General features: G+C 37.8%; 6 protein-coding genes across 6 annotated transcripts in view; 2 read left to right on the plus strand and 4 right to left on the minus strand.

The window, feature by feature from the left end:
• Positions 1–18,824: 18,824 nt before the first annotated feature.
• On the minus strand, positions 18,825–23,609 carry LOC141331825 (beta-1,3-galactosyltransferase 2). Its single transcript, XM_073836858.1, has 2 exons — positions 23,508–23,609; positions 18,825–23,208 (listed from the first exon to the last, which is right to left on the minus strand). The coding sequence occupies exons 1-2, from the start codon at positions 23,531–23,533 to the stop codon at positions 22,152–22,154; spliced, it is 1,083 nt and encodes a 360-aa protein (XP_073692959.1). The 5' UTR covers positions 23,534–23,609; the 3' UTR covers positions 18,825–22,151.
• A 1,432-nt stretch (positions 23,610–25,041) lies between these two features.
• Positions 25,042–47,834, minus strand: kcng4b (potassium voltage-gated channel, subfamily G, member 4b). Its single transcript, XM_073837392.1, has 3 exons — positions 47,592–47,834; positions 45,184–46,007; positions 25,042–26,293 (listed from the first exon to the last, which is right to left on the minus strand). The coding sequence occupies exons 2-3, from the start codon at positions 45,928–45,930 to the stop codon at positions 25,457–25,459; spliced, it is 1,584 nt and encodes a 527-aa protein (XP_073693493.1). The 5' UTR covers positions 45,931–46,007; positions 47,592–47,834; the 3' UTR covers positions 25,042–25,456.
• A 3,924-nt stretch (positions 47,835–51,758) lies between these two features.
• dpep1 (dipeptidase 1) lies at positions 51,759–71,554 on the minus strand. The gene is made up of 10 exons (XM_073835714.1): positions 71,301–71,554; positions 68,932–69,058; positions 68,623–68,755; positions 66,971–67,121; positions 66,418–66,487; positions 64,871–65,047; positions 52,999–53,083; positions 52,803–52,878; positions 52,536–52,671; positions 51,759–52,414 (listed from the first exon to the last, which is right to left on the minus strand). Exons 1-10 carry the CDS (start codon positions 71,414–71,416, stop codon positions 52,238–52,240), a joined length of 1,248 nt encoding a protein of 415 aa, XP_073691815.1. The 5' UTR covers positions 71,417–71,554; the 3' UTR covers positions 51,759–52,237.
• Positions 71,555–74,581: 3,027 nt separating this feature from the next.
• Positions 74,582–77,496, plus strand: sult5a1 (sulfotransferase family 5A, member 1). Its single transcript, XM_073837538.1, has 6 exons — positions 74,582–74,720; positions 74,875–75,083; positions 75,177–75,303; positions 75,428–75,525; positions 75,610–75,790; positions 76,907–77,496. Exons 1-6 carry the CDS (start codon positions 74,582–74,584, stop codon positions 77,071–77,073), a joined length of 921 nt encoding a protein of 306 aa, XP_073693639.1. The 3' UTR covers positions 77,074–77,496.
• Positions 77,497–95,528: 18,032 nt separating this feature from the next.
• hp (haptoglobin) lies at positions 95,529–102,586 on the minus strand. Its single transcript, XM_073837247.1, has 4 exons — positions 102,458–102,586; positions 102,186–102,268; positions 100,754–101,037; positions 95,529–96,255 (listed from the first exon to the last, which is right to left on the minus strand). Exons 1-4 carry the CDS (start codon positions 102,463–102,465, stop codon positions 95,707–95,709), a joined length of 924 nt encoding a protein of 307 aa, XP_073693348.1. The 5' UTR covers positions 102,466–102,586; the 3' UTR covers positions 95,529–95,706.
• Positions 102,587–117,883: 15,297 nt separating this feature from the next.
• Positions 117,884–144,179, plus strand: part of LOC141331976 (trace amine-associated receptor 13c) — a 75,652-nt gene continuing 49,356 nt past the window's right edge. The window contains exon 1 of the mRNA XM_073837031.1: positions 117,884–118,016. The gene's annotated coding sequence lies outside the window, so the exon portion shown is untranslated. The remainder of the gene's footprint in view (positions 118,017–144,179) is intronic.

Consider the following 144,179-nt stretch of genomic DNA (forward strand, 5'->3'; position numbering starts at 1 on the left):
TTATAAACAATATATATTGCAATTATAAACAGATGTGTCCTTGTTTTACACAAGAAAACACTGTGTAATGCTACGTGTTGTTAGTGTTTTTTAGCTCAGTGTTTTGTGGGTGACAAAGTGTGTTTGTTGGCTGTCAACCTTTTCTAGTGTTCTGGAAGAATGAGTTTATTTGAGACCTGAATAAAGTATTTTGGTAGATGTAGTGCATTTTGAATGTGAAATGAACTGCTTTGCCAAACTGAAAGTCGGTTTGGAGAATTGTGTGAAGAGTTTTGAAAAAGTGACCTAAGTATTGAGAAATGTGTCCTAGCGTCTGTAAAAAAACTGTAAGTGTTCAGTGTTAATGGAGTCCAGTATTTGTGCTGCTACTGAAGGACTGGAAACGGACCATTTCCAAATCCTTTGTCTTTAAAAAATGTTTGTTTTTCTTTTAATTTCAGGTGACTCCTGAGATGGACCAATTTTAATTAGAGAATAAAGACCGTGTTGAGAAGGATATGGTGAAGGTAATAAAGAGCATTGCATAATTTTAGGAAATGTTAGTTTGGTATAGTAAGAAACATCTCCATATGACCCTTGCTTCTTTAATTATGTTTTCAGATCTCACCTGCCAAAGAACATGTTTTAAGTGAGGAGCAGAGCTTTTGTGCCCCCACTGAAGCAGTCGAGGAGGTATTCACATATTTTGGTTGAATTATTTACACTGTTTCCTATTATTTACCTATATTCTGGTAACCTGCCACAGTCTAATTCATCTGCCATAGTTTTATAATGAACCAAAAATATTTTACATTTTTGCAAAAAAAATTGTAATGTCTTTGATATTGTCTTATAGTGTCTTTGCCCATTGTTTTGGAAAAAAGAATGCAGTTCAATTAAATACATAGGTTGCATGTTTCAAAGGAATAAAAATAGCAAGCATTTACGCAAGCACATGGCTACTCTCTCACAAATCCTAAACTTGAAGAATAATGAACTAGATCAGGTTGCCGATTTCTTAGGGCATAACATCCGCGTCCACCGTGACTTTACAGGCTGCCAGAAGTCACTACTCAGCTTGCTAGAATATCTAAGTTACTCCTAGCCATGGAAAAGGGATGTCTGCCTGGGCCCGTATGTATAAAGCTTCTCAGAGTCAAATTTTAGTCTTAAGTGTTTCAAAATTCTAAGAGTGACGTAATTTTATTCTTATTTCTGGACTTAAGATAAAGAGTCATTCATAAAAGTTCTTAAGTGTTAAGACTAGGTCTCAGCTCCTAAATTATTTAAGAGAGTTGGAGAGGTCTCCTAACCTAGTTAGGAGTAACACAATGGCAGCAAAAAGGAGGAAACACACACTTTACAATACACATATGACATATTGGAGTTATATGATGATATGGAGTTGATAAAATGATACAGTCGTGACCATCAGGCATTCTTTAATGTATTTATTTTTGTAATTGACCAAGTAATAAGCATAATAACTTAATCCACTCTACAAATCAATGCTCTAGCTGCAATAATATGTTTATTTATTTATTTTCACTGGAAAATTTGAAAGATTGTAAAAATGCAGCAAAGCACTGGTGATGACACAGTAAGCAGGGTCTTAAATATTGTGACACTAACCTCACCAAACACATCAGTGGCCAAAAGTGATGTGTGGAGGGTTTTAATGACCTCACATTTCACTTAAACCATCAAAATATGAAAAAACACTGATCAATGTTGCTAACTGCTTTCAATTGAAAGTAGTTAAAACAGTCACACAATGTAGCCGATGAGGACATAATGGTGAGTTCACTGATCTATATAATATAAATATATCAGTGGGAGAGTGTTGTAATCTAGATAAGGTTTAGTCTCAAAGTCTCAAAAGGGGGAAGGACGTCAACAAATCTAGTGACAAAATCACTAAACGGTCACCATTGACATTGAATACAACATAATCAGTTATTAATTTTGTGTTGGTCCTCTCTTGTTTTTGCATGTTCATAATTTCTTTGTAGGACAGCAATGCCAAAAAAATATGACACATTTTACTGCATTATTATCAAAAAAATAAAAGTAAAACAATTGACTCCAAGCAAATATGCAATATGCTTACAAAATCAGTAAGACTTTTTTCTCTCTCTTGGCCACAACTTAACGGCAGTTTATTGACTTTCCAACTGACCGTCAAACCATGCTGCAAAACAAGAAACTTTTAAGTTTGTGGGCTTTCTTTGAGTTCTTAGAGCTGTTCACATCATTGCTCCAACTGTAAATGAGGAGACATGGATTTCAAAGCATTAATAATAATTTGTGATAATTTTCTACAATGCAAAGCATTTGTTTAAATACACTGAAAGAGATTTAGATTCTTTATAAAAGTCTCCTACTCTTAAAAAAGTCCTACTTCTTACTAAGAATTTTTTGACACTTAAGTCAAAGTTTAAGACTACTCTTAAGAGCATTTCTTAGAAGTTTTATACATACGGCCCCTGATCTTCAGGGCAAATCACTTGATGATATTGAAGTTGAAGGTATGTCCATCCTAGAGTAGGCAGTACAGTGTAGATCTTTTAACACTCATAGGGACATTTAAAGAAACTCTATGTTCACTGTAGGACGTAGTGTAATTTGTCAGGTTTCATAAATGGTGTGGTTATGTTGTTTGATTTCTCAGTACAGGTGTACATGTTTCTCATGTTCTAAAAATTCATTTTTACTTCAAGATGAGATCAATATGACTGATTCCGGTGACAATGATCATGATGAAAGTGATTCCGATGATTCTGTGGCTGGAGCGGCAGGTGCTTCTAGTAGTGCTGGTATGTCACCAACAATATATGTTATATATCAATATATACATATTTATAAACATTTTATATATTTATAAAATACAGTTGTGGCCATAATTATTGGAACACTTGTATTTTCACCAGCTAAAAAAATGTTTTTAAGTTAGTTATTTCTGTCTTTTGCTGTAGTGTGTCAGTAGGAAATATCAATTTGCTTTTCCAGACATTCATTTTACCATTAATTGAAATAATCCATTGAGATTTTTGTTAGCACAAGCATTTGGACAACAACCATTGCACCACACAGATCTCATCAAATCATCATCATCATCATCCAGTCTGTCTGGAATGACATGAAGAAACAGAACAAACTGAGATGGGCTAAATCCAGAAGGTTTTAAGAAACTTACCTGCAAAACTAGGCACAAGCTGCTTTAAATGCAAAGAATGGTCATCATGGATGATTTAATTTAGTTAATAGAAGTTAATTGATAAAGAAAATCTATTCATGACATCGTTTTTGACAAGCGTCCTCATTTTAGAGCATTTTTGCACAATTTTAAACACCTAAAACGTTTAACAGTACTGTGGTTTTGCAGGTAGGTTTCTTGAAGACTTCTGGATTTAGCCTATCTCAGTTTGTTCCATTTCTTCATGTCATTGCAGACAGACTGGATCTCTGTGTGGAGCACTGGCTGTTGTCAGACTCCTTGTTAAAACAAAAATCTCACTGGATTATTACAGTTAATGGCAAATTGAATGTTTGGAAATGTAAACTGATATTTCCAACTGACACACTACAGCAAAATATAGAAATAACTGACTTAAAAGCATTTTTAGCTGGTGAAATTATGGCAACCACTGTCTATTTTAGTGCAACGTTTTAATCAGAATATAACTGAAATTAAGGATGTGTCAGTATTTTCTTTCTAGTCTGTATCAATAAGTTGATATTCATTTTCATGTTAAAGAGATATTTCATCTTTTATTGTGATAACGTGTCCTCTCGTGTCAACACAGCACTCATGTGTCGTGGTGCTCTCGTGAACTAGCTCTCTGGGCCTTGAACATGGTAGTTGTGTTGGCTGTCAATGGAGGGACATGAACCCTTCAGCTTTTATTATAAATATCTTCAGTTGTGTTCTGAAGTTGAGCAAATGTCTTACAGGTTTGAAACAACCTAAGTACAAATACTTAATGACTTGAATTGAAAATGAATTTTCATTTTTGGGTGAACTCTCTTTAAAGCCAAAAACTGATAAATGATTGTTTGAATTTAAGTTAAAAAAAATAATGTTTAGCAGGCAATATCCTTTTGAATGTGTTATTTGTAATGTTTTTTCTGTTTGACTTCTGAGTTTCCTGATCATTATTTAACTGATTTCTTGCAGCTGTTCAGGAGATGCCCATTGAGAGAACTTCTGTTACTCAAGGTACCAGGGTTAAAATTACAATACTACTATCAATGTACAGTGGAATCAAAATTGGAGACCATCTATAAATACTTGATTTTTTTTGTTCTAAGATATATTGTTAATCTTTATTGCTTACAATTTGAAGGAACATTAGCTGTAGCTATATAAAAAAATATATATAGAAAAAATATTTTGTGGAAAACACTGATCAAAATTAGGGAACAGTAACCACTGTAGCAGGAAATATTACAGCTAAAATTAGAGTTTTGAGTGACTTGAGCACATCTGCATAGCAGGACATCACTGGTTTCTCAGATTGGACTGGTGTGATCTTGGTTCACTTCTTTTAACTGTAGGGGGTTTCTCAGCCATATTTTATTTGCTAAGGGTTTTCTAGAGATTTTGAGTTGGGTTTAGACCAGGACTCCGCTCTGGCCATTTCACTGAACATGACATAATATTTCCCATCTAAACTTACTCATCACTATGTGAAGTTTAGACCAGTTCTCCTCTATCCTCCCAACATGCTCATGAAGGTGAGAGGAGAGGTTTTGGGGGGACTTGAATGAATTACTGTCATTGTAAAGATGCAGTATTCAAGAAATCACAGATTTGGAATGAATAATTTCTCTTGCAGTAAAAATTAGAGTAATGCTGCCAGTTAAATAGGGTTTGTCATTTTATATATATATATATATATATATGTATGTGTGTATGTATGTATGTATGTATGTACTTTATGTATGTTATACTAATATTATTATATTATATAATGCAGTTAATAAAATAAACTTAAACACTGCCCTTCTACTCCTGTTAGGATAACTTCAAATAGGACTAAGCGATGACCTTGACATTTAGGAAACTATAGCTCATTCTCTAATTTTGATCTCCACTGTAAGTACAAGCTAGTTACAATTTACTAAAGTTTTTTTATTATTATTATTATACAGACAATGACAGCGAAGATGAAGTGGAAAACCCACGGAGAGGACGAAGAGTGTGCTGGTCAAATGCTGAAATTACGGCTGTAATGAAGCAATGAATTGGCCACAATGACTAAGTGCCAGCAAGTGCGCATGTTTTGAAATTTGTCAATGCCACTTTTCTCCCTAAAATGGCATGCCATGCTTATAAAACATGCTAAAGACTGAAAGGGGAAAAAAAAAAAAAAAACATTTTTGTTATTTAAAGGTGCAATTAAATTGCTTCTAAAACACATTGACACTGGTCTTTTTTGTCGTCTTAGTTCTGTTATGTATTAAGATCAGGCACTCTTTATTCACCATGGTCTTGGTAATGCAGCAGAGGGTCATGTTAGTGTGCTGTGTATTGGCCTGTGCCAGTAAATCACATCTGTCCCTATAATGTTGGAAGATGTGCAGTTGTGTATTGTGTTTATGATCCGGCACTCTTTATTCACCTTGGTCTTGGTAATGCAGCATAGCGTCATGTCTGTGTGTTGTGTATGTACAAGTCCCTGTAAAACACATTGGTCTCTGTAATGCAGGGAATTGACATGATTTGTGTGTTGTAAAATGAGTGTCCTTATAAACCGGTAGGACCCTACAAATCCCAATTATGTAATGGGCGGGAACATTTCAGGAGGGGTGTGGCTGTCCCCAAGTACCACCAAAATATCAGGTTGTCATATTATCTGTTTAATTATGTGTAGAGGGAAGTCTAAGCCAGATTCTTCATCTGCAGACTAAAACAAAATTTTTGATAGTTTTATCATCTCTGTAGGGCATTGGGAAAGGTGTGTCCCCTTAAACCACCATACAACTGGTTTGGCACTCAAAGTCCTGCTAAACCACAAAAACCAGTATGTGTGTGTGTGTGTGTGTGTTTTACATTGTACCAAATGTCCCCACAATTAAAGTGAACCATTGTACCAAATGTCCCCACAATTATGTGAACCACCTACATGTGCATTGTGGATAAAACGATCAGGGAAAAAAATGGTTTAATTGATGTAGAAAAATAAATTATACAAACAATATCACTGATTTAGATAAATGCAATTTCACTGACCTTATGTATGTAATTTTGATAACAGGGAAGGAACCAAAGGAAACAAAATGCAAAGTGACCATGGAGAAATTGTTTGGTATGTGATATATCAATTAGACATTATTTATTTATACAAATAAGAAATAAAACATCCTTTGCTATATAACAATCTAACTTTACAATTTTTCAGATCTGAATACTAAGATACTCCAACAAATTCAAATGCTGGAACAGAGACAAGCTGTCATCATGAATGACTTGGCAAAAGTTAAGTCTGTTCTCATGAAGCGGACAGAAGAAGATGTCCATGAGGAACTTTTAAAACAACAACAGTGCTCCAGCTTTGAAACGTTTGAAGCCTTCTGTCAGAGGCTTGAAGAAGACAAAAGTTATCGAGAGCTTTATGTTAGTACTACTATATAAATTTAGCGATTATTTTTACAACAAAGCCACATTTTAATTTTTTTTTGTTTTTTTTTTTGCAGCAGATACCATGTAAAAGAAATGTTGAAGCCTGGTATATTTTAATCATGACAATATTATGTATGTATTTGTCAGGTACACTATCTCATCCAAACTCACGGCAGCTCCAATATAGGTGAGATGGTGAGACAGGCTTTAAAAAGCATAGCATCAGACAATGTTCTCTGTCTGTATAACAGAACGGGGAAAGATGGGAAGAAGGTGTTGCCACCTGTGCTCCTGACATGTTTGAAAAGTAAGTGTTTAAGTTTTGGTTTGTGCATCTGGATGCTGCTATAGAAATTGTAATGTTAACACCTTGTGTTAAAATGTGAAAATTTTCAAAAACATTTCTGTGACAAGATCAAAGCTATTAGGTCTGATACTGCTAAGTACAACCAAGATTCGCTGGTCGTCCCGCTGTGCTCTGACTACCTCACATACTTTAAACCATTATCTCTTGCCACATTGACAGATATTGTGGGTCAGATGAAACCCTCAAACTGTCCTGGTGATAGGATTCCTTCTTGGCTTTTAAAAAAAACATTTGATATTATTGGGCCTAGTATTCTTTCTGTTATAAACACAAGTTTGTCTACCGGCACGGTGCCCCTTTCACTGAAACATGCTGTTGTCCAGCCTCTTCTCAAAAAGCCACATTTAGACCAAGAAGTTTTGTCTAATTTTCGTCCAATTTCTAAATTGCCATTTTTAGCAAAAGTTCTGGAAAAATCTGTTTTTAATCAAATGCAGAGTTTTTTGGACCAAAATGTGGCACTTGAATTGTTCCAATCAGGCTTTAAAACCAAGCATAACACAGAATCTGCCCTCCTAAGAGTCTTAAACGATATATTTTTATTTAGGGATTCTGGCCATTCTGTTGTTTTGTTGCTATTAGATCTTACCTCAGCCTTTGATACTATAGACCATGGGGTCTTAATCTCGCGCCTCGAGAATGTGGTAGGCATCCATGGTATTGCGTTAAAATGGTTTAGATCATTTCTGACAAACAGAAGGTTTTCAGTTAATCTAGGACAGACCTTTTCATCATCTACTTCATTGGACTGTGGTGTTCCGCAGGGATCCATTCTTGCGCCTATGTTATTTTCCCTATACATGCTACCACTAGGGTCTATTTTTCGCAAGTATGGTATTTCCTTTCACTTCTTTGCAGATGATATGCAAATTTATATGCCTATGAGTAAAAATCTTAAATCATCATTGGATTCCCTTAAAGTCTGCTTACAGGAGGTAAAAACTTGGTTGTCAAATAATTTTTTACACTTAAACGAAAGCAAAACTGAGCTTGTCTGGTTTGGAGGTCCTGCCTTGAGTGATCTTCCTATTTTAGGAGAACTGCACCCCTATTGTACACCAGTGGTAAAAGATCTTGGGGTAATGTTGGATTCCTCCTTAAAGTTTGAAAAACAGATAAACTCAGTGGTGAAATCTGCTTTCTTTCATTTAAGACTCGTGGCAAAGGTGAAGCCTTTTTTAACTAAAAAAGATATTGATCCATGCTTTTGTGTTTTCAAGACTTGATTATTGTAATTCATTATACATTGGTGTCTCCCAAGCATCTTTACGTCGGCTGCAAGCAGTACAAAATGCTGCAGCCAGACTTTTGACAGGCACCCGTAAGTATGATCATATCTCTCCTGTTTTGGCCTCCCTGGGCTGGTTGACCATTCGAGATAGAGTTGATTTTAAAATGCTAGTCTATACCTATAAGAGCTTAAATGGACTAGCTCCATCATATCTTTCAGAACTTCTTGAGGTCCATAAGCCCTCTAGATCATTAAGATCTGCAGAGAAAGGGATCCTGCTGTCTGTACCGCGCACAAAATTCAAGCAACGGGGTGATAGGGCCTTTGCTGTAGTTGCCCCTAAGCTATGGAATATGCTACCACTTTATATTAGGTCTGCCCCAACTGTAGGCTCTTTTAAAAGCCTTTTGAAAATTCACTTACTGCATATGTCTTCTTTAGGTGAAGAGGGATGAGCTCTTGTGCATCTGTTTTATTATGTGGATTTTATTGTGGTGTTGTTTTATTGTTTTATTTTAATTTTAGAATTGCTTGTACAGCACTTTGGTACAACTTCCTGTTCTAGGAATAGTGCTTTATAAATAAACTGAAACTGAAACTTGCTCTTTGTGTTTTCAGAATGTGTCAGGTCTTTTCACAAACAAAATGAAATAGAGGTGAAGAAGCTAAAAGTAATCACCAGAACAACACCAGACGCGGAATGTATTCGCCAAGTAGAATTTTTTTTGTCCAACGCCAACACCAGGCTGAAAAGGAAACCAAATAAAGGAAAAACCTGACTTTTTGTTTGATTTTTTTTAAATGATGGAAATAAAGAATGTGGTGGTAAAAGTTTGAGTTAACTGAATCATTTTAGATAACAGTGAACTAACACAATTATTGCATAGTGGTGTTATACACAGTATGAGCACACAGTGACCACAGTATGAGCACACAGTGACCACAGTATGAGCACACAGTGACCACAGTATGAGCACACAGTGAGTGCGCAGTGACCTCACAGTGATCACAGTATGAGCACACAGTGAGTGTGCAGTGACCTCACAGTGATCACAGTATGAGCACACAGTGAGTGCGCAGTGACCTCACAGTGATCACAGTATGAGCACACAGTGAGTGCGCAGTGACCTCACAGTGATCACAGTATGAGCACACAGTGACCACAGTATGAGCACACAGTGAGTGCGCAGTGACCTCACAGTGATCACAGTATGAGCACACAGTGATCACAGTATGAGCACACAGTGAGTGTGCAGTGACCTCACAGTGATCACAGTATGAGCACACAGTGAGTGCGCAGTGACCTCACAGTGATCACAGTATGAGCACACAGTGAGTGCGCAGTGACCTCACAGTGATCACAGTATGAGCACACAGTGAGTGCGCAGTGACCTCACAGTGATCACAGTATGAGCACACAGTGAGTGCGCAGTGACCTCACAGTGACCACATTATGAGCAAACAGTGACCACATTATGAGCACACAGTAGGTGTGCAGTGACCTCACAGTGACCACATTATGAGCACACAGTGAGTGTGCAGTGACCTCACAGTGACCACAGTATGAGCGCACAGTGATCACAGTATGAGCACACAGTGATCACAGTATGAGCACACAGTGATCACAGTATGAGCACACAGTGAGTGTGCAGTGACCTCACAGTGACCACAGTATGAGCGCACAGTGATCACAGTATGAGCACACAGTGATCACATTATGAGCACACAGTGATCACAGTATGAGCACACAGTGAGTGTGCAGTGACCTCACAGTGACCACAGTATGAGCGCACAGTGATCACAGTATGAGCACACAGTGAGTGTGATGTGACCTCATATTTTGACCACAGTATGAGTGCACTGTGATTGTGCAGTGACCTCATGTTGTGAACAAAATATGAGCACACAGTGAGAACTCTGTGTGGTTACACTTTTAGTTCACTGTGACACACACATTGTGACCGCACCATGAGAATATTGTGAGCTCATAGTGACATCATTGTGAGATCAAATTGTTGACTGGGTATACATCCATGTTCACAGTACAGTTAGTGAACATACTGTGTTGCTCAGTGGCCTAAATTACTTCTGGACAATACTGTGCTACCTGATTGACTGTTGTTCTGAACACCGGTGCACTTTCACATTTTCACAGATTATATTACAGTTGGACGCAATGGCCAGACCTCATGAGTACCTCTTCCTGGATGAGGCTGGCTTCAACCTGCAGAAACGAAGGCAAAGAGGCCGAAACATCATTGGCCAAAGAGCCATCACTGAGGTTCCTGGTCAACGGGGCAGGTAATATTACTCTTTGTGCGGCCATGGGTTCGGAAGGGCTTGTCCACCGGCATGCTGTCCTTGGGTCTTACAACACCCAACATCTCCTCACCTTCCTAGAGGAGCTAAGAGACATCCTCCTGGACCGCCAAAAACACCATCCTGGGCCCGCACATCACATTTATGTGATAATTTGGGACAAAGTCCGCTTCCACAGAACAAACCAAATCAGAGAGTGGTTCACCACCACAAGTAACCACTTTTTAAACGTCTGCCTGCCACCCTACTCCCCTTTCCTGAACCCTATAGAGGAGTTCTTCTCATCGTGGAGGTGGAAGGTTTATGACAGACAACCATACACTAGAGAGAACCTCCTAAGGGCAATGGAGCTGGCCTGTGTTGACATCCCAATGGAGTCCTTCCAAGGATGGATTCGCCATTCCAGGACGTTTTTCCCGCGGTGCCTGGCAAGAGACAATATAGCCTGCGATGTGGATGAGGTGATGTGGCCCGATGCAGCTCAGCGACATGATGCCGCAGGTGATTGTGGTGTGAATAAAGTAAATAAAAAAAATTCACACCCTGATCATGTTTTCATGAGTATCGTTGTGTGCAATAGATTCTGTTTTTGCATTGAGTTGTGTTACAGTAGTGTACATGCAGTATTTTCTATAGATTTATACTCTTCATATGAAACTCACAAATCTAAATGCCTAATCCTCTGCAGAGATCCGTTACTGTAAAGTTTCTAAAAATATGCATTGGCAGTTATGAAACAAAGAACCTTCTCACAAATTGAGCATTGTGTTTTCAATTGTTTTGCTGTAGTGTGTAATGATGTGTAAAGTGTTTACATTTTTGAAAGCTTCGAGCTGCTCTTTCGGTGTGAAAGTTTGAGTTTTGAAGTGAGAAGGTGTGGTTGTGTTAATGTGGCTTTAGAAAAGGGTGTTGTGTTTAGACATTGGGGAACATGGAGGAAACATTTGTGAAATGTGTTTTAGCATTTGAGAAAAACTGTATTACAGGAGGTACAGTAGAAACACGGTATGATAGAACAGAAAAAGTTTTACTGTATACAGTGAACCAAATATCCATGAAACACACAAGAGCATTCTGAACAAAAAAAAAAAACAACAGCAAAAAGCCCAGATAAAAAAAAAGGGGGGGGGGGGTCTAAAAGAAGAACAAAATTACTGTATCTAATCTCTGCGATCTTGAAATGAATTGAATTGAGAATTAATGGTAAATTCCAATTCACTTCCTGGAATGGAATTGGATTTGGAATTGGAATGTCAGGAAACAGAATTGAAATAAAATAAATTCAAAAAAATTCCACTTGAGTTGCTAGTTTATAGTACATTAAATATTGTAAATCACATAAACAACAAACATATAAAAGAAATGCAAAGTACTGTATGTTTAGTATGTTAAGCATGGTCATTTCACATGCCAAATTTCAGGAAATGATGATAATTCGATACAATAAAAAGCGAATGAAATACATGAATGAACATGACTAATCTTTTTGTGAGTTGAGACATATATTATGTGGTAATCATATATTGAATGTATAGTACATCCAGAAACTTATCACCATTGTCATTCAATTATTAATTCATAATGTACAGTTCTCATTTTTATTTACTTGCATTTGATCAACTCTATTTCATACATTACTTGGTATTTGTAAAGCATCATAAATAAAGTTAAAATGTATCTCTACATGCAATCACACATATATGCTCAGAAACAGCAGTAAATGGAATTCAGTGGAATTTCCCTGAATTGAATTCCACTTCCTGTAATTCCAATTCAATTCCAACTCTGTTTCCTGTAATTGTTGTTGAATTCTAATTCCAATTCCAAGTCCTTCTTTGAATTGGAATTGTTGAGTTCATTCCTGAATTGACCCCAACCCCGTTTCCAAAACATCACTCCTCAAAGTCCTCATTTTACTGTATAAGTGTAAATGTAATAGAAAAAAATTACTGCCTCTGAGTCTAAGCCAGACTGGAATCTGCTGTGGTTGGCCCAATTTACCCAACATAAATCAGCTGTGTGTCAATTATTCAATTGTTTGTTTATTATCAGCTGAGATATATTTTTGATATTGATATTGTTTTTGAACTGATATCATTGCAGAAGCAGAGGTGTTTGTACTGTATCTAAGGTTTGGAATATTGTTTTTGCTATTGTGGGATGTTGTGTGTTAACATTCGTAAATACTACAAAAACAATCCATAATTTTGTTGGGAGGTATAGCTTGTCTGTTAAGAAAATGTAAGCATTGTGGAAATGTGTTCACTGACTGCATATTGGGTGAAAACGACATGAAATGTGTGAATGGTATGGCCACAAAGACCGATGCTGTGCTAATTGTGTTTAGAGTTTTAAAAATGTGACAACTGTGTAGCGTCTGGACCAATCAGACATAGTTATTTGTTACATTTAACAAATTATCCTTAAAACCAAGAAGCCAACTTTAGGTTGGCATTCTAGAAACAACCCCCAGCTCTACCAACATTAAAGCAACTGGGCCTTAAGGGCTCAGTTGCCAGGGCAACTATCTGATAACACCAGTTTTACGATCCAAAGGAATGCAGCAACTTTAAGAAAGACATTTGGCCTACTGAAATGGACTCTTCCCTAATTTATAGGAAAACCTTCCTATGAATGAACACACAAATGGTCCATTCATTGTGTATATCATTGTGGTTTATGTACCTTGTCTTTTTCCTTTTTTTTTATTTGTGTAATGTTTTATGCATGTGTTAAGATAGATATAGATAGATATCTCATGTAGATATATTATGTACGTGTCATGTTTAGTATCTCTGAATTCGTATTGTGATGATCTAAAAGATGATGCATATTATATGTTGATACACAGGTAACATATTAGAGTTTCATGAATCCCTAGTAGATTTACATGAATTTACCCACATGCAAAATACCTTGCTCTCAAACAAAGGGTCGTAAAAGCCCACATCATTTCGAAACCCCCCGCTCGGAATTTCAGCCTCTCTCATTGGTCAAGTCCACTTTGAGAGGTGTTATCTTCCTAGATGTTAAAAGGGCTCACACCTAGTTCCGACCAGTTCCTTCTGAAAACTTGATTGCTGCCTGTGGGGAGTGCCTCCACAGGCCCAGGCCCAGAGGGGGGCCTCAACACATGGAGCTGTGGGACTCTCCTCAGCCTGAAAAGAGTCAGACTAACACCACTGGAGTTCATTTTCACCCAACCATGGAACTTATCATCATGAGAATGACCACGATCAGACATCTCTCTATCTTCACTCCTGGCCGTTTCTGGATCCCCAGCTCTGAAGTGCGGCCTGCGGTTCCTCAGAACTGCTCACTTGGGAGAGAAGACTCTCTTAACCTCAACAGAGTCAAGGACAACCTCGGAGTTTCAAGAAATTGCAACTCCGGCCATCAAATGGAACCATCCAGGACTTCTTCAGAGACTCCACGAGACCCTCGGTCGAATGCAAGTATCGTTTCTTCCACTAAACAGAGGTTTGGTGTAAAGCTATCGTATGCTATGTTTTCGATTAGAAACTGATGGTTCTCTTTGATGGTCAACTCAGCCTCACGCCCTTTTTCCTGTACTGTTCTAACCATCCTCCTACCCTACCCTGTATGAGTGAGTATATGTTTGTTTGTTTAGATTAGTTATATGTTAGTCGTTAGTTAATAAAACTCTTGTGCACAAATTACATGAGTCTCTGATTCTGCCTTGCAAATTAATGTCCCTTTACGATTTCCGATCAAGCTACATGCTCTAAAGCATTATTAGTGTAATAATGTTATTTTTCTGTGGCCAAGAAAATATCATTGCTTAGGGTTGATCCAAAATTACCCTGTATGTTCGCTAGATGAACAGATTAATTGATGGCGATTCGATTCCGCTACAGTTACTACTGGCGGCTGATATAAATAATGGTAATTAATCAAAATTAATTGTCATTATTTATATACATTTCCCTTTTGAGCTAAATTCGCAACAACTGTTTGGACAAACGCTTGTTAGCGACTGAAAAAAAATGTAAGTCAGAATTTGCTAGGGGTATGAATAATTTCTGGCTTGACTGTATATAGATGGATTATAAATTTTAGAATTAAAGCTTACATGTGTTTAAAAGGCTTTCCATACCTTAAGTCTGATCAGTTGAAAAGATATAGCATGCTAAGTCAAGAATCAAGAACAAGTCTGAATCAAGGAACAGTATGTTGTCATGAAAATAATGTCATAGTATAATATCAAAATCTTTATGGTTCTAAAAAATAGGCTTCATTTTCTTAACTTGTCACAAAATTAAATTTCACCCTATTTTCTAAAGGCAGGTTGTTGATCTTATTGTGACTGATTCGATTGACTGATTATTTCTTTTCTTATTATAGTAAGAAAAGTGTAGTATACATGCACATATCTTATTTGTCTGGAATTATTCCTATGTTTCTAGGGTCCTGTGTTGACCAGATTCATATAACAAATAATTAGCACATGGCAAAAGATCCTTTGTTCATAGGGATAGGGTTAAGATTAGGCTAACATAGATAACAATGAATGTGGAGCAGATGGCAAAAACAACATGAGGAGGAATAGGTATAAATAGTGTCATGACATTTCAACCCAAACTCATAAGAAAACTAGGTGACGATTATGTTTCGTTTCCTGTGATTCATACAGAAATGTGTGTTTAAAAAAAATCTCAAATATTCATAATGAAAGGAATTGATTTCTAAACTTCTTGAAAAGAAATTTAGAAGATAAATGTTTTTTTGTTTTGTTTTGTTTTGTTTTAAATAAAATTTATTTGTTATATTAGAGAATATAGTATAGCTCACAATTCAACAGAGAAATAAATTCCACCTTACATTGTATGGCAACTTCCACAAAAAATGTGAAGACAAACAACTAATCTCTGTCTCTTGTGAACATTCACATGCAACATCTGATCCAAATTAGGAAATCATTATAATGCATTGTAATGCATTTGCCACATGACAGATGCATTGAACAAATCTTTCATAAATGTCACTGGGCCAGTACCGTACTACGGTGATATACGCTGATATAATAAATAAATAAAAAAAACCTGCAAATTTAAGAAAACATCTTCATCTGTTTGACATCACATGTTCTGCAGATACTCAAAACACAACCAAATACAGAAACGTGCTGCAAAAACAGAACCTGGATGCAAATAGTCACAACACAACCAAACACGCACAGACCAGATCGGAAATGTTTAAGGGAACTGCAACAACGAACCTGGCTGGGACTTTCTGTTTATAACATCCTGATCATATGATTCCTTTTTTGTTGTTGTTATTGTATTAGCCTAAATAAGCTGACAAAATACACAATTACTGTGACTGTGAAACATTATGTAAGCTGGCTACTTTTACAACTTCCTATACAAAAAATTAACAGGGCTGCCTACTTTTGAGTTCAGCTTGCAGTGAGAATTCCCACATCAGTCCCTGCAGGGGGGTCCTGGGGCATGCTCCCCCGTAAGAAAATTTTGTACATTTTACAGGTCTGGTGCACTTTCAGATTCACATAATTTATCTCATAACGTTGTACTTCAGTTACATCTGATCAAATGCACATCAACATTCTTCAGCTTGGGCAAAACACATAATTTTTGCTTGGTTGGAACAGCAGCTACGCTAATTATTTCTCTATTTGTTTTCCTGTTTCTGCCATGGGATTTCCATCCCGTGGTAACTAGGAATTACACAAGATTCAGCCTGGATTCAGAAGAAGAGATGATGCCAACCCCCCAGAGGATCGCCGATGATGCCAGCCTTGAAACAACATACAGCACTACACCATTTTTCTACAAGTTTGATTGCAACACATAATCATTACTATTAGTGTTCATCATCTGTTTTTGATTACACCATTACTGTTTTTAATATTTATACCATATGTACATCAACTTAACATACAGTAGTCACCACTAATAAGCTACTAAATATATTGTAGTAGCCTACATTTTTTTTGTACAACTGCTTTGAAACGATTTGTATTGTGAAAAGCGCTATACAAATAAACTTGAATTGAATTGAATTGAACAATTAAGAGCTCCAATACAGTTTCAGTGTGCAAACAAACAAAGAAAAAAGCTAGTACATTGACTTGATCTTGAGGTTAAAAATTGACTTAATCCTCTTTTTAGTTGTTTTATTGGCTCAGTCTAAATTACTCTCACACTGGTATATTTAGAAACCAAACAAATTAGAATATAATGATAATAATATAATATTATTATTATTCTTATGACATTAATATTGTAAAACAATTCTGTAAAATAAATGAAAATGAGTATTTCACAGGTATGTTATTTTACCTTATTCTACAGTAGGGAAATTACAATACTTTTGTTATAATTTCTACACTTGCAAGCAGGGCCTAAAACTTTTTGCCATATCTGCCATATTAATCATGATACAAACTAAATTTGTTGGTGATTTGAGAAAATGTACCAGCCATAAATATTTTTTCCTGGCCATAAAATAACTGTTGCAGTGCTGCAAAACTATTAACTTTTTACCACAACAAGAATAGCAATGTACAGTCAAAGAATCGCAAGATTTAGTCATTATACTTTTATAAATAATTGCAATCGCATTTTAAAAATATTTTGACACGACATTTCAAATATAGTCTGCATGTCTAAAAAAAATTATATGTTTCTCCCATTCAAAAATGAATCCTTCATTCATGAGGGATTTATCACTCCCGAAACTTTGCTTCTTGTACAGGGTATGACCGTTAGCAGGACGAAAAACAAAACTTTTATTCAAATTCTGAATGGATTATATGTAGCCTAGGAGTGCGTAATAGCCCTTCCTTGATAATCGCTAAAAACGTGTCATTTCAGTTAATCGCAAAAGTGTCTTTATAATCAATGAACCACTTGTTTACAGTGAGATGACTGGCAAGTGTATAGGGAAAATCTGGCATTTAGAGGTGAGTGAATTCAGAACGCAATGGCCAATCACAGGTGTTCAAGATCAACAGATACAGTACATTGCTCAGCGATACGAAAACACGTTGTCTTTTGGCGATTTCCAGAGCACATCCACAAATAGGCCCCGGAGCCTTTACCCAATCTGTTTAGTCAATATCTTATTATTACATTTACATTTATTATTTAACTGAGGGTGCTTTTGACTGCGTGAGAAAATGAATGTGTGGCGTGAGAGCGTCTGAAAGTGTCAACTGAGCTGAATGTGTGAGAGTTGGCAGCCATTAACCACTATCAACATACTATTATAATAAACAAATAGCCCACATATATGTATAGGCCATATATATAGGCTATTCAATACCTTAAAATTACAAGAAGCAGTTTTTTTACAATCAGAAATTTCTTAAATCGGTAAACCTCTGTAAACTTTTCATTCCAAGGATCCAAAAAAATGTGTTCAAACAGAGAAAACCCAACCAATTTAATCAGAGATTGTGGAGAGTCACATCCAGATGTCAGTAAGGTATTCTTTTCAGCATGTATTTGGGGTGTAAAAATGAAAAATGATTACTATAAACCATGGTAAATTAAAAACACTAAACATACTTTAACCATGGTATGAACACAAATGGTAATCAATGGGAAAAAACAACAACATGGTTACTACACTTTTACTATAATAAAACCATGGTTAATTTTGGTAAGCATTGTTGGGTTTCCCACCGTTGTGGTCTATGCTTGCAGCACCTTTCTGTGTTTGGTTGTGTTGTGACTATTTGCAGCTTGTTTCTGTATTTGCTTGTGTTGTGACTATTTGCAGCATATTTTTGTGTTTGGTTGTTCACAAGCTGCGAATATGTAGCATTTAGATACTAAAATCTACACTGTAGATATTAATAATTACCATTTAGGAGTAAATAAGGTACAAAAGTGTACCTTTTGAAAGGATATGACCCCAGTGACAGCTTTTGTACCTTTTTGTCTGCAAGTGTATACTCTAAGAACATATAGGCACTGGTAATAAGACCCTGAGAGTGTACAACCCTGGGAACCTAGAACCATTATAGACAGCATGCACCACGCAAACCAAGCAATCCCCCACCCATGCATTTATGTGCATCTTTGAAGTTTAACAGCAATCTTGCTTACCGTTTCTCAAACCCTGGTTTAACAGCATAAACACCTGTCTCACTGATGGTGCTCCTAGATATCCCCTTTTAGCTCTACAAACAGCCCTGTAGTGGTGGTTGCAAAAAGTGACAAATATAGCATAAGCTGTGTAGCAGCTGCTTCCGGATGTACTACCTCAAGTCTTGTCATTATAAAAAAAAAGATCTGCTGCAAACACTCCATGTCTTCAGCGTAGACAACAAATATTTTTATTTTTTCTTGTAAATAAAAAACATGAATTAAGTGACATACAGTGAAATAAAATAATGAATTCAATTTGAATTCAACAAAGGTTAGAAAAGCATAGCCAAAAGGGCAAAACACTTTTGGTGGTTTTACCTCACAATTCTTAACACTGACATTTTCTTATCTGACACATCAGCCCTGGGTTAATCAACCAAGAGTTCAGGGTATACATGACTGGAAGTTGCAACCATCAGTAAATTCAGTTGTGCTACAAAAGTTTGAATGGGGTCAGATGTTACTGTGTGAGAAGTTAGCTACCAAAAGAATGAGACATAAAAAAGAAGTTAGATGGTTCAAAACTGTGTATTCACATGAAACTTTAAAACAACACAATAAAATCCTAAAACAGTCCATAAGTATCTTAGTGTGGGTTGATGCATTCCAATGTGAGTGTTCACCAGTGTATACAGTCCAATAAAGTCATAATCAAAATCCAAAGGTTGTGTCTGGAAAGGCAAGTCCACAAAATGACAGCTTCTCAAACTTCTCTTATTGGTTGTTGTATTCAATGTCCACTTGTTTGCCATGCTCCTCTTTATGCAGGTGTATTTCCTGCTTCCTGTTTTGTGTGCGATCACATGCCAACCATAACATTTCTTATGACAATGAAAGGGACTAAGAAAACATGTATACCGATTAAAATTCTGTTATACATGAAATCACTGTAATAAATAGAACAATAAAACGTGTATTTTATGTGACAGTGGTAACTGTTAACTTGAATAATTATATATTTAATTTTAAGCTCATCCTGACAGTAGACCACAAATTTCTCCAATCACAGGCCATTTAAACTAACGGTAATCATATCATTTTACTGACTTGATTAAAAATGTTATATTTTCAATAGTCAGATTCCTCAAATGCATCCAAATATGATTATACTCTCAAATAGAAAATCAATGTAATGCAGCCAATGATTGCGTATTAGAAACTTAAATTACTAGTTCACCATCCCAAATCTGTTGTTTGTCATATGAAAGACAAAATCCATGAATGACCTGTCAATGTATTTACTTTATTATTATTATTATTATTATTAAACAGTCAGACTTCATAGTTTTTCCTGTAAGGACTTGCTCCTGAGTCAACAGTTACTTTCTAGGAAATGGTGTGAGAAAGCAACGCCTTCCTGACAACACATCAACACATTTCACATCAAGAAGTTTGCCATTTTGAGTCCTTTCTGTGTTTGCATGTTCTCACTGTTTAGATGTGGGTTTCCCCCAAAGTCCAAAGACATGCATCATAGGTAAAGACTGTAAAGTTTCTGTACACTGACAGAAAAAAAAGCAAAAGTTGCACCTATAGGGGTACAACAGCTTGCACTGGAGCAGTTCCCTCAATGGGACACCTTTGTACCTTCTTTAACCTCAAGGGTGCCTATTAGTAACTTAGACTAATGTCTACCCTTAAAGGAACACTCCACTTTTTTTGGAAATAGGCTCATTCCCCCCGAGTTAATAAGTTGAGTTTTACCAATATCACTTTTAGCATAGCTTAGCATAGATCATTGAATCCTATTAGACCAATAGCATCGCATTCAAAAATAACCAATGAGTTTCGGTATTTGTCCTATTTAAAACTTGACTCTTCTGTAGTTATATCGTATTCCAACGAGGAACACTCCCTGTGCATGCAGTTGGTAACGTTGTGCTGTTGTGTTACGGAAGCAAACTTCCTTGACTATTACGCCGGAATGGAAGTGTAGTTCCTAATCTTATCAGCCTAGAAAATCGCATCTTTACATTTTCTGCCGGTCTTAGTACACAATATAACTGCAGAAGAGTTTTAAATAGGACAAATACCGAAACTCGTTGGTCATTTTTGAACGCGATGCTATTGGTCTAATAGGATTCAATTATCTATGCTAAGCTATGCTAAAAGTGATATCGCCAGAACAGGAGAATGGCTGAATGGATTTCAAAACGGTAAAAATCTACTTATTAACTCAGGGGGAGTTGGAGAATGAGCCTATTTCCAAAAAAAAAAAGTGGAGTGTTCCTTTAAGTCATGTACTGTCCTGTTCTGAACGCTTTAAAGGGATAGATCATGCAAAAATAAAAATTATGTCATTAATTACCCTTATGTTGTTCCAAACCCGTAAGGCCTTCGTTTAACAATTCTTCTCCTAGAGTTCAAGAATTGTTGAATAAAGTTGTTATTTGAGTTTTTTTGGCGCAGCAAAAAGTATTTCATAAAGTTTCATAAAATTATGTTCAACCATATGGTATCTGGACCTTGAACGTGGTAGGAGAGCTCTCAGATTTAATCAGAAATGAATCAGAAATCTTAATTTGTTTTCCAAAAACAACCAAAAGTCTTATAGGTTTGAAACGACATGTGGGTGAGTAATTAATGACAATTTTCATTTTACGTGAAACTATCCTTTTAAGGTTAAAGAAGGTACAAAAGTGTCCTCACAAGCAGTGTACATGTGAAAACGTTGGTCTACAGTTAGCATTACATGGGGATTTAACACTCTTGAATGAAAAGTTACCTTAAAATATTTTAGTGTACACTGCATTTATCTGTTTATGTACATTTTCTGCAAATATAAACAAATGCAGATACTCTAGCCATCGAAAGCATTATAAATGCCATCATTTTTTTTCTTTTTTTTTTCTCAAGATCACAGCAATACAATTTGCTTACCAAATGTCTTTGGCCTCTTCTTTGCATACAGTATATAGCTTTTAGAGCTGAGCAGCTGACCTGGCCCCTCATTCGGAAATATGTTTCCAGAAATTATGAGCCATTAGAAAGTTTCCTTGTTACGGTTAAAGATGGTACACTTAAGTATTGATTAATTACTTTATTTACTAAATGGTTAGTGTTAGAATGAGGGTTTGGTTTGATTTAGGGCTAGATTCATGTAATTATGCATATTTATTGTTATTACTATGGCAACTATATGTAACATTTGTAACCAGGAAACCATAAAATGAAATGTTACCAATGAAATATTGAATTTTTTTTTACTAATACTGACATTTTTTCTAATAATAACATCTGCTGTTATAAACAAACATACATAACAGCGCAAAAAAAAAAAAAAAACAGAGAAAAATAAATACTGAAACATACCATAACCAACAGTTGCTAGTCCAGTTCAAGTAATTTATTTATGTTTTAAAACCATAGGTTTTCAAACATTTATATGTTTTTTTTGCATCCTAGAAGACATAATTAACCCAGGTTTTGTTATAGTCTGCTTGTATGAAGCTTTGATACATGTAAGTCATGAGACGATTACACAGTTTGTTGTTAGCAATATGGACCAGGTCTTTGTAAATCCTTCCAAAACTCCACTTGGTCATTCATGCTATGTGTCGTCGTGGCTATGAGTTTTGAATAGCGGCAACGGTTGTATGTCACAGGGAAGACGTTAAATAGGCTCCCATCTGGTGGATCCGTTACACCAATTCCTAAATGTGTCATACACATCCCCAAGAACACATCCTCTATGTAAACTGGTTTGACACGTTGGGCTGCTTTAATAAGCTTCTCTGGCAAGTCTAGAGAGAAAACGTATCCCAAGCCTAGAGCGTACGGTGGATATAACGGTGGTTTGTAAACCGTTTTTGGAAGATACCATTTAGAACTGGGGTCTCTCAGTACCATTGCATGTCTAGCCACAAGTCCAGTCATATAGTTCTGCTTTGGTGCAGACTGAAGCATTTCCACTAATTTTTTCACATTGAGAAACATATCAGAGTCAATTTTCATTGCGTATGAGGCATTCTGACAGTAAACAGACAGCCATTCTAGCATTACCATTGTCTTAATGGTAAGATTGTAGTAACTGTCCCAGAAATCATTTTGTATAAGGTCATGATTCTTCTCACTTTCCTGCAGCAAATTTTGCTGAAGCGTATCTCTATTTTCTGAAGTGGGTAGACCCAGCAGAAATAATACGCTCACAGTCTTGTCCCCAACTAACCTCTCCGATCCCCAAGTTGAACGAATGGCATCCCGAGCAGCTGTATTGCTTGGAGATACTGGTACCATTAATATCAAAAAAGGCTTTTCCCTCTGGCACTTCTCTGGCTCGTTCAAAAGTAAATTATACTTGTATGGGTAAGCCACATAATATGGTTCCGGGGGTTTCCACCGTTCTGCAGAAGTCACTACTGACACTGTATTCAGCGAAGCGTTGATTGTTTGAGTGGCAAATTTCTCTGGAAGAAGTAATCCAACTGCTATAGCCCAGGATGCTGACATTTCGTTGGGGATGATGTAGTAGCACAGGACCAGGACCAGGAAAACCGTGAATATGACATATAAACGAAGAGATCTGCATCGACTATTTGATTGGCCTTTACTAAAAAGAGAAAAATGTGTCTTTTGGAATGTCATATCTTGATGCATTCGTCTAAATAAACTTTTGTTAGCATTAACACACACAGTGATGCTGTACAGGTACAACAGTTCTAATAAAAAATCTTTAGTTATATTTAATGCTTTGTAGCTTATGCCCAAAGCGGATAGAAAGTATGCCACTTCTGAAAAGATTTTACAAATTAAATCATTGTTAACCATATTATTAACTTCCTGCAATGTGGGAAGTACACAACTGAGCCTTTACAGTTTTGATATACAGATTAATACAAAATACTCTACCTTTGTTTTTCACAGTCTTCCACCATATTTCCACTGTTAGCAAAATTTCATACGCATTATCAAGCGCTCTCGTCTACCCTCACATTTCAAACTCGCACGGTGTGTGAGAAGTACAAAGTGAGCCAAACCTCCTTTTTTTTTTTTTTTTTTTTTTTTGCATAGCCAGTTCCACCCCTCTACTGCATCAGAGAGAACAAGGAAACAGCGTTGTCTGTTACGTTATATGCCTCAAACATTAGATCATTTGAATTAAACAAAGCTATCATATGATTTTCCAATAAGTTAGTATAGTTAATAAAGATAATGAGGTCATGCTAAAAGTTTTTGAAAGCAGAATGTGTATGTGTATGAACATGTTAAAGCGCACAATGGCACTCTCCAGGGGTTGGTTATTTTTGTCATTTGTGACTCTGAGGACAACTCCTTGGTTACACTCAAAGCATTATCATCTCAGGGTATTATACTATGGTTATGAAAGGTAAAACACAAATCTGCTGATCCGCTATTGGTCTTTCAAAAGACACACCTTTTGTGTGTTTACATGTATATTTAATCATAGATCATATTACTGTAGCTTATCATGCAGGTCATTGAGAGTGGAATGCTGCATGGGTGACTCACAAATCTTTTTAGCACAGAATCTTTGAAAAAAACATAAACGACCTATTGTAGTTGAAAAAGGAAATGAAAAAAGTGTTTAACAAACAGGTTTAGGTTTGGATTTGTATGCTTTGTGCCAGTCAGCTTCTTTATACTCTGTATCAACCAGTTTTGATGTGATATTAAATAAAATGTCTAACTTGTATGAAATGGTTTTATTTATATTGTTTTGAATATATGAATGTAAATTGTCTTAACCTTAGGTACAGAGTGTGCTGCTTATGTCATTTTCATTCACTTCATTACTGGCACATGAACAAAAAAAGACATTTCCGAGTTTTGTGTCACACAATAGACCATAAATACCATGTCAACAGTAAGGAAACCAAAAATAATTAGCAGCCAGTTTCGAGCTAAAGTAGCTAGCCTAACTACTAAAAAAGTATTTTAGGGCCAGACAGAGTTCAGCCTAATACTGATATGCCACTGAATTGCTAATGTTACACATATTCTGTGTATTTTCACGATACAAAATAGTGTGTTTTGATACACTATTTTTTCCACACATTATTTTGATGTATTTACACTGAGGTAAATGTGTGTTATCCAGGGCCTACAGCCTGAGACGCTGGGATAGACTCCAACATCCCTGTGACCCATAGGACAAGTACTTTGTAAAATGTATGAATGGAGGTATTTTGTACTTTTACTTTAAATGCTTAAAATGCCAAAAATAAATCTTAAAAACAAAAAGAAAGAGTAATAAAAATCGTTTTACCAAGATAAAGTTTATATATGAAGTTTTTTTTTTCAAGGTAAATTAAAAAAATAATATTTTTCATAAGTCACAATTTCTGTATACAGTGCAACAACAAAAATATATAGTTTATATATTTACTATATAAAAACGATATAGTTTTGTGTGTGTGGCTCAGCGAGGGTGGCTCCCTATCGCCCTCTTTTGGCCAGCAGCCACTGGTGATAAACATATTAGACTAATGTGTATGTACAGTGTTCCACTCAGAGATCTGATCTCATCATCATCCAATCTGAATACCCATAAAATTGATAAATTCTCCCTTTCTTACGGGAAGAAAAATGTGGATAAAAAAGAACAATAATCACAAATACAGACACATTTCTATGTTTAAGGGTAAAAGAACACAATATGCAAAACCTAAATATAAAAAAAAAACACATACATTATAACCAATTTCATTTTAATTGTAGAGAATATTATTTTATGGATCTATCACAGAAATCTCATTCCAACAGATTCAAAATTGCATGTAGAAAATTTGAAAACCAACAAAGTTTGAAAAGATATGCAAAGATCAGAGGTCATTGCGTCATGCAGTTGGCTGATTGGCAGTTGCTCCATTGCCATTGACCTTGTGTAGACTATTGCTATTAGTACAGGCCCAAGAAAAAGACTCTCTCTCCAGCAACCTCTGGGCGTCCTCTTTAGCATTGGCATCCAAGATGGCCACTCGCTCTTCTTTAGAAATCATTTCTTGTTCACGCTTCAGCTCGTGATATGAACGAGAAAACACATGGAAGATAGATGTAGCTGGAAAAGCCATGATAAGAATACCACTCAGTATGCTGCTAAAGGCAACAACCTGGCCAGGTATACTGTGTGGTACCATGTCACCGTAGCCAACTGTCGTCATAGATATGATAGCCCACCAATAGGAAGCAGGAATGCTGCTAAAGCTATGGGGGCCAGTGGGCTTGTCCTTTGTGAATTCTTTCTCTGCCAAATGTACGAGAGGTGAGAATAAAGCTACAGCCACGCAGAGGAAGAGAAGCAGGAGTCCAAATTCTCGCATACTCCGTTGCATCGTAAGTCCAAGCGTCTGGAGGCCCAGCGAGTGTCGTGCCAGTCGCATCACATACAGGATTCGCAGAGCACGCATGACTCGCAGAATTAAACCCAGTTTATCTAAATATCCACGACCAGTGCTACCGTTAAGCTCGGCATCTTCAGATTCATCTTTGCTATCAACAACCAAAGAAATGTAATATGGTAGAATGGCAATGATATCTATGATATTAAGTGGATTTCGAAGAAACTGTAGTTTGCTTTCAGCCTGCAGGAAGCGCAACAAAAACTCCATGGAGAACCAGGCCACGCACACCGTCTCCACTATGAATATGTTGTGACATTTTTCTGAGCATTCACCCTGTAAAACAACAATAAGCAGAAATCAGGTGAATGTTTATATTTAACACAGTTTAGTACAGCATGGTTACAAAATCTGTTAAAGTAGACATTGACATTTTTGCTTTATTAAAGGAGTCCTATTATGCTTTTTCACTTTTTGAATTTTAGTCAGTGTGTGTTGTGTATGTTCGGACATAAAAAAGATCTAAAAGTTACAAATCTCAAAGTTCACTCCAAAGAGAGATATTTTGTTTTTTAAAAATCCCTTTTTTAAGAACTACAATGAATGGCTCGTTTGGACTACAGCATTGTTTTCCGGGTATAGTAACATCACAAAGCTCATTAGAATATTATTTAAAGGGGTCATCGGATGCAAAACTAACTTTTACATGTTGTTTGAACATTAATGTGTGTTGGCAGTTTGTGTACACAACCACTCTACAATGATGAAAATCCACCCAGTGGTATTTTTTAATCTTTAGAAGTAATATTCCCTTTTTAAAATCAGGTCATTCTCAGTTTCTTGTCGTTGCGACAGAGGCCGCTCCCACGATAGTTGATTGACATGAGCGCCTTACCGAGCTGGAACAGTCCGACTCTGATCGCCATTGTGTCGACTCAGGTGCAGAGGAAGACAAGAATGTCTCCGATTACGCGTTTGAGGTGTTCTGTTGTTGGATGTAATAATGAACATAGCAGTAGTCATTTACTCCCGACATCTGAGCTGCTAAAGACACAAAGGTTAACGTTACTTTAGTTTTTAAAAAGGAAAGCGCCGATCCCGATCTACATATACGTCTATGTTCGTGCAAATCGCTCCTGATGCAGCTTCACCCACAGCAGAAGTGAGTATAACACAGTGTCTACACTGCATGCGGCACAGCGCGACACGGCAAATCCCCGACGGTAATCAGCTGCCGCACTCTATTTATGACGTGCTCACACAAAGTTTAAATGATTTGCAACGGTCGCTTTGTTGCGTCCAGTGTAGACTTTAGTTGTTGCGGTGTGTCCGGTGTAGACAGTGTAAGGGTTTTTTATGCATCTTTACAAACGGCCTTTCTTAATAATGTGCTTGTTGGCAAGTTTCACAGCTAAATGCGGCTAAATGGGGCTAAAGTGAACATTACGGCACATTACGGGGCGAGCAGAGCTCATTTGCATTTAAAGGGACCATGCAATAAAATTAGTTGATTTTTTGCTGATTTTGACAAGGTAAAAGGGTGTTTTTTTTACACGACTATTGATAATTTTTAACCAAAGTATATTATAGACTTTTCAGTAAGACCCTAAAGAATCATATGAACATATGAAAAAATAAAAATCCTGATTACGGAAATTCAAATGGTTGGGGGGGTGGGTAGGGACGAGGTGGGGGATTAGCCTAACTCTAGTGATGCAGCGTGGAGAGCCACTTCTGGGATGCTTCAACGAGCCGCGACATGGCTGGTAAAAACACAAGCATTGACTAGAGTGGCTGCGATCTGCTCCGGTGGCTGTGTCGGAGTGTAACGTGCCGCAGACATGTGCAGTGTGTGGTAAGAGAATTATTCATCATACAGTGTAGATAGCTTCACTTATAACGTAAGTGTTTTTAAAATGCATAAACTTGCACTAGATTAGGCTAGGCTAATCAGTGATGATGTTTTTTGATAATGTTAATGTTCTTTGCTTGTTTTCTATAGCTGCTTTTTGAATAAATAAGGAAATGTAAGCATTAAAATTAGTAACTTACAATGTTTTTATTTAATTGTTGTCATGTTAAATACAAATTAAGTCACATTAAAAACATTAGGTTGCTTTTAGCCTTATTCTGGAGCTGGTTAACATCAAATATTCAAAGCACAGTAATATCATGTATCGGCGATCTTACAGGCTGATGATAGGACCGAACCCTACTGTAGCGTCAACTATACCTTAATTTATCCTTAACTATAATGGAGCAGACGGAACTTGCTGCTTTGACAAGACTTTGTAAAAGAGCATAATAGGACCCCTTTAATTGAAATATGTTATGAAAGACTAAGGGCCCTATTTTAACAATCTAAGAACATGGTCTGAAGTGCATGGTGCAGGTGCACTTAGGGCGTGTCTGAATCCACTTTTGCTAGTTTATCAAAAGAAAAAAACAGCCAGCGTTCTAGGTATATTGTCCAGAAGAGTTGTACCTATTCTCCTAAAGTTGTTGTTTGAACATAAATGTGTGCTGGCAGTGTGTTTATAGATCCACCCAATAATGATGAAAATCCAACCAGTGTTTTTTTTTTTTTAAATCCCTATAAATCATTACCCCTTTCTCAAATCAAGCCATTCTCAGATTCTTTGCTGTGTGATGTCACACAGACCAAGGCCGCTCCCACGATTGTTGATTGACAGAGTTGCCTAACCTGAGACCCGCCCTGAGTGAGCTTTAAACTGTTCGCCATAGAGACAGAGCACATTTAGGCCACGCCCACACCAGGCTCTCCATTGACTTTGCATTGTGGAAAGCTGCCTTCTTGTCTAAACGCTGATTTGTGACAAGGTGTACAATAAACAAGCTAAAAAAAACATAACTACATTTGTATACTGTCAACCCCAAAAACGAGCGTTTAAGGACATAAATAGTTGTAGATGTCAGGGTATTTTCACTCTGAACACTTCTCCAGGGAGGAAGCGGATCTGCTCATGCCTGTAGTCATTTTTATCTTTATGTACACAATAATAATCTTTTATATTGTAATACTTTCATTTTTTAAATTTGGCACGTCCCTGTGTGTGTAATAAGCAGAGTGTGTATGCGTTGTGCACCCTTCTATAGGCTCATATTACTAACGCGCCCTTTAAATAATAAAAATACTGTGCCATTGACTTTAGAACAGGTTTTAGTTGGTCAATGGTGCGATCATTTTCAGTTGCCTCAAAATAGCTCACTGGTGAACAGATGGGCGCAGTGCATTTCCTATTTTAACAATGTGGCACTAGATGTGAAAATGATAACTTCAATAGGCTGAAACTAGAAAAAAAAACACTTGCGTCACACCTGGCGTCTCATTGCACTGGGTGTATGATAGGGCCCTATATGTTTTCAGATACAGATTCAAAAGTGTTTGAAAGCGAGAAGGGGTTACTGAGATAGTGTGCAGTATTTGATTGACATCTTCATGACAACATTATTTCATTTAACATATTTTTCACTGTAAATTTAACTTAAACTGTAAAACGTGTTGCTACCATACTTTTTTTTTTTAATAACAATACAGCTTTTATAAGTAAGTAATAATCATTTTGTACCTTTCTAGTTATTTGAATTAAATATTATTAAGAGAAAATGATTGCACCTTTCACTCTTTGAATCCTGTTTCTGTGAATCCACTGCTCTGCTCTTTTGTATGCCATTTTTAGAACTCAAAAGCCCTTCCAACAGTTCAATAAAACTTTGGTTATGAACCTTTAACACAGCGAATGGCCTCCAATTATCATCTTGTTAATATAAAGTATTATTTTGCACCTTTATTCCAATTTTGTTTAAAAATGACTTTTGGTGGCCACTGATTTAGGAGAGGTTAACGATGATGGATTCCTCCACATTTTTAATCCTTTGTCCTGAGGATCCATCATGTGTAGGGACACATATTTTATGTCTCTCTTCTCTGCCGCACTCAGTGCAGAGCTCCCACATGATAAGCTGATGATCTGAATCACGTGTGTTAAATAAGAGAGGCGCCCAAAATTGAAGAATTGTGGGTCCCCAAGACCAGGATTGAAAACCACTGTAGCAGGGCTGCCAACTTTTGAGTTCAGTTTGGAGGGAGAATTCCCACAGCAGTCCCTGTAGGGGGGTCCTGGGGGGCATGCTTCCCCGTAAGAATTTTAACTGTACATTTTACAGTTAAATTCATCAATCTTGAGAGTTCAAAATTAGGAGCTCCAATACAGGTTCAGTGTGCAAACTAGAAGAAAATATCTAGTACATTGACTTGATCTTGAGGTTTAAAGGGGACTCAGTCCTCTTTTTAGTTGTGATATGGTGTCTCAGTCTAAATTACTCTCACACTGGTATATTTAGAAACCAAACAAATTAGAATATAATGATTATAATTTAATATTATTATTCTTACGAGAGTAATATTGGAAAACAATTCTGTCAAATAAATGAAAATGAGTATTTCAGCATTTATTTGAGAAAATTTACCAGCCATAATTTACCTGGCCATGAAACTGTTTTTGCAGTTGCTGCTACTACAACAACTAAACATTAAAACGTAAAAGGTATAATAATAAACTGAAAATTAGAACTAAACACTGCATTTTAATCACAATACCAACAAAGATGCTACACACATGTAGCGCGAGCAGGGTTTTTATTTAAAATTGATTTTATCATTTAAAAACATTTGAAGCAAAAACAGAATGGTCTGACTTCAACATTGTGAAATTATTAGGTTTTTTTTTATATCTATATATAAAAAAGTGATACTGTGTTTCTGTCATAAAATTATGTAAAATAACTGTTGCAGTGTTGCAAAACCATTAACTTTTTACCACAAGTATAGCAATGTAGTGAAAGAATTGCAAGATTCAGTTATTATACTTTTATAAATAATTGCAACCACCTTTAAAAAATATTTTCACATTTTTCTGGTAATATAGTAGTCTGCTGTTCTGAGAAATTATATTCTCCCATTCGAAAATGAATATTTCATTCATGAGGGATTTATCACCGATCACACGAAACTTTGCTTCTTGTACAGAGTTATGGCTGTTTTCAAAAGTTTTGGCTTATATGTAGCCAAGGAGTGCACAATAGCCCTTCCTTGATAATCACTAAAAACGTGTCACTTCAGTTAATCACAAAAGTCCCATTATAATCAATGAACTGCTTATTTACAGTGAGATATCTGGCAAGTGTATAGGGAAAAAAATCTGCCATTTAGAGTGAACTCAGAATGCAATGGCCAATCACAGGTATTCAAGATCAACAGATATGTCTGTGATTGGCTACATTGCTCAGCGCTACGAAAACACATTGTCTTTTGGCGATTTCCAGAGCACGAACACGAATACGCCTTGGAGCCTTTACCAAATCAGTTAAGCTAATATCTTATTACAGTTTTTCTCAATTGCTAAAACACTATAACCAGTCTTTTGAACTAAAATTTCAAAACTATAACGCCATTTTTGAAAAAGCACACCCATTTCCCTAAACTATAAACACTATTCCCTGCTTTGACACATGAGTTATATTTGGTGAACTGTTACTTCAAAACTCTACACACAAATCCCTACATTTCTCAGTGCTTACACCATGAGGTCATTTAGAAAGCACAAGCATTCAATATTGTTCACTCAAGTCTGCGAAGTTTGAGCTCAATTAGCACACAATTACCCAACTGGAAACACTAGGAGTCAAAATTTAGCACACACCAATCAGAACCTTCGATGGAGATAAAAGGATAAAAGTTTTTCTCAGTCACTTTGGTGCATTTCTCAGATCAGAAATTAAATATACATTTGTCTGCAGTTTCCTACATTATCAGTTGCTATTGTCATGTTGCTCAAAATGTATTATATACTGTAGTTCTCTGTGCAATAGTCTTACCCCTCAAAACATCAAGTCATTAGCTCATCGTATAAATCATTACCTAAATGCAAAATTTTTGATCTAGTTGTCCTAAACTGTCAATCATATATTCTACACATTTCTATTAGACTTTTTGTAAATTTGCCATGAATTATTCAAGTGAATCTTGACTTTCACTAATGAAGATACAGTTTTTCTCAATTGCTAAAACACTATAACCAGTCTTTTGAACTAAAATTTCAAAACTATAACGCCATTTTTGAAAAAGCACACCCATTTCCCTAAACAATAAACACTATTCCCTGCTTTGACACATGAGTTATATTTGGTGAACTGTTACTGCAAAACTCTACACACAAACCCCTACATTTCTCAGTGCTTACACCATGTGGTCATTTAGAAAGCACAAGCATTCAACATTGTTCACTCAATCTGTGAAGTTTGAGCTCAATTAGCACACAATTATCCAAGTGGAAACACTAGGAGTCAAAATTTAGCACACACAAATCAGAACCTAAAAGAAGCCAAAGTCAGCTTACAGTTTTTCTCAGTCACTTTGGTGCATTTCTCAGATCAGAAATGAAATTGTCAAAACTACTTGTTCAACATCCACATCATCTAGTCTCTTGTGCACATCATAAAAAGCTTCTCATTCTTCTGATCAAGTTGTGATTGCTTTGGTACATTCATACAACTGATTAGATACATTTGTCTGCGGTTTCCCACATTATCAGTTGCTATTGTCATGTTGCTCAAAATGTATGATATAGTTCTCTGTGCAATAGTTTGACCCCTCAAAACATCAAGTCATTAGCTCATCGTATAAGTCATTACCTAAATGCAAAATTTTTGATCTAGTTGTTATAAACTGTCAATCATATATTCTACACATTTCTATTAGACTTTTTGTAAATTTGCCATGAATTATTCAAGTGAATCTTGACTTTCACTAATGAAGATAATGTATATCAACCAATGATAAAGCAGTTCTCTGAAATAGATCAAAGGTACATCTCATGAACCTTCCATTGGAAAGCATATAGACAGAGGACAACACAGGAGTTAAAAATTCTGACAGTGGACTTTCTTATTTTTATTTTCACCTTTGTGCCCATATTTCTTTTTTTTTTCCTGTTTCACAATGACGCTGTGTGCTTTTATTTTATTTTTTTATTTTTTGTCAGACCACTAGTACAAGTGTAACTGTGAATCCTATCCAGTCTTTTTCAATCAATATCCCACATACAGTAATGTGTAATTTTGAAGAGGAAGAGTAGGAGGTGAAAGAGGAAGAGGAGGAGGAGAAGGAGGACGATGACGACAACAACATGGAAGAGACAGAGGAAGAGCAAGGGCAAGAAGACAAGCAGTCTCATATATTTTAGTTGATGAGTGCCAGGGTTGGATCAGGCATGCAAGAGGATTTTACTCCTGCTGCCTGGCCAGGGCTAATTTAGCCTGTGATGCTGAAGAGGTTCTTTGGCCTGTCCCAGACCAAAGACAGGATGCTGGGCAGAATAATTATTTTGTTGTTTTTTGCTGTTTTGTACTGTACTCTACAGTACATTAAATTAAGGAATAAAACACTTGCAAAGGAATAGATTTGTTGTGTTCATCATGTGAAAAGTTTTTTATTTGTATTGTTTTTGTAGTATTGTTTTGAATTTATCTCATCAGTGTGTAAAACTGTGTTGTAGTGTGTTTGTTTTTAAGGATTTGTGTGTCATGTCTGAAAGCAAAGTTTGGTTTTTCAGCAAGATTGAATTGTTTTGAGTGGAGAGCTTCATTTTGACCTCAATATAGGAAGTTTGGGGAAATGAGTTAGGAGTTGTGGATTTGTGTTTAGAGTTTCGCAAATAAGAGGCATAATTTCAAGAAATATGTTTAAGCAATTGAGAAAAACTGTATTACAGTTTTAACTGAGGGTGCTTTTGACTGCGTGAGAAAATGAATGTGTGGCGTGTGAGCGTCTGAAAAGTCTCTGAGTGAGAGTTGGCAGCCTTGCTGTAGTAAAGCACACTGAATTGTAGTATTATACACAGCAAGCTGTGTTTAGGCACTTTCGCACCGCATAGTTCTAAGTTCTAGGAACTAGCCAGCATGGTGGTTCTGATGATCTGAATCACATTTGTTAAATAAGGGAGACACCCAAAATTGAAGAGTTGTGGGTCCCCAAGACCAGGATTGAAAAACACTGTAGTAAAGCACAATGAATTGTAGTATTATACAAAGTAAGCTGTTTAACCACTGTTGCACCGCGTAGTTCTAAGAACTCAATTCTAGGAACTAGCCAGCATGGTGGTTCCTAAAGAACCAATTTGTTCCACAGGCTCCACTGGTTGCATTTGCACTGGCAGCAGTGTACTATTACATCACTGGACACTTCTTTGAAGTTGAAGCTAATTTAGTTCCCCCATATGAATTTCTTAGAACTAAATGCGTTCCTAGTTCCTGCAAACATGCCAAAAGGCGTGAACTTCCACCAGTTGTTATAAAAACTGACATTTTTCTTTGGTGCGAAAGCCCCTTTTGTATAATGCACATTTTGGCAATCGTAGGCCGTTCTATCAGATTGCTGGTCTGATTGGCTCAGGGTTTGTTTGTGTTGCATCCTTTGTCTGTATCATACGGCTGACACATGGTGTTTGTAACACATCACACGTCTCACACCTGTTTTAATTCATTAGTCAGCCTTTATATTTCTCTCTTGTTTTCTGTCTTGTGCCAGATCGAAACTCTTAGACCTGGCTCTGTGTTGATCGTTAACTTGTCTTGTTGTAACAGTCCTAATCTTGTTTAGTTTTTATGCCTATTCTCTAGTTTAGAGATTAGGTTTATTTTTATTCCCTTATTTTTTCCCCTATTTTACTAGCCTATTTTTGAGCTTGTTTGTTTTTTGTTTGTTTGTTTTTAGCTCCCCTGTCTGTTCTGGCTGCTGGATTCCTTCTGTACTGGCACCACTCTCTAGACCAGCGGTTCCCAACTGGGGGGGGGGGGGGGGTCGCGGCCCACTAGGGGGCCTTAGTGATCCTCCAGGGGAGCCGCAATATATCTTAAAATTAATTTAAATATTATCATATAATGTTTAATTTCATTATTAATGTGCTAAATGAAAATAATAAAAGCCCAGCCTCTCTCGTGTTCTGTGATTGAGTGCTTCAGACTCGGCGCAGCAAGCCTAATCGCACTGTTAAATACAGACTGAATTGCGGCTCAAAACTTCCAAGCGCTGCACGCAAACTAATGTTACATCTCTCGGCTGCATGCATGAAGCAAACTGTCACGCTAATGTAAAGGTAAATACGATTAGTGTAATAATAACGAACTTGTGCATGCCTAATGTATAACACGTGTGTATATCAGAGTCGTACATTAGGCACGCATAAGTCCGCTATTGATTCACAAACTATGCGCGCTCTCAGGGCTCTGATCCCTATCGTATTTTTGCATGAAATTTCAAAACATTTGCCTTGTTGTCCAAATTACTGTCCTGTGAGTGTTTTATAATGGATGCTCACCGATAGGAGTGAGGCTCGGTACGTGTTTATGAGCATCAGGCGCGCACTGACAGTTCACTGATCCTGTCTTTGTCGAACCTTCACATCGATGTGTTTCAACAGATTCAGAATGTATTTGCTGTAGTTTGAATACGTATGTTAATTTTTTAAAGGATACAAACAGTAGATATTCAGTCTGTCAAGTTCAAAGGGATAAGTTTAGTGGTCTTTTGGCATCTCCCCGTTGTCCTGTTAGGTAAGGCAGGTACTTATTTAAGAAAAAATACTCTGAAGTTGTAAAGAATGTCTGAAGTAAGGAATTCAGGAGCTTTAAATCTGTATATATAATTTTAAAAAGTTAGAATTGAGCAGATGTTTTCTATAATTATAATTTCTATAACTATAATTTTCTATATATTTTCTAAGGTTATAAGGTATATTTAAAGTTTTAATTTAAAGTTGGTTTGAATTTTGAGGTTTTTTTTATAACATTCAGTAGAAGAATAATAAGGCAAAACATATGTTTTGGTTAATAAAAAATGTTTAAAAATAAATACTTATAAGTATAAGTATAAGTATAAGAGGACATGTCAGGCATAGGGGGGCCTTGCAAAATTGACCGGAGAAGGAGGGGGGCCCCGGAGTAAAAAAGGTTGGGAACCCCTGCTCTAGACTCTTGCCATCCTTCCCTCCTGGCTCCCCTCCCCCTCTCCCCCTGTTTTCATTCATCCAGCTTTTTGGAACTCTCTGCCCACCAGTTCCAGAGGATTCCTGCCTCCACGCTCCAGGTTTCAGTCACACTGTCCCCTTGCTTTGCCATTCTATGTTTCCTGGTCTCATCTCATAGCTCCAGCGCCCCCCATTGGTCTAAAATAAAACAATTACGTGCTTGGCTGGAATCTCTCCCGACTCCCCTCCTGACCGTGGCCTACCTATTTCTCCTTGCAATCCTGTTTTTGTGTGCTTTCAGTATATCACTATTATCCCTGCAACTGATTCCTCCTGTTTTACCATCCTGACAGTTCAATCCATCCGGTATGGAATTACCCAGGTCTGACCAAATACAGGCTACAGTCATCCAGTAGGGGTGCTGCTGCGTCAAAATGCCACATGGTTCACAGATACTTCCAGAGAGGAATAGGACATGTCCTCTAAAGTTGCTAAAATTTACCATCCAAGTCAGGGAGTTGATGCATGACCAAGACTGTATTGGCTACGTGGTAGCTGCCTGCACTTCTCCTCCTGTTATTTCCCAGGTTGCTCCAGAGTCACAACACTGCCTTCTTATGATGAGGTTCCTAAGTCATGTAGACCATTCTTCTTCCAGTGTGCCATCACATTTGCCTTGCAACCCACAACCTTTGCTACCGAAGCAGTGAAGTTGGAATTCATCTTTACCCTGCTCACTGGTAAAGCCCTGTGCAGCCCTAGCCCAGCCCTTGTCCAATGTCTTATCAGAATTCAAATACAAGACTGCAGCCCATTCTTTCTGTCCTCCACATTACATAGCCTATACTATTGTTGCAGCCATTAAAATAGTTCAGTTTTGTTTATCAATAAAAAACTAGTTTATCAATAATTACTAATAATGTAATCCAAAATATATCAATATTATAATCAGTAATATATCTCCTTATTGTTTTTTCCCCTTAAAAAAAATCATAGTCATGACTTTTGTTGGTGCTAATTTAATTAATATAAACGCGTGACTGGTCTGTTTAAATTAATAACTACTAGTCGACTAGAAAAATATTTAGGACCAGATTTATTAACAGCTTGCACCAGCCAAACCGTCTTTAGGCATTAAAACAGTACTGTCAGGATTTACTAAAGTTGTGCAGTGAAGAATTAGTGTTAAAAAGTCACGGACACAGTTATTTTTGCGTCTTTACAGATGCAAAATTTATGGGAGAAGAGTATTAAAATAAACCACGTAGTTTGATTTACTAACACTTGTGCTCGATAGAATTACTGGTATGTGTGCCATTATTTAACAGCCAAAAAAAGCATGTCTTAAAGCAGGCTGTAATTTTCACTCCAGAACAAAAAGTTGAATGACAAGATGAATTTGATGATTGTTCATGTTTGTTTGCGGAGGTGATGTCCACGCATCTCACATGGATGTTTAAAATATTTGAAAAGCTGAGCCACTCTATACACAAATGAAAGTAGACCCTTTGCACTTTCAAACGATACCTTATTCTTATCTGCACAATAAAAATTGAGTAGTATTTTTGTTTCTTTTTGCGGTCATCAAGAAAAAAAGAGACAGACCGCACCGGTTGCATGTTTTTTATGTCTGCAGGTTGAACCGACCCCAATAACGTGATATTTAGCCCCTGAAAGATGTCTCGCACATTGTCCTTCAGCAACATTAAAATAGTGTAGATTAGTGTAAAATGTTTTATTAATTTAACATATTTAATATTGGGGCATTCAAGTTATTTGACATATTTGAACATTTCTTTAAAAAAGTTACACAATAGTTACTTTCCCAGGTAAAAAGGACAGTAACTTTTATAATGATGTAATTCAGTTACTAACTCAGTTACTATTTGTGATAAGTAACTAGTAACTATAATTACTTTTTTAAAAGTAACAAACCAAAACTGGCAACAACCATCTGGGAGAAGCATGCATCTTACTATGCCATGTTCAAGCTGTTCCATCAGGAGCTCATTAACCCTTTCAGTGGTGAGTTTAAAATATTCTAGCGGACCCCGGAGAGTGAGTTTTTTTTAAGCGACCGTTATTTTAGAACGTTCGTCCTTATTGTTTCCATGGCGACGCGTCATGCTTGTCACGTGACACAACACAGCCACAATAACACTGTATGACAGATAGATCGCTTTAATTTCGTTTTTCCTTTTTTATCCAGAATACTCACACACTTGCTTACCATGCCATGAACTATCTAATATTCCGATTCACAAATATGTGTGAATTAGTATGATTCGTCGTTTAAAACCCTATGTAAATGATCTGGATCGTGATTTGAAACGTGAGATGGGCGCGGCCATGTTTGTTCGCGCTGCAGTTCAGAGAGTCCTGTCAGCCGCATTTACATCACATACATTCATCCGTTTCTCCCGAAATACATGCAAGTAAGTGGCTGGTGAACTAGAAGAGGAATAGAGTGAACCTTTTAGTTACTTTGCCTATGTGTATGTGATAGAAATAAAACACATCGGCAAATTATATTTGAATAGATGGTTATTTGCTGCTTCCATAGACCTATGTTTGTATTTTACAAACTCTTAATGTCTCGTTTTACTAGTACTTATGTGTATTTAAATGTCTGAAACCTAAAATAAGCGTTATGTGGTTAAAAACACTGCATAGTTGTGATTGTATGACAAGTGCAGAGCTCCGCCGTCTCTGGCTCAGCGCCAGCCATCGCGCCAAAGCGCAGTTTGAATTTGTCAGCTGCGTGACGTCACCGAACGTTCTAAATCCCATATGTGGGACCGTACTCCCAGGGGCACAGAAATTAGAATCCCATATGTGGGACCGTACCGCTCAAAGGGTTAAGGTGTTTTAACCACCTCGTTGTCAGCATGGAGGCAGCCAGCCAGTTTATGAGATTGAGGAATGGGTAAGTAAGGTCATCATTCACTGACTTTTCCATTTAATGAAGCGGCCTTCTGGGATGTTTTCAGGGAGGAGCAAAATCCTGTGATTCAGAATGAGATTGCCAGCATCATTTGATGACCTGGTGAAGCTGACAGGCAGCAAAATACACCATCAACACATCATGGCACACCTTTCTTGACAAAATCTACCCGTCCTGTTTCTGATGCAGCAGCTGTTCATCCAGACCCCCTCCCTGAGGTGGAACTCATGCAGGTGGGACAGACTTAACTGGCGGCAAAGGAGAAGTAGCGACACCTTAATCAGCGACTTTGCTGCAGCTTGCTAGTCTTTTATTTGACATTTTGCTGCAGCTTGCTAGTAGACAGGGGAGTACTGGTGAGAATCACCCCTTTGTCTGATGCCCCTGTGTTTCGCACCACCACAGTTCTCAAGAAAATCTCATTGCCATGGATTTTAATGACACATCCTCAACCATGTTACCATGTTAATCATCTGAAGCAACCACATTGAGGAGATTGCATTTTATGTCTATGGAGCTCTTATTGTTGCAAGGTTTGTCTTGGTGTTGCTTCATCTGCTGGCTCTTTTTGTTCTGTCTCAGAGGGAGGAGACAACAGATCTCACTGGTGTCCTTGGCAGATACCTTGATCTTCAGGGGTCTTCAGCAAGTCCTGAGTGTCATCTCTCCTTCCCCGTAGACCCTATGACGTGTCATTGAGCTCCTCCTAGGCACTTTTCCACCTCGTGGTTGTCTTTACCCTCTCTCAGTGCTGAAGATTCTGTGGATAAGTACATCTGGTGGCTGGCCTCATCTGTTCTTCACTTCTCCTGCAGTTGCGGGATTCTTTTTTGTAGAGAAGACAGATGGTTTCTGCACCCCAGCATCAATATTTATGGGCATACTGACATCACGATAAAGAATCTGTACCCCCTGCCATTAATGTCCCTGGCCCCCAAACTGCTCCAGGGAGTGTGAATCTTCACAAAGCTTTGTCCAACAAAGCAGCCACCACACGCTCCATATTTAGTTTTAATGTTGTGTGCACAAATTAAAGCCTAACAGTGTAATTTCTCTCTAGTAAATTTATTTATCCATTAAGCTGTGGCATTAAATGCCAGTATGAATATCAATATGATGCAATCGAAGAATAATGTACACAAATATGAATTGCATAAATTATTTTCTTTTTCTGAAATAATTATTATTTTTTAGATTACTTGTATGACTTGGTATTTAAAAATGTAATCGAATAAGTCTGAATGAAAATTTGCTTGTAAAGTAAGATCTGAGAGTTTGAACATTCCGATCCACAAAGCAAATCGGCATGTGACTGGACAGAAAGTGAGGCTTTGTTTGTTATAGACAACGTGACTCTGTTAAACCAATATAAGCCCTTTGGGCTTACAAATACCCTGGGTGTCTTCCAGGTCCTGATAAACGATGTGCTCAGAGACATGATCAATTGATTTGTTATTGTGTACATTAATTCTCCATCTTTGGAGGTGCAAGCTTAGCATGTCTGACAGGTGCTGCAGAGGTTATATAAAAAATCAGAAGTGCATATTCCAAGCTGAATCAGTTCCATTCCTGGCACAGATTATCTCAGCAGAGTGGGTTAAGGTAGATCCTGCTAAAATGAGGGCCATCTCAGAGTGGCTAGTCCCTGACTCTCATAGAGAATTGCAGTGGTTCCTAGGGTTTGCCTATTAGCTCTAACCTCCAACCATGTGCACCCATGTGCATACTTCTCTCACCACCTGATCTTGGCAAAACTGAATTATGATGTCAGTAACCAGGAGCTGCTTGTGGGTCGGTTGGTTTTGGGTGAGTTTCCTATTTTTGGATGTAGATTTGTCATTAGATCTGTGCTTCTGCGAGACATTGGGACTCCATCCACAGACCAACAGGCAGTCCGAGCAAGCTAACCAAGATTTGGAGCAGATGCTTTGCTGTCTGGCATCCCACAATCTCACTTCCTGAGCCACCATCTCCCTGTGGCAGCCACTGGTATGCCCCCTTCCAAATTCTGTTGGTTATCAGCAGTATCTTTTTGTTTCACAGGAACCTGAGGCACTTGTCCCCTTCATCCAGGCCTTTGTCCAGTGGTGCAGACTTAAATGATAAAAAGCCAGGATGGTGGCCAATCAAGTGGTGAAAAATACCAATGTGGCAGCAGATCATCGTCTGACTCCTTACCCCAAGTATGTGGGTAAGAGGGTATGGTTTTCCACTATGGACTTGGGCCTGTATTCACAAAACATTTTATCTTACCACTAAGAGTTTTCCTAAATAGCAGTAAAAGTTTTTAGCTAAGAGTTTTCTCTTAAAACCTATTAACAAAGCTGCTGAGACAAACTTTTACTAAGGAATAGAGAGAAGTCTTAAGCTAAGAGTAAGGGTGGGGTTGACCTCATTGCTATGGAAGATGTCAGCCTGCCTACTAACTATGCAAACAGTGATTGGCTGATAGGGGAGGAGTCTCTGTCAGAGATTTGTTTATAGAAATATTGTAGAGGGTGATATAATGTTGCCATATTCAAATAAAGTAAAAAAATTTGTCTTATTAAATTAAAGATTTTAAAATGCAGGCTAAGTGTCACTAATTAAACAAGTATATGTTCAGCTGATTGTCAACCTTTTACATGTGTGCTTCTCATAAACAATTATACATAAACAGCCTTTTTATTAACAGAATAGAAAAAATTTTTGGCTGATAGTAATATATGCAAACTTAAAAGAAAACCAAACTGGACACAAGAACAGCTGTTACTTCTTGCCCAACTTGTTAATGGAAACAAGGATATAATGAAAGGAAAATTTGGAGTTGGGAAAACCTCCAAAACCAAAAAAGTTTATGTGTGCAAATAAATGAGTGTTTCTAAAAAGTTTAAGTTCCGAGGCAGATTGCCAGCAAAAGCCATTTTAGGTTGGGATTTGGTCTTAGTGATTTAGGAGTCCTCCTCATACTCATAATGTTTCACAGATTTAGGAGCTAGTTTTAGCGTTAAAATGCTTTGTGAAATACTCTTAGAGCAAAAATTTAGAAGTCCTAAATTTAGGACTGACACGCCCATTATTTTTACGTTTTTCTCCTAAATCGGGAAGTTATGAGCTACTTTTAGCCTTAAGATGTTTTGTGGATACGGGCCCGGACTCTTAAGGTGGTGACATGCAAGCTGGAACCCAGGTTCTTAGGGATATACCACATTACCAAAGTATTAGGTCTAGTGTTCAGTTTTTATATTCCCCTCTTGTTTTCTGGCCTATGCCAGATCAAATATCTGTTTTGCTGTTAACCTGGCTCTTGTCGAGTTAATTGTGATCTGGTCTTGCTGTAGCATAGCCCTCGTCTTGTCTTATTTTCATGCCTATTATCTAGTTTGGAAATGTATTTCTTCATTTGTATTTTCCCCTGTTCTACTAGTTTTTGTGTTCCTGTCTGGCTAGGTTTGTTTGTTTTCCAGTCAGGACCGTCATGTTCCTGCCTCCACACTCCAGGATTCACTTTCTCTCTGTTCCCTGCCATCACCATTCTGTGTTCCCTGGTGTTCATTGCTGGCCTTGCCTATTTTGTTGTCCTTGGACTGTAACAACCACATGCTTGGCTGGACTCTCTCCTGACTCCCCTCCTGACTGTGGCCTTGCAATTTCTCCCTGCAATCCTGTCTTTGTGTGCTTTTAAAATGTAAGAAAACACTGTTATTTCTGCAAATGACACCTCTTTTACCATCTTCTACCACTTATGCTTCAAAAGTTTATCATATATTTTCATATACTCGTATATGTTTCAACAACTGGTAAAAAAATGGTACAAAAGTATTCTATTGCCAAAAATGCTGTTGTTTCTAACTCTCTGTTTAGCAAAGAACCCTGAAAAAAAAAAAAAAATAGTATGATACCATGTTATTTTGGAATATAGCCCTTTTGTTGAAACTACCGCAAAATGGTTCCATTTTTAAATCATCAGCTTTGTAGTGTCACAAGAATGAATAAATTGAACACATACCACATACAGTGCCCTCCACTAATATTGGCACCCTTGGTAAATATGAGCAAAGGTGGATGTGAAAATAAATTTGCATAATTTATCCTTTTGATCTTTCATTCAAAAAATTTACAAAATTCGAACCTGTCATTTAAGTAAATTAATAGAACCTAGGGGTGAAATCTCATTATGAAATAAATGTTTTTCTCTAGTTCACATTGGACACTATTATTGGCACCCAATTATTGCAGCATCCTTTTCCCAAGATAACAGTTCTGAGTTTTCTCCAACACTGGAGGTCAGGGAACTGGGACGGCCATGGTAGAAGCTTCATTCTGTGCTCAGTGGCACAAATTTTGTGTTGATTTTAATGTTTGTTTTGGATCATCGTCCTGCTGGAAGATGCAACCATGGCCCATTTTAAGATTTCTAACAGAGGCAGTCAGGTTTTGATTTTTTATCTGCTGGTATTTGATATAATCCATGAAGCCATATATCTAAACAAGATGTACAGGACCTCCGGCAGAAAAATAGGTCCACAACATTAAAGACCCAGCAGTATTTTTAACCGTGGGCATGGGGTACTTTTTTATCCCTTTCTGCACCAAAACCATCTGGAGGGTTAGCTGCCAAAAAGCTAATTTATAGTTTCATCTGACCGTAGAAGCCAGTCCTGTTTGAAGTTCCAATCATGTCTGACAAGTGAATATGCTGAAGTTTGTTTTTGGGAAAGCCAGGAGAATTTTTTCTTGAAACCCTCTGGAACAACATGTGGTGATGTAGGGGCTGTTTTAGGCTTTCTGACCCCAAGACTCAACAATTCTCTGCAATTCTCCAACTTTGATCCTTGGAGAGTCTTTGGCCACTCAAACTCTCCTCCTTATTGTGCATTAGGATGATATAGACACACGTCCTCTTCTAGGCAGATTTGTAACATCTTTAGTTGATTGGAACTTCTTAATTATTGCCCTGATGGTGGGAATGGGGATTTTCAATGCTTTCTATTTTGTGAAGCTCAACAAACTTGTTCTGCATATCAGAACTACATTCTTTTGTTTTACTTCTTGTGACGGATGATTAAGGGAATTTGGCTTTTGTGTTCCTCATATTTATAATCCTGTGGAACAGAAAGTCATGACTGGACAATATTATACTCCTAGCCACCCTGGTGTGCTAAAAAAAATTGTAATTGGAATATACTTTAGAGATATTTTACTTAGACAAATTTTTAGGGGTGCCAATAATTGTGGCCAACGTGAACTAGAGAAAAACATTTATTTCATAATAAGATACCCCCCCCCCATTTTCCATCGTTTTACTTCAATGAAAGGTTACAGTTTAGTGAATTTTTCGAATGAAAGATCTAAAGGATAAAAGATGTAGATTTATTTTCACAGTCACCTTTGCTCATATTTACTAAGGGTGCCAATATTAGTGGAGGGCACTGTATACCACACACAAATAACAATTGTGACCCTGTACCACAAATCCAGTCTTAAGTAGCACAGGTATGTTTGTAGCAATAGCTAAAAAATTTATTGTATGGGTTCAAATTATGGATTTTTTTTTAATGCCAAAAATCGTTAGGATATTGAGTAAAGATCGTGTTCCATGAAGATATTTTGTAAATTTACTGTAAATTTTTGAAAACCTAATTTTTGATTAGTAATACGCATAGCTAAGAACTTCATTTTGACAACTTTAGAGGCGATTTTTTAAAATATTTACCTTTTTTTTGTTGTTGTTGCAACCTCAGATTCCTGATTTTCAAATAGTTCAAATTAAAAATTTACCGGTATGACTGGTTTTGTGGTCCAGGGTCACAATTACATAAAAGTATTAAATGTAATGGCCACGTAAAACTGGATTATGATGGAAAGAAATAATAAAAAGTGATTGTGACCCCATTAATTCTTTATATTTTTGTGTTCTGTCAGACATTTGGTGTACACACTTAAAAATTAAGGATTTTGATGGTATGTGTGTTTCCAATGAAGAACCTTTAACATCCATGGAACCATTCCACTGCACTAAAGGTTCTTTATAGTGGAAAAAGGTTCTTTAGGTTATGTTCTTTACACTAGGAAGAAACTTTTTAGAACTGTTTACTGAAAGGTTCTTTTGAGAACCCAAAATAGTTCTTCTATGGTATAGCTCCAAAAACACCCTTTTGAAACCTTGATTTTTATAGAGTGTAGACTAGGTATCATGGAATACTATAGAGTGCTCTCAGAATATACGTATTAAAATAGTGATTTTGTGCACTTACCCTGTTATCGAGATCAGGCATGGTGCTGATACACAAGCTGATAACTGTCACAGCAATCATGACCACTGAGAAACATGCAAAGATTTTCCCAAGCCAGCCAGAATGAGGGTTTTCCACTATTTCTTGCAGACGACTCATCAGCCAGATGTAGCCCTTCTCTTGTACTAGAGGCTTCTGTAGGGCTAGCCTCTTCTGCCTCCTCTCTTCCTCCTTCCTTTTCTTCTCTCCCACTTCCTCCACACAGGACAACATCCTGCGCCGACAGCAGCGTTCCATGTGAACAGGGTCGATGCCCCAGTAGTTGAGTTCGTCAGACAGTGACACAGCACACACCTGTCGCAGCAGCCTCAGTTTCCCTGCAGCCAGGAAGTTTAAGATGACTCGAAAGGCCACCGAGCTCCGGTCAAAAAAGTACTCTCGCCGGGCCTCATCATAATCATCACAAAGCTGAGCAATATCGTCCAGGCTGCTGCAGTTACACAGCTGTCCCAAACGCGTGAGTGGGAATTGCTCCAGGGTGCTCCAGGGAAATGTGTAGCGATCTCCTCCAACGTTGATGAGGGCTAGTTTACTGTGGTCAACATCTCTGAAGGCCGAGATGTTGTGTAGTCGCTGGGCTCGTTTAAAGTACACACCTTTGATGGTTTCGGTCTCTGGAATGTCCGAGAAAAACAGGTCAAGGCTGCTGTCGTCTGTGCTGACTGAGAGATCACTAAAGTCATGGTTGGCATTGCTGATGATGGGCATGGCGGCATTTGGAGATGTAAATGATTTGAATTAAGTGTAACTTAAGCAGGCAGCAAAGCACTGGAGCTGGCAGATAACTGTAAAGAAAAGAGTATTATCTAGCATCATCAATATCTTTAATGCACATTTTATTTCAAGACTACTGTATTTCTTTTATGTAGTTTGAGACCAGCCAATGTTGTTCCTGTGAAACTGTACAAATACATGCATGCACATTTACAAGAGTAACTAAAGAAAATTACATTTATTATTTATAAACCTACAAAAAAATTACAAGAAAAAAATGTTTAATTTAATGTTACTTTCCATTACTTTGTAATTGTTTGTGAAATTTACTAGCAATGTCTGACTGAAAATTGTTTTAAAGTAAATCCTACAAGTTTTAAAAAATATTTTGTAGATCACATAAAAAACGTGTTTGTAGAAAATATCAGTTTACGTTTCCAAACATTCATTTTGCCATTAATTATAATAATCCAGTGTGGTTCATGTTTGCACAAGGAGTCTGACAACAGCCAGTGCTCCATAAAAAGATCTGATTAACTGATCTCATCATCATCAGTCTGTCTGGAACAACATGGTGAAACAGAACAAGACTAAATCCAGAAGAACTGTGGCAATGTCTCCAAGATGCTTCAAGAAACTTACCTTCACAGTACTACAGTACTGTTAAAGGTTTTAGACACTTGTGTAAATGCTGTAAAATGAGGATGCTGTCCTAAATAGACTGTCATAAATAGGTTTTCTTTATCAATTAACTTCTATTAACTAAACTAAATAAATTTGGTGTAACCATCCTTTGCATTTAAAGCAGCTTTTGCCCTAGGTGCACTTGCGCATAAGTGTTCAGGCAAAATGAATATTTGCAAATGTAAACTGATATTTCCTACTGATACAGCAAAAGATTGAATAACTGACTTCAAATAATGTTTTAGCTGGTGTTCTAATCATTGGCCACCACTGTATATAAAAAGATTTCTTCAAGCAGTAACTAAATATTGTTACACACTTACACACGAACAAATAAAAACAGTAAATACTATAAAAAAGTGAAAACAGACAGTTGAGCTACAGTATTTCTGCCCTTGTTTTCAAATAGTGAGGGATGTGATCTGACCCACAGCTGTTCCCTGTTATGTAAGTACACCTATGTATGTAATAATGTTAAGATTAAAAAACGTTTTTAAATCAGGGTAAAATCTGCCACCATGACATTTGCTCACTCGCTGGTATTTTTCCATTTCACAAAAGTAAACAGGCAATGCGTCTATTAAAAAGGTGTTTGGCATACTGTAGTTAACTGTAAATTGGGACTTCCCCTAACAAAACAATGTGACTAGCTCATAAACGTTAAGTGGGACTATTGTCACACATTCATATGAATGGGTGGCCCACCTCTTCATCTGAAATGTTTCAGTTTGTGCAACCTTTAAAATAAAATCTTTTAATTTAGATGTCACCAAATGAAGCCCATTTAGCATATTTTTAGTGTTCCATGATACAGTACGTTTTTGTTGTTGTTAGCCTATGTAACTTAATAAGACACATACTTCAACAGCACATTCACTACAACATTAACATTAGCCATATTATTCTCTGTCAATATCCCTGTCTGTCATTACAAAGCCTTTCATACAATAAAATCAGGTTTCACCACTTACCTGCTTAAAAAGTTATGTCTTCTGTCATCCTAATGGAACGTTTTAAATCTTTTTACTGCCATACGATTATTAAAGTATGTTTTCATTTACGAAGGTCTACGACCCAAGTTGAAATAGTTGATAGTTGATAGGAAGTTCCTCGACCCATCTTGAAAATAGGTTTAATGCAGTTAAATGTTGCCATGAGCTCCTCATGTTTGTCTCTAACTGGGCACTCTAGTCAGATGGACAGGAATAATCTGCCTGTCTCATAAAAATCACTCTGAATCCCTACTATAAGCGCCTGGGAAAAAAGGTTGGGTGAAAAAATGCCCTCGGGAATAAAACCGATTATCTAACACTGGCGTCCTCCGAAATCCCGCCGTTCTTTATCTCTCTGCTTTTCTGATATTAAACACCAGTACATGTGCGCGCGTGCGCGCCCACCTACAACTGTGCGTTCTCGCTTTTAATTCACAACAAATAATTGTGAGTTTGCTCACTTCTGTAGCTAACAAAGAGAGCACAAATGTGATTATATTGTCAATTAATTTACTATATTTATGGAGATTTCAAAAAACGTCACGTAAGTAATATAGCCTATCTCAAAGTCTCGATTTAATTTGTATAAAACTAATTATGGCATCTTCCCCTCATTAAAGTCAACTGTGAGTGGATTGTTGTGAATTATTAAGAACATAGGCAGATCCAACGTGAAATGCTGTGAAATGCACACCGGTAAATACTAGGCTATTAACTGAGTTATGTATTGATAAACCATATAATATTAAGTCTTTTTACTTTCTGCTTGCTAGCTAATACACCCTGAAGTTAGATGAATGAGCTATATTACTTTGCAGAATACAATCATTATGATTATTAATAATGAATTACATTTAACAAGTTATTTAACATTGTATTTTATCATTTTGAATTTGATACAGTTTTATAAAAGTGATAAGAGACAACATGACTTTTTTTAAAGGGGTACTCTTAGGCACAACATGATGCAGAATACTTAAAACATACTTAACTATGGTAAAATCACTGTAATGCAAGACCTCACATAACTTATTGTTTTAGTGAAATATGTAGATTTGGAGTCTGTATAGTCCTTGATCCACAGACTAATGAATATCAGGGCTTAGCTGTAATCTCCTGTAGACAGATGATAGCGAGCATGCTGGGACAGTTGAACCAGTGATGACCCTTATTTACCACCTAGGATAAACAATAACTTGCTATATAGAGAGTTTTGGAACAGTTTTCAGGTTTTTAAAGGATGTCTTTACTCTTCTGTAATCAACTTTGTTTGCCATGTTCAACCTGTCCCTAAACTAGCTCTCAAGTTACTTCTAATTGGATGAACTGGGCCTGCAGAAAGAAACTGGAGAACCTTATTAAGTGCTTTGACATCGGGGTCTCCTTACATTCAGCATCTAGGTTGTCTTGTTTCCCCTGTCCTTTCTGGATAAATAAATAAATGAATAAATAATAACAAGATTTTGACACTGTGAGGAAAATATATGCCTTTGTAAAACCTGCCAATGCTAAGTGTCTGCTAGTGGTTGCAAAGATGTTTTGAGGGTTTTAGTGTGTTCCGGTTTAGTTGATTGGATGTTCTGGGTGATTGATATGTAGGGCGTTGTTAGGCTATATTGGGTGGTTGATTACTCAGTCCCTTAGATGCTGGGTTCCCTTGTAAACAGTAAAGTCTTAAAGGAACACTCCACTTTTTTTGGAAATAGGCTCATTCTCCAACTCCCCCTGAGTAAATAAGTTGATTTTTACCGTTTTGAAATCCATTCAGCCGTTCTCCTGTTCTGGCGATATAACATAGCTTAGCATAGATCATTGAATCCTATTAGATCAGTAGCATCGCGTTCAAAAATTCGGTATTTGTCCTATTTAAAACTTGACTCTTCTGTAGTTATATCGTGTACTAAGACCGGCGGAAAATGTAAAGATGCAATTTTCAAGGCCGATAAGATTAGGAACTACACTCCCATTCCGGCGTAATACTCAAGGAAGTTTGCTGCCGTAACATGGCCGAAGCAGGCGCAGTAATATCACGCAGCACATCGCAGCACAACGTGACCAACTGCATGCACAGGGAGCGTGCCTCGTTGGAAGTTAGCTGGGAACTAATTTCAGGTGCTGCGTGATATTACTCCGCCTGCTTCGGCCATGTTACGGTAGCAAACTTCCTTGACTATTACGCCGGAATGGGAGTGTAGTTCCTAATCTTATCGCCCTAGAAAATCAAATCTTTACATTTTCCGCCGGTCTTAGGACACAATATAATTACAGAAGAGTCAAGTTTTAAATAAGACAAATACCGAAACTTGTTGGTTATTTTTGAACGCGATGCTATTGGTCTAATAGGATTCAGTGATCTATGCTAAGCTATGCTAAAAGTGATATCGCCAGAACAGGAGAACTAAATGGATTTCAAAACGGTAAAACTCAACTTATTTACTCGGGGGGGCGTTGGAGAATGAGCCTATTTCCAAAAAAAGGGGAGTGTTCCTTTAAGTCTTAGATTATATTATGTGTAAAAAGTACAGATAGTATAATATTAATAAAAATAGGCCACTTAAGTGTAAAGAAAAGAAACTTTCATGACTATTAAGTAGCTTTAAGCTTCAGTTTTAAGTTTGTCTGAAACATTTTGTGGACGTATGCAGATCTTGTTATAACCACAAGCACCATACTGGTATAAACAGGCACTTACAGTATGTTTACTCTATAAACAAGGTAAAAGATGCAACTTCAGATAAGTATGGAAAGTTTTATCAATGTTGTCAAAAAATTAATTTGGTGAATTGCAGAATGCATTGTGATTTCCGAGAATGGTTGCTAAAACATATCGAAACTCATGACTTGCACCTTTAAAAATGCAGTTGTTCCCCTAATGTCCTATCGCTACCTGATCTGAGACTTTTGTTTGTGTAACCTAATGAAGTCAGGTGTATTCCGTCATATAACATAATGTCTTTACTTAAACAAAACCATCTATTTAAATAGATATATCATGAAGTAATTTTTTAGGTTATATGATAAAGATTTTATAGTATGCCAGTTTTCCTGTTGTTTTGATTTCTTTTTTTATCTGTAAAAAAGATATTTATGTATGTATTACATTACACATTTTAGGTAATATAATATACTACTTTCTGATTACTTTTAGGTTAATTTTTCACACATTGATTTAAATAGGATAATCTTGTACAATATTGATATAAATATTGTATAAAAAATTCAAGTATACTGTAAAAAAAAGTGTTGCATCTCAATCCAATTATTGTCCTATCCTAACAAACCATACATAAATGGAAAGCTTATTAATTCAGGTTTCAGATGATGTATAAATCTCAGTTTCAAAAAACTGACCCTTATGTCTGGTTTTGTGGTCCAGGGTCACATAATACATTAAGGTTTCCCAAACTGGTGTTTGTAAAGGAACTGCAAGGGGGTTATGAGTTTAATAATAAAATAAAAATGTTAAATTAAAATAAATCATTTTAAAATCAATCAAAATAAAAAACTATTTTATTTGTTTACCTGCATGTCATGTGTCTATAACCAATGTCAGAGAACCAATGGACTTGCAAATGAGATACTTACTACATAAAATATTTATTTTTAAAAATCTCAATGGTACTTCAAGTAAATATATTAGGAGAAAGAGGATCAGATGTAAAATGCAGATTTGTGCATTTTAATGTTTTTGAAAGACAAAAGCCTTCCAAAGACATAAATACAAGGTTAAAAACCTACAGAGTGATACTTCAAATGCAATGTTGAAAAACTTCTTAAGATAAAATTATTTTTGCAAATCAGTGGTCAAATGCTATGTAACCACCTGAATAATTACTAGTCTATGTGTGAATGTCCACATAACTTAAAGACTTTCTGAAGCATTTTATATTAGAATATCCATCTAATAATGTAAAATATTTAGTACATACAGTTATAAGGCAGACATATTGTAAATACTGTTGTTACAATTCAAGAGTGATTAAAATGACTCATTATACTCACCTTAAATGCGAAACAGTTTTAATTTAAATGAGTGCCAGAGAATGTTAAGATAAGTATAGAGGTTAGAATTAGATAACAGAAACAACAGGCAATACAAAATAATAATCAGCTTGGCCGTTGTTATCAGGAAGACCATATAGAGAGTTATGTTGTTATGCAAGTAGTCTTTAATATATAAAATATTCAACGGTGTGTCCACTAGGTGGAGCTATAAGATTGAAATTTTTTACAGTCTGCACAAGACTGACACACTCTGGATGTTGTCAACACACAACAATACTGTGATCATATACATCAGCGTGTGCTACAGTCTTTTGAAAACAATCAGCAAATCTAGGAGAGAAACAGACTGAAATTTCATTCAAATAAAGCTTCCTATAATTCGCTGGTTTCTGAATCAACAGAAAATGATCAAATCTAACAGGGCACATATATTACCAGGGCACAAATGCTGATGGTTTCAGGGTTGTTGTTGTTGTTGTTGATGTTTTTACAGTCATTGCATAATGCTGATACTTCCCTTTGTGATATTTGGTAGTTTTGTTCATTTTATCACTTCATCAAAGATCCTTTGCATACCACAAAACAGTACTACAGAACTAGACAGTCCACTGAAGGCTTGATTAAAACAACTTGTTTAGTAGTGTAAGAACCAAGAGTAGTGGATAGAAAGCCTTTATGGATACTGAACTGGATTTATCTTGATCTGGATAACCATAGTCTGTCCTGCAGGGATTTTGAACTTCTTTAAGAGGGATGGGTATATCATCTGGCTGGGTTGTATTCAGGCGATCTCTTACCTATTGAAACATAAAAGTTACTTTTAGAATTTTTAGAAAAAAGGTTCAGAGAGCACCCAGGGTAGTACATTTGATATGAGTGTGGAACTGGTGTATGTGTGACTGTGTGCCTTGCACTTACCGCTTCCACCTCTCTAAATACTCTCAGCAGGTTCCGTCCCAGAGCGTCTTTGATCTCATCCTCTGTCCATTTACGCCTAAGGAGTTCAGCCACCAGGTCTGGGTACTTTGATACATCCTCTAGACCATCTGGCACCCTGTTCAAAACCATGGCATTATGTCTTACTACTTGTCTTAAACAAAATGTAAAAATGCACCACAACGCTATCGTGCTGCATGATCTTTAGATTAGAATGCAGGCGGTCTGTTCACAAATCAGAATGCTTACCTTGGCACACCATCATAATCTCCTCCAAATCCAATGATACTTGCGTCTGCCACTTTCTTGATATAGTCAAAGTGATCTGAATTTCATATAGAGAAGTGGAGTCACATATTTAGGGTTTGGCTTATATCATAAAGTGCTCAATAAAGGAGTACTATGGAGGGTAGCAGACTCTCAGGTTGCTTTTAAAATGACTCACCAGCCACATCTGAGATGTTAGCAGCGTTTTGGCAGGTTACATAGTTGTTATAAAAATTAATCATGACAATCCCTTGCTTTGCTTTCTGAAATAGAAACATTTTGGAAAATTTGCATTTTAATTTTACAATTTTTCCTTTATATACACTACCAGTCAAAAGGATTTGACAGTGACATTTTTTATTTTTATTTGCTGCGGAAAAATACATTTATTATTATTATGTAAAAAAAAAAAAAAAAAAAAAAAAAAGCTGAGTATTATTTTTTTAGGTTTCTTTGATGAATAGGTACATTCAGAAGAAATCTTTTGTAACATTATAAATTACTTTATCATCACTTTTAAGTTTTTTAAGCAAATTCAATTTCATGAACTGAATCAAAAGGGGCATGATTTGGAAAGGCACACACTTTAAATTGTATTTATTCACAGATGCATTTATGTCACACTTCACAACTAAGTTTCGTCTGCGTGTGAAGACGCTGCATGTGGGGGCATAGCGCAGATATGTGAATGAATAATCCGAAGTGTAGTAAAGTTCAACGGTTAACTAATGCTGCCTTCATGTGATATGGGAAAGATGATGCTTTCCACTTGTGAAGTGGAAATTACCAGTGTGTCGTGTTCAGGTGCTTTTGTTGTCGTAGTGAAGAGAAACATGGTGGACTCGGAATTTGTCCTCACATGCTACTTTGGTAAAACAGACCTGACAGAACTGACCAAATAAAATAACATGAGAAAATTGCCTCCTTCAGAACACTGTACCGCACAGCACCCTACTGGAGGCGAGCCACTATAGCGTAATATGTGTGCCTCAATCCTGAGCGAGTAATTGTAAGTTTTGAGCACAGAGAACTATATTTTGCAAGCACATTACATTATACTTTGAACAGAAATTAACAATCGCAAAAAAAAAAAAAAAATCGTTTAACCAAAGAAAAAACGATTCCGTGCTCAATAAATGTATTTGCTATTATCCATATTAACGTGCAATAATAACCCCTCTCACGCAGTTTACTCAGGTGCTCTCTCACAAACGTATTCTCTGCGCTCCTGTCAAGTCCCCCTCTCTCTCAACCTCTTAATTCTATGCGCGCTCAACTCTTGACACACACACTTGCTCAACTTGCAACAGCGTTACAAGTGTGCCACAAAATCAACCAATCGGAAAATTAAAGGTCAATTGTGATTGGCTGTTGGTCTCCAATCAAATCGCTAGTAGAACCAAAGCCCGTCTTGTAGAACTATCCATAGATATCCATATCTATATATCCATATATAATCCTTTATTATGATATCTATGGAACTATTTACAGCATCCCGGAAGCTTACTTAAAAAAAGAAAAAATAACTAACTACTAATGGATTAAAACACATTTTGGTAAGTGTTTTTTATTATTATTATTAACTTAAGTTAATAATAATAATAAAAAACACTTACCAAAATGTGTTTTAATCCATTAGTCTCACTGTAGTCAGTTATTTTTTCTTAAACACATTTTGGTAAGTGTTTTTTTAATTATTATTAACTTTTAAGTTAATAATAATAATAAAAAAAAACACTTATCAAAATGTGTTTTAATCCATTAGTCTCACTGTAGTCAGTTATTTTTTCTTTTTTTCAGTAAGCTTCCGGGATGCTGTAGATAGTTCCATAGATATCATATAATAAAGGATTATATATGGATATATGGATATCAGTGATGCATGGGTCAATGTATAAACAACCCGAACACGACCAACGTTTTCAACTAACCCGCCCACAACTCCGACCGCAAAAAAGAGAAAAAGTAAATATTGTACCCGACCCGCTTCCTGACCCGCATGATTAATATTTGCGACTGACAGCAGCGATTATATGCGGCTCTGCGGTGGAGATGCGTTCACTGTCAAACATCATTCGGTATTAATCAGGTTATTTTGTCAAAAGAAATGTTCTTGATTACAAGAAAAATACAGATTGTTCTTGTGATTTAGTTTGTCTTTCCTTTCTACAGATTTAAATAGTTTCGTTTTCGAAGTACTCAAATGATGTCAGTGATTCTCCGATGTTAAATATGATCAAGAATTGTTTTATTTCGATCTACAGTGTAATAAAAGTTAAGAAAAAGATTAGCATATAGCCCTAAATATTAGAGACTACAAGCTCATTCCTTTTTTCTTAACTTTTAACTTCTAAAAATTATCAAGAATATAGGCTAGGTTAACGACTTTTCTTATACAAATATAACGAATGCACTTCAAAACGAAGTTTTCATATATAAATTCAGGAATCACGAATATGACAAAATAATATTATATATTCGCTCTCTGGAAATGTAAAGTAAAAATACAGTTTTTACTTAGAATTCGTTTTTAATCGTTTTAAACAAGCATATACATGAGATAATTTATATATTATTGCTTGAATAAACGTTTAAAAATAGTGCTAGAAATGTTATAATTGAGAAAATTAAACAGACCTAGGCATTTGAAAAGACATAGTGAAATGTGTCTAATAATTCCAAAAAGAAAGAGAAGCATTTGACATAATCAAAATAGTCGAGACATTTATTAGGAATACCATTTTCTTAACAATTAAGATGCTGCTTGTGTTTATCCAGTCTAATCGAAGTGTGCATCTCTTCGCCGACTTTCCCAACAAAAATTGGATTGGAATTGAGAACCGCTGGTTTAATGTCACACCCCCGTTGGACTGTTTGTTGGTTTCTTCCTTATTTGCCCATATTATTTTCTGTTCCTACCCTCCTTATGTCATTATTAGTTAATCACCTACTACCTGTCAGTCTGTCATTAACATCCCTTCATTAGTTGGTTCAGTTCTGTGTTTGATTGTCCGGTCTTGTTGATGTATACGTGTGTTTGCTACCCTCTGATTGTGGATTTACCTGTGTGGACTTTGACTTTGAGGTTCATCTTCGTGTCGTGCTCTTTTTAACACGTCTTGTGACAGAAGACCGGACCTAACAAAACAGTTTAGCGGCATGTTACCCCGTGATTTATTTTTCCCGTTTACATTTAGTGTTTTATTTTCAGTTTTTTTTCCCGTTATGAATGACCCGGCTGTCCTCGTCCTCCTGCTGTACGAGTGCAGCTGTCCAGGGAGGGTCCTTGAGAGAGCCTCGCCGCCTTCATTGAGTGGATGCTGGTGTCGTGCCTATGTTTGCTGACCATGAACGTCACTCTAGACCCAGTGCCCAGCCTAACATCACCCCATGGCTTGAAGTGTCAGCCCGAGTCCACCGCGGATGGAGAGCCTAAGCCCAGCGTGTCCGACGAGCCATTGTCAAGTGGAGCGACAGAGCTGAGGATCGCCCCAGAGCCTGCGAGAGCCGGCTACAACGCACATGAGGGAGGAAGTTACAGTGGAGCGTAAGGATGCCGAGGAAGGCTCCACCCACTGTACTTCCGCTGAGGGTGAGCGAAATTTGGAACTGGGACACTGTAATCCTGAACTGGACTTGATGAACTCTGCCAGCTCTGCCTCAGTCCTCTGTCACGCCGGCTCCGTCGCGGACCTCCGGATCTCTGCCTCGGTTGCCTAAGCCTTGGGCTCCACCTTGGCCCCCCGGATCCTCAGTGTCGCCTGGGATCATTGGCTCTCTGTCTCTATCTTGGGCTCCACCTGCTCTGCCTCCATCGGTTGACCCCCTGGAGTCATCAGCCCTTCCTCCACCATGGCTCCTCCTTCCGTCGGCTCTGCCGTGGGCTTCCATCATGGCTGCAGCCTGGGTCTCGCCTGGCTCCTCCTGCTGGACTCTGTTTGTCACTGTCCTCCTCCCGGATGTCCATCCTCCACCAGAAACTCCACCCACATTGATTTCCGGTTGCCATCTCACGTCCACTCCTTCGTCCACCTCCTTAGTTCCCTCCGTCGATCTCTTCTCTTGCGGTGCAAGGTCGCGCCTTCCAGGAGGGGACGAAATTGTAACACCCCTGTTGGACTGTGTTTTTTGGTTTCTTCCTTATGTGCCCATATTTGGTTATTTCCTGTTCCTACCCTTGTTATGTCATTATTAGTTAATCACCTACGTCAGTCTGTCATTAGCCTCTCTTTATTAATTACTTCTGTGTTTGATTGTTCGGTCTTGTCAATGTATACGTGTGTTTGCTACCCTCCAATTGTGGATTTGCCTGTGTGGATTATATTAAAGACTTTGACTTTGATGTTCATCTTCGTGTTGTGCTCCTTTTAACGCTTATTGTGTGATTTGTGGTTTCACACATTTTGAAGATATTGTAAGATTTGAAAAATCGTTTAGTGTGTACTCAGCATAAGTCTGTTATGTTATTTCACCCCTTACACTGTATAATCAACCAGGTGAGAATTGGGCATAAATCTGATTCTGATTGCTGATTTCACACAATTTGAAAGCTATGAACCATAGTTTAATAACTGGGGTTTAGTGTGGTTTTTTTTTTTGTGTGTGTGTGTGTGTGTGTGTGTGTGTGTGTGTGTGTGTGTTATTTAGTGTACACAAAACCACATAAATCTCACTTCTCTTTAAAAAATACAATTCTGTTTCTAGAGCATTGTGAAGAGGCATTATTGGTTAACCTCTTCATTCTGACTAGTTGATGACTATTAGTTACAAAAATTACAGTGTATTCTAGGGAGTTGTGTAATCATGATCAAGGCCTATAAGCCAAGATGTGTATGCTAATTGTCACTGCTAACTGGTCAGGGAAGGGATTAGAGAAATTTCTTTTCTCTCTGGTGCTCCTCTTTTTTTTTCCTTGTTCTTGAGGCTGTGCTTTTCCTTTCTACCTTAGCTAGACCAAACTCAAGTCCTCAGTGGTGAGTCCTCTTCTTCTCTCATTATTCATAAAGCTACTTTCCCTCTACTGTCTCTTTTTCTCTTCATAGTGGACAAGGGAGGTCAATGGATTGAACCTTGACCCCTTGATTTTGATTCTACATCAGACGCGAGCAGTGCAACACGACAAATTACAGTAGAACTACACAATACGACAAATCCCAGACAGTAAACTGATGCCTTGTTCTATTAATGATGTACTGACACAAAGTACAAATTATTTGCAACGGTCACTTTGTTGTGTCCAGTGTAAACACCTTCAAGCTGCTGCAGTGCGGCACTGATCATGTCTGGTGTAGACACAATGTTATTCATATACATAGAGGAGAGCGGGGAACAACTGAATACTTTTTGACTTTGACATGGGGTTCAGAATATAATTTTGTATCCACATATTTGTACAAATATATCGTTCCCTTCCGAGGGAACTCTCACCGCGTCCCCTAGGGGTCGCTATTGGGGAACGCTGCAGCGTGACTCGTGTCTGAAGAATGCATATAGAAAAACTACATGAAATGGCCGGCGACAGCGTATGACATCACCGCGGCGCGCTCGTCGCTGCTGGTGCGTCACTACCGGGCGACACAGTATAAAGAGCCACCGGTGTAAACACATATCCTCTTCGCTGTCTTCAGCTTCTCTTTGTCTAGGAGTGCATATTCTCTCACCGGAGGCCTGCTTGTGACGTGTGTGGTAATCTGATACCCGCACTTTCACACTGCCCGAGCTGTGAGGGGATAACGCAAGCAAGATTAGCTCTTGAGAGAGTAGAATGCAATCGGTGCATTCATTGCTTGTTTGTAACGAGAGGCATGCTCTCATACCCACTTGCAACGACTCTCTGCTGCGTGGGTGTGGTAAATTACAGCTCGTCCAGCTCCCGAGGGACTAATGGGCTTATCGCGAAAACGCAGTCGCAAAGGGGGGAGGTGAGTTTCTCTGTTCCTCATTTTGCATTTTGAGTGTGTTTGCCTCTCGCAGCATTAACAGACGCATTCGCGGCGTCGCCAGCGGCTCCTTGCTTGTTTATTCCCGAGGGAATTTTGGCGCCTGGGCGGAGTTTGTTTAGCTCCCGCGGAAGTCGTATATGGGCTGCGCGTCGCGATTGTGGAGTTAATTTACTGCCATAAATATGAATGTATGTATATGTATATACATATGCATGTTATGTATGCGTGTATGTGAGTATATATATATAAAGGGGGGAGATTTTCCTAGACTAGTTCGACCATGATTATGGCAGAACAGTCTTATTAACTACAGCTGTCTGAGGCTAGCTGTGTGTTAATTCTTCCTCCTTTTAGGGCTGGAGGCTTTCGGTCAGTTCTTTGCCTCTGGTAGTCCTTCCTACACATACAAATATCTGTGGATGTCTGTGTGTTGGCTTACTGATTACTCCCCTTTGGGGGTTTTTAAAAAAAAGAAAAGCAGTCCTTTTTAAGCTCTTGCCTAGATGGTGCTGTCTCCCCTGCTAGGGTTTAAGTAGACAGCCCACTCTGCCGGTGTGGGCTGCTTTTAGGAGGACTAACCGGAGGTCTTTCACTGATCTGTTAGTTTTCCCAGGTTCATTTGGCCTTTCTGGATTTATGTGTCTTGGACTAAGTAGATCACTGCCTTTAAGTCCTTCACTTCATGAAGGCCCAGGTCTGAGCCCTACAACATGAACCATTACCGATGGTCTGGATTTTGACTCCTTAAACAGGTTTTGTTTAAGTTTGAGTTAAATGCAGGTCACTCATGGGTGAGTACGATCCATTTTTTCTTTTAATAAAGAAAAGGGAACTTAATACTGTCTCAGGCCTGTGTGTTGTGTTTTTTGCTTCTCAGAGGAAAACATGACGAGTCCACGGCGGATGCTCCCCCTCTGATCCTACGGATTATGGTTACGGCAGTGTTCGTCCTATCCACGCCACAGGTCGTGCGGTAAACCACCCTCTCAGCATATGTTAGACATAGGACTTATGTCCTCTTCAAGGTAAGCTCCCTAAGTTTCTTTCTTAGGATTGCCCTTGGCATGTTTAACATTGTCCTTTGCAGGCCTTTTTCTGAGAATCCCTCTTCCAGACTCTCTCTGTGGACTTTAGATCTTGGAGTGATCTTATCAGCCAAAGGTTCTTTCCAGCACCTCCTGAGTTTTGTCTCCAAGGAGCAATTTCTCAGTTCTCCAGTAACTAAAGTAGTACTCCCCTTTCCGTGGAAAGGGTTTATTCAGAGTACCGCTTCTCGCTGACAAGCCAGGTTTTCCTCCCGGTTCATCTGGTCAGGAGCCTGTCCTTCTTGTCCAGGCTGATTCTCACTCTTCAGGCTCACACACGAGCTGGGCTCTCCCCTTCCCAAGGGAAGGGTCCCTAATGAGCGCCCCCTCGGCTGGATGGGCGTTCCTCCCTGGCCTTCAGGGTTAGGAGTCTGTCCTCATAAGTTCCTGCTCCGGGGGATTTATGTCCCATTGAGACAGGAACATAAGTCCACCTAGACTGGGGTCTGTCGATCCCCCTGTTAGCCCGAGGGCAGGGTCGATTTAACCGAGGTAGTACTCCCCTTTCTGCGGAAGGGGTTTATTTAGAGTACCATTTCTCGCTGACAGAGCCAGGTTCTCCTCCCGGTTCATCTGGGTTAGGGGCCTGTCCTTCTTGTCCAGGCTGATTCTCACTCTTCAGGCCTCACGCACGAGCTGGGCTCTCCCCTTTCTGAGGAAAGGGTCCCCAATGAGCGCCCCTCGTCAGGACGGGCATTCCTCCCTGGCCTTCAGGGTTAGGAGTCTGTCCCCATGACTATCCAGGAGCCCCCTTCTCAGGAACTTGAAGTAACTTTAGTAGCTCCCCTTTCCGCGGAAAGGGTCCTCTCAGAGCTCTTCAACGACAGCGGCTCACCTTAATTTAAGGTTCATCAGTAGCATCACTGTCGTATGGACAAATTCCCCTTTGGTTGGATAGAATCTGTCATCAGGCTTCCTGAGTCAGGTATGATTACTCCCCTTTGAGAAAGGGTTCCACTTAAGAGCGCTGCTCCTGGCAGGAGGAGTAAGCTCCCCTTCTGAAGAAGGGTGAAATCCGAGCGCTGCCTCTTGGCGGGCGGGTTTTCCTCTCTGTTAATCAGGGTTAGGAGCCTGTCTGCGCCTGACTTCCGGGTCGAGTGTCACCTCCCCTTCAGGCTTTATGACTAATTCCTGAGCACCACCTTCTCCTAGTGAGCATCCATGTGGACTGGCATTAGTATGCTCCCCTTCACACTAAGGGTCCCTTCAGAGTATAGCCTATAGGACGGATGTTCCTCCCTGCAAGTCGGGGTTAGGGGTCTGTCCGCCGTCTGCGTCCACTATCATGATGGTCAGTAGCTCCATGATTTCATCAGTTGACTAACAGTTTGAGGACTGTCTGTCCTGAATAGGGTGTAGCATTGCTACCCTCTCTAATACAGGGAGGGTCCTCCCCTATTTTAATTCTTGTCATCCTATGACAAATCTGGAGCTTTAACAATGGAACCCCCAAAATGGGGGAAAACACAGTCTCCAAATCCCATTTTACTAGGGTAAGTGTCCCACGCTAAACCCTGGGCACTTTCTGAAATCCACAATAGTGGTAAGTGCGCACGGAATCCTTGTGCACCTCCTAAAATCCACATAAGTGGTAAGTTCCCACCAAGATTTTGGTTCTTTCTAAAAATCCTATACGGTATGGGTTACGCGGTCCTCGTTCCCATTTTTTGTGTTGGTTTAAAACCCCGGTCTCCCTGGGCCCAACTTCACTCGATATCACCTTAGATATCTCCTGACCATCTGTTATCCAGGGTGCGTTATCTGAGGATAACCCCTGCTAGAACGGTCTCTGTCTTGGGACAGGCCTGTTAGTCGCTATTTCTGAGTCAGTTCACTGAGGGAACTAGACTCAGTAGTACTGGCAGTTCCTGTTCTAGTTAAGTCTAAGTATTAACTTAGCCGTTCCTCCGAAGGAATCTCCTATTCCAACCTGAGCTGTGCTCTGGGTCCTTTGACCCATTCAGGTAAGTGAGTAACAGTTCAGGCTTTGGCCGGGGAGGTTACGTTCTGACAGCTGTCATCTCGTCCTTTAGGGATAATTCTTCACAGGATTTACATTTAGTGCTCGCTACTATGCACTCCCCTCAGCATGGAGACGTGGGTATACCGTTCCCCAATAGCGACCCCTAGGGGACGCGGTGAGAGTTCCCTCGGAAGGGAACGTCTCTAGGTTACGTATGTAACCATGGTTCCCTGAGAAGGGAACGAGACACCGCGTCCCCTACGCTTTTTTCCATGCTTCGGACGAGAAGCTTCAGACAACGCGGTGATGTCATACGCTGTCGCCGGCCATTTCATGTAGTTTTTCTATATGCATTCTTCAGACACGAGTCACGCTGCAGCGTTCCCCAATAGCGACCCCTAGGGGACGTGGTGTCTCGTTCCCTTCTCAGGGAACCATGGTTACATACGTAACCTAGAGACGTTTTGTTTCATATTTACAGTGTATATGTTTTTCTTTATTTACGCCAAAAGATATAGAAAAGATATATATCAGCTTAAAATGTTATCTGATCTAATAAAAAAGACAAACAAAATTATTTTGTCAATAAATTAAAATTTGTAACTTTTTCAAATAAAATATTGTTGTTGTTGTTGTTGTTGTTGTTGTTGTTGTTGTTGTTGTTGTTGTTGTTGTTGTTTTAAGAATTAAAAATAAGCTAAATTTGGAGTTTGACAATAAACACATTGCAACCATGCTTGGGACGGACCTGATCACAACTATACAGTATAATTCAAAACAGTGTGGGCAAATAGATAAAAACACATTCAGACACCTTAGAAACACTCCACACACAGCTCCCACAGAATAGGAGACATAAATGAGCGAAAATATTTTACATTTCTTGAAATAATAATTTCTGAGCATTAAACATTGAGTGTCAGTTTTTATGAACCTGTTTCTCATTCAAATTTATAAAAGTAAATAGTGTAAATTACATTGCTAATGTCAGAATAGCATAGTTGCGCAACTGCGCAATCTGCTAGTTAGCGAAACACTAAACAACAATCTAAACTGATAGATAACAGATTGGAAATTAAAATAATAGCAGATTTGTCTAATTTCAAATGAATACAAAAATGTGAGATGAAAAATTGGTAACTTAAATAGTATATTACAGTGTATTATATTATTTCAATATTATATATTATTTAGATCTGTATTCTAAAGTGAAGATCATGGTAACCCAATAGTAATAACTCAAGTATATTATCAGAAAGAATGATTAATTATTTAGATCAGTATTCTAAAGTGAAGATCATAATAACTCACTAGTATTGACTAAAGTCATTGTAAACTTTTTCTGGATAGTAATACTTCAGATGGATTTGGTAACACCATTCATAGTCATTACTAGCGGGTTACCATGATCTTCACTTTAGAATACTGATCCAAATAATATATAATATACTATATTGAAATAATTTAATATACTGTTTAAATAGTAAATCCTTAAGAAGGAAGTAGTAACACTTGAGTCATTACTATCCAAAACCTTACATATACCTCAAAAACTTACAATGATTTCAGTCATTACTAGTGAGTTACCATGATCTTCATTTTAGAATTACATCATTCACTTTTATGAACCTGTAGGCTAGTAGTTTTTAGTAGTTCTCCGGGAGAAAAAATATTCACTAATAGTGAATTATCACTTTCAACTGAGCCTATTACTTACTGATTCGTTAATCAGAGTTTTTTGTTAGGTAACAGCAGTTACTAAAATGTTAATAATGCATTAGTCATTTGTTCCTGCGTAGCTATTCATTAATGAACAGAATTCTAAAGTGTTATCAAAAAATTTACTTCAGCTAGAAATTTACATTTGCTATGGTAAAATAAATGTTCAGAAATATCTTTCAAAAGATTTTAGAATTTTGACACCCTTATTTCTCTATATAGTGTTGATATGAAAACTAGTAAATACTGTAAATTTTGTTATGCTAGCATGTTTGGAAATATTTAGACCACGTTGTGATGTCACAGTTGTAATGTCATCCCATTTTGCATTTTTTTAACCCCCATCCCAAACAACTGATATAAGAATTCTTTGTAAAATATTTGAAACAGCCCAAACATATACAGAATGCTCAAACTAATCCATTAAGCAAAAATGTTTAAATTCATAGCAAATTCCACACTTAGGAACACTTCCACACTTCCACCCATTGCAAGAATTCTGCCAGCAGTGTAATAAATGACCTATATCTAAGTCAGTGAGGTAAAGGAAAGTTGAGGAGGTAAGGTCATAGAACATCTAAGTGGAATGCAGGCATGCTATACATGTCATGCTAATTTCTAGGTATTAGTTTTGTTTTCATAAATTTCTAATTTGCATCTCATTGTTTCTTGCGTTTCTTTGGTTGTCATGGTTTTAAAATGTGTTCTTATTTTTACTATAGTTACTGATACATCATTTACCTGTGTCTCATTTGGTTCATTCATTACCTTGTGTGTTTATAGTCCTATAAAGTTAGTCTTTAGCTGTTGGTTATTGTCTATGCATTTGGATGTTCAAGCTGTTTTGTTGTGTTGGTTTTTCTCAGGTTTATTACACCTTTGTGTTTATTGAATAAACTAACTACTGCATTTAGATCCATGCCTCCACTTAACCTTATAGTGTACAAGTAACGGTATATGTTTTATTATTTCCTTCATTTATTTGATCATTATTCATATTGTTATAGCTAACTAATTCAGGTCTAACCATAACCAAATACTGTTTTACACCATCATGTTGATATTTTTTTCTATATTAATTCACCAATCCTGCCGCCTAAACCACTGTAGTCAAACCACCCTAACATACTCAATATCAGAATGGCTGGGAATCTCAGCTGTAATAATCCATGTGATTTTGCTTAATTAAAGTTTTTATAACATCGCTTTAAATCAGTTAATAAGTAACACATTACATGCTTTTTATGAATATGGAAGTCTTAGTGCTTCATGGTCCATTCTTTTCGGGCAATAAACATTGCTATGTACCATGTTAAGGTTGTAAATTAAAGGTAGACTTACCACTCTCATAAGAACATCATCAGGAACATTTCTCTTGTGTTTACAGATGCTGTAGGCAGAAGAGTGGCTGAAAATAACAGGAGCTTTGGAGATGTCCAGCACCTGATTCATGACTTTCTCGGACACATGAGACAGGTCAATCAGCATTCCGATGCGGTTCATTTCCCAGATCACTTGCTGAAATAATAAATCGATCTGGTCACTATAGACGGCAAAAATAAGTGAAGCTTTGTGTGAAAGATGACAGCAAGTTAGTGTGGCCTTAACCACCACCATGTCCAAAGTTAATAATATTTTTACCACAGTAAAAAGGTTTTAAGGTCTGTAAATTGTCGTTCTTAACTAAATAAAACAACGAAATGACAAACAAAATGTTTTTAGTTTTTTAAGTGGGAAAAACAAAATGATTTGAAGTGAAAATTATAGCTACACTACCAGTCAAAAGTTTTTGAACAGTAAGATTTTTTGATTTTTAAAGAAGTGTCTTCTACTCACCAAGCCTGCATTTATTTGATCAGTACAGCAACAACAGTAAAATTCTGATTTTTTTTTACTATTTAAAATAACAATTTTCTATTTAAATATATTTTAAAATGTAATTTATTCCTGTGGTTTTGAAGCAAAATAGTTTGAATATTTCCTTCAGAAATAATTCTAATATTCTGATATGCTGCTCAAAATTTTTTTATAATTATTATAATTATTATTATGTTGAAAACAGCTGAGTAGAATTTTTTCAGGTTTCTTCGATGAATAGAAATTTCAGATGAATATCATTTATCTAAAACAGAAATCGTCTGTTACATTACAAATCGTCATCTTAGAATTACTGTATAAGGTTCTATCTGACATTTTGTCAAAATTGAGTTATTCACATATTCTTATTCTGTGACAACTTATTTACATTATTTAATGTTTCTTTTGTAAGCTATGTATATTTGGGGCCTTTTTTTAGAAAACAAAAATGGTTCTATCTACAGAAGTCTATGGAACACAAAAACTTTGAAACTGAATATCTCAAAAGTGTTCAGAATGCAGATAGAACCTTATAATTCTAAGGTGAAGAAATGTCTTTATCATCATTTTTGATCAATTTAAAACATTCTTGCTAAATAAAAGTATTAATTTCTATAATTTCTTTCCTAAAAAACTGACTCCAAGCTTTTGAATGGAATAGTGTATAATGGCTTTTTATTTCAGATAAATTCTGATCTTTGGGTCTTTCTATTCATCAAAGAATCCTGAAAAAAAAAATACTCAACTGTTTTAAATATTGATAATATTAATAATAATAATGATTAACAAATGTTTCTTAAACAGCAAATCGTATCAAATTGTATCAAATAAATAAAGACCAAAACAAGTCTTTACACACACACACACAAAAAAAAAAAAAACTAGTCAAAAACTTTTGTGGCAGTGTATACATATTATTTAAGCCACACAAATAAATTTGACAGTAACAAATAAGAGCAATTTTTTAAATTGGTCCAAATATTTTTTTTTTTTTGGTACCAATCTGACATTAAAGCATCTCTGTGTCTAACCTTGCCAAATTCAGACAAACCACCATGCACTTCAGGCTCAGATCCCGTGTCCACCAGCCAGTTGTCTACCCTAAAAGGAAGTGAGACCAAAACGTGATAAAGAAAACAATAGAGTCTAGCTAAAATTGAAACCCCTTCTCTAATCAGATGGGCACGTGCACTTATGTGGCCTTTTCTTTTGCCATTTCTTCGGAAACCTGATGTAACTTTCATTTTAACCCACCTTAAATGCAAAAAATAAATTCTTTGGAATAGCTGCTAGTAAGAGTTGAACATGCTGGGGATTTCCCTCCATTTTCCCACACTACTGTTGTCAGTTTTATGGGGGTGTGTTACAAAAAAATGATTTAATAAAGCACCTCTAGCAGACTCTCCAGGCAGGTTTATGTTTACCTCATTCCAAACGAATGAAATCATCATTCAAACTGTAATTTCCTCACCTTGCTGGACCAACCTGTATGTATAATTTGTATTTATGCTGTCATCCCAGACTATCTGTATATTTAGAGTGCTATGAAGTACGGTAAGTACTCGCCCAAGAAAAGCCACTCACCATGGTGTGGTGCAACTATGTGTGAGGGTGAGGTAGCGTACGCCCAGATGATACATGGTACGCAGAGTACCCAAACTGCTGTCGATGGAATGTCCACCTTCTACCCCAATCAGACTTGCTGTCTTATTCTGTTTAAAGGCCTCCATTATATCTGCAACAACATTTTGATTTTAGCTGGACACTATAAACAATTACAAACACACGTAGAATTTTTACACTTCATCACTGCCACAAAAATACCAGATTGTTTTACGGATTTTAGAGGTTCTCGCTACAGCCATTAAACTGTGGCAATTTCATTTGAATGATTTAGAAAGGCACACACCTCTCAGAAAAGGTCTAACAGCTGAAAATGCATATCAGAGCAAAAACCAAGTCCTGAGGTCAAGATAACTGCCTGTAGAGCTTAGTGACTTGCGTTAAGGCAATGATCTTGGGAAGAGTTCAGAACAAAACCTGCTGCATTGAAGGTTCACAGAAGCATTATCCATAATGGAAGACGACTGGAACAACTAGGACTCTAGAAAATGTCTGCCAGCCCCTATCCAAGCTGACAGAGCTTGAGAGGTGAAAAGATGAGGCAAAGAATGGCAGATAACTGCCAAATGCAGATGTGCAAAGCTTGTCACATCATACCCAAAAAGACATGAGGCTGTAAAGGTGCTTCAACTATGTACTGAGTTAAGGGTATGAATACTTATGCAATGTTCTTATTTCAGTGTTTTATTTTTAATAAATTTGTAAAATTTGCAAATTCTCACTACAAATCTTTTTGTTTTTCCCACTAAAAAACTAAAAGCATTTTGTTTGTCATTTTGTTGTTTCATTTAGTTAAGATCTGCATTTGGCAATTATCTTCCATTCCTTGCCTCACCTTTTCACCTCTCAAGCTCTGTCAGTTTGGATGGGGGCTGGCAGACATTTTCTAGAGTCCTAGTTGTTCCAATCGTCTTCCATTATGGATAATGCTTCTGTGAACCTTCAATGCAGCAGATTTTTTCTTCTCTAGATCATTGCCTTGTCTGTCACTGAGCTCTACAGGCAGTTATCTTGACCTCAGGACTTGGCTTTTGCGCTGATATGCATTTTCAGTTGTTATACCCTTTCTGAGAGGTGTGTGTCTTTCTAAATCATACTCATTCAAATGAATTTGCCACAGTTTAACTCCACTCGAAGTGTAGTAACATCTAGAAGCAATATGAATGCTCCTAAACTAAATTTCTAGTGTCCCAGAAAAGGGTATGAGTACTTATGCAATGGGATCTTTTCAGTTTATTATTTTTAATAAATTTGCTCAAATGTTAAAAACCTATTTTTTGCTTTGCCATTATGGAATAGGGAGTGTAGATTGATGTGGGGAAAAAAGTAATTTAAAGTAGTTTAACATAAGGCAGCAACATAACAAAATGTGAAAAAAATGAAGGGGTATGAATAATTTCGCAAGACACTGTAAGACTACTGATTTTTCAGTCTGTTTTATCACTTTACCCCTCTTAACAAGCCACATAATATGAAGTACAATACATCAGTACACCTAGGTAGCCTTGGGTGTACTGTAAATGTGTCCTTGTGTTCAATACTAACTTCTATTTGATTCACCTTGAGTTATGACAAGGATGTGCACCGCATTTACTGCTGCTTCACTTTCTTACCTTGACTGCTAGCAGCAAATTTGAAAACATCTGGGTATTTCTGACACATCCTGTGGACTACATCAATCTGCTCCAAAGTCTGTCTGACTGCGTCTTTGTACTGGGTATTACATGGTACATAAGCTGCCCAGAACTGCAAAAGAAAAACATTACCACATATAGATCAGTTCACCCATTATGTTGAATGTTTGTATGTAGCCTGTGTGTGTGTGTGTGTGTGTGTGTGTGTGTGTGTGTGTGTGTGTGTGTGTGTGTGTGTGTGTGTGTGTGTGTGTGTGTGTGTGTGTGTGTGTGTGTGTGTGTGTGTACCTGTGCTGAGAGGCGCCCTTTTTGGATTTTTGGGATGTTGGTGTGTGTGGTGTTTAGTGTGTACAAGTCCACCGTGTTGAGCTGATTATTAAACAAACTCCTCATCTGCCAGGGAAGGTCATTGTGCCTGTTTTATAAGAGATTTCAAATCACTTTCAAATAGAATCATAGAAAATAACAGAAACATTGAAAAAAATTTCCTTGAAAACTGAAGCATCTGTGAATTTTACTTTCTATTCTAATTTCTTCCTTCCTTTTTTAGGCAGTACTCTTTAAAAAAAAATACTCATTTGTACCATAGTTACCCTAAAGGGTGCATAGAAGCCTCTTAAAGGTACATTTTAGTATCTAAAGTTAAGTTTTTAGTAACTAAAGGCCAGATTTATGAAACAGGGCACCGATGGGAGGGGAAAGTTCTGCATATGATTTACTACACAGATAGTAGTAGCTGCCAGATCATTTCCATAATCACCAGTATAATCTACAGTTGGGGTCAAAAGTTTACATCCCCCTTTCAGAATCTGAAAAATGTTATTCATTTTACCAAAATAAGAGGGATTATACAACATGCATGTTATTGTTTAGTTATAGTCCACAAGAGACAATAATAGCTGAATTTATAAAAACGACTTTGTTCAAAAGTTTACATCCCCTTGATTCTTAATTCTGTGTTGTTACCTAAATGATCCACAGCGGTGTGTGTGTGTGTGTGTGTGTGTGTGTGTGTGTTTAGTGATAGTTGTTAATGAGTCCCTTGTTTGTCCTGAAGAGCTAATATCCCTGCTGTTCTTCAGAAAAATCCTTCACCCACATATTCTTTGGTTTTCCAGCATTTTTGTGTATTTGAACCCTTTCCAGCAATGACTGTATGTTTTTGAGATCTATCTTTTCATACTGAAGACAACTAAGGGACTCATATGCAACTATTACAGAAGGTTTAAACACTCACTGATGCTCCAGAAGGAAAAACCATGCATTCCCTGCTGAAAAAACCAACATATGCTGGTTTTTTCAGCAGGGTTAAGATCTGGGGGGTGAAAACTTTTTGAATTTGAAGAGCAGGGTAAATGTAACTTATTTTGTCTTCTGGGAAACATGTCTTCTGTAGCCTCTGAAGGGCAGTACTAAATGAAAAAAATATGATATTTAAGCAAAATAAGAAAAATGTACGCATCTCAATTCTATTCAAAAGTTTTCACCCCCTAGCTCTTAATGCATCGTTTTTCCTTCTGGAGCATCAGTGAGCGTTTGAACCTTCTGTACTAGTCCCTCAGTTGTCCTCCGTGTGAAAAGATGGATCTCAAAATCATACAGTCATTGTTGGAAAGTGTTCAAATACATAAAAATGCTGGAAAACTTACTAAAGAACAGCAGACAGTTTAACTCTTTAGGACAAGCAATGGACTCACGAACAACTATCACTAAACATAAAAACAGCTGTGGATCATTCAGGTAAAAACACAGTATTAAGAATCAAGGGGATGTAAACTTTTGAACAAGGTAATTTTTTATAAATGTAACTATTATTTTCTGTATGCAAACATCTTTTACATTAAGAATCTTATTCAGGTCAGTACTAAATAAACAATAACATGAATTTTGTATGACCCATTGGTAAAATAACATTTTGCAGATTCTGAACGGGGGATGTAAACTTTTGACCTCAACTGTACCAAGAGCAGCGCAAACTACTACCTGCTTTAAGACATGCTTTTTTGAGCGTTAAATAATGGCGTGAATACCAGTAATTTGACAAGCACAAATGTTAGTAAATCACGTTGCATGATTCATTTTAATACTCTCCTCCCCTACATTTTGAGCCTAAAAGGAAAACTCCTGCAAATGCATATTCAATAAGTTTGGCCACAAAAATAACTGTGTCCACGCCTTTTCAGCGCTATTTCTTCACTCCATGTCTTTCATAAATTCTGACAGTGTTATTTAAACGCCAAAAGATGGCTATTAATAAATCTGTACTTATTTGTACCTTTTAAAAAGATACCACCCACCCACAGCTTTTGTACCATTTTTCTGAGACTGTAGCAGCTCAATTTGTTGCAGCAAAACTTCACATGAACTAAATTTTCATATATGAGAAGGAATCCAAGATTCTAAAAGTGCTGTTTATATAAAGCAATGTTTTTGATTGAAGATTATGAGGGCACATGGCTTAAAAAAATAATGATGTGCATAGATAAAACATTTAGAATAAACACTGCAATATTCCATTAAATTTTTAGTTTATCTGAGAAGCAAAATTGCCACTTTTGCGTTTCCTGATTAACCTGTAACCATTTCTTTGTAATTATTTGTGAAATTTATTAGTAAATGCTACACTTCAGTGAAGATAAATAGATAGATTGTCTTACCCATCTATAAGCGGAATTTCAGCCATCAGTTTCAGTGCTTGGTCCCTTAAATCATCTGCTACAGAGTTGAATGTGAAAACCCAGAGCACTAAACAAACAGTCTTGACCCAGTCCATCTTCACCACACTGTTTACCCACTCTGTAACCTTTAATTATGAATTGCTCTACCTATCTCACCTCTTCTTGTTTTCAACTTACTACTTATTTCCACAGTATATGTTCTTCTCTCTCTGATGTATAGAGATACACTAAGGCTAACAATCCAGTGTCAGAGTGCCATCATAATAATGTGTAAGTACCATCATAGTTAATGTGTAATTTTAGATTGTAAAATTGTCCCATAAAGATATTCCATATAAGCTATGTCTTATTTTTAAAGATAGAGAAAGATGATGTAAGTGTTTATGTAAAAGTACGGTAAGTGAGCATTTTCATTTTGTTGTTTAAAGTCCATCTGAGGGCTGTGTGGGCTTTCTGGACCGTTGACTTTAACGGTATTACTTTGGCTAGAGAGACTAATTTAACCATATTAATGAAATGTACTATAACAAGTTTAATCATTGTAAATAGGTTTAATTAACACTCAACACTCAATGCACTGTTAGACTCTTATTTAATTAAATATCAATAAATAGAAAGAAAGGAAAAAGATTTTTATTCACTGCTTTTTGATGCAGTGAACTATCATCCACTAAATAAAGAATAGTAAATAAGGAGATAGGGGGCAACTTTGGACACAGCTATTGTTTTTGCAGTTCTGTTTATTTTATTTTCCTTTAATTCACTTATAAACTTTTGAACTGAGGAAATTTTATGACAGCAACGTCAATAATAATTAAGTGGTCAGACACTTTTATCCGAAGCAGCTTAGTCAAGGCCACATGGGTGATGACTCATGTTTTTATGCTGTGACGGTAAAGCCAGCAGCCCTTCTTTTAAAGCCAATAACATAAAGCCATTTCGTAACACATTTCTGCTCAAACTAATCTATTCATGCTTATTGAAAAAGCCTGTGAGAGACCTTTCTATATTTTTGTATTACTGTATGTTCCTTGCTACTGCATTTGTACCTCAAAGTTCTTACTTTAAAGGCTCATGCAAAATCAAAGAATGATGTTTATGGAATGTATTTGGTTAATAAAACACACATTGATTGGAGAAAAGGGTGCTATAATTTTACATTTTCATCATAATCATATTATTTTGTACCACAGGACTGACTGGGCTGGGCTGTGTTATCTTATCAGTAAAACAAGTAGTATTGCTATTGCTAGATCGTTCTGCATTTGAGTTGCATCCTTTTTGACCAAAGGATGACCTGCTTATGACTTAATTATAGCAAAATTGCACCAATCTTGCAATAAATGAATAGACCAATTTGAGCATAAACCAGTGATGTACATGTTAATATGTGATCACTTTACAATATGTAATGGACTTGAGAAGGCAGTGCGAGATCATAAAAAAACATCTATTTCGGTTTAAGAGAAATTAATGTGTAGCCTGATTACACTTGCACCATCGTAGCTCGGTGTTTTTGTATTTGTCAAGTACAACGTGCCATTACCATGGTGTACCACAATACATTACTAAGCACAAGATTGCGTGCTTATCACACGTCACACATTGGTTGCTTAATTTTTCTATTAAGGTTATAATGTTTAAGGCTTTATATTGATTTAGGTTTGTTAGTAAATATGAGCTTGAAAACTTATACTGTACATATTTAGCTAATCTGTGTCTGTTTTTATGTCAGACTTTTATTTTGTCTAGCAATACTTTGAAATCCAGTGGTTAATCGTTTGGAACAACATATTTATTTATAATTTGTGACCCTGGACCACAAAACCCGTCCCATGAGGGTCATTATTTTTTTATTTTTTTTTGAAATTGCGATTTACACATCATCTGAAAGCCAAATAAATAAACTTTCCATTGATGTATAGTTTGTTAGGACAAGGAAATTTGGCTGAGATACAACTATTTGAAAATCTGGATTCTGAGGGTGTGGAAAAAATCTAAATACTGAGAAAATCACTTTTAAAGTTGTCCAAATGAAGTTCTTAGCAATGCATTTTACTAATCAAAAATTTAATTTTGAAATATTTACGGTAGGAAATTCACAAAATATCTTCATGGAACATGACCTTTACTTAATATCCTAATGATTTTTGAATTTTGACCCATACAATGTATTTTTAGGTATTGCTACAAATATACCCGTGCTACTTAAAGGAGTAGTTCACTTTCAGAACTGAAATTTACAGATAATGTACCCCCTTGTCATCCAAGATGTTCATGTCTTTCTTTCTTTAATCGTAAGGAAATTCAGGATTTCTCTCCATATAATGGATTCCTATGGTGCCCCCGAGTTTAAACTTCCAAAATGCAGCTTCAAAGGGCTCTTAACAATCACAGCCGAGGAAAGAAGGGTCTTATCTAGCAAAAGGATCGGTTATTTTCTAAAAAAAAAAAAAAAAAAAAATTATTAATTGTAAATGTTTTTTGAAAATACCCGATCATTTCGCTAGATAAGACCCTTCTTTCATTTAGAGCCCTTTGAAGCTGCATTTAAATTTGGGAAGTTCAAACTCTGGGGCACCATAGAAGTCCATTATATGGAGAGAAATCCTGAAAAATTTTCCTCAAAAAACATAATTTCTTTACAACTGAAGAAAGAAAGATATGAACATCTTGGATGGCAAGGGGGTGGATACATTATCTGTAAATTTTTGTTCTGACAGTGAACTACTCCTTTATGACTGGTTTTGTGGTCCAGGGTCACATTTGAAACAGTGTATCACATCCTGTGAGCGTTATTATACAGATGTGACCATCTTCTGTAAACATGACGTATATGAGGATTGTCCTGGTGGTTTGTACTTCTCCTGGGAAGTTAATGGCTTTGGTTATAGTTACATCATGTAACAATGTTCACATGAGATCCAGACAGCCTGTAGTTGAAAATAAACCACATCAAAGGGAAACCAAGCTACAAACATTAATCTCTTATCTTATAATATGCAAATAAAAAGCTTTGCTAGGCAAATTATTTATTACACCAAGCAACAATTCCAACTGACATAGGTTTGACCTGGAATTTACTCGGTAACCGGTTTCTCAGGTAATTTCTGTATCCGATGCTTGTGTACTTCCCCTTTCAGCTTATTGGTTTGTGACACCAATCTTCCGTTTTCTCATCCTATATAAGATGACAATTTAACACTGTTGTCAGATCATCAGACTATTTGCTCCATATTTCTTGATTCACACACATAGACATGGCTCGACTAGATGTCACCGAAACTTTTCACAGCATCATGTTTCCCGGGCACCTGCATACTGAAGACTCATTGAATTATGCAACCAACTTCAGGTTTCAGGACACCGATACTGTGATTGTCACCTACCCAAAATCAGGTAATAATGCATTTTCTGTATTCATCTTTAAACTTTCTTTAGGGTTTTTTTTAGGTTATGTATTTAAATTAAAATTATAAGCTCTTTTTTTGTCAAGATATTATTTATGCCTTTTAAGAATTAATTTCTTTTCCCTTGAATCCTTGATTCATAGGAACCACATGGATGCAGGAAATCATAACTCTGGTTTTGAGTAAAGGGGACCCAACTGTAGCCCAAAATCAGCCTAACTGGGCCCGTGCGCCATGGCTTGAGCAGTACTACTGCCCTGATGTTCTAAAAGCCACTACCGGGCCTCGTATTATTACTACACATCTGCCTTACCACCTGCTGGCACCGGCCCTGCAACACTCCAAAGCAAAGGTAAGTAGATGGGCAAGCCACAAATTCTTCACACAGTTTTAACATTTCTTTGTTGAACCTGCTTGCAAGTGACAAATGTTTGCCTTTCCTCAGGTTATATATGTAGCCAGAAATCTCAAAGATGTGTCTGTTTCATACTATCACTTCCACAAGATGGCCAATTTTCTCCCTGACCCAGGCACTTTCTCTGATTTTCTAAACGACTTCCTGAAGGGTGCAGGTTAGTTGTTGTTTACATTATTAATCAGGTTTTACCTGATTTCTCACCAGTATTACGTCACTTTCTTTTCCGTTACAACCCATTGCGTAATAACTTCCTGTGATTAATTATTTTTTTCCATCAGTGCATTATGGCTCTTGGTTTGATCATATCAAGGGCTGGACCAGCAACGCCAAAGATATTCACAACTTTCTTTACATGACGTATGAGGAAATGTGTCAGGTAGGATAACTTCATTCTTTTGCTGACCACATACATATAAACTTACAGAAGCAGTCTAAGTTTGCAATTTTTCAATTTGAACAGGATCTTCATGAGTCTGTTCAGAAAGTGAGCAATTTCCTGCAGTTCCCTTTAATTGAGGATGAGCTGATCCTTGCTCAGAAGCACTGTAGCTTCAATAGCATGAAGGAAAATGCCATGGTGAACTACACTCTCATTCCTCAGGAGATCATGGACCACAACAAGGGCAAGTTCATGAGGAAAGGTATGTAAATACCTTTTTGATGTTTACTTTAATCATTAGTATAATCAGGGGTTAAATTGGGATTTGTTATATGGGGGTCTCTATGGTGGCAGGCTTCCAATAGGCTATATATAAATAATGATTTTTCTTTTTTTTTGCAAATATGATTTATTCTGAAGCAAAATTCTCCTCAGCTGTGACATATGTGACGTTTTTTTTTTTTTTTTTTAATATACACAAGACATTATGGGGGAAATGATACTTATAAACAAAATTGTGTCAAAAAGTATCTAATGAGTGAGTCGTTTAAACAACTGATTTATCAGATGTTAGTGCATGGGATAATGAAACTTTGACTCAACAGATTTATTCAAAAAAACGAATTATTCAGCAATGAATCGGCTGGTTGCTGTGAGAAGCACTGTGGTTTTGCCGTCTTTCTTTGAAATTATTTTTGCTGCTGAAATAGAACAAAAGCAGTCTGCAATACTGCGCCTAAAATGTAAGTGACCTAATATTATTGTAATACATCTGGACATGATTATCCGCAATTTCTGATGAAATTTAAAGTGTTTAAAATGTTTAAAGATACCATTAAGGTATTGTTTTTCGTTATAATGTACTGATTCAAATTGGTTATCAATAATACATTATTATTTTACCAGTCTGCGCACCTCCCCTGACATGTTCTCACGTATGAACAGGCAGCATTTGGGGTGGGGGGACGGAGCGGGCGCATCAGACGCAATCATTAAACATATTTCAAAGGAAGACGGTGCCACGACCGCATCGCAGTGTCTTTACTGAGTGTTCTTAGGGAATATTTTGCATTACAAGTGATTGAAGTAGCTATTCATGTGGTGGAGTGTCATGATGTTGGTTTGTGTTTTGGGGATTGCCTAGTAATTTTTGGTTATTGATGTTTTAATCTGGTTAGGCTAATTGTTATTGTCGAGCCCTGCAATCAATGTGAGTATAGTCAATATTGATGATGAAAAACAAGTAAAACATAATATTTTAATGTCGTAGGATGTTGTTGTAATTGGAAAATCAAATCATCATGCCTAAAATACTGGTTATGTTAAATTTTTTTAAGGTATTTTGTTATCTTCTAAACACTGCATTCCTATCTTTAAGGTAAAGTCGGAGACTGGAAGAACACATTCACAGAGGAGCAGAGTCGTCTTGCTGATGACGTTTACTCTTCACAGATGGCAGATTCCTCACTGCTGTTTAAATGGGATTGCCCTGAGGAGTCTCGAAGGCCCTTGATGACCATTAATACTTCGGAATCTCAAACATGAGAAATCACTCTACTCACATAATCACTTGTTACTGATAACATACCTCAAATGTTTCTAATGTTTCACACTAAGTGAGTAAGCTAAAGTATTTCAGTCCTTTCTTTGTTTTTCTACATGGTAATTTAACTAAACATTAAAAAAATATATTTTCAAAAGGTTTCATCCTGAGACCTTAAGAGAAATATAGCAATATTTATGTAATATTTTACTATTCATTTTATATTTTTGTGTTTTATGCAGTGTGATTAAGTATTCTTAGTAAAGTAGTAATGTTTGAATATTAACAAAAATGACATGATGAGTAGATTGTGTGATATGATAGAGATGTATTTTACAAGGCAATATAATGAATAATAATAATTAATTTTAACAATCTGTGTACTTAAACTACACACAACCTTGAAATATAATGATTTATATAAACCTATTCTACAACCTTTGCTCTTATGCTTATTGTGGTCATGAACCTGTTATCAAGTGAATTTGCATGCCAGTTTTGGCAATGGACAATGAATGGTAGGCTACAAACTGGCAAGAAATCCATCACTTCAATAGAAAGGCTAGCTGATCTTACTGGATGTTCTTGTGAGCGTGAGGCTAATCTAAAAGGCCATATATTTAAAATGTTATTTTCTTTAATGAAGAGAGTGTTTAGAGGCAGGGTACTGCACCTGTGCTGCACTTCAAGTGACGGATGGCACTTGAAATGTGCATTTGGAAGGAAGAAACAACATTTCAAATGCTAGCTGAGTCTGCCAATCTCACATGTGAAAGACATCATGTAATGCTCTGTACAAAGAACTGGCACCCTGCGGATTCCCATGAAATCAAAACGAACATTTTGTGAAATTAATAAGAATAATTTAGCCTTAAGGTCATTCTTTTCCATTTCTGATTAGATTTGTCCAATCAAACGTTCTCCAGAATCTGAAACATCCTGCCTCTTACATTATAAAAAGGTTGCATTTTAAATTGATCACATATTCATTAAGGGGAGACATTGCAGACAAAAACACAATTTTTTCATGCATCTATTAAGTTTGAGATTTTGGGTGTTTTTTGCTTTTTTTTAATAAAGTGTTTTTTCAGACTAGTGGAAAGAAAACATCTAAAAGACACTGTTAAGTGTTTCTTTTATAGCACTTTATTTATTTGTGTCAATAGATTTCAATTACAATACATATTTTTAAAGGCCGTTTTCTCAAAATGAGTTTTTTCTCCTACACTGAGCCATAAATCTCCACTTCAGTAGAACTTACACACACCAAACTTTACATTTGTATTCCTATCTATATCCTGAAGGTTTTTACAGAGGGATTTGTTCATATATAATTTGCTCAATTTTATACATTTAATTCTTAAGTTACTATTTCCAATATATTTAAACATAACTGATCAGACCTAACTTAAGGTTGCTTTTTAATGTTTTCATAAAAAGAGGAGGGCAAGAATGTGGAAAAATAGTAGGGAATCCTTAGAACATACAGGGCTGTAGTGGCAAAGTGGCTGTCTGATACACTGAGCATATCACACATGGCATTTGCATGGCATTTAGAGCCTGTCATCTGCAATCTATGGCTATTAGCACTGTAATTACTGAAAAAAGGTCCTCAAGACAGTCTAGACGCAAAGACATGATACAGGCCTGTACAAACATGGTTTGGATTTGTTTTTAATCATATGAACAGTGAAAACCTTTGCAATGGAAGAGGGAGAGAAGGACTAACTCTTGGTTGATTAGACTTAAGCCCTATTAGGACAGTAATTGTTTCTCATGTGTAAAAATAAATTTTAGCCGATTTATCAGGGTGGAGAAATGAGATCTGTAGGTGCGTTCACGCCTTGACATAAGCCTAATTACCATGATTATGAGATGCCAACTTGTAAAAGGCGTTCATGTCCTTGTTGAACTTGTAATTTTCAGAGTTACAACTTGTACCATCTGACCATAGATGTATTTAGGCCAGGTGTGCCAGAGATTTTCTTACTATAGGGAGATGAGAAGGTCTGTATTACTTACTATTGAAGAAAGTGTAATGGCTAACTTGGATCAAGTGTTCCTTATAACCATCATATTAGAGCCTTAACGTCACTGAATTTCAGTCAGAGTTGCGCAACACTCAATTGCTGTTTACGGATACCATAGGAATGAAGGAGAAGTGCTGTAAGCTCATATAAAACTTTTTTTTCTGTGGTAAAGTTGTAGTTCAATCCAAAAGTATTGTTTAGTGAAAAACATGTTGAAGATTAGCAGATAGAGCAATTAAATTATAAGATGTTTCCTCTAAAAAGCTATTATTCAGCATAGTAAAGCCTCTCATCCATTGACATCCATTAAAAAAAAACAGGCTTGGGTCTCCTTTCCCACGTAATGCCAGACTGAAAGTGTTAGCTTTAACCGTTACACTTTTCCAGCTAATGGTTGCAGGCTTGCCTTCTAGTAGCTTTGAGGGGTGCCCAAACTCGGTCTTAGAGGGGCGGTTTCCTGCAGAGTTTAGCTCCAACTTGCCTTAACACACCTGCTGGGAAGTTTCTAATATCAAATATGAATTAGCTGGTTCAGGTGTCTAATTGGGGTTTGAGCTAAACTCTGCAGGACACCGGCCCACTAGGACCGAGTTTTGGTACCCTTGATTTAGGCGCTGTTTAGGCATTGATAGTGCGATAGTTCAGAGTTCAAGGATGTGGACAGCTACAAGTAGAACGTCATGTGTTATCATCACGAAATTATAGTAATTACGACATGGCGTGACACAGAAGGTGTTCCTATGAACCTGGGAATGCTGCTCACATGGCCATCTGCATGATTGTCTGCTGTAAATAAAATGTTATATGCTTATAAAATAATAAATTCATATTTGATAATATTCTATTTATTATTTAAATGTCCTGTTTAAAAATAGAGACACTATAGTTGAAATGGTCTTGTATTTAATCGCTCAAAATGATGGATGTCATTAAAAATGTGAAGATAAGCAGAAATAACATAATGCAACCTCTTATTTAAATAAGGTAAACATAAAGCTGCTTGGCTTTTATTTCTGTATATAACACATATAATTGTATATAATACATAATTCAAAAGTGTAGCCTATTGCATACCTGTTGCAGCCATAATGAACCATTTCAAATTTTAATGTGCTTTTCTTTTCTTTCTTCTAACAGCTCCCACTTGCTGTGGTGGAGCAGATATAAAATAAAGAGGGTTTGCACTTACGCCACAATTTGGTCAGTTGCCTGGATGTGTGGCCTTACAGGCGATACTTGGATGTAAACAGCATGGATTGCACATTAATGTACTACTAAATACGTTGTTCTGTTAATTTATGCTGTCTTAACCACGGAAAAAAATGTGTGGAAGCTGATAAATCATATAGAGAAAGATTTAAAAAGCAGGAAAGGGTGCAATATTTTGACAAACTAAACTTAATAAGTGGTAAAGATACCTGTCACAGTCCTGTCTGTTCATCTGGTCTCCCCCTGTCATTTTGTCACCATTTGGTTGTGCCCTCGTTTGCCCTCATCCCCGTCACCTGTGTGTAATTATTAGTCATCTGTGTCACCTGTGTTTAATCTATTATCACCATTTATAAGTCTGTCTCTGTCCATAGCACTCTGTCGGTCTTTACATTGTTTAGATGTTTTACATGTGTGGATGTTCCTGCTTGTTCCTGCCTGTTCTGCTTGTCACACTTGAAGATTTACATTAAATATCACTTTTGTTTGTTATCTCGTGTCCCATCTCGTCAGTCCAGCACGCTAACCCTGACAGAAAGACCGACCCAAAACAGTTTCACGGCGTGTTTCCCTGCTTTATTTTCCGGTTTTTCTCAGTTTAGTTTTTTTTTCTCCCTTTATGGATATCCCTGCCGTCTACATTATCCTCCTGGAGCAGGGGAACCGCTCTCTCGAGGACCACACAAGAGACTTTGTGTTCCTCGCGCCACAGACGCATTACCCGGACAGCTGCCTGTGCACGTTCTTCCGTGCTGGACTAAACATCGCCACGAAAGCGCAGCTGTCCGGGGAGGGTCCTCGAGAGAGCTTCGCCGATTACGTTGAGTGGGTGCTGGCGTCCTGTGGATCGTCATGGACTGTGGACATCATCGAGAAGGACGTCAGCCCCACTCCAGACCCAGAGCCCAGCCAAACATCACCCCGACATGCAGAGGATGAGCCCAAAGTCATCACCGCGGACGGAGAGCCTGAGCCCGGAACGACAGCGATATGGAGCGCCGACGAGCTCAAAACCTCCGACCAAGAGCGTGAGCCGACCTCTACATCTACGACGGTGGAGTGCTGCGTGGAGCAAGAGAGGGCGGTAGAGAGCCCTGCCCACTGCACCACCACTGGGGGTGAGCATGAGCTACACTCTGGGGACTTAATAGACTTTTTCTCAGAAACACTGGCCTGCCTGAACTTCCCACCCACCCGCCCTCTTCTGCCTATGCCTGGATCTCTGCTGGTTCCGTCCAGCCGTCCTGAATCTCCGCTGGTTCCGTCCAGCCGTCCTGAATCTCCGCTGGTTCTGTCCAGTCTTCCAGAATCTCCGCTGGTTCCGTCCAGCCTTCCAGAATCTCCGCTGGTTCCGTCCAGCCTTCCTGAATCTCCGCTGGTTCCGTCCAGCCATCCTGAATCTCCGCTGGTTCCGTCCAGCCATCCTGAGTCTCCGCTGGTTCCGTCCAGCCATCCTGAATCTCCGCTGGTTCCATCCAGCCTTCCAGAAACCCCGCTGTCACCTGTCAGTCCCCCTACTCACCCTCAGTCCTCCATCTGTGCAGTGGGCTCGCCGCAGGTCTGCCAGCTTCCATCGGCGTCTCGGCTGGAGGATCCCTCATCTTCAGTGTCGCCCGTCGGCCCACCAGCTCCACCGGGCTTCCTCGTCCCTCCGGCTCCGCCTTGGTCGGTTGTCGTCCCGCCATCGCCTACGGACTCTACTCCTCTGGCTACGCCTCGTCGCTCCGTCCCATCGGCTCCGTTGGGCTCCTCCCTCCCCCCGGCTCCACCTCAGTCCTCTGTCGCTCTGGCTCCACCGCGGCCCTCCGAATCTCCGCCTCCGCCCTGGTCGCCAGAGCCTCTGGCTCCGCCTTGGCCCTCCAGATCCTCGGTGTCGCCCAGGATCTTCGGCTCTCCGTCTCCGCCTCGGGCTCATCCTCCACCTGCTCTGCCTCTGTCGGTTGGACCCCTGGAGTCGTCAGCCCGTCCTCCACCATGGCTCCTCCCTCCGTCGGCTCCACCATGGATCTTCATGGCTGTGGCCTGGGTCTTGCTCTGTCCCTCCTGCTCCGGGTCCCTCCTGTTTCCTCCCTGGCTCCTCCCACCTTCGTCGCCCCCTTGGACTCTGTTGACTTTGTTTGTTGTCCCCCTCCAGGGGTGCCGTCCTCCGCCTAAGCCTCCGCCCACATGGACTCTGTTTTTTCGCCCCTCTTCTTTTTTTTTTTGTTGTTTCCCACGGCGTCCTCGGAGGGGGGTGTAATGTCACAGTCCTGTCTGTTCATCTGGTCTCCCCCTGTCATTTTGTCACCATTTGGTTGTGCCCTCGTTTGCCCTCATCCCTGTCACCTGTGTGTAATTATTAGTCATCTGTGTCACCTGTGTTTAATCTATTATCACCATTTATAAGTCTGTCTCTGTCCATAGCACTCTGTCGGTCTTTACATTGTTTAGATGTTTTACGTGTGTGGATTTTCCTGCCTGTTCTGCTTGTCACACTTGAAGATTTACATTAAATATCACTTTTGTTTGTTATCTCGTGTCCCGTCTCGTCAGTCCAGCACGCTAACCCTGACAATACCATGACCATTTTTAGTGGCAATAACCAGCAAAATATGCAAGTTTCATTCGGTTCAGTAGCATTGTTTACTTGAAGTGCCGCCGATATGTCTGACTAATGACGCATCGTGAAAACTTATAAATAGCCTACTTCTCAGAATTTTAGTAATAGATATGCATGCCAATTGTGTGGAAGCTGATAAATCATATAGAGAAAGATTTAGAAAGCAGGAAAGGGTACAATATTTTGACAAACTAAACTGAATAGGTGGTAAAGATATGTACATGCAGTATTAATTAAGATATTAGCTTTATATAACCTGACTGGAAATGATAAGAACAAACGGGAATGTTGTCAAGATCCTTGACCTGAAAATCCTGGTTCAGTTTGGCAAACCACAAATGCCTTTTGTTTCTCAGACATTTTTTTGAACTCTTCTTCTTGATTTGTTATAACTTTTGGCGGTCTATAGTACTCCAAATGTTTTTCCCGGTCCAGCCGATTACTACAGCCCAAAACATGACAATAATTTATATTTTTCAGCAGCAATAATCAGCAAATATGTGAGTTTCGGTTCAGTGGCATTGTTTACATTAAGTGCCGCCAATTTGTCTGACTGATGACGCATTGTGAAAACTTGTAAATAGCCTACTTCTCAGAATTTTAGTAATAGATATGCATGCAAATTACAGCAAAGTCCAACAAGATTTAAACAGTGAATCTATTTCTTCTTGTAAACTCAGATATATGGATTCAGACAGCAATTAAATTACCACATGACCTTGGTGTTTGTCAAAAAACAGTGGGTAGCCTATTTCGGCCGGGGATTTTTAAGCAAATGGTTTGAGGAAAAACACAGAAATTCTAGATTCAGGTGGTAATAAATCAGCCACTAACCACTGTAAATGTTGAAAAAAGCATTTGTCCCCATGAGAAACAATTAGGCTACCGTCCGAATCGGGCTTTTTACACAAATCCCTAGAGGACTCTTATAAGCAACTGGACTGTTACATTAAGCTATAAAGCAAAAAAACAAAAACAAACAAAAAAACGGTTGCAGAACATGTGTGGTTTTAATCTTGAGCTACAGCATATTTTACTTCATTGTGCATTACCTACACTAGCATGTAGTGCTGTTGTAAAGTGCACTTTAAAAAGGAAAGTCCCCAACATTTGCTATTTGGTCCTCATCTGTCACCTGCCTCAACAGGTTTAAAAATGTGCTCATATTAATATAACCTTGTTTATCAAGTTCTCTTGTATTTCGTCATGCTACTAGAAAGCAATATTTGACTCTTTTCTCTGTTACAAAAGAAGTGAGAGAATGAATTGTCTCAGCAGCAGATTTAAAGCTGCCCTAAGGAAGATTATTTGTTAAAGGAACACTCCACTTTTTTTGTAAATAGGCTCATTCTCCAACTCCCCCCAAGTTAATAAGTTGATTTTTACAGTTTTGAAATCCATTCAGCCATTCTCCTGTTCTGGCGATATCACTTTTAGCATAGCTTAGCATAGATCATTGAATCCTATTAGACCAATAGCATCGCAAAAACCAACGAGTTTCCATATTTGTTGTATTTAAAACTTGACTCTTCTGTAGTTATATCGTGTACTAAGACCGGTGGAAATGCAAAGATGCAAGTTTCTAGGCTGATAAGATTAGGAACTACACTTCCATTCCGGCGTGATAGTCAAGGAAGTTTGCTGCCGTAATATGGCCGAAGCAGGTGGAGTATTATCAGAAATGAGTTCCCAGCTAGTTTAGCATTTGCACATGTGCTGCGTGGTTTTACTGCTCCTGCATGGGTTAGGGTTAGGGTTAGGGTTGTTTGCTATTGTGTGGATTTACTTATGGATTTATTAAAGACTGTTTGAACTGTTAACTTCCTTGTCCTGCAAAACTGAACAGTATTTATATATTTTTTTACCTTTGATACACAGCCACGTCCATCTGTCCTGAGCACGAGTTTGGCATCAGTCACGTCACATGTGCACGCACTCGCTCTAGCGTAGAATACGCAAACGCCGTAAGGGGAAATCAGTGAAAAGTCCCGGATGAGTTTGCGCAAGCAAACGTAATCTTTTAGCTTTAAATCGGTTTAAACAATCAGGATACGTGCAAGTAATTGCCATTTTGAAAAGCTGTTATACCCACAATCTCTGTGCACTGTGTAAACAATGAGTGTTGTATACATGCGACAGATCGCTTCCGGCGTTTGCGTATTCTACGACAGAGTGCGTGCACGTGACGTGACTGATGCCAAACTGATGGACGTGCCTGTGTATCAAAGGTAAAAAATGATATAAATACTGTTCAGTTTCTCGCAAAAAATGATCGTTTCGTGTCTTAGGACATCAATGTATCGTCACGAGCCGCAGGGTGTAATTTGGATTTGTCTGTGCATGTTTTTGTTTACTTTTAAAGGTTTGGTGCCCATCCACATCTATGATAAGGCTGGCAGACTGCACCAGTTTTCATTAAAAATCTTTGTTTGTGTTTTTCTGAGGAAACAAAGTCACCTACATCTTGGATGCCCTGGGGGTAAGCAGATAAACATCAAATTTTCATTTTTGGGTGAACTATCCCTTTAACAATTTTCTGCAATTCTCCAACTGTGATTATTGGAGAGTCTTTGGCCACTCAAACTCTCCTCCTTATCATGCATTAGGATGATATAAACATACGTCCTCTTCTAGGCAGATTTGTAACATCTTTAGTTGATTGGAACTTCTTAATTATTGCCCTGATAGTGGGAATGGGGATTTTTAATGCTTTAGCTTTTTTCTTATAGTCACTTTCTATTTTGTGAAGCTCAACAAACGTCTCTAGGTTACGTATGTAACCCTAGTTCCCTGAGAAGGGAACGAGACACCGCGTCCCCTAGGGGTCGCTATTGGGGAACGCTGCAGCGTGACTCGTGTCTGAAGAATGCATAGAAAAACTCCATGAAATGGCCGGCGACAGCGTATGACGTCACTGCGGCGCGCACGTCGCTGCTGGTGCGTCACTACCGGGCGACACAGTATAAAGAGTCGCCGAAGTAAACATACACCCGCTTCACTGTCTGAAGCTTCTCGTCCGAGGCATGGTAAGAAGCGTAGGGGACGCGGTGTCTCGTTCCCTTCTCAGGGAACTAGGGTTACATACGTAACCTAGAGACGTTCCCTTCCGAGGGAACTCTCACCGCGTCCCCTAGGGGTCGCTATTGGGGAACAGTATACCAACGTCTCCATGCTGAGGGGAGTGCATAGTAGCGAGCACTAAGTGTAAATTCTGAGAGGAATTATCCCTATAGGACGAGGTGACAGCTGTCAGAACGTAACCTCCCCGGCCAAAGCCTGAACTGTTACTCACTTACCTGAATGGGTCAAAGGACCCAGAGCACAGCTCAGGTTGGAATCGGAGATTCCTTCGGAGGAACGGCTAAGTTAATACTTAGACTTAACTAGAACAGGAACTGCCAGTACTACTGAGTCTAGTTCCCTCAGTGAACTGACTCAGAAATAGCGACTAACAGGCCTGTCCCAAGACAGAGACCGTTCTAGCAGGGGTTATCCTCAGATAACGCACCCTGGATAACAGATGGTCAGGAGATATCTGAGGTGATATCGAGTGAAGTTGGGCCCAGGGAGACCGGGGTTTTAAACCAACTCAAAAAATGGGAACGAGTACCGCGTAACCCATACCGTATAGGATTTTAGAAAGAACCCAAAAACTTGGTGGGAACTTACCACTTATGTGGATTTTAGGAAGTGCACAAAGATTCCGTGCGCACTTACCACTATTGTGGATTTCAGAAAGTGCCCAGGGTTTAGCGTGGGACACTTATATTAAAGCTCCATATTTGTCATAGGATGACAAGAATTAAAATAGGGGAGGAACCCTCCCTGTTTAGAGAGGGGAGCAATGCTACACCCCAATCAGGACAGACAGTCCGCAAACTGTTAGTTGACTGATGAAATCATGGAGCTACTGACCATCATGATAGTGGACGCAGACAGCGGACAGACCCCTAACCCCGACTTGCAGGGAGGAACATCTGTCCTTAAAAAGGGCAATGCTCTGAAGGGACCCTTTAGTGTAAAGGGGAGCATACTAGACCCAGTCCACATGGATGCCTACTAGGAGAAGGTGGTGCTCAGAAATTACCCTTCCTCGGAAGGGGAGCATACTCATCCCACTAGGAGCCGTGCTCTAAAACGGGACCCTTGCGAAGGGGAGCAAACGTGCTCAAATCAGGACCTTGAGAAAGATAGGTTATTTCTTCCTTAGCCAAGGGAGAAAAATTCACCATGCGGCAGTGGCGCTGCTTTGAGGGAACCCTAAAAGGTGAGCTGCCAACAGCCTGAAGAGGCTTCAATCGTAGGAGCCTTCGCTTCTAGCATGTTAAGGGTAGGTTTCAAACCCTGAGAAACAGGGAGAAATGCCAACACCCGCCAGAAGGTGGTGCTCTAGTAGGACCCTTTCCGCAGAAAGGGGAGCAGCCAAGGTCATTTCAAGGTCCTGAAAAAGGGGGGAACTCCTAGTTAGTCATAAAGCCTGAAGGGAAGGTGACACTCGACCCGGAAGTCAGGCGCAGACAGGCTCCTAACCCTGGTTAACAGAGAGGAAAACCCGCCTGCCAGGAGGCAGCGCTCGGATTTCACCCTTCCTCAGAAGGGGAGCTTACTCCTCCTGCCAGGAGCAGTGCTCGAGAGGAACCCTTTTCTCAAAAGGGGAGCAATCATACCTGACTCAGGAAGCCTGATGACAGATTCTACCCAAACAAAGGGGAATTTGTCCACACGACAGTGGTGCTACTAACGAACCTTGAATTAAGGTGAGCTGCTGTCGTTGAAGAGCTCTGAGAGGACCCTTTCCGCGGAAAGGGGAGCTACTAAAGTTACTTCAAGTTCCTGAGAAGGGAGCTCCTGGATAGTCATGGTGACAGACTCCTAACCCTGAAGGTCAGGGAGGAACGCCCGTCCCGACGAGGGGCGCTCATTGGGGACCCTTTCCTCGGAAAGGGGAGAGCCCAGCTCGTGCGTGAGGCCTGAAGAGTGAGAATCAGCCTGGACAAGAAGGACAGGCCCCTAACCCAGATGAACCGGGAGGAGAACCTGGCTCTGTCAGTGGGAAACAGTACTCTAAATAAACCCCTTCCGCAGAAAGGGGAGTACTACCTCGGTTGAATCGACCCTGCCCTCGGGCTAACAGGGGGATCGACAGACCCCAGTCTAGGTGGACTTATCTTCCTGTCTCAACGGGACATAAATCCCCCGGAGCAGGAACTTATGAGGATAGACTCCTAACCCTAAAGGCCAGGGAGGAACGCCCATCCCGCCGAGGGGGCGCTCGTTAGGGACCCTTCCCTTGGGAAGGGGAGAGCCCAGCTCGAGTGTGAGCCTGAAGAGTGAGAATCAGCCTGGACAAGAGGGACAGGCTCCTAACCCAGATGGACCGGGGAGAAAACCTGGCTTGTCAGCGAGAAGCGGTACTCTGAATAAACCCTTTCCGCAGAAAGGGGAGTACTACTTTAGTTACTGGAGAACTGAGAAATTGCTCCTTGGAGACAAAACTCAGGAGGTGCTGGAAAGAACCTTCGGCTGATAAGATCACTTCACAGGATCTAAAGTCCACAGAGAGAGTCTGGAAGAGGGATTCTCAGAAAAAGGCCTGCAAAGGACAAATGTTAAACATGCCAAGTAGGGGTGTAAATATTAATCGATTCGTATCGATGCATCGATTATGCAGCCGCTGATTCAATGCATCGATTCGTCCGCAAGAATATCGATTAATGTGTTTATTTTGCCGCCTGTTTGTTCACTTGTTATTTTTAGAACCCGTTCCTACCTTTCTTTTACCGTCTATGGCTCCGATGTATTAAGCGCACTACCTACTCCTAAGCTGCGGGTGGCACTAACCTCACTGTCTTCTTCTTCACACGCCTTACTTTCGTTTCACAGTCAGTCTATGATGTTGTTCATGTTCACAGACCTCACGTTGTTGTCTGACTTTCAAGAGCGATGATTTTGAACTGATTTTGTGGAGTAGTATTCTATTTGCAGTTCATCTACTGCAGAGGATGTGTGACCATTACCTCTTAATAAGATGCAAATTGTATTTTCAAAATGTAACCAATTTTGTATGAAAGAAACTTTTTTAAAACGATGAATAGGCTAATTGGCAATAGTAGACCTGCACTATAAGTTTTTTTTTTCTTTTTTTTTTTTTCTTCTTATTACAATTTATCTGATTGCACTTTGTAGATGCAGTAACTTATATTTGCTGTTCTATTTGCAGTGCATTGAGCACAACTGCTTTAGTGGAACATACACATTATGTGAATAGAATACTGTTTCTGTATTCTCAATAAAAAGCAAATTATTTACCATTTTTGTTGATTTATTTGAAACTTAATAGATATCATGTAAAAATATCTAATACTGAATCGAATCGGATCGAATCGCATCGTATCACAGGGAATTCTGAAGTATCGAAAATAATCGATTCGTTGGCTTAAGAAATCGGTATCGTATCGAATCGTCTTGAAGGCTCCGATTTACACCCCTAATGCCAAGGCCAATCCTAAGAAAGAAACTTAGGGAGCTTACCTTGAAGAGGACATAAGTCCTATGTCTAACATATGCTGAGAGGGTGGTTTACCGCACGACCTGTGGCGTGGATAGGACGAACACTGCCGTAACCATAACCCGTAGGATCAGAGGGGGAGCATCCGCCGTGAACTCGTCGTGTTTTTCTCTGAGAAGCAAAAACATAACACACAGGCCTGAGACAGTATTAAGTTCTTTTTTTCTTTATTAAAAGAAAAATATGGATATTACTCACCCATGAGTGACCTGCATTTAACTCAAACTTAAACAAAACCTGTTTAAGGAGTTAAAATCCAGACCATCGTAATGGAGGTTCTTATGCTTTTTTTTAGGACATAAGAACCGCTGTGTGCAGGGAGCTCATGTTGTAGGGCTCGGACCTGGGCCTTCATGGAGTGAAGGACTCAAAAGGCAGTGATCTACCTAGCCCAAGTCACATAAATCCAGAAAGGCCAATGAGCCTGGGAAAACTAACAGATCAGTGAAAGACCTCCAGTTAGTCCTCCTGAAAACAGCCCAAACCAGCAGAGTGGGCTGTCTATTTAAACCCTAGCAGGGGAGACAGCACCATCTAGGCAAGAGCTTAAAAGAACTGCTTTTCTGTTTTCAAACAAAAAGTAATCAGTAAGCCCACACACAGATATCCGCAGATATCTGTATGTGTAGGAAGGACTACCTGAGGTAAAAACTGACTGGAAGCCTCCAGCCCTAAAGTAGGAAGAGTTAACATACAGCTAGCCTCAGACAGCTGTAGTTAATAGGACTGTTCTGCCATGATCTGCATAATCATGGTCGAACTAGTCTAGGAAATCTTCCCCTTTATATGTACACATATACGCATACATAACATGCATATGTATATACATATACATGCACACACATATTTATGGCAGTAAATTAACTCCACAATCGCGACGCGCAGCACATATTCGGCTCCCGCGGGAGCTAAACAAACTCCGCCCAGACGCCAAATTCCCTCAGGAAAAAAACAAGCAAGGAGCCGCTGGCGACGCCGCGAATGCGTCTGTTAATGCCGCGAGAGGCAAACACACTCATGCAAAATGAGGAACAGAGAAACTCACCTCCCTCTTTTGCGTACTGCGTTTTCGCGATAAGCCCGTTATGCTGCGTTCACACCAAACGCGAATATGCGTCTAAATTCGCGCCGCCTCCCGACATGCGGAGTTACAGCCCGAGCCCACCGCAGATGGAGTGCCAGAGCCGAGAGTGACAGAGCCTGACCCATCTGACCAGGTGCGAGAGCCGGCATCAACATCCGTGACGGTGGATTGTCACGTGGAGCGAGAGAGGGCGATAGAGAGCCCTGCCCACTGCACCACCGCTGAGGGTGAGCTGGGATCTAATTCTGGGGATTTAATAGACTTCTTCTCGGATCTTGCCCAAGATAACTCATGTGACTTAATAGACTTTTTCTCTGAGCCACTGACCTGCATAGACTTCCCTCCCACCCGCCCTCGTCTGTCTGAATCTGTCTGGTCCCCGCTGGTTCCGCCCAGCCGTCCTGAGTCCCCGCTGGTTCCGCCCAGCCGTCCTGAGTCCCCGCTGGTTCCGCCCAGCTGCCCAAAGTCTCCCAGGTCAGCAGTCAGTCCCCCAGCTCACCCTCAGCCCACCACCTGTGCAGTGGGCTCGCCGCGGGACTGCCAGCTTCCATCGGCGTCTCGGCTGGAGGATCCCTCAGCTCCGCCTCCAGCCTCCGAGTCCAGGACTCCGCCTCGGCCCTTCGACCCCGCGGTTCCACCACGGCTCTCGACGCCCTCCTCTTCACCGTCGCCCGTCGATCCACCAGCTCCACCGGGCTCCATCGTCTTTCCGGCTCCGCCCTGGTCAGTCGTCACCCCATCGGCTCCTCAGGACTCTGCTCCTCCGGCTGTGCCTCGTCGCGCCGTCCCACCGGCTCCTTGGGACTCCTCCTTCCTGCGGGCACAGCCTCCATCCTCTGTCGCTCCGGCTCCGCCGCGGATCTCCGGGACTCCGCCTCCGCCTCGGGCGCCAGAGCCTGTTCCACCTTGGCCCTCCGGATCCTCGGCGTCACCCCGGATCATCGGCTCTCCGTCTTCGCCTCGGGCTCCTTCTCCATCTGCTCCGCCTCTGTCGGTCGGCCCCATGGAGTCGGCACGCCTTCGTCCACCATGGTTCCTCCCTCCGTCGGCTCCACAGTGGGCCGTCATCATGGCTGTGGTCTGGGTCTGTTCCTCCTGCTTCAGGTCCCTCCTGTTTCCTCCCTGGCTCCTCCCACCTTCGTCGCCCCCCTGGACTCTGTTGACTTTGTTTGTTGTCCCCCTCCTGGGGTGCCGTCCTCCGCCCAAGCCTCCTCCCTCATGGACTCTGTTTTTCCGCCCCTCTCGTTTTTTCCACGGCGCGAGGACGCGCCTTTCCGGAGGGGGGCGTAATGTCACAGCTCTGTCTGTCATTGGTTTCACCCATTGTCTCCCCCTGCCATTCTGTTGTCATTTGGTTTAGCCCTCGTCACCGTCATCTGTTACACCTGTCCTTGTAATTATTAGTCATCTGTGTCACCTGTGTTTGATAATTAGTTTGCCTTTATAAGTCTGTCTTTGAGTTTAGTCTTTTGTCGGTCTTTAACGTTGAATGTCGTGTGTAAGTGTTCCTGCCTGATCCTGCCTGTTCCTGCATTGTTCTTCTTGAAGTATTATATAAAATATATTGTTAATTGTTAATCTTGTCTTTCGTCTCGTCTCGTCCTGCACACACCCCTGACAATCGCGCGTAACGCGCCAGACGCTCAATTCGCGCCATTCGCGCAAACTAGACGCGCGAATGAGGCGAATTCGCGTCTACCGCGCCGCGCTAAACGCCAATTCGCGCCGCAAGAACTCCAGACGCGCGTAGACGCGTCTTACCATTGACTTAACATTGAAATCACTCGCGCCAGACGCATATTCGCGTTTGGTGTGAACGCAGCATTAGTCCCTCGGGAGCTGAACGAGCTGTAATTTACCACACCCACATAGCAGAGAGTCGTAGCAAGTGGGTATGAGAGCGTGCCTCTCGTTACAAACAAGCAATGAATGCACCGGTCGCATTCTACTCTCTCAAGAGGTAATCTTGCTTGCGTTCTCCCCTCACAGCTCAGGCGGTGTGAAAGTGCGGGTATCAGATTACCACACACGTCACAAGCAGGCCTCCGGTGAGAGAATATGCACTCCTAGACAAAGAGAAGGCTGAAGACAGCGAAGAGGGTGTATGTTTACTTCGGCGACTCTTTATACTGTGTCGCCCGGTAGTGACGCACCAGCAGCGACGTGCGCGCCGCAGTGACGTCATACGCTGTCGCCGGCCATTTCATGGAGTTTTTCTATGCATTCTTCAGACACGAGTCACGCTGCAGCGTTCCCCAATAGCGACCCCTAGGGGACGCGGTGAGAGTTCCCTCGGAAGGGAACTTGTTCTGCATATCAGAACTACATTCTTTGGTTTTACTTCTTGTGATGGATGAGTAAGGTAATTTGGCTTTTGTGTTCCTCATATTTATAATCCTGTGGAACAGAAAGTCATTGCTGGACAATTTTATACTCCTAGCCACCCTGGTGTGCTAAAAAAGTGTAATATTAATGGGAATATACTTCAGAGATATTTTACTTAGACATATTTTTAGGGGTGCCAATAATTGTGGCCAACGTGAACTAGAGAAAAACATTTATTTCATAATGAGATTCCCCCCCATTTTCCATCGTTTTACTTCAATGAAAGGTTGGAATTTTGTGAATTTTTCGAATGAAAGATCTAAAGGATAAACGATGCAGATTTATTTTCACAGTCACCTTTGCTCATATTTACTAAGGGTGCCAATATTAGTGGAGGGCACTGTATATTTTATACTGTATATGTAATTCATATACTATCATATATTATCAAAGCCTCGTCCTTGTCCTCATATACAGATAATTTACAGCAAAATTACGCACCAATACTAGAACTAGGACATAATGTTATACTAGACAGACAGCAAGGTGTTCTAGTAATAGCATTTTCATTGATCTGGGGATGGAAAGTCTTCTTAGGAAATAAGGTAATTGACAGTGAAGGACTCTTTTTTTGGTAGTTTTTCCTACGCACCTATCAGTGATGTACCAAGGTGGTTGTCGATAGGAAATGAGAAAAGAAATTTCTTGGCATGCATTTCAAGAAGTTCACAAGAATGCTCCTAAGTGCAATTCTCAAAATATATTCTTAAAAACATCTTTTATATCTTTTAAATTATAGCCTTTGGCATTATCTGACTGAATAAATGGCAGTTCTTGCTAAAGATAATGTGATCTCGCTGATAAACTCTTGGGTTGCCTATTTTATGCTGCCTGGATATTACCGTTATATGCTACAGTAATTATGTTTTATTTACATTCACATACCTAGTAATAGTCCTGCTATGTATTACATGCTCCTAGTGTTACATTGTAGTTTTGCATCAAATGTTTGTTTAAAATAACCCAATAAATACATTAAATTCTTTAATTTTAAAGGTGCCATAGAATGGAAAACTGAATTTACCTTGGCATAGTTAAATAATAACAGTTCAGTACATGGACAAGACATACCTTGAGTCTCAAACACCATCGTTTCCTCCTTCTTATAAATCTAGTATTTGCAAAAGACCACCGAAAAATAGGTCAATTCCAACATAACACCGACTGTTACGAAACAGTCTGTGTTACAGCCGAGATCGTTAATAGTTACGCCTCCAACATTTGCATCGCCCAATCATCGGCAACGTCAGCACATCGGTTAAGTCACTCAAGGGACACGGTTAGCTTAATGCTAGCGCTAGCCTGTTACATTGCAATACATAGGATTTCAATTACCACATAAACAGAGAGATGCCTGCGCTGATGATGGCGAATGATTTACAGATCCCGAGTATCACTGAGAAGCAGCTCAACTTGTGTGGTAAGAAGCGCTCCCTCTGCATTATAACTTTACACAGAGCACATGCATCACAGTAAACAGACTAAAATGTCCGCGATTCAAAACGGCAGATTCAACAAACCGCATATTAAAAGCGGCTAGAGCTCCTAATTAAATATATTTTTTTATCCATGTGCAAGCTATTGTGCTCTGTGAAACAGCCAATCAGAGCAGAGCTCATTAATATTCATGAAGCTTCCAAATAAGCCAATAACAGAGCATTTCGTTCTAGGGGCAAATCCTAGGGTTGTAAATGGACCTGTAAAACCATTTCTGGAGATTTTTTGCCCTTTCCCATGCCATATACCTTCTATGTAGATATCAGAGAACAATTTTAAATATTCTCTTAATGCATTCTATGGCACCTTTAAGTAAAGTTATTTCCAATGATTTTTAAGAAAATTATTTTTAAGAATTTGAATTCTTCTTAAAATTTGTCTTACCAAAAAAAAACTTTATTATTTATTAAGTAAGAGAATATAAAGAAAATATCAGTTAAGAAAAATTGTATTCTTTTACAATGTTTTGTGGATCTGGCCCCTGACTCCACAGTTTGTGTATTTGATGTGTGAGTTTCACAACTGCATTTGATTTTTCACTTAAAATAAAAATGTTTGTTTACTCAAATTAATTGGGTTGCTTGGTGGAAAACAGAAGAACTTGATTCCTAAGCTGTGGCTTACGTGCAGGATGAGCAGCTATTCAGAAGTAGTCAGGGTTTTCAGGAAATGTATCAGTCAGTTCATCTACTCTACTGTACATGCTCCGTTGGCCACGAAAGATGGGTTTAAGATATATGCTTATATAACCTCAGCAGCTCTACTCTTTAAGTGTTCTTTACCAGAGTAAAGCCTAGTTGACAGCACAAGGTGGAAAGTAACGTTCTGCAGCAAAGCAATACATTTTTAATAAGCTAAAATGGCATGTAATGTGCTTTCTCATGTTTGCTTAGATAAAAAATGCACACAGTAAAATAATAAACCATTTATATGAAATGTGCTTCAAAATTATTGCATAATTCAGTATTATCAAACATTTGTATTTTTATTGTTCAATATATTTAATATTGATTTGATGTTTTTATGCCCGACAAGTCATTGATATCTGTGATCACAATTTTATACACATTAATCAGCCAAACATATTTAATTTCTTCTGAAAAGAAGCAAGCTTTATTTCCATTGTCTTTCCATTGCTTACAAAATTGACACTTTAAAGTAGTTCCATCATAGACATGTTTGTTTAAAAGTTTTGATGGCACATTTTTATTCAAACAACAGTAAATAGTGCAAATTAGAAATGTATTAAGCATAAAGATCACACTACTGCTGTTGCAAATACATGCGAATTAGTAGTGAAGCACGGCGCGCTGGAAATTCTTGTGAATCCCCTCTCATGACGCTATGAATCCATGGCAGGTACGCAGAAATCTTTGTATATACAGCATGCTTTTTTACAGAACAAGCCTTGTCGAAGGAGAGGATGCCCGCGGCATACACTGTATTGGTGTGGGTGTTCAGGAATGCAATAGCGCCGCCTGCATCGCCAAAGCAAACGTTTTCCTCGTAGCCACTGGGTCCCGTGCAGAACTGTTTGTCACCCACATTTGGTGTACTTGCAAGAATTTGAGCCTTGCATGACCGGACGGGCAGAGATAAAAACTTGAGGATTGGAGCAGGGGTAAAAAGACTCCCCCAACCCCACCCAGCAATGATGCCCCTCTCTCCTTCCTTCTCTTCCTCGTTATCTCCAATCTCAGGAAGGGGGATGGGCATTACAGACTCACTAAATTTGACTGGATCCTTCAGTTTGATCAGAGCAAGGTCGTTGTCCCATTCGGATGTGTTCTGAAAGCCTGGATGCAAAAACACCTGCAAGATAAAAGCATGTCAATGATTAACCATCATGCAACAATTACCTCCTTCATTCCTTTCTTGACATACAGTCAAGCCCGAAATTATTCATACCCCTGGCAAATTCTGACTTAAAGTTACTTTTATTCAACCAGCAAGTTTTTTTGGACCCAAAAGATAATAAGACGATGTACAAGTGGCATCATTGTGGAAAAAAAATATTTCTCAGCTTTTATTTACATTTGAACAAAAAGTGGCATGTCCAAAATTATTCATACCCTTTGCAAACTGTCACAGTCTATGGGAAAAATCCAAAGTTCCAAATAGTCCAAGCTGTTCTAAAGCATCCTAATTACCCTGATTAATTGGGAACAGCTGTTTTAATCAACTCAACAGGTGAAAAACAGAAGCTCTCTGCTGTCGGTTTGTGGACATTCATGGCTAAGACAAAGGAGCTCACTGACGACCTGCGGCTGCGCATTGTGGCTTGTCACAAGTCAGGAAAGGGATATAAGACCGTATCTAAATATTTTGTAATTCCAGTGGCTACAGTGCAAAGTATTATTTAAAAAAACAAGACGTTCTGCACTGTGAAAAATCTCAGAGGACATGGTCGGAAGCCAAATATGAAACCTGTGCTGGCCTGGAGTATAGTGAGAGAGGTAAAAAAGAATCCACGGATCACCACCAAGGCCATCCTGATGAATCTGGGCTCTGCTGGTGGCAACATCTCAATGCAGACAGTCCAATGGACACTGCACATCGCTGGGTTCCACGGATGCAGACCAAGGAGGACACCACTTCTCCAGATAAGGCACAAAAACCCGCTTGGCCTTTACAAATGCTCATCTGGACAAAGAAGAAGACTTCTGGTCTTCTGTTTCTTTTAGAAGAAACAAAAATGTAATTGTTTGGCCACAATGATGTAGCCTTCATTTGGCGTAAAAAAAGGAGAAGCCTTCAACCCTAAGAACACCATCCCCACTGTCAAACATGGCCGTGGGAACCTAATGTTTTTTTTGTTTTGTTTTTTAGCCAATGGACCAGGGAACCTAATCACAGTAAACGGCACCATGAAAAAGGAGCAATACATCAAAATTCTCAACAACAACATCAGGCAGTCTGCAGAGAAACTTGGCCTTGGGCACCAGTGGACATTTCAGCACGACAACAACCCAAAACACACAGCAAAAGTGGTGAAGAAATGGTTAGCAGACAAAAACATGTTTTGCAGTGGCCCAGCCAGAGTCCTGACTTAAATCCAATTGAGAATCTGTGGAGGGAGCTAAAGATCAGGCTGATGGCAAGGAGACCCTCCAACCTGAAAGAGTTGGAGCTCATCACTAAAGATGAATGGGTAAAAATACCAGTGGAGACATGCAAAAAACTGCTCAGCAATTATAGGAAGCGTTTGATTGCTGTGATAGCCAATAAAGGCTTTTATATTGATTATTGAGAAGGGTATGAGTCATTTTGGACATGCCACTTTTTGTTCAAATGTAAATAAAAGATGAGTAATAATTTTTTCCATAATGATGCCTCTTGTAAATTGTCTTATCTTCTGGGGAATGTCTGTGTCATTTATAATAAAAAAAGAAAAATTGCTGGTTGAATAAAAGTAACTTTAAGTCAGAATTTGCCAGGGGTATGAACAAAATGTGTTCTGCTCCCAAAATTGTCTGGAAATTTAAGCCACTCTTAGAAGGCATTCATTTTACTGCATCATATGCCCGCAGATTTAATATTTTGTTATCTAATCTCTAAATCTAAGTGACATGTGACATGCACGCAAGTTTCGATTCCAAATACGTTTTGGGGTCATTGTACTCTATGTTATCTGCATACAGTAAAGGGGGCTTTTTACCCTGCGTTGTAATTGTAGTTTTTTTTATTTCTTCTTCCTAAATGGGAGTCTATATCAGCCCTATATGAACCATATGGTACATAGGAAAAAATAAATAATAGTGAGTATAATAATAATAAATAATTGGAGTCTACAGGAGCAACTCTATAATAGAACCACCAGTTCAGATGTACAATATTCTTTTAGTTATAACTTTTTAATACCGTGTCCTACAAACAAATTCACCTCATTACTTTTCTCATGCTGATCATATTTAATATCATATAAGATTACAGTAGTTACCATTTTGAAATGTACTCTGTTTAATTTTTTGCTTCTCTTCCTTCAAATTTGGTTATATTTCAGATTATCAGACCTAAATTAAATTTGCACTGGACTGAGCTGCACAAAAATGAGTGACAGAATTTTGATATTCGTCTTTGCTTGAAAGTCATGATGATGTGAAGGTAATAATTTCAACTCAAAACTGGGTGAGATGCTGTATTTTGTCAAAGTCTTGATCAGTCAAAAAGAAATAGGCTTTATTAGCTAAGGCAGGGTTGCCAGGTTTTTGCAACAAAACCCGCCCAATTGCTACTCACAACCGTGGTAAAAATCGCATTCCGAGGGGGTAAAATACAAGTTTTTTGGTGGGGTTCTCCTGGTACAATTTGCATTCCAGGGGATAAATATCACGTTAACACTTGGCTATTTTAACACTGCAGCAAAAGTGTTAAAATAGCCCAGTTTTGCAGGAAAACAGTGGATTGGGCAACACTGATCTGAGGGTACCTCCAAATTTGGTTATTTTTGCTTAAAACATTTATAAAAAAATTGTCTAAAAAAATTATTCCTTGGGCCAGCACCGGATAAAGTCCTCCAGTTGAATTTTTTTTGTCTAGAATTGTAAGTGTATATGGGCTGTTGACATGACATGGCATTTTCCCCGTCCCACAAAATAAAAATTAACATAATTAATATTGTCATTATTTAAAATGCAGTAAATCATTAAAAAATTCTTTGTCCTACATGGACCTGGTGTTATAAAAGCTGTGGTGTTATTTGATTTTTTTTAGTCTTTGAGCCACATATCAAAATTGTCCTATGGCGTGACTATCTTAAGCATTGTTCAATAAATTACAACTTTTATAAATAAAAACAAAAGCATAAACATGTTAATAAATACCTAATTGTACAAGTGTCTATTTTAGTAAATATCAAATAATTTTTTTCATCCACATATTTCTGAAAGCGTAGGAACTAGGAATACATTTTGTCTGAGATGTCACACCAGAAGACAAGGTCTCTTCAAGCAGAATTTTAAATAATTAAATAAGATTTGTTCAAGTCCTTCTTATTCTTTTTTGATCATTTTCAGTGTTCTTAAATGCAATAATTACATTAATAAAACTATTTTTTGATGTTTTTACAGAAAACTTGTACAGTTATAAAGTGTCATGGAAACAAGTATATCATTAGATACTTTGTTTTTGAAACAGAAATAATTGAGGGAGAGAAATTAGTGGAAGAGAGAGGACATGGAAATATAGACAGAAAATTAACAGGGATCCACCAGAAGGGAGGAGATCCTAAGAGAACAATGCAGAAAATAAATAAAATCAAAATGATGCCCTAAAAAGAGTAGCCATTTAGTTTTAAAATATTTATTTACATCTTAATAAATATAGTTTGAATATCTTGAATATACAGTATTGAGGGACTAAAAGAGTGTCAGTAACACTGATTGAAAGAGATTTAATTTTGTTAATGAAAATTATTTTGTTTTGTTTAAAAACATGTTGATATTGTTTGCATCAAATTTAAACTTGCTTTCTTCTTTGACATGTTTAAAAGTAAACTAAAATACTTTAATAACTACCATTTCTGTCCTATGGTGTGATGAAATGTCCTATGCTGTGACACACATAAAATAACCACAGATTTGTTTCTCTCAAAATATCTCAAAATATCTTAAAACTGTTGAGTATTACAATAGAGGAGATATAAATATTACTCATCATAAAATGGCATAATTTCCAGCAGTTTTGAATGGATGCTGTCAAAATTTGTCTTAAAATTGTCCAATAAGTCATGGGGAGAAATTATGTTAATTATAATTTTATATTAAATAACACTATATGAAAATAAGTGTCTAACAATGAAGATAAATCTCCCTCATGCTATTTGTATATTATTAAGAGTTTTTTTTTTTAATTATTGTTACACCATAGGAAAATCTATGGTACAGTTCAATAAAAATGTAAAAAAAAAAAAAAAAACACTACATAAATATATTTTTTGTTTTGTTTTAAAAAAATGGTCTTTTACAAACAAAAATAATTTTTTACTGCCTATTTGTCAACTACCCATTTATAAAATGCTTTGACATATCAGCACAAATGACAGTATGTCCTGAAGCCACCTGAGAAGTTTAAAAACAGCGCCACCTATCGTTCCAACGATATAAGGATTTTCAAGCTATTCATTCTAATGTAGCACTTCTTGTATCAGACTAACCATATGCTACATAAGCAGCTAAGTTAGCTTAGCGATCTCAACAGTTAGTATGCTTTTGTGTCTTTATATGTACATATATACAAATATATGGCAATAATGATTTAGCTAAGTTAGCTTTAGCAGGTTTGGAATTTGGTGGGTTGTATGGATATTTACCTTCTGTACGGCCACTTCTGTAGAGGCGTTTGCATGAGTACGTTTGCTGATTCCAAGATAGATTTTAGGAATAAGTGGTTCTTTTCCTTTTGTATCGCTTGGACTCTTTCGTACAAATAGATTACGGCCAGCAGTCAGTACCCACTGCTCAGCTATCAGGGCTCCTCCAGCAAAACCTCCATCTAGTATGTTCTCACTGAGGTACACCATTGTCTGCCAGGGGACGGATTTGGTCAGTGATCCCCCCACCATTCGTTTAGAGCGTAGGGATGAAATCCTGTCAGCTGCATAAATAAGTATTTTTGGTCAGATATTTTTGTGCTACAGCTGAAAATGACTAGAAAATGAGTATTCAAAAAGTTATCAGTTTTGTTTTGTTTTTTTGTTACAATGCTGTTGTAAATCAATAGGATTTTGGCACGTATATGTGACCCTGGACCACAAAACCAGTCATAAGGTTAAATTTGACAAAACTGAGATTTATACATCATATGAAAGCTCAATAAATAAGCTTTCTATTGATGTATGGTTTGTTAGGATAGGACAATATTTGGCTGAGATGCATCTATTTGAAATCAGAAATCTGAGGATGCAAAAAAATCAAAAAGACTGAGAAAATCACCTTTAAAGTTGTCCAAATTAGGTTCTTAACAATGCATATTACAAATCAAAAATTACATTTTGATATGTTTACAGAAGGAATTTTACAAAAAATATTCATGGAACATGAACTTTACTTAATTTCTTAATGATTTTTGGCATAAAAGAAAAATCTAAAATTTTGACCCATTCAGTGTATTTTTGGTTATTGCTACAAATACACCCCAGCGACTTAAGACTGGTTTTGTGGTCCAGGGTCACATATTTTAAAACTATAGTAAGCTGCAATTGTCCTGAAGAAAAATTTCACAAACTATGTTAAGGTATGTTTGTTACAATAGCCAAAATACATTGTATGAGTCAAAATTATTTTTCTTTAATGCCAAAAATCATTAGGATATTAAGTAAAGATCATGTTTCATGAAGATATTTTGTAAACTTCCTACTGTAAATATGCATAATAACTTTTTGATTAGTATTATGCATTGCTAAGAACTTCATTTGGACAACTTTAAAGGTAATTTTCTCAATTGTTTCATTTTCAAAATAGGTGTATCTCAGCCAAATATTGTCATATCCTAATAAACCATACATCAATGGAAATCTTATTTACATCTTTTAGATTATGTAAAAAATTTCAAATTTAAAAAAAAAATGACACTTATGACTGGTTTTGTGGTCCAGGGTCACATATTTGATCATGTCCATAGTTTTAGTGATAAACTACACTTTACTCTGTAGCCAATGACACAATGATGGTTTAATATGCTTGTAGTAATATGCATCTGTAGCTGAGTATTGGGTCATGTCTGATTAGAAGGGTGTTTGTTACCCGAAAGTTGTTCTCTATCCAAAGCAAAAGACGCATCTGACAGGCAAGTAATAGTGCCCAAGAGCAGCACAGCCACAGACAGCCTAGAGACAAAAAAAGAGAGACCATCAACGACAAATAATCTGTTCATTTGAGAGGAACACTTGGCTGAACAGATGTCAATTAATAATGCATTAAGCACTGCAGTGAAACTGCAATTCAAATGGTACATTTCACAGAGATTATGCAATATTTAGATTTAGATAATTTTAAGCAACAAGACAGAAACTTACCACCTCATGATGAAAATGTTTTGTGAATGGAGCTGTCTTGTATTGTTTTGTGGTCGTTGAGGCTCTGAAATTTATATGAGGTTGATACAGCTCAAATTTACCCAGATTACCTAATCAGGGAAATTTATCAGTGTTTGAATGTTGACAGTATCCAGGTTAAAGGTAGATAAGAGGTTAGGTTAGCAAAACGTTCCAAAGGCAGCACGTACAACCTACTGTTCAGTTTGTAATTAAACAAGAGACAGCACTGTTGCGTGATGTTGTAATCTCACAGAAAAAAGAAAAGAAAACATTTGTATTTGCAAAATGATGCACATTTTCTTTGAAATGCTGATTCATCATATGGCAGTGCCAGTAAGCAGTTTTGCAAAGCCCAACATCAGGGTTTTGCAATGTCTGATACAATGTTGCAATTTTAATGAATTTAAAAAGATTTAGTTTAAAAGGAAAGTTTTTCTGACAGTTGTAGGAATGTAGACGTGAAATTAAACACAACAACATTCCCAGAAGTAAAGTATGGAAATCTTATGCTGAAAAATAACATTTGACCAAAATGTCTTTTGATACATTTTAGTTTAGTTTATTTATTTATTTATAATAATTATTATTAATTTTGTAACACCTACACTTATTTTACTTGACATTTACTTATATGATTTTTGAAAGCAGTGTATTTCTAAACAACTGTGAAAGATCTCATGACGAAAACGTACCTGTGGGAACTTTTTCGCAAGGAGCCAAATACGTACAGTAAGTACGTATCACTGCAGTTTCCAAAAGAATAAAACACTAGAGGTGGTAAAACAGCGAGCCCTTGTAATAGTTTTTATACACAGTTATGATTACAACTCCATATGTTTCACTTTCCAGTGTTGACCACAGCCAGATTAATGAGAGGGGGTAATGATGTGGCAGCCTGGCAGGAGGTCGAAAATGGACACAACACCGGATGTAACAAGCTTGCTCAGATGGCACAGAATTGGACTTAGGATGCAGAATCCTTGGGTATGAATCCTGTGAAAAACATGACTCATGATGAAAGATCGATAAACAAGCTAATATGGCATGCTTGCAATTGCTCTGTTGTCAGATTTGCTTTTCTTCATAGTATTGGGTAGGTTTAGATGTAGTACAGATTGTACGTTACTTTAAAACGCCACGGGGCATTAGACTTATAGCGTCACTCAAAGGACATTTCAAGTAAAATCGGTGACACATACAAAACTAGCGTCACATAAAATTGACTAAATGACTAATTGACTTTATTGCCTAAATAAGCTTTTCATTGAAGTTAGGATAGGATATTTAGCCGAGATACAAAAAAATCAATATATTGAGAAAATCGCCTTTAAAGTTGTCCAAATTAAGTTCTTAAAGGGGTCACTGAAATGTGTGTTGAAATGAGTGTGTACACAACCACCCTAGAAGGACAAAGATCCACCCAGTAGTTTTCTTTTAATTTAGTAAAATAATTTGCCTCTTCTCATATCGAGCCGTTCTCAGATGCCTGTCGTTGTGGCGTAACACCGACAGAGGCCGCTCCTGCGATAGTTGATAGACAGCGGTGTTTTAGCATAGACCCGCCCAGAGTCAGAAGTAAACTGACGGCACTGAGGGAATGTGGCCGCCGATCTACCTAACTGGGTTCATGTTTACGCGAATCATTTCTCACCATACTGCTTTAAAAACGAGGGTCAGTATAAAGCAGTTTTTGCCAAGCTGCTGCTGAAAAATGGGGGACGTTCTAAAACGCTTAACGTGAAAAACGCTTAACGTGGCTTAACGTACGTAAAAAAAAACCAGGAAACCCCAAATTTCTGTCAAACCTTACTTGGAACAAACACTAACTACTATCAGAAGAACGAGCCCTTATTTCACAGATAAAGTGAATAATATCACGTTAAGCGTTTTCTCCCCCATAGAAGTCCATTATAAGGAAACAGCTTAACATGGTTTAACGTACCTCAACAGAGACCAGGGAAGACCAAACTTCTGTTAAATTTTACTTATAATAAACACCTGCTGCTGTCAAAAGAACGAGCTTTTATTCAGCATATAAAGTGATCGCCCCCAATAGAAGTCCATTATACAAAAAAAAAAAAAAGCTTAACGTGGCTTAACGTATCGTAACAACGACCGGGGAAAACCAACCTTCTGCAAAATTTTACTTATAATAAACACTTTCTGCTGTCAAAAGAATGAGCTCTTATTCAGCATATAAAGTGAATAACATCACGTTAAGCGTCCCCCATAGAAATCCATAAGGAAACAGCTTAACGTGGTTTAACGTATCTTAACAACGACTGGGGAAAAACAAACTTCTGTCAAATATTACTTATAATAAATACTTGCTGCTGTCAAAAGAATGAGATCTCATTCAGCACATAAAGTGAATAATATCACGTTAAGCGTGTTCTCCCTATAGAACTCCATTAAGGAAAAAGCTTAACATGTTTTTTTTTATAATGGACTTCTATGGGGGGGGGGGGGGCGATCACTTTTTATGCTGACTAAGAGCTCGTTATTTATTATAAGTAAAATTTAACAGAAGTTTGGTCTTCCCTGGTCTCTGTTGAGGTAAGTTAAACCACGTTAAGCTGTTTTTTTATAATGGGCTTCTATGGGGGAGAAAACGCTTAACGTGATATTATTAACTTTCTCTGTGGAATAAGGGCTGGTTCTTTTGATAGTAATTAGTGTTTGTTCCAAGTAAGGTTTGACAGAAATTTGGGGTTTCCTGGTCGTTTTTTACGTACGTTAAGCCACGTTGTGTTTTTCGAGTTAAGCGTTTTAGAACGTCCCAAAAATGTGGGTGTGTAACTATTCGTGTTCTTGCTTCATCTCCACCAGAAGTGAGTGTAATTTCTTTTTATATGAATCTTTGCTAATCGCCTTTTAAATAATGTGCTAAAGTTAGCACGTTTCACGATGAATGCGGCTAAAGTATAACTTACACGCTCAGAGAACATTGTTATGTCGTCTTCTCCATGTACATCCGTCTCAATATAATTCATAATCGCACGTTTATAATGAACAATGCATTAAGGTGATTGTCTATTTACAAACTGTGAACGTTGTAGTAAAACTACATTAAGCTTAGCTTTGTAACGCTAGATGGTTTAAAACGGTGTCTATTAATGATTAAGATGTCATGTACAATTATTTTAAATCGTTTTGGATCAGTTATAACTGCATTAAGAATGGTAACATTAATGCAACACCTGCAAAAGTGTTTACAGCCCACAACTGCATATGAGTAAAGACCATAACACTCACATTTATGTATTTCAATATTAGGACGGGGTAAGTTATGTTAACCGATCACATTTTGCTCAACATTTTGCAAAATAACCCAAGAATGTGGTATTGCAGAAAGGGTCTTGAGAGTGAACACAACATTAACACAGATTACATTTTCTGGTAACACTAGAATAAGCTCTCATTTAGTAACTTTGGTTAATGCAGTAATTAACATGAAAAAACTATGAGCAATATATACAGTATTTACAGCATTTATTAACCTTTGTTAATGTTAGTTAATAAAAAAATACAGTTGTTCATTGTTAATATTAATGTAAGTGCATTAATGTTAACAGCTTTTGTTTTTAAAAATGTATTAATGCATCTAATGGTCAACAAATGAAACCTTATCGTAAAGTTTTTTTTTAATTCTGTGTTTTTTTTCAAGTCAGAAGCTGCACAGAGAGTCAATACTAAAAGCAGGTAAACGTGTATGCTCTCCTTTTTAGCTTGAAATGGTTTCAATTCCACACAAGCAGTTTCAATAAGTACTCGTAATTACTTGCATGACACCCTGCAGTGTTGGTTCAGTAGTGTTGCGGTCAGAGAGATTACGGCAGATATAACGGAAATGTTTTTGAACGTAATGAACTATTAATGACATGCAGTAAGCTATGCCATCTCACATGTTTATTAGAGATGAAAGTAGGTCATATCTGCTCTCATTAGCCTGCAGCCAAACTCAAAATATAACCTTTCAGCTCCAGCTGAAGACCTTCCTGCTCTCGTCACTGACTTGAATTATGAAAATGAACCTTAATTATATATATATATATATAAAATACTTCAAGTTTACGTTATCATCAGTTTTCAGTGATGGGGATCTTTACTTTTAAAAGTACTTATTACGTTATAATATTCCAAAATGTAATTAATCTTAATTTGATATAAATAACACATTACCTTAAACACTCTCAATTTTATTTTAAATTGTGAAAATTTATTAAAGCGTGGAGACATGGTCTCAATCTCAGATTTCAGGAAATGCACCCATTGTGTAATCCCTTTAATGGTGCTTGCCAGTGTGGATGTTTTTGACCAATGTTTATTTTGGGGATTGGCAGAACGTGTTCATATATTTTGCCAACAGGAGAATAGAAAGACACATACTTCTAGTCTTATAGGATTACTTTGAATGGTAGATTCAGACATATTTTTTCAGTCCTGTACACGTTTATTTTCGGATGCTAAACACTACTTGATTCCAGAGAGGAGAGGATGTTAATCATTCATGATATTAATGTCTAGCCCAATTTAGTCAGTACTTTTTCATTTAATCTTTAGAGAAAATTGCAAGTGCATTATAAATTGCATTTCCCTTCCTCAGACATGCAAAATCATCTGGTCCTGCTGGAGGTACTCTCATAGGATTACATTTAAATATGCACAAATTTCTGATTCTGTTTGCATATTCTATTAGACTGAGGCATATCAAGCACAGCTTAATATGGAGAGGCAGCAGTCTAAACTTCACTGTGGCAACTTCAAAATCTGTCCTTCAGAGGTATAAATATATATATGGTTATATTGGTTTGACCTGGAGACCTGGAGATTTGGTTTGGTCCTCACACTGCACATAGTATGACATATTAAATATAACTATTTAAAAAAGCATGAAATAATGAAGAGCATCAGTAATGCTTGTCGTCAGTGAATGAATTGTCAAAGTTTTGCATTGTGCTTTGAAAACAGCAGCAGATAGCCTAGATTTATGCTTTTCATATACACACAGTGCCTTGCAAAAGTATTCATACTCCTTTGTTTTTTCACATTTTGTTATGTTGCTGCCTTATATTAAACTGCTTTAAATTACTATTTTTCCCACATCAGTCTACACTCCATACACCATAATGACAAAGCAAAAACAGAATTGTCACAACTTTGTCAATTTATTAAAAATAAAAAAATAGAAATAAGCACATTGCATTCAAGTATTCATACCCTTAACTCAGTACTTAGCTGAACCACCGTTACAGCCTCAAGTTTTTGGGAGGTATGATGCCACAAACATTGCACATCAGCATTTGGCAATTATTTCCCAAATCCTCTCCTCACCTCTTCAGCTTTCAAGCTGTGTCAGGTTGGATAGGGGCAAACGCACATTTTCAGGTTTCTCCAGAAATATTTGATTGGGTTCAAGCCCAGGCTCTGGCTGGTCCACTCAAGGACATTCAAAGAGTTGTCTATAAGCCACTCTTGCTGTGTGCTTAGGGTCATTGTCCTGTTGGAAGATGAACCTTCTGCCCAGTCTGGACTAAGTTTTCATTAAGGCTATCTCTATATTTTGCTGTGTTGAGCTTTCCTTCTACTCTGAGTCCCTCAGTCCCTGCCACTGAAAAACAAGTCCACAACATTAGGCTGCTACCAGCACACTTTACTTTTAAGACGGTGCTGTGCAACTAATGAGCAGTGCCTAGTTTTTGTTCAAATATGATGCTTGGAATTGAGTTTCATCAGACCAGAGAATCTTGTTTCTCACAGTCTGAGGGTGTTTTTTTTTTTTTTTGCAAATGCCAAGTGTGTTTTCACTGAAGAGAGGATTGAGTCTTGCCACACTGCCATAAAGCACAGATTGGTGGAGTGTTGCACTGATGTTTGTCATTCTGTGGGTTTCTCCTCCACATATGATCATCAAGCTAAACTAGAGTGAGAATCAGGTTCTTGGTCACCACTCTAACCAAAGCCCTTCTCCATCAATTGCTCAGTTTGGCCAGGAGGCCAACTCTAGGAAGAGTCCTGGTTGTTTCAAACTAAGGGTAACTGAGACTATGCTTCTCTGAAGCTTCAATGCAGCAGAATTTTTTCTGAACTCTTCCCCAGGTGTGTGGTTTAATGCAATCCTGTTTCTAAGCTCTACAGGCAGGTTTTTTTTTTTTTTACCTTAGGGCTTGGATTTTGCTCTGATATGCATTTTCAGCTGTTAGACCTTTTATTAAGATGTGTGTGCCTTTCCAAATCATACCCAATCAATTGAATTTGCCAGAGGTTAACTTCACCCAAAGTGTACTACCATCTACGAGCAATATGAATGCTCCTGAGCTAAATTACAGCTGTCCCAGATAAGGGTATGAATACTTATGCAATGGAATATTAAACGTTTTTTATTTTTATTAAATTTGCAAAGATGTTAAAAAACATTTTTTGCTTTGCCATTATGGTGTATGGAGTGTAGAATTTTTTTATGTTGGAAAAAAGTAATTTAAAGCAGTTTAACAGAAGTCAGCAACATTACAAAACGTGAAAAAATGAAGGGGTATGAATACTTTACTATTATATATATATATATAGAGAGAGAGAGAGAGGGGGGGGGGGGGAGAGACTAAGAGGGCAAGTTCCCGGTTTTTTATTTTTAGAAAAAGGCAGAAGCTAAAGCAGCAAACTGGTAGGTCATGACAACAAAATAGGCCTTCTATATCTCAAAAATTAAATTACAAAAGCTGTCACTGGGGTGGTGCCTTTTCAAAAGGTACACTTTTGTGCCTATAGGGTGCATATTAATGTTTAAGGTACATATCAGTATCTAAAGTGTACATATTACTAAATAAAAGGTAGTAAGCTTTTTAAAAGGTACCGCCCCAGTAACAGCTTTTGTACATTTATTTCTGAGAGTATACTGAGTATGCTGAGATTTTAGCAAGAATAAGTAATGATGAAAATAATTTATGATCTCATATTTTTATATATCCTACACCCTAAAAGGTGCTGGGTTATTTTTGTAAATACATTGCTGGGTTAATTGTGCTGGGTCAAAATTCTGGGTTGTTTGAGGCACTGTAAACACACAGTTGGGTTGATCATGCTGGGTCAAATGGACTATAAGGGCTTCTTTCACTATGAACACCTGGGTTGGGTTATTTTTCAACCGGTTTATTTATTTTTTTCACTTCATCGAACATTCTGGATTCTTCACTCGTCTCTCCTCGCCAGGCGGTCACGCACCTCGCAGCAAGCAGGATTATAAGGTAAATTAATAATATGATTATATAATTATTTACCTTTATTTTTAATAAGTTGTGTTTTAGAGCACACTGATTTCACTGTTTAATGCAATATTTGATATGTCGCTGTGCGGGGTTAGCATTTTATTCCGAATGACGAACGTTGTAACTTAAGCAGCCTAGCGATGTACTTTTTTTGCCTCAACAATCGTTTTATTGTTATATAAAGTGTGTGTGTGTGTGTGTGTGTGTGTGTGTGTGTGTGTGTGTGTGTGTGTGTGTGTGTGTGTGTGTGTGTGTGTGTGTGTGTGTGTGTGTGTGTACCTGGTATTCATCACGTTGTGGGGACCAAATGTCCCCACAAGGATAGGAATACCAGTAGATTTTGACCTTGTGGGGACATTTCTCAGGTCCCCATGAGGAAACAGGCTTATAAATCATGCACAATGAGTTTTTTTGATGAAGTAAAAGTATGCACAATCTCCTGTGAGGGCTAGGTTTAGGTGTAGGGTAGGTGTAGGGCCATAGAAAGTACGGTTTGCACAGTATAAAAACCATTACGCCTATGGAATGTCCCCATAAAACATGTAAACCCAACATATGTGTGTGTGTGTGTGTGTGTGTGTGTGTGTGTGTGTGTGTGTGTGTGTGTGTGTGTAGTGTTATTTATGTAACTTACAGAATACATATGGCTTTTATTTTAACGCCTTATGGAAAGGGTAGGTCAGGGGGTAAGTTCCGCTACTGTCTGCATACTGTATGGCTTTGTAATGTTTTGTCAAAATTAGATCATTTCATACAAAAATTGATCTTTTAAGGGCATATTTTTTCAAGTAAATGTCTGCGACGTGCCGAATCCAACGATATATCCATATTTTTTATGTTGAGTATTTTCGCGCTTTTTTCGTTCAGGTATCTGCATTAGCTAAAACGCTATGTCCCTTACTTTAATAACGTTGAACCACAATATGACTATTATTTATTACTCAAATGTAATGTTGTCTTAGCTACAGTATGTAAAGTTAGACTTAATCTCTCGTGGTGTATGTGGCCGTTCACATGTCGCGTCTTTTGCACGCTCAAGTTCGTTATTTCAAATGTAGATGCCAATATACGCTCATAATGGAAGCTCGTTTTTTCCAGGCGCGGGACATGGTTGCTTAGCAACGGCAGACGGCATGGGAGAGCAAGCTGCAGAGCGTTTTGGAAAGAATGAGAAAGCGACGCGCCTTGCGTTTTCACGCGTTTTTAGGCGCGGCATGTGAACGGCCCCTTACTCTTCCTCTATTTTAGTGAATGCTTGTGTTGCATTACAAACTAGGAGACCAGTATAAACCTTAAACTTATTTAACTTATAAAACACATTTGTTTTTCAAATTTTATCAGATTTCACAAGACTTTAGGAAGCTATATCCAGAGGCAGACTTTTTGAAGACTGGGCTACAGTTGCAGACCCAATTCTTGCCAGTGCTCAGCGAGGTGCATTCAGAGCTGGGTGACATGACTTAAGGTAAGCTTTTTCTTATAATATGTTAATCTATAAAAACAATATGCAACTGTATTTGCCACATATCAACTGGTAAATACAATGGTACAGTAACACTTAACTAGTTGCTTATTAGCTTGTATATTGGCTGTTGGGTCAAATAAACAACCCAGCATTTTGGGTCAAATAGTTTAACCCAGCACTTGGGTCAAAACAACCCAACGCGTGTTCTGTCCCATAGTTACCCAGCGGCTGGGTTATGGTTGGGTTATTTTTTCACCCAGCACTTTTTAGAGTGTACTATGTCCAATAGCAAAGCATTTATGCAGACTCACTACCAATTGTGTTCTTCAAACAGAGTGCTTTAGAGGATCAAGACAGTTTATTTCTCATAGTCAGACAGCATACAGTCTTTTCCAACAATTTTTGAAAAGTACATATAAAAATATAAAATTTAAAATTGTGGGATCCTATAAACTGATTTGACATTAAGCAGACTGTCTGTAACTAATACCAATACTAAAGACTAATACTCTAATGACTAGTTGTTGACATGCTGTTGGAAAGTTACTTATTAGTAGAATATCTAAAGTGGACTGTCAAAATACTGCAACTATATTTGATATGCAAATTTAGATCTATAAATTATCAACACAATCAAAACCAGATCTGAAAAACATGCTATACAAAATATTTTACATGTCTTCTTTTGTCTAATTATTAGTTCATACTTTTTAGTAACTAAAAAGCCTTTCAGTGTAATTGCTATGAAATCTTTAATGATTTTTATAAAAGAATTATCAGAATACTCTACTACAGAGCTTAGATCATACAACTAAGCATTTAAATATCATCTTACATATAAAGTGAAAACTGATATTTATGTGCATTTACAGTACAGTACAGACCAAAAGTTTGGACACACCTTCTCATTCAAAGAGTTTTCTTTATTTTCATGACTATTGTAGATTCACACTGAAGGCATCAAAACTATGAATTAACACATGTGGAATTATATTTAATTCTATATATACTACAGTGTTTCCCCTACCATTATCTTAGGGGGGCGCCCCGCCCCCCCAACGGCACCCCCCGCCCCCCTTGAATGTCAAGTTCATTTTATTTTTGATATAGCGTCAGATCACAATAGAAGTCATTAAGGTTATCTTTCCTATAGAACAGGGCTATACATTGTTCTTTTATTAAACAAACTAAATTGCCTTGTGTTATTTATCTTATTTACACGAAGGCATGTCATTTCTGTCTTTACATGATCGCGTGTTTACAATGTCTCATCTGCGAAAACACAGACGGGATCGCGGACTCCATTCATAAAAACCGAATCTACTATAGCGCGAAATGCCACGTAAATTCGTCGATTTTTGGATTAATAAATCAAAAGTTGGTCTGTTACTTCATTCAAATCGCGATATGGACTAGTGTCTGTGAAAACTGAAATGCAAAAAGACCGTTTCAATATGAATCCTGCATGCTCCGTTTGCCTCTGTATGTATGCATGGTGGAGAGTGGAGACGCGCTTTTACTACACGCATATACTGAAGCACACGTGACGCTCCCGCTAATTTTGGGCATTTGCATCTCGCATGAACAGATAAACTCAATATCCAAAGCTGCTGTGAGTGTCACTTTTACCGTTTCATTTGAGAAAACTAGCATCATAACATGCTGTACACACACAGAAACTTCAAGGCAACCTGTCAAAATAAAAGTAACATGTAACAGAACATTAGTCTTGTATTACTTTTGTACAGTATAATGTAGTTGTTTATATATTCCTATTTAAATAATTGACATGAAACAATATATATGATAAAAATAAATATAACAAGATTAACCACTTAATTGTAGAAAAAATACTACAATTATTATTTAAATGTTAAATTATTATTATTTATTGATTTTAACAGTAAACCTCTGTTTGTTTGCCAAAAATTAAAAGGGTTTATTTTTCATTTGATTAAAAATAAATAAATGTTTATACTTTTAATTTGATTATGAGAAAAAATAATACACACAAGAATTAAAAAAAAAAAAAAAAGCAAAAGTTGGTAGAGCCTTCTGCACAACACAACTGATGGTCCCAACCCCATTTATAAGGCAAGAAATCCCACTTATTAAACCTGACAGGACACACCTGTGAAGTGAAAACCATTTCAGGTGACTACCTCTTGAAGCTCATCAAGAGAATGCCAAAAAGTGTGCAAAGCAGTAATCAAAGCAAAAGGTGGCTACTTTGAAGAACCTAGAATATGACATATTTTCAGTTGTTTCACACTTTTTTGTTATGTATATAATTCCACATGTGTTAATTCATAGTTTTGATGCCTTCAGTGTGAATCTACAATTTTCATAGTCATGAAAATAAAGAAAACTTTGGTTCAAAGGTGTGTCCAAACTTTTGGTCTGTACTGTATATAACTAAATACTGTTATTATCTCACAAAGTTGTCTCCTTGAGAATGGTCTCCATATTCTCCTATATTGTAGTATGAGCCATAAAAGCCTGAAAATGTAAAAAAAAAAATATGTTCAACAAAAAACCACACATGCATTTTTTTAAATATTGTTTTCAAAGGTTCAATAAATCTTGTTTTTGCATACATAAACAGCACTCTTGTAAAAGGGGAAAATTCCCTTCAAATATTACTGTAAAAAAGAACATATGCAATTGTTTCATAAGTAATGATATTAAGTAGACTTGGTTAAACTTATACTGACTGTGGAGGCATTCCAAAATAAATAATAGTTAAGTTGAAGGCCATTATAAACAATTCAATAAACAGTGTAACCTCATCTGGTGATTAAGCCACCAATATACGCACAATTCAAAACACTTGTATTCAAGGTTTCTTTTCATTTTCAGGTTTAAATGTAAGCCTGTGTGAATATTTGTTTTATGAATGCTGTCAGAAAAACAGGACCGTGCAGAGACCTTTAAAGGGGCAGGTGCTCAAAGTATAAAAAGGCCACCTGGAACAAGGCATTAAAGAGCCCCTTGGGTCCATCACCTCATTGTAGGCATCCAGTTACTTACGTAACAAGAAACAATGTCATTAATAAGACAAATAATGCATTATTCGAAGTTTTAATTGCATTTATGTTTTTATGTTTAGTTCAGGACTCAAACAATAGAATTAGTAATATTTTTATCACTATAAAAGGGGCTCCCTAAATAGGGCTGTGCTCAAAACATCAGTACAGCAATACTGTACTGTATATTGTGACACATTCCTTGCTGATATACGTATCATTACAGAGGCTTCTAGCAGCCAATGCTGTGAAGCAGTTTTGAGAAAGAAACGGAACATAAAAGACCATTTTAATGTTTAAATGATTAAAAATAATTTCCTTGGACCTATTCATTTTGATTAGAAATTGTTGTGTATTAAATTGTCAAACCTAAAGATTTTCTTCTTTCTGTTAAACACAATAATAAAGAACAGCTGTCATATTAAACACTGTGTGGTCACTATTGAAACTATATGTGGCCCCTGATGTATTGTATTGTAAGATTGTAGACAACAGGAGCAGCTAATTTTGAGGGTTGCTGGGGATGTGCTGTTGATACTGCAGAGTATAGAAATAAAACAAACATATTAAGGAAGGAATTTTATTTCACTAGTTAAAATATTTTTAAATATCAATTTAAGGCGATTTATGACCTTTTTTAAGAGCTGCACAAGTAAAATGAACAGTATGAGTAGGATTGGACAATGTACGGTAGAATATTAAGGCATAAAATGGCATGATTTATAATTCAGACACAGGTTCACACAAAAAAACAGAATATCTTATACAATGGAATTTCAGCCTTTAAATCGAGTTTATCATTTATTATATTTATTTAAAACAAATATTACTGTCTTAATTGTTTAGATTTTTCGAAGGCACATTAACTTCTTTCACATTTACAATTCTATGTGTTTGCTGCATAAAAACGTAGGTCGATAATTGCAATAGTTTGACCTTAAACAGCTGAAAAAATGTGGAAATAAAAATTAATTCTCTGTCAGGATGGGGCGCTTTAGGAGCGCTAAAATACTACGGTTTCCATAGGAACGGCTGAACACAAAGCAGCATTAACGCTGTTTTATCAGAGGTGAAATGAAAATGCCAACAACACGTTTCTGAGGACAGTCGGTTCCCTTCAGAAATATTCATATAAAGACATCAGTGCCGCGTTTTGACTTTTAATCCAGCCCTATCGCGATTCTCGTCTTTCTGTCCCCAAATCTAAGACCTCCTAAATTATAATTAAGTCTTTTCTTATACTATTTAACATATATAAAACTTTTTATGGCCTTAAATTTGATACAACTAAATCATACCTGTCAAGTTTTGGATTTGAAAATAAGGGAAATTTTCCGGCGCCTGCCGCGAGCAGTCCCACCACCCCAACCAAGCTCCAGTATCCCTTACATTTTAAAACAGGTGACAAGAAAGCTAAAATCACCACTTGTCAACCACTTATAAACTACAATTGGCTTTATGCAGCTGCACTACTTCCTGAACTTCAGGCATCTCCTTTGTTTCCTGTCTGCCATTATTGGACAAACTGATTAATCCAGGTGATCAGTTTGTCCAATAATGGCAGACAGGAAACAAAGGAGCTGCCTGAAGTTCAGGAAGTAGTGCAGCTGTGCATAAAGCCAATGATAGGCCTACATTTGTTGACATTGACATGCTGTGAGCATTCATAGCCTAAATGAAAACACAAAAGGGTATATATGAAGAGCATTTATTTAAAGGCCTATTTGCATATTTTCTGTTCATTTAACATTGGTAGGCAGTTATCGCAAGGCTAGTGACAGAGCTCAGATTTTTTGTGTGTGTGGGGGGGGGGTTAAGGGGGTTTTTAAGAACGCAAGTTAAAATTAGTGATGGCAAGTTTGGCTCTTTTCAAAGATTCAGCTCTTTTGGCTGGGCTCCCTTAAAAGAGCCGGCTCTTACGGCTCCCAAATGGCTCTTTATTTAGTATCACTCAGAGCCTTCTATTTTAGCCCAATTTATCAATTGTGAATGTTTTGTGTATTGGTAAGCAACTTTTTAATTCCTTATTTTTCATTTTAAAAAATACAGTTACTATTATTTAACATTTTAATAAAACTTTAATTGAACTCAACCACAGCATAACCTAAATAAAGGGAAAAGTCTTAACATATATAATAACCATATATAACAAAACACTTTTGTCTTTAGTGCAGGTTGGCATTGAGAAATATGAGATGCCTCAGCTTGGATGGGCTGATGCAATTTCTCCTCTCTGTAATTATTTGTCCTGTTTTTGAGAAGACTCTCTGAGGGCACCGATGTTGCAACAATGCAGAGTCTTCCTACCATTACCTTAACCAGGCATCTGCATTCAGCTTTGCAGTCTCCAACATCATTGAAATGCAGCCAGATGCTGCTGCTTTTTCGTTTTTCACTCATTTTTTCACTTTTTCCCAATGGACTCGCATTTAATGCCATCTTCCCCGCCTCTCTCTGTCGCTCTGTGTACCTGGCCTGTACCACTACACTCGCTATCTTTAAAGTATGCGCCCCCTTTCCTTCTTTCACATAATGGTACGATCCCACCACTACTTGCGGCGGAAGATTCGGCTCTCCCCGGCGGGAGTCGGCTTTTCTCGTTCGCTACAAAGACTCGGCTCTAGAGCCGACTCGTTCGCGAACGACACATCACTAGTTAAAATACGGGAGATTTACGGGAAAATACTAATACGGGAGGATGGCGGGAAAGAAGGGTAAAATACGGGACTTTCCCGGCCAAAACGGGATACTTGACAGGTATGAACTAAATTGAGGAGTTTTTAAGGACCTGCAGGAGCCCTCTACTTTAAGATAGCCCGTCGGGCAGCCCGGTGACACATTTTGGTAGCCCGACTCAAAAATACAATAGCACCGAGACGTCGGGCTAGCGATTTTGCGAGCCCTGCATTACATAAACAAAAAAAAAAAAGACCAGACCCAAGATGCCCGTGACGTCCTTTTCTCCCCCAAAATGCAAGAACGATTCACGAAGTGAAAATGCACTTTTGTTTACATGACGACATTAACATTATCGGCAGCTATTTCAGAGCAGACTACACATGCACAAACTATAAAAAAGTATAAATACTCGTGCATAACCTCTTTTCTTCACGTCATTCTTATAATAATAAGTAACGTTAAAACACTTACCAGCAGCCACGAACGGTGTCTATCCTTGGCGTTATAAACGTGATCGGATCCTGAACTTCCGGGTGGGGTTGTCACGTGAGGGTCATTCTACAACTAAAACAATATTAATTAATTTTACTAATAGTTCGATTGGGCAGGCTGTCGCGAATTCGGTATTTTTATACATTTTTTATTTTTATATTATTACAAAAAATAATCTTAACAAAAGGGCACTTTGATCACTAGGGTGATCAAAAACATAAGCTAAGGTAAGGAAAGAGTGAATGAGGCCTTGCTGCTGAAAAATAACAATGGGTAAAAAGTGTGAAAGACTAGAGCTAGTCAGAATCCATTGATTCACAGCAGCTCTTCTGAGGTTGATGAAAGTGGCCATCTCATGGCAAATGGAACACTGAGAATAATGCACCGAGAGAGAGAAGGAGAGTGGAATGCATATGCAACTGTAACGCTTGAGCTTGCAGCTGCATTTGAGAGAGAGAGAGGGGTTTTAGACAGACTGGGTCAACAAGGAGTGAGAGGCTGCAATATACAGTGGGAGGAAGAAAAACGTGGACAGCGAGACAAAGGAGAGGATGTAAGAAAAACAGGGGAGGACAGAGGTCTGACAGAGATCATTTCCAAAGCTACAAATGCAAGTAAGTTGCTTGTTTTCCGCTGGGAGACTTTGTATTAAATCAGGAATCAAACTGGACTTTATTTTACATCTTGACTGGACCAGGACTGGTGGTTGACAGTGGGTATTACCTTGCTATTTTGCTACTCAGACAGTTTTCAGGAATAGAAAATACAGGTAAGAGCATTATATTAAAATGATTGCTGTACATGAAAAAAAAAAAAAACATTTTTGTAAAGCATGTTTATTGGTAAGTTCAAAGTAAGTCTTTACTAAAAGGACCATGTTTTCCATAATTTTCCATGTGAATTGAGAATGAACCAGTAAACACCCCCTCACACACCTGGGCTTGCATAAAGTCAGTATAAAGGAAACAAACAAGTCCTGCATGCTGCATTTGTTTGCAAATCTTGAACATCTTTTTATTTATTTATCATTCTTACATTAATTTATTAATTTTAGGTGCTGTGACTAGCAACCACATTTCTCACATTTTTTCTTCACTACTTAATTTTAAATGTTTCTGTCGTGTAACAATTTTTATTATTTTAAATTCTATTACAAATATGTACATTACCAGTCAAAAGTTTTTGAACATTAAGATTTCTAATGTTTTTTTAAAGACCCAGAATACAGCAAAAGCAGTAATATTGTGAAATATTTTTACTATTTAAAATAACTGCTTTCTATCTGAATATATTTTAGAATGTAATTTATTCCTGGGATCAAAGCTAAATTTTCAGCATCATTACTTTTGTCTTCAGTGTCATGTGATCCTTCAGAATTATACCTTAAATCATTCTAATATGCTGATTTGCTTTTCAATAAACATCTTTTATCATTATTATCAATATTTAAAAGAGTTCAGTATATTTTTTGTTGGATTCTTTCATTTTTCAGAATGAATAGAAAGATCCAAAGACATCCAATAAAAAGCTTTTGTAACATTATACATTGTACCATTCAAAAGATTTAAAATAAAATGTATTTTATTAAGCAAGGATGCTTTAAATTGATCAAAAGTGATGATTAAGACATTTATAATGTTTCTATTTCAAATAAATGCTGTTCTTCTAAACTTTCTATTCATCAAAGAAACCTGAAAAAATCTACTCAGCTGTTTTCAACATAATAATAATAATAATAATGTTTTTTTTTAAACAGCAAATCAGAATATTAGAATAATTTCTGATCATGTGACTGAAGTAATGATGCTAAAAAAAACAGCTTTAAAATCCCAGGAATAAATTATATTTTAAAATATATTAAAATAGAAAACAGTTATTTTAAATAGTAAATATATTTCAAAATTGTACTATTTTGCTGTACTTTAGATCAAATAAATGCAGGCTTAATGAGCAGAAGAGACCTCTTTAAAAAAAATCTTTCTGTTGCTTTCTATTCTTTCTATAACTAATGAGAATAAAATGCAGTAATTACAGCGGATCAGTCATAGTTAGAGTTTGGTTTGGTTTAATAAACAGTTAATGTAAGGTATAAAATACCTTCTCAGAAAGAAACTCTTGAAAGCAGTGCTCACACATTTAGCTGTGAACTAAATTGACTGAGGGAGTCAGTGTGAAAGTGTGAAAAAAACATAAGCAAGATGTTGAAATAAGTGTGAAAAAGCAGAGGCTGGAGGATTAAAAGCTGGACAATCGATTAAGAGACCCACAAACACCCACACACACAAACTCCATGAGAATTACAGGCCCCCGGGGCTTCAAGGTCCAGCACCGGTCACTTCATTATTCCAGTTGACTGTCTACTCTAGCCTTGGATACAGAGCCTAAACCTAGTCTGTCTGGAAGTATAGGGACTTCCATATAAAGCAACTTGCTGCCACGACATACTAAAGAATCCTATTTGTTTATAGTTCACTTCCGACATCACTTAAATTATATATAATATATAATGTGTATTGCTTTTGGTTGACAGAATGCCCTATGCCAGAACCAATTAGCTGATTTGCTGTCTAACTACCTACAGTAAATGGATCATAAGTGACACTTTATCTGGAATATGACCATATGATTGGTTCTGCACACTGAAGATCCAGCACACAATTGATTTCAATATGTTAGTATGAACAGTTTGATATTAGTATGTTGCTAAGCTAATAACACAACATTCTAATAAGCATAAAATACATACAGAACACAAACATTACTTGAAATATGACATTTTAATTAGAGTCAACTTTATCAGTGCAGTATTTTAAGTTTTTCAGTGTTGAATGAAATGTACGCTTATGATCAGTTGTTGAAATGTATTATGGATTGTGCTTATGGGATTGTTCTCTGCGAAGGATGCATGTGATACTAATTTGCCAAATTTTGGGTGAATAAATTAAAAGTAGGTTAGTACACTTAAATCAAAACGCGATATGGACTAGTGTCTGTGAATATCAAAGGGTTAGTTTATGCAAAAAATGAAAATTCTGTCATTAATTACTCTTGTTTATTGTTGTTCCAAACCTGTAAGACCTTCGTTCGTCTTCCTAACACAAATTAAGTTATTTTTGATTAAATCCAAAGGCTCTCTGACCCTCTATAGACAGCAAGGGTCCTTCCACATTCAAGGCCCAGAAAGGTACCAAGAACATCAACAAAACAGTCCATGTGACATCAGTGGTATAATCGTAATTTTATGAAGCTACGAGAATACTTTTTGTGCGGAAAAAATACAAATAAATAAACAATGTGCTTTGTGTTTTTATATTTAGAGGAAAACGCACACACGTCGTGATACTCTCTAAATTAGCGCTATTTTTTTATGCATAAAAAGTATTCTCATAGCTTAATAAAATACGATTGAATATGTGTAGATGAACACACAAACATTATCTATAGATCTGCTCTGGGTTACATCATGAGCATTTTACCGTTTCATTTGAGAAAAACCAAAATTATCATCATATCATTTACAAATAGAAACTTAAAGTCTTCACAGCAACCCATCAGAATAAAAGTTGCGAATTATGAAATTATAAAATTACAACAGCATTTCAGTGCCATGTTAAAAAAAAAAAAAAAAAAAATCTGAAATTAAAGTAATAATATTTTGAGAATAAAGTTGAAATATTTCGAGAATAAAGTTGAAATTACGAGAATAAAATCGAAATATTTCGAGAATAAAGTCAAATCTTTTAGTGAATAAAGTCAAAATATTTTGAGAATAAAGTTGAAATGTTTTGAGAATAAAGTCGAAATATTTCAAGAATAAAGTCAAAATTACAAGAATAAAGTCTATATTTTTTGAGAAAAAAATCTAAATGTTTTGAGAATAAAGTCAAAATGTTTTTGAGAATAAAGTCGAAATTTTGAGAATAAAGACAAAATGTTTTGAGAATTTAATAAAAAAATTAAATTAAATTAAATTAAATAAAAAAAATTAATACAGCATTTTTGTGCCACATTAAAAAAAAATCTAAAATTAAGAGATTAAAGTCATAATATTTTGAGAATAAATTTGAAATATTTTGAGAATAAAGTCAAAATGTTTCGAGAATAAAGTCGAACGTTCGAGAATAAAGTTGAAATGTTTTGAGAACAGTCAAAATGTTTCGAGAATAAAGTCGAACATTCGAGAATAAAGTTGAAATGTTTTGAGAACAGTCAAAATGTTTGAGAATAAAGTCAAAATATTTCAAGAATAAAGTCAAAATTACAAGAATAAAGTCTATATTTTTTGAGAAAAAAATCAAAATGTTTTGAGAATAAAGTCAAAATGTTTTGAGAATAAAGTCGAAATTTTGAGAATAAAGACAAAATGTTTTGAGAATTTAATAAAAAAATTAAATTAAATTAAATTAAATTAAAAAATTAATACAGCATTTTTGTGCCACATTAAAAAAAATCTAAAATTAAGAGATTAAAGTCATAATATTTTGAGAATAAATTTGAAATATTTTGAGAATAAAGTCAAAATGTTTCGAGAATAAAGTCGAACGTTCGAGAATAAAGTTGAAATGTTTTGAGAACAGTCAAAATGTTTCGAGAATAAAGTCGAACGTTCGAGAATAAAGTTGAAATGTTTTGAGAACAGTCAAAATGTTTGAGAATAAAGTCAAAATATTTCAAGAATAAAGTCAAAATTACAAGAATAAAGTCTATATTTTTTGAGAAAAAAATCTAAATGTTTTGAGAATAAAGTCAAAATTTTTTGAGAATAAAGTCGAAATTTTGAGAATAAAGACAAAATGTTTTGAGAATAAAGTCGAACGTTCGAGAATAAAGTTGAAATGTTTTGAGAACAGTCAAAATGTTTGAGAATAAAGTCAAAATATTTCAAGAATAAAGTCAAAATTACAAGAATAAAGTCTATATTTTTTGAGAAAAAAATCGAAATGTTTTGAGAATAAAGTCGAAATTTTGAGAATAAAGACAAAATGTTTTGAGAATTTAATAAAAAAATTAAATTAAATTAAATTAAATAAAAAAATTAATACAGCATTTTTGTGCCACATTAAAAAAAATCTAAAATTAAGAGATTAAAGTCATAATATTTTGAGAATAAATTTGAAATATTTTGAGAATAAAGTCAAAATGTTTCGAGAATAAAGTCGAACGTTCGAGAATAAAGTTGAAATGTTTTGAGAACAGTCAAAATGTTTGAGAATAAAGTCAAAATATTTCAAGAATAAAGTAATAATTACAAGAATAAAGTCAATATTTTTTGAGAATAAAGTCAAAAAGTTTTGAGAATAAAGACAAAATGTTTTTAAAAAAATATAGTCAGAATTACGAAATAAAAAAAAAGCATTTTAGTGTCATGTTAAAAAAAATTCTAAAATTAAGAGATTAAAGTTATAATATTTTGAGAACATTGTCGAAACTACGAGAATAAAGAATAATTAAAAAATAATTAAAAACGAAATTCAAATTAAAAAGAAAAAAAACTTCAATTCAAATGGAAAAAACTGAATTTGAAAAAAAAAACTGAATTTGGGAAAACATAAAACTTTCATAGGATTTCATAGGACCCTATCAAAGTAATGTCTCTTGGGATGCAGTGTATATATAATTGCATATTTAGCGGCACAATATGATTGGCAGTCCTTTATAGAGTGCTAAATATGTTTCAGCTGTCAGCCTTTTTCATGTTATGGCAAAGTAATGAGTGGCTGGAGAGCGATACAAAACTCACATTATTTTAAGTGTTCACTTGGAGGGAAAATACATGAATTAGAAACTGAATGAAAAGAAAGAGAAGCAAGAATGAATAGCACCTGCTGAAAGCGTAGTTTATTTGTCAACACTATCTGTGCTGATTCACTAAATTAATGATGCAGATTAGGCAACGAAACAAACATGCTCACAAAATATGTGCTGAACGCAATTTACCCTTCACAACTCAGAGTCACAATTCAAGTCTATTCTAAAACCTATTAAGCTGTATAGGCAGCAATTTAAAGCACCACAGGCATGGTCTCACCAAGAAGGCTGTTGTGGAAGGTGAACAGGCATAATAAGATATTTCATAAGGCACGTTAGAATACAGTATGACGTATTTTTTGTGTGAAGTCAATCCCTCACTGGAAAAAAAAAAGAATTGAGAAAAAACTTGTCTTACTAGTTACCATTGTTGCGTGTTATGTGAATATTTATGACAGAAACTATTTGAAACTAAGTATAGTAAGTGCAAATAGCAAAACTATAGCGTAATAGATACAAGCACAAGCAAATAAGTTGATGGCTGCAGTTCACTTTATGGCCACTAATAACAATGGTTTCTGAATTCTCCCTTTAAGTGCCAGTTGGGCACTTTATTTCTTGTTCTTTTAAAGTTCAAAAAACTGCATTTAACAGTATTTTGTAGTAATATTACTTTATATTACAATATTAAATATCCTACATACTCATTAGATCTATTACACTTTTTCATGTATGAAGATAACTTACCATTATTAACAGTCTCTTACTGATAAAATCTTATTTTTTTCAATAGGCCACTTATCAGGTTTTGAAACAAAGATACAGTATGTCACAAAAGTGTGTACACCCCTCACATTTCAGCAACCATTTTAGTATATCTTCTCAAGGGACAATACTATAGAAATGAAACTTGGATGTATTTTACACAAAGTAGTCAATGTGCAGCTTGTATAGCAGTATAGATTTATTGTCTCCTGAAAATTACTCAACATACAGTCATTATTGTCAAAATAGCTGGCAACAAAAGTGAGTACACCCTAAGTGAACTTGTCCAAAGTGTCAATATATTGTGTTAGCACCATTGTCATTGGCACTGCCTTAATCATCCTGGGCATAGAATTGACCAGAGCTGCACAGGTTGTTGCTGGGATCCTCTTCCACTCCTCACAGAGCTGCTGGATGTTAGACATGGTGCTTCTCCACCTTACACTTGAGGATGCCCCACAGGTGCTTAAAGGTTGTATCAGCGATTTCTAGCCTAAAACATAAAGTGTCAATTTCAGCTGACCTTTCTTCACGATCCGCTCGCTGCTTGCCCCATAAATTGTCTGTGAAAAAAACGCGTCTCTCTGGTCAGCCTAGGGTCCGAGATATGCCAAAAAAACAATCCAACCAATCAGCGTCAGGGGTTTGGTGTTGTGGACTTTCCTACTGGTGCTGGGATGTGAGGGAGGCGGAGCGAAAGTCCACAACACCAAACCCCTGACGCTGATTGGTTGGAACACTGTTTGTTTATCTGTGGAAAGGTTGGTAGTGCCGATTGTTTTTTTTGGCATATCTCGGACCCTAGGCTGACCAGAGAGACGCGGTTTTTTCACAGACAATTTATGGGGCAGGCAGCGAGCGGATCGTGATGAAAGGTCAGCTGAATTTGACACTTTATGTTTCAGGCTAGAAATCACTGATACAACCTTTAATAGGGTTCAGGTCTGGAGACATACTTGGCCATCATCTTGGTGGGGTCTCTGGGATTGTTATCATGTTGGAAAACTGCTGTTTGGCCTAGTTTTTAGAGGGAAGGCATCATTTTCTGCTTCAGAATGTACAGTACATAATGGAATCCACGTTTCTCTCAATGAACTGCAGCTCCCCAGTACCAGCAGCACTCATGCAGCCCCAGACCATGATGCTACCACCACCATGCTTGACTGTAGGCAAGACACAATTTTCTTGGTACTCCTCACCAGGGCATCACCACACATGCTGGACACCATCTGAGCCAAACAAGTTTATCTTATAGTCTCATCAGACCACAGGACATGATTCCAGTAATTCATGCTCTTGGACAGGTTGTCTTCAGGAAACTGTTTGTGGGCTTTCTTATAAGCCAGCTTCAGATAAGGCTTCCTTCTGGGATGACGCCTATGCAAACTGACTTGTTGCAGTGTGCAGCATCTGGTCTGAGCACTGACAAGCTGACCTTATACTTTTGCAACTTTTAAAGGAATGCTGGCAGCACTTGTGTGTCTGTTTTTTTAAGCCAGGTTCTGCACCTGACGCACAGAACTAGTGTTTAACTTCGTTGATCGACCCTTGCAAGGCCTGTTCAGAACTGAACCCATCTAGGAAAACCTCTGTATGACCCTGACCACTGTGTAACTCAATTTCAAGGGTGTTACTGAACCTCTAATAGCCTTGGTCATCTTTGTGGAGAGCAACAATTCTAATTCTCAAATCCTCAGAGAGTTCTTTGCCATGAGATGCCATGTTGAACATCCAGTGGTCAGCACCTATAATTTTAACTACTCTAATACAAGATACACAACTTTGTACGGTCCTGTCAAGCAGACAACATACTGCTGTTATCACTTAGGGTGTACTCACTTTTGTTGCCAGCTTTTTTGACAATAATGTTGAGTTGAGCTGTATGTTGAGTGATTTTCAGAGGACATTAAATCTATACTGCTATACATGCTGCACATTGACTACTCTAAAATATATCCAAGTTTAATTTCTATAGTATTGTCCTTTGAGAAGAAAATGGTTGCTGAAATGTGAGGGGTGAACTCACTTTTGTAAGATACTGTACATACACACTGTGAGAGCATCAGTTCAACTTTACGCTTTGGTTTGGTAGAGTTTCAGCATGTCGTTTTCAAGTTTCTCCAAATGCAATCTGTGAAATGAGTCACGACTGAAGTTAAGTTTTAAGTTTGATTCTGATCTCACAGATCTAATTTATAATTAAAGCTGCAAGCAGCGATGAACGGGCCCTCGCACACGGGCTCACCGCCGACCGGTGGCTTTAGGAACACAGCAATCGGTGGGCAGTATGCTTTTAATACAGTAAATGTAGGAAAAATAGATCAAAGTCACTTAAATGTGCCAAACTTCCTGCTGCCAGCTGGTGGCGCTATGCCTATAACTGATTATTGGCATGTAGATGTGTTCAGGCCAGCACTTTCATCAAACATATGAAGTTTGGTGCAGATTGACCTTGGTATGTTTGAGTTAGTGCAAGATATGATATATCCTGCTGCCAATAGGTGGCACTATAATAATATCTGTATATTGGCCTTTAGATGTCTTCAGGCCAGGACTCTTACCAAACATGTGAAGTTTGAGGCAGATCGGACATTTTATGGCTGAGTTATAACAACTTTTATGTCCATGGCGAAACATCAAACTTTGGCAGGCCGCCATGGACACGCCCTTTAACGAAAACTCAAGATCTTCACAATTTAACATCTCTAAGGCCTCGAGATCAGACTGACCAAATATAATGTTGATATCATTAAATCTCTAGGAGGAGTTTGGTACAAGTCATTTCCTGTTGCCAACAGGTGGCGCTGTGATTATAATAGAATATAGGCCTTCAGATTGGTTCAGGCCAGGACTCTTATCGAACATGTGAAGTTTGAGGCAAATCGGACATTTTATGGCTGAGTTATAACAAGATTTATATCCATGGCGAGACCACGAAATTTGCCAGGCCGCCACGGACACGCCCTTCAACGAAAACTCAAGATCTTCGCAATTTCACATCGCTAAAGCCTTTTTATTAGACTGACCGATTTTGGTGTTGATCTGATTAAATCTCCAGGAGGAATTTGTTGCAGAGTACAGCATGACACTTCCTGGTGCCTGCAGGTGGCGCTATGAGTAAAACTGAATATGGGCATGTAGATGTCTTCAGGTCAGGAGTGTTATCACACATGTGAAGTTTGGGGCAGATCGGGCATTTTATGCCTGAGTTATAGCAACTTCCTTTTTCATGGCGAAACATCGAAATTTGCGAGGCCGCCACGGACACGCCCTCTGATGAAAACTCTAGATCTTCGCAATTTAACGTCACAAAGGGCTTTAGATTAGACTCACCAAATTTGGTGTTGATCCGAATAAATCTCTAGGAGGAGTTCGTTCAAGTATGACGCCTGAAAATGGCAAAAATGACACAAATTTTGCTAAGAAAATTAATAATAACCGACTTCCTGTTGGGTTTCGGATTTTGTCCCAGGAGGCTTTTTTGTAGGTATTGGTGAGTTACATGTGTGTACCGATTTGCGTGCATGTACGTGAATCACAGCTGAATGCGCACACCGCGGAACGTGTAAAGGTGGCGCTATTGAGCCATTTTGCCACACCCACTTCTGCAACCCATATCAGACGTCCATTTTCGCCAGGTTTGATGTGTGTGCAAAGTTTCATGAGTTTTCGGGTATGTTTAGGCCCTCAAAAATGCGATTCATTCCGGAGAAGAAGAATAATAATAATTAAAGCTGCAAGCAGCGATGAACGGGCCCTCGCACCCGGGCTCACCGCCGACCAGTGGCTTTAGGAAAACAGCAAACGGTGGGCAGTATGCTTTTAATACAGTAAATATAGGAGAAATGTCATAAGTCACTTAAATGTGCCAAATTTCCAGCTGCCAGCTGGTGGCGCTATGCCTATCACTGATTATTGGCATGTAGATGTGTTCAGGCCAGCACTATTATCAAACATATGAAGTTTGGTGCAGATTGATTTTGGTATGTTTGAGTTAGTGAAAGATATGATATATATTGCTGCCAACAGGTGGCGCTATGATAATATCTGAATATTGGCCTTTAGGGGTCTTCAGGCCAGGACTCTTACCAAACCTGTGAAGTTTGAGGCAGATCGGACATTTTATGGCTGAGTTATGACAACTTCTATATCCATGGCGAAACATCAAAATTTGTCAGGCCGCCACAGACACGCCCTTTAACCGAAACTCAAGATCTTCACAATTTAACATCTCTAAGACCTCTAGATCAGACTGACCAAATTTACTGTTGATATCATTTAATCTGTAGGAGGAGTTTGCTACAAGTCATTTCCTGTTACCAACAGGTGGCGCTGTGATTATAACAGAATATTGGCTTTCAGATGTTTTCAGGCCAGGACTTTAATCGAACATGTGAAGTTTGAGGCAAATCGGACATTTTATGGCTGAGTTATAACAAGTTTTATATCCATGGCGAGACCTCAAAATTTGTCAAGCCGCCACGGACACGCCCTTCAACGAAAACTCAAGATCTTCACAATTTAACATCACTAATGCCTTTATATTAGACTGACCAATTTTGGTGTTGATGTGTATAAATCTCTAGGAGGAGTTGGTTGTAGAGTACAGCATGTCACTTCCTGTTACCTGCAGGTGGCGCTATGACTATAACTGAATATGGGCATGTAGATGTCATCAGGTCAGGAGTGTTATCACACATGTGAAGTTTGGGGCAGATCGGACATTTTATGCCTGAGTTATAGCAACATCCTTTTTCATGGCGAAACATCGAAATTTGCCAGGCCGCCACGGACACGCCCTCCGATGAAAACTCTAGATCTTCGCAATTTAACGTCACAAAGGGCTTTAGATTAGATTCACCAAATTTGGCGTTGATCCGTATAAATCTCTAGGAGGAGTTCGTTCAAGTATGACGCCTGAAAATGGCAAAAATGACACAAATTTTGCTGAGAAAATTAATAATAACCGACTTCCTGTTGGGTTTCGGATTTTATCCCAAGAGGCTTTTTTGTAGGTATTGGTAAGTTACATGAGTGTACCGATTTTCGTGCATGTATGTGAATCACAGCTGAAAGCGCACACCGGGGAACGTGTAAAGGTGGCGCTATCGAGCCATTTTGCCACACCCATCTCTGAAACCCATATCAGACGTACATTTTCGCCAGGTTTGATGTGTGTGCAAAGTTTCATGAGTTTTCGGGTATGTTTAGGGCCTCAAAAATGCGATTCATTCCGGAGAAGAAGAATAATAATAAGAAACGGAGCAGATCCAATAGGGTCCTCACACCATCGGTGCTCGGGCCCTAATTAAAGCTGCAAGCAGCGATGAACGGGCCCTCGCACACGGGCTCACCGCCGACCGGTGGCTTTAGGAACACAGCAAATGGTGGGTAGTATGCTTTTAATACAGTAAAAATAGGAGAAATATGTCAAAGTCACTTAAATGTGCCAAATTTCCTGCTGCCAGCTGGTGGCGCTATGCATATAACTGATTATTGGCATGTAGATGTGTTCAGGCCACCACTTTCATCAAACATATGAAGTTTGGTGCAGATTGACCTTGGTATGTTTGAGTTAGTGAAAGATATGATATATCTTGCTGCCAACAGGTGGCGCTATGATAATATCTGAATATTGGCCTTTAGGTGTCTTCAGGCCAGGACTCTTACCAAACCTGTGAAGTTTGAGGCAGATCGGACATTTTATGGCTGAGTTATAACAACTTCTATGTCCATGGCGAAACATCAAACTTTGTCATGCCGCCACAGACACGCCCTTTAACGAAAACTCAAGATCTTCGCAATTTAACATCTCTAAGGCCTCTAGATCAGACTGACCAAATATAATGTTGATATCATTAAATCTCTAGGAGGAGTTTGATACAAGTCATTTCCTGTTGCCAACAGGTGGCGCTGTGATTATAATAGAATATTGGCCTTCAGATGTGTTCAGGCCAGGACTCTTATCTAATATGTGAAGTTTGAGGCAAATCGGACATTTTATGGCTGAGTTATAACAAGTTTTATATCCATGGCGAGACCTCGAAATTTGTCAGGCTGCCACGGACACGCCCTTTACCGAAAACTCAAGATCTTCACAATTTAACATCGCTACGGCCTTTATATTAGACTGACCGATTTTGGTGTTGATCTGAATAAATCTCTAGGAGGAGTTGGTTGTAGAGTACAGCATGACACTTCCTGTTGCCTGCAGGTGGGGCTATGACTATAACTGAATATGGGCATGTAGATGTCTTCAGGTCAGGAGTGTTATCACACATGTGACGTTTTGGACAGATAGGACATTGTATGCCTGAGTTATAGCAACTTCCTTTTTCATGGCGAAACATCGAAATTTGCGAGGCCGCCACGGACACGCCCTCCGATGAAAACTCTAGATCTTCACAATTTAACGTCACAAAGGGCTTTAGACTAGACTCAGCAAATTTGGCGTTGATCCGAATAAATCTGTAGGAGGAGTTCGTTCAAGTACGACACCTGAAAAAGGCAAAAATGACACAAATTTTGTTGAGAATATTAATATTAACCGACTTCCTGTTGGGTTCCAGATTTTGCTCCAAGAGGCTTTTTTGTAGGTTTTGGTGTGTTACATGTGTGTACCGATTTCCGTGCATGTACGTGAATCACAGCTGAAAGCGCACACCGCTGAACGTCTAAAGGTGGCGCTGTCGAGCCATTTTGCCACACCCACTTCTGAAACCCAAATCAGACGTAAATTTTCGCCAGGTTTGATGTGTGTGCAAAGTTTTGTGAGTTTTCGGGAATGTTTAGGTCCTCTAAAATGCGATTCACTTTGGAGAAGAATAATAATAATAATAATTAAAGCTGCAAGCAGCGATGAACGGGCCCTCGCACACGGGCTCACCGCCGACCGGTGGCTTTAGGAACACAGCAAATGGTGGGTAGTATGCTTTTAATACAGTAAAAATAGGAGAAATATGTCAAAGTCACTTAAATGTGCCAAATTTCCTGCTGCCAGCTGGTGGCGCTATGCCTATAACTGATTATTGGCATGTAGATGTGTTCAGGCCACCACTTTCATCAAACATATGAAGTTTGGTGCAGATTGACCTTGGTATGTTTGAGTTAGTGAAAGACATGATATATCTTGCTGCCAACAGGTGGCGCTATGATAATATCTGAATATTGGCCTTTAGGTGTCTTCAGGCCAGGACTCTTACCAAACCTGTGAAGTTTGAGGCAGATCGGACATTTTATGGCTGAGTTATAACAACTTCTATGTCCATGGCGAAACATCAAACTTTGTCACGCCGCCACAGACACGCCCTTTAACGAAAACTCAAGATCTTCGCAATTTAACATCTCTAAGGCCTCTAGATCAGACTGACCAAATATAATGTTGATATCATTAAATCTCTAGGAGGAGTTTGATACAAGTCATTTCCTGTTGCCAACAGGTGGCGCTGTGATTATAATAGAATATTGGCCTTCAGATGTGTTCAGGCCAGGACTCTTATCTAATATGTGAAGTTTGAGGCAAATCGGACATTTTATGGCTGAGTTATAACAAGTTTTATATCCATGGCGAGACCTCGAAATTTGTCAGGCCGCCACGGACACGCCCTTTACCGAAAACTCAAGATCTTCACAATTTAACATCGCTACGGCCTTTATATTAGACTGACCGATTTTGGTGTTGATCTGAATAAATCTCTAGGAGGAGTTGGTTGTAGAGTACAGCATGACACTTCCTGTTGCCTGCAGGTGGCGCTATGACTATAACTGAATATGGGCATGTAGATGTCTTCAGGTCAGGAGTGTTATCACACATGTGAAGTTTGGGACAGATAGTACATTGTATGCCTGAGTTATAGCAACTTCCTTTTTCATGGCGAAACATCGAAATTTGCGAAGCCGCCACGGACACGCCCTCCGATGAAAACTCTAGATCTTCACAATTTAACGTCACAAAGGGCTTTAGACTAGACTCTGCAAATTTGGTGTTGATCCGAATAAATCTGTAGGAGGAGTTCGTTCAAGTACGACACCTGAAAAAGGCAAAAATGACACAAATTTTGTTGAGAATATTAATATTAACCGACTTCCTGTTGGGTTCCGGATTTTGCTCCAAGAGGCTTTTTTGTAGGTATTGGTGTGTTACATGTGTGTACCGATTTCCGTGCATGTACGTGAATCACAGCTGAAAGCGCACACCGCGGAACGTGTAAAGGTGGCGCTGTCGAGCCATTTTGCCAAACCCACTTCTGAAACCCATATCAGACGTAAATTTTCGCCAGGTCTGATGTGTGTGCGAAGTTTCATGAGTTTTCGGGTATGTCTAAGCCCTCAAAAATGCGATTCATTTTGGAGAAGAATAATAATAATAATAATAATAATAATAATAATAATAATAATAATAAACGAAGCAGATCCAATAGGGTCCTCACACCATCGGTGCTCGGGCCCTAATTAAAGCTGCAAGCAGCGATGAACGGGCCCTCGCACACGGGCTCACCGCCGACCGGTGGCTTTAGGAACACAGCAAATGGTGGGTAGTATGCTTTTAATACAGTAAAAATAGGAGAAATATGTCAAAGTCACTTAAATGTGCCAAATTTCCTGCTGCCAGCTGGTGGCGCTATGCCTATAACTGATTATTGACATGTAGATGTGTTCAGGCCACCACTTTCATCAAACATATGAAGTTTGGTGCAGATTGACCTTGGTATGTTTGAGTTAGTGAAAGATATGATATATCCTGCTGCCAACAGGTGGCACTATGATAATATCTGAATATTGGTCTTTAGGTGTCTTCAGGCCAGGACTCTCACCAAACCTGTGAAGTTTGAGGCAGATCGGACATTTTATGGCTGAGTTATAACAACTTCTATGTCCATGGCGAAACATCAAACTTTGTCATGCAGCCACAGACACGCCCTTTAACGAAAACTCAAGATCTTCGCAATTTAACATCTTTAAGGCCTCTAGATCAGACTGACCAAATATAATGTTGATATCATTAAATCTCTAGGAGGAGTTTGATACAAGTAATTTCCTGTTGCCAACAGGTGGCGCTGTGATTATAATAGAATATTGGCCTTCAGATTGGTTCAGGCCAGGACTCTTATCGAACATGTGAAGTTTGAGGCAAATCGGACATTTTATGGCTGAGTTATAACAAGTGTATTATCCATGGTGAGACCTCGAAATTTGCCAGGCCGCCACGGACACGCCCTTCAACGAAAACTCAAGATCTTCGCAATTTAATATCGCTAAAGCCTTTTTATTAGACTGACCGATTTTGGTGTTGATCTGATAAAATCTCTTGGAGGAGTTTGTTGCAGAGTACAGCATGACACTTCCTGTTGCCTGCAGGTGGCGCTATGACTATAACTGAATATGGGCATGTAGATGTCATCAGGTCAGGATTGTTATCACACATGTGAAGTTTGGGACGGATCGGACATTGTATGCCTGAGTTATAGCAACTTCCTTTTTCATGGCGAAACATCGAAATTTGCGAGGCCGCCATGGACACGCCCTCCGATAAAAACTCTAGATCTTCACAATTTAACGTCACAAAGGGCTTTAGACTAGACTCTGAAAATTTGGTGTTGATCCGAATAAACCTCTAGGAGGAGTTCGTTCAAGTACGACGCCTGAAAATGGCAAAAATGACACAAATTTTGTTGAGAATATTAATATTAACCGACTTCCTGTTGGGTTCCGGATTTTGCTCCAAGAGGCTTTTTTGTAGGTATTGGTGTGTTACATGTGTGTACCGATTTACGTGCATGTACGTGAATCACAACTGAAAGCGCACACCGCGGAACGTGTAAAGGTGGCGCTGTCGAGCCATTTTGCCACACCCACTTCTGCAACCCATATCAGACGTAAATTTTCGCCAGGTCTGATGTGTGTGCGAAGTTTCATGAGTTTTCGGGTATGTCTAAGCCCTCAAAAATGCGATTCATTTTGGAGAAGAATAATAATAATAATAATAATAATAATAATAATAATAATAATAATAAACGAAGCAGATCCAATAGGGTCCTCACACCATCGGTGCTCGGGCCCTAATAATAATTAAAGCTGCAAGCAGCGATGACCGGGCCCTCGCCGACTGTGCAGTCGCCATCCCGATAGCATCAGGAAAACGGTGCCCAGTTGGCACATGCATTCACAGTAACCATTTGGACTAACCCTAACTGTCTTTCCTCCTCTCTGACTCTTTCTCTTACCACCCATCCCCCCTCCTTACACTCAGCCACTTACCACACAAACAAGAGTGCAGAGCAGAGTGAGATCAGATATGTTTTTTTTATTTTCTTTCATTCGTGGAGTTTTGTATAATTATGAAATGTACTGTGTTTGATCAGAATGAATCGTTATTTTTTTGGAAAAAAGTTTCAAAGAGTAAGGATGCTGCACTTTAAATATATAATAAATCATTGAAAATTGAAAATGGAAAATGAAATTCTATGCACGCTATCTGCCTCAAAAACACAGGAAACAAATATTTGAATTTATTTTTTGTTTTATTTATTTGCCATGGCAACAGCATTTGATGCATCAGGGACGCCCTTTACAGACTCTCATCGGCAGTGTTTTTACATTATTCTGATGAAGTTTGAAGAAAATCGATTACAAATATACTGTTCGTTGTTCGTTCGTGTTTGTTAGTTCATTAACCATTGTTAACAAAAGAGACCCTATTTTAAATAGTTACCATGTTTTATGGTCTACAAGCATTTTTAAATAGTATTTTAATAATCTATAAGCATCTGTGAAATAATTATAAACACATATATTAAAAATAAATACATATTAACTTAGTTGATTTGTTTGGCCTTTTTTGTATTTGTTTCTCATTCTAATTAAGTGAACTGAGCAGTATAGTGTCATACTTATAAAATATTTTGTTCTATCAGTGAGATTGTATATATGTATTTAAATCATATAATTTTTCCTTAAAAGATAAAAAAAAGATTTTAATGCTCTTTAAGCACCTATACAAAATAATTATGTAAAAGTACACTGACAGTACAGTCTATATCAACTGATTCTATGGATTATTGTCATTCTTATATACTGAGAATGAGTTAAATAGCATTAGAGGTCAAACGATTCCTTATCTTATGAGGACCTCTAGTGTTCATCTCTGGTATTAGAGCTTTAATCTGAAAAATTTATATGACACTTTTAATGTTTTTGGGGCCTCTGAGCATGATAACATTTTGAAACTACACGTATTTCCTAAGAATTTCTTGTTCTTTATATGTAAAAAGTTTTGATGAGTTAGAATAATGCAATTTAAAGATATATGAAAATAACTTCATCTTTTTTATTGTTACTTTCATAAATCACCACATCAACACCGTTCAAGATATCCCAAAGCCGTTCACAATATAGGGAACATTTTCCCAATATTCTGAGGATGATGATAAGATCATGTAATTCATGATGATAACAAAATGTTATTATTGCTTGCTTTACGTCCACCACTTCTGCTTAAATGTCATCGTTACCTATCTATTCAATTTGTGTGTGGATATTGCTTTGCAGGTAACTCCTGTTATAAGACATCACTTTTAAGCGCTACATAACTAAGAAAGAATCAATTAGGAAAACGGTGCCCAGTTGGCACATGCATTCACAGTAACCCTCAGCCAGTTTGGATTTAAAGTTTACTGAATTGAAAGGGTTAGACTTTAAAATCAACACACAGACACATACGCACAATATATAAAATTGCCAACCAGTTTCATTTGTTAACATTAACTATATTAGTTAACATGAACAATAATTAAATAGTATTTATTAATGTTAATTAATATTAACCTAAAAAAAGTATTCATATATTATTTAATGGTAAAATAACATATTTTAACATTAGTTTATGTACTGTGAATTAACATGAACATGAACACAGTTCATGTGGGTGTACAGCAATACACAAAGTGCTCTATAAACGCTTCTTTCTTTCAAAATATCTTTAAAAATCAAGTTTAGTATTGTAATGGGGCGATATATATATGGTATAATGGTATAATTTTCAGATGTTTTGAACAGATAACAGCAAAGTTTGTCTTGAAATTGTTAATTTAAATTTTATATTCAATAAATAACACTATGAAAATAAATGTCTATCAATGAAGATAAATCGCTCATGATAAAAAGCTGCATTTTTCTTAATCTTTTGCTATGTGACTGAATAGGACAAGTTCATGGTACAGTTCAGTAAAAAATAAATAAAAAAACAACAACTGCAAAATACAAACAATGAAAGACTTAGTGACCCTTTATATTTTCTCAAAATATCAGAATCTCAAAGATCAAACATATTTATGTAACATCAATGTGCATTTTTTCCTCAAAGATGGTCTTTAGCAAGACAGCATGTTCTACTCTCTCTCTCTCCCTCTCTCCCTTTCACCCCTCCCCCTTCAGTCTCTCTTCAGTCACTCAATGGTGACTGAACACAGACACTCAAGGCAGAGTGACAGCAGGTTTCTGATTTCTTTTTTTAATTTTCTTTAATTCGTAGAAGCTTGAATTAAATTGATATTTACAGCACTTGCTCAGAATGATAAGATCTCTGTGTGAAAAAAGTTTTAAATAGTTAAGATGCTGCACTTTAAAGATATAGAAAATGACGGTTATACATCTTTAAAAAATCACCACGTCAACACCGTTCAAGATATCCCAAAACTGCTCGCAATTTAACATCTTCAGAATCTTCTCTCCATGTTAAAAAAGTTTGGTGTGAACAGCTGGTTGTTCTTAGAAGTAGTGTGAATTTGTTTACTACCTGATTTTTCAAAAAATCCACATTCAAATCAAAATAGCCGGCTTCCTGTTGGTCTTAGCTAATGAGTTTAATTTAGAAAGTTGTCCAGATTGATGAGAACAATATATGTACAGAGTTTGGTGACTGTAGGAAAAACTAACCCCCCAACTTTTGTCAAAAGATGGCGCTATAGAGTGCCTGCTCCACGCCCATTTATGACCTTTTGCCAGTGTCTAACTATCATTAATATTGATGTGTGTGTTGAGTTTCATGAAATTCTAAGCATGTTATCTGCCTCGAAAAGACAGGAATCTAATTTTAAAGTTTGAGACGTTGCCATGGCAACAGCATTTGATTTATCATCGTACCCTTTACATACTCTTATTGGCCGTGTTTTGACATTATTTTGCTGAAGTTTGAAGAAAATCAAGTAAAATTAAGAGGCTAATTTCAACGCATTTTGAAAATGACACGCTTCCTGCTACCAGTTGGTGGCGCTATAACTTTGACTCATAATAGTCACATTTATGGAATCGGCATCATACAACGAACAATCTGGTGAAGTTTCATCAGAATCAGGCAATGTGTGCAACAGTTATTAGACACTTCCTGTTTCTCATTTCTCGCCATAACTTTGTCGCCTTGCCACGGCCAAACCGTTCGAGATATCAAAAATCCCCTCGCAATTTAGCGTCCCCAATGTCTTGAGATCATGCTGACCGAGTTTGGTGACAATCCCATGGAATTCCTGGGAGGAGTACGTTAAATTCCAGAGCATGCGCTTTTTATACAGCCCTAAATATCTCACTTCCTGTTGCATTGAGAAAATGACATAGAGTACAAAAGTTGTTCAGCTCAATGAGTTCTATATGTGTACCGAGTTTCATATGTGTACGTTCAAGTATGTGTGCTATATGGCCCTCAAAATTCCAGGGGGCGCTGTAGAGTCCCCTTGCCACGCCCCGGTACCAGCCTCTGTGACGTCCTGATGGCCGCAGATTCCGACATGTGTGCAAATTTTCAAGAGTTTTTGAGTATGTTAAGACCCCCTTAAGTGCCCGGAAGGTTAACAAAAAAAAAAAAAAAAAAAAAAAATTAAAGCTGCAAGCAGCGATGACCGGGCCCTCGCCGTCTGTGCAGTCGCCATCCCGATAGCATCAGGAAAACGGTGCCCAGTTGGCACATGCATTCACAGTAACCCTTTGGACTAACCCTAACTGTCTCTCCTCCTCTCTGACTCTTTCTCTTACCACCCATCCCCCCTCCTTACACTCAGCCACTTACCACACAAACACACATATAGAGTGCAGAGCAGAGTGAGATCAGATATGTTTTTTAATTTTCTTTCATTCGTGGAGTTTTGTAAAATTATGAAATGAACTGTGTTTGATCAGAATGAATAGTTATTTGTATGAAAAAAGATTCAAAGAGTTAGGATGCTGCACTTTAAATATATAATAAATCATTGAAAATTGAAAATGGAAAATGAAATTCTAAGCACACTATCTGCCTTAAAAACACAGGAAACAAATATTTGAATGTATTTTTTATTTTTATTTATTTGCCATGGCAACAGCATTTGATGCATCAGGGACGCCTTTACAGACTCTCGTCGGCCGTGTTTTTACATTATTCTGATGAAGTTTGAAGAAAATCTAGTACAAATATATTGTTCGTTGTTCGTTCGTGTTTGTTAGTTCATTAACCATTGTTAACAAAAGAGACCCTATTTTAAATAGTTACCATGTTTTATGATCTACAACCATTTTTAAATATTATTTTAATGATCTATAAGCATCTGTGAAATAATTATAAACAAATATATTAAAAATAAATACATATTAACTTAGTTGATGTATTTGTTTCTCATTCTAATTAAGTGAACTGAGCAGTATAGTGTCATACCTATAAGATTTTTTATTCTATCAGTGAGAGTGTATATATGTATATAAATCATATAATTTTTCCTTAAAAGATTAAAAAAAGATTTTAATGCTCTTTAAGCACCTATAAAAAATAATTATGTAAAAGTACATTGACAGTACAGTATATATCAACTGATTCTATGGATTATTTTCATTCTTATACACTGAGAATGAGCTAAATAGCATTAGAGGTCAAACGATTCCTTATCTTATGAGGACCTCTAGTGTTCATCCCTGGTACTAGAGCTTTAATCTGACAAATTTATGTGACACTTTTAATGTTTTTGGGGCCTCTGAGCATGATAACATTTTGAAACTACACGTATTTCCTAAGAATTTCTTGTTCTTTATATGTAAAAAGTTTTGATGAGTTAGAATAATGCAATTTAAAGATATATGGAAATAACTCTTCATCTTTTTTACTGTTACTTTCATAAATCACCACATCAACACCATTCAAGATATCCCAAAGCCGTTCACAATTTAACATCTTCAGTATCTTGGCATCACGTTGACAAAGTTTGGTGTGCACTGTCTGATTCTGCTATGAGTGATATGAATTTATTCACAGCTATATTTTTCCAAAAATCCACATTCAAATCAAAATAGCTGATTTCCTGTTGGTCGTAGCTAATGGGTGTAAATTAGAAAGTTGTCTGGCTTGATGAGACCAATATACCGACCAAGTTTGATGTCTGTAGCTACAACTAACCCTCCAACTTTTGTCAAAAGGTGGCGCTATAGAGTGTCTCCAACAAATCACCACATCAACACCGTTCAAGATATCCCAAAGCCGTTCACAATATAGGGAACATTTTCCCTATATTCTGAGGATGATGATAACAAAATGTTATTATTGCTTGCTTTATGTCCACCACTTCTGCTTAAATGTCATCGTTACCTATCTGTACAATTTGTGTGTGGATATTGCTTTGCAGGTGACTCCTGTTATAAGACATCACTTTTAAGTGCTACATAACTAAGAAAGAATCAATTAGGAAAACGGTGCCCAGTTGGCACATGCATTCACAGTAACCCTCAGTCAGTTGGATTTAAAGTTTACTAAATTGAAAGGGTTAAACTTTAAAATCAACACACAGACACATACACACAATATATAAAATTACCAACCAGTTTCATTTGTTAACATTAACTATATTAGTTAACATGAACAATAATTAAATAGTGTTTATTAATGTTAATTAATATTAAGCTAAAAAAAGTATTCATATATTGTTTAATGGTAAAATATTTTTTATATTTTAACATTAGTTTATGAACTGTGAATTAACATGAACATGAACACAGTTCATGTGGGTGTACAGCAATACACAAAGTGCTCTATAAACGCTTCTTTCTTTCAAAATATCTTTAAAAATCAAGTTGAGTATTGTAATGGGGCGATATATATATAACTGATCTTAAAATGGTAAAATTTTCAGATGTTTTGAACAGATAACAGCAAAGTTTGTTTTGTTGACAAAGTTTGTCTTGAAACTGTTAATTAAAATGTTATATTCAATAAATAACACTATGAAAATAAATGTCTATCAATGAAGATAAACCGCTCATGCTAAAAAGTTGTATTTTTCTTAATCTTTTGCTATGTGACTGAATAGGACATGTTCATGGTACAGTTCAGTAAAAAATAAATAAAAAAACAACAACTGCAAAATACAAACAATGAAAGACTTAGTGACCCTTTATATTTTCTCAAAATATCAGACTCTCAAAGATCAAACATATTTATGTAATATCAATGTGCATTTTTTCCTCAAAGATGGTCTTTAGCAAGACAGCATGTTCTACTCTCTCTCCCTCTCTCCCTTTCACCCCTCCCCCTTCAGTCTCTCTTCAGTCACTCAATGGTAGTCACTCAATGGTGACTGAACACAGACACTCAAGGCAGAGTGACAGCAGGCTTCTGATTTCTTTTTTTAATTTTCTTTAATTCGTAGAAGCTTGAATTAAATTGATATTTACAGCACTTGCTCAGAATGATAAGATCTCTGTGTGAAAAAAGTTTTAAATAGTTAAGATGCTGCACTTTAAAGATATAGAAAATGACGGTTATACATCTTTAAAAAATCACCACGTCAACACCGTTCAAGATATCCCAAAACCGCTCGCAATTTAACATCTTCAGAATCTTCTCTCCATGTTAAAAAAGTTTGGTGTGAACAGCTTGTTCTTCTTAGGAGGAGTATAAATTTGTTTACAGCCTGATTTTTCCAAAAATCCACATTCAAATCAAAATAGCCGGCTTCCTGTTGGTGTTAGCTAATTAGTTTAATTTAGAAAGTTGTCCAGATTGATGAGAACAATATATGTACAGAGTTTGGTGACTGTAGGAAAAACTAACCCCCCAACTTTTGTCAAAAGATGGCGCTATAGAGTGCCTGCTCCACGCCCATTTATGATCTTTTGCCAGTGTCTAACTATCATTAATATTGATGTGTGTGTTGAGTTTCATGAAATTCTAAGCATGTTATCTGCCTCGAAAAGACAGGAATCTAATTTTAAAGTTTGAGACGTTGCCATGGCAACAGCATTTGATTTATCATCGACCCCTTTACATATTCTTATCGGCCGTGTTTTGACATGATTTTAATGAAGTTTAAAGAAAATCAAGTAAAATTAAGAGGCTGATTTCAAAGCATTTTGAAAATGACACGCTTCCTGCTGCCAGTTGGTGGCGCTATAACTTTGACTCATAATAGTCACCTTTATGGAATCGGCATCATACAACGAACAATCTGGTGAAGTTTCATCAGAATCAGGCAATGTGTGCAACAGTTATTAGACACTTCCTGTTTCTCATTTCTCGCCATAATTTTGTCGCCTTGCCACGGCCAAACCGTTCGAGATATCAAAAATCCCCTCGCAATTTAGCGTCCCCAATGTCTTGAGATCATGCTGACCGAGTTTGGTGACAATCGTATGGAAATCCTGGGAGGAGTACGTTAAATTCCAGAGCATGCGCTTTTTATACAGCCCTAAATATCTCACTTCCTGTTGCATTGAGAAAATGACATAGAGTACAAAAGTTGTTCAGCTCAATGAGTTCTATATGTGTACCGAGTTTCATATGTGTACGTTCAAGTATGTGTGCTATATGGCCCTCAAAATTCCAGGGGGCGCTGTAGAGTCCCCTTGCCACGCCCCGGTACCAGCCTCTGTGGCGTCCTGATGGCCGCAGATTCCGACATGTGTGCAAATTTTCAAGAGTTTTTGAGTATGTTAAGACCCCCTTAAGTGCCCGGAAGGTTAACAAAAAAAAAAAAAAAAAAAAAAAAAATAAGAATCCTTAGAAGAACAATAGGGCCTTCGCCCTTTTGGGCTCGGGCCCTAAAAATAAGAATCCTTAGAAGAACAATAGGGCCTTCGCCCTTTTGGGCTCGGGCCCTAATAATAATAATTAAAGCTGCAAGCAGCGATGAACGGGCCCTCGCACCCGGGCTCACCGCCGACCGGTGGCTTTAGGAAAACAGCAAACGGTGGGCAGTATGCTTTTAATACAGTAAATGTAGGAAAAATAGATAAAAGTCACTTAATTGTGCCAAACTTCCTGCTGCCAGCTGGTGGCGCTATGCCTATAACTGATTATTGGCATGTAGATGTGTTCAGGCCACCACTTTCATCAAACATAAGAAGTTTGGTGCAGATTGACCTTGGTATGTTTGAGTTAGTGAAAGACATAATATATCATAATATATCCTGCTGCCAACAGGTGGCGCTATGATAATATCTGAATATTGGCCTTTAGGTGTCTTCAGGCCAGGACTCTTACCAAACCTGTGAAGTTTGAGGCAGATCGGACATTTTATGGCTGAGTTATAACAACTTCTATGTCCATGGCGAAACATCAAACTTTGTCACGCCGCCACAGACACGCCCTTTAACGAAAACTCAAGATCTTCGCAATTTAACATCTCTAAGGCCTCTAGATCAGACTGACCAAATATAATGTTGATATTATTAAATCTCTAAGAGGAATTTTATACAAGTCATTTCCTGTTGCCAACAGGTGGCGCTGTGATTATAATAGAATATTGGCCTTCAGATGTGTTCAGGCCAGGACTCTTATCTAATATGTGAAGTTTGAGGCAAATCGGACATTTTATGGCTGAGTTATAACAAGTTTTATATCCATGGCGAGACCTCGAAATTTGTCAGGCCGCCACGGACACGCCCTTTACCGAAAACTCAAGATCTTCACAATTTAACATCGCTACGGCCTTTATATTAGACTGACCGATTTTGGTGTTGATCTGAATAAATCTCTAGGAGGAGTTGGTTGTAGAGTACAGCATGACACTTCCTGTTGCCTGCAGGTGGCGCTATGACTGTAACTGAATATGGGCATGTAGATGTCTTCAGGTCAGGAGTGTTATCACACATGTGAAGTTTGGGACAGATAGGACAATGTATGCCTGAGTTATAGCAACTTCCTTTTTCATGGCGAAACATCGAAATTTGCGAGGCCGCCACGGACACGCCCTCCGATGAAAACTCTAGATTTTCACAATTTAACGTCACAAAGGGCTTTAGACTAGACTCTGCAAATTTGGTGTTGATCCGAATAAATCTGTAGGAGGAGTTCGTTCAAGTACGACACCTGAAAAAGGCAAAAATGACACAAATTTTGTTGAGAATATTAATATTAACCGACTTCCTGTTGGGTTCCGGATTTTGCTCCAAGAGGCTTTTTTGTAGGTATTGGTGTGTTACATGTGTGTACCGATTTCCGTGCATGTACATGAATCACAGCTGAAAGCGCACACCGCGGAACGTGTAAAGGTGGCGCTGTCGAGCCATTTTGCCACACCCACTTCTGAAACCCATATCAGACGTAAATTTTCGCCAGGTCTGATGTGTGTGCGAAGTTTCATGAGTTTTCGGGTATGTCTAAGCCCTCAAAAATGCGATTCATTTTGGAGAAGAATAATAATAATAATAATAATTAAAGCTGCAAGCAGCGATGACCGGGCCCTCGCCGTCTGTGCAGTCGCCATCCCGATAGCATCAAGAAAACGGTGCCCAGTTGGCACATGCATACACAGTAACCCTTTGGACTAACCCTTACTGTCTCTCCTCCTGCAGAGCAGAGTGAGATCAGATATGTTTTTTTTTTTTCTTTCATTCGTGGAGTTTTGTATAATTATGAAATGAACTGTGTTTGATCAGAATGAATAGTTATTTGTATGAAAAAAGCTTCGAGTTAGGATGCTGCACTTTAAATATCATTGAAAATAAAATCATTGAAAATTGAATAAAAATCATTGAAAATTGAAAATGGAAAATGAAATTCTAAGCACGCTATCTGCCTTAAATATCACAGGAAACAAATATTTTAATGTATTTTTTATTTTTTTTATTTGCCATGGCAACAGCATTTGATGCATCAGGGCTTTTACATTATTCTGATGAAGTTTGAAGAAAATCGAGTACAAATATATTGTTCGTTGTTTGTTCGTGTTTGTTAGTTCATTAACCATTGTTAACAAAAGAGACCCTATTTTAAATAGTTACCATGTTTTATGGTCTACAAGCATTTTTAAATATTA

This window comes from Garra rufa, chromosome 3 (assembly GCF_049309525.1).
Source record: "Garra rufa chromosome 3, GarRuf1.0, whole genome shotgun sequence".
Lineage (NCBI taxonomy): Eukaryota > Metazoa > Chordata > Actinopteri > Cypriniformes > Cyprinidae > Garra > Garra rufa.

Bases quoted from the DNA above. Each gene is read 5' to 3' on its own strand.
- kcng4b (XM_073837392.1), bottom strand. From the start codon at position 45,930: ATGCCCATCATCAGCAATGCCAACCATGACTTTAGTGATCTCTCAGTC. The intron at 26,294-45,183 runs GTAAGTGCACAA...GTTGTTTTACAG, and splicing joins TGCCTGATCTCGATAACAGG to GGTGAATGCTCAGAAAAATG.
- dpep1 (XM_073835714.1), bottom strand. From the start codon at position 71,416: ATGGACTGGGTCAAGACTGTTTGTTTAGTGCTCTGGGTTTTCACATTC. The intron at 66,488-66,970 runs GTGAGTGGCTTT...ACTTCCTTTTAG, and splicing joins CATAGTTGCACCACACCATG to GGTAGACAACTGGCTGGTGG. The intron at 52,415-52,535 runs GTAAGTGCAAGG...ATGTTTCAATAG, and splicing joins TATTTAGAGAGGTGGAAGCG to GTAAGAGATCGCCTGAATAC.
- sult5a1 (XM_073837538.1), top strand. From the start codon at position 74,582: ATGGCTCGACTAGATGTCACCGAAACTTTTCACAGCATCATGTTTCCC. The intron at 75,084-75,176 runs GTAAGTAGATGG...GCCTTTCCTCAG, and splicing joins TGCAACACTCCAAAGCAAAG to GTTATATATGTAGCCAGAAA. The intron at 75,526-75,609 runs GTAGGATAACTT...CAATTTGAACAG, and splicing joins CGTATGAGGAAATGTGTCAG to GATCTTCATGAGTCTGTTCA.
- hp (XM_073837247.1), bottom strand. The intron at 101,038-102,185 runs GTAACAAACACC...TTATTTATGCAG, and splicing joins GGATAGAGAACAACTTTCGG to CTGACAGGATTTCATCCCTA. The intron at 96,256-100,753 runs GTAAATATCCAT...TTTATCTTGCAG, and splicing joins CAGAAGTGGCCGTACAGAAG to GTGTTTTTGCATCCAGGCTT.
- LOC141331825 (XM_073836858.1), bottom strand. From the start codon at position 23,533: ATGGTGGAAGACTGTGAAAAACAAAG. The intron at 23,209-23,507 runs GTAGAGTATTTT...TTCTCTTTTTAG, and splicing joins GAAGACTGTGAAAAACAAAG to TAAAGGCCAATCAAATAGTC.